This window comes from Rousettus aegyptiacus, unplaced genomic scaffold (genome assembly GCF_014176215.1).
Source record: "Rousettus aegyptiacus isolate mRouAeg1 unplaced genomic scaffold, mRouAeg1.p scaffold_m13_p_15, whole genome shotgun sequence".
In the NCBI taxonomy this organism is placed as follows: domain Eukaryota; kingdom Metazoa; phylum Chordata; class Mammalia; order Chiroptera; family Pteropodidae; genus Rousettus; species Rousettus aegyptiacus.
In genome coordinates, this window is record NW_023416290.1 from 14914879 (window position 1) to 15059057 (window position 144179).

General features: G+C 39.5%; 1 protein-coding gene across 3 annotated transcripts; it reads left to right on the plus strand.

The window, feature by feature from the left end:
• Positions 1–34100: 34100 nt before the first annotated feature.
• On the plus strand, positions 34101–119973 carry CA8 (carbonic anhydrase 8). Of its 3 annotated transcripts, none has more exons than XM_016162556.2 (9): positions 34101–34411; positions 35537–35728; positions 47060–47184; positions 78093–78188; positions 86582–86644; positions 88710–88758; positions 90342–90454; positions 101577–101745; positions 119553–119973. In XM_016162556.2, exons 1-8 carry the CDS (start codon positions 34309–34311, stop codon positions 101709–101711), a joined length of 876 nt encoding a protein of 291 aa, XP_016018042.1. In that variant the 5' UTR covers positions 34101–34308; the 3' UTR covers positions 101712–101745; positions 119553–119973. The 3 variants fall into 3 exon arrangements, with proteins under 3 accessions (XP_016018042.1, XP_016018041.1, XP_016018043.1); XM_016162555.2 differs by lacking the exon at positions 119553–119973 and adding an exon at positions 108079–108592; XM_016162557.2 differs by lacking the exon at positions 119553–119973 and adding an exon at positions 103684–105621.
• Positions 119974–144179: the final 24206 nt, after the last annotated feature.

The window sequence follows — 144179 nt, forward strand, 5'->3', positions numbered from 1 at the left end:
ATCTGACTAAAGTCTTTGTTTTAACTCTGTATAATTATGGGTTTTAAATGATTTCTAGAACTAAAAAAAAATCATCATGCACAAAGGAGCAGCCAATTTAGTTTAAAAGGAAATAGGAAGAACTGTTGAGTCTGAATTTTATTTTATCGTTTGGTGTCCTAAGTCATAGAATTTGATCAACTCTTCATTAAACCTTACACCAAAAAAGAGAGGAAACTCTTTGGGAAGCTCCCCTGCATTATTGCAGAGCTATTTTCTCTCAACATTATAAGCTTCCTTTGAATTCACGTCCAAATTGTTAATTGTTGAAATTCAGGCATTCTGAGGTTGACAACAAAGTCAGCTTCTTCTGATACATGCTTCTCGAATTCAGTCATGTTAATCTTCAAAGAATTGTTTCAAAACCTCATTTGGGATGGAAGCTATAATTTTAAAATAGAAGCTTACGAAGAACATAGCATTTTATATTTTGTCTATCGTTAATAACCACATACAGGGTTTTAAAAATAATACAAACAACTAGGGAGCGTTTGAGAGCTTGCTTCCCAGCATGTTATCAACTTGGCTCAAATAAAATAAAAAAAAACTCTTATAAAAAAACAAAACAATCAAACAAAAATGACAATATCAACTATCAGACCAGCCCATTAGTCCCCCCTGGCTCAGTCACTCTAGATGCAGGTGCGCGCTGCGAAGCGGCGGTTAGTTGGAGGCCTAACGTTTCTGTCTCCTTTTAAGAATGTGTTCACCACTTTAAACTCTGGATTTTAGTTTTAGGAAGCAAACGATGAAATAATACTATGGAGTCTGAGTTTCTTCTTCATCTTTGTAATTCATCTGGTCTCCTGTAGGGCGGTTGACTTTGGTGAACCTCACAGCATGACCCCATCAAGCCCATAGGGCTACTCTGTGTGACCGGGCGTGGAGAAGAGAAATATTGTTCCCTAAATGTTTAATATTTTCCATATACCAAACACTGACTTTGTAATAGAATTATCTTTCCTCTGATTCTTATACTTGTTCTGTCGTTAATTATTTGGAAAACATTATAGCATAGCAGTAACTCAAATATTAGAGTTAGATAATTGTGGATTTGAATTCAGACTCCCACACATAATAGCTCTGTGACCTTGGACAAGTTTATTCAACTTTTATGGAGCCTCTAGAATGGGATATTAATAATTATCTCATAAGGTTGCTGGGAAAATTAAAATTTGTCTATTATCTGACAGGATTTTATATGTGACATTGGAGAAAGTTTTTTTTTTTTCTCTTTGAGTCTCATATTTCTTTTTGAAAACAGTTGAAAATAATTTTGCTAAGTGGTTTTGATTTGTTGGGAAATCTTTGGTTTATTTTCTAGTTTTTCTGTAAATTTTGATTACAATATGAGAAGATTGTATTTATTAATTTAATACAAAGAATATGCTTTGGCTATTGCGATTAGATTAATATTTGTTTATCAGCGATGCATAGATCTGGTTATGTTACTTACTTTTGACTGAAGAAAAGTTACTTAGTCTCTCGGAGTTTCATCTTCAAAATGGAGATAATGGCATCTACTCCACAGGCTGTTATAATGGTAGATGAAATAATATCTGGAAAGTACTTAAGACAGTGTCTGATGTATACCGGTGTCTAATAAATGGTAAAACTATTTTCATTATCACTGAACATAAAAAAATTAAAGAATTCCTGATAAATTATGTAGAGGAAAATAGGTCAGTCTGAAGTATGTAAATGATACAAAGAAGTCATGTGAATGCTATATCTGCAGGTCAGAAGTACTCATTATTTTAAGCAATTTTTGGTGTCTCAAAATGCTAGGCAAACAGAAACTTCAGATAACTCTTTAGGGTTTTTTATAGTATGCTGGGCCTTTATCATCGAAAGAGCAGAAGGCAATTTTTGGTTGTGTGTTTATGCGACAGGTTCTGCTTTCTATAGAGTCATTTGCCAGCTCCGAGCTGAGAGTTTTCTTCTGTGTAACATGTACTCTAAGGAAGGGCCCCCTTCTCTTTATTATTGTCCTTACCCGACTAAAGCACATTTTCTACCCTCCATTTATCTCATCCTCCATTGATTCATCAGCGCAGATTCTACCCACAGCACTGAAATGTCTCTTTGATGTCCCCATCATTTTCTTTTAGTTACTCTCTTCATTAAATCTAATAGAAAAACTGCCCAGTGAACCACAGAACCAATAATAGCCAGGGAACCGCAGATTTTCCCTGGATTATTTGCTGGGTAACTGAAATAAGCAGTATTAATCACTCCTCAAAAGAACGGTAATTTTCTTTTATCTTAAAATTATTATTATTTTTTTACATAAGTAAAACATGCTTCTGAAAAGCTGAGGTTTCCCTGGGTTAATACTAGATGGTATTTGATTAAGGGACACAAATTTCTGCATCTTTTGTTGACTCTGTTACCTCGTTTCCTCCTGAGGTTATTGACAGAGATTTAATCACAGGGGAAAATGGGCATATCCAATTATAAAGAAATACATTCTCTCTAGTTGGGCTTTAGCTCCAACCTGCCTTGCAGAACTTGGGGAGCAGGGTTAGAGCAAGCTTTCCCTCGGGCTAGTTACTATGACTGGCCAGGAGCCAGGGCACACTGTTTGCCCGTTTGATTCACACAATTGTATACATGCAAGTTCGAGAACCTGCTTTTCAAAAGAACAAAAACCCATTGTGCCAGCCAGAGGAAAAAGAGTAGAGAGTAGGTTTTTCTCCTTATGGGCTCATTGAAGTTCCCTTGTCTCCATCTCTCAAATCTGGACCATTTTCCTTCTTGCGATAGACTAATGGGAATGAGACGAGGAGGAAGGACTCATACCGCAGCGTCCTCAACCCAGCCTGGTCATTAGAGACGCTTTAAAATATTGACACCTGGGTCCTACCACAGACTAACCAGAGTTCCTGGGAGTCAGGCCTAGGCATTTAACAAAAAGCTTCCAAGGTGATAATGCAGCCGGGATTGAGAGCCACCATCCTAGAAGCTAACATCATTTGTCGTGAAAAACTACAGCCAGACAAAAACAAACAAACAATGTTCCCACTACCCCCAAATAATGACCATTTCCATTGTGGTCTTATCTATATCTCTATAGCTATATCAAGAGATATTGTAAAATGATGTGAACAGTTAAGTTCTGTAACCTAACAAGTGGTGCATATAAAGTTTCTCTTTGATAATTTGTTCTCTTTCTGAATAGGATTCTTTCCTGAAACCATAGTCAAAAATGGAAAAACATCTCAGTCTACTTGGGTTGCTGTAACAAAATATCACAGACTAGTATATACAACAAACATTTACTTCTCACAGCCCTGGAGGCTTGACGACCGGGTGCCAGCCTGGTTGGGTGAAGGCCTTCTTCCTGGTTCATCGCTGACAACTTCGTGCTGTGTCCCCACAGAGTGAAAGGGACCAGGGAGCTCTCTGGAGCCTCTTTCATAAGAGCACCCATCCTATTTGTGCAGGTTCCATCCTCATGACCCAAGCACCTCCCAAAGGTCTCCCCCTCGCCTCCCACCCCACTAATACCATCATCTTTCAGGGTTAGGATTTCAACATACCCATTTTTTTTTGGGGGGGGGGAGGAGGCGCAAACTTTCAGAACATAGCAACCTCTCGAATATGTTGCTTCTTAAATTCTTCCCATCTTTTCCTTTTTTATAGAATGCGTTGTCCATAAGGCAGCACTTGGAGTTTCAGTTCTTTGATATGCACAGGTCCACAGGGCCTTGAGGCATTTCAGGTCCCCCATTTGTGGCTCTGTAATTGGTTCCCTCAAGGAACAGAGATTATCTTCTTACCATATGGCATGCTTACCCACAAACCCTTTCATCAGAAATCCTGCAGCTTCCTAACTCTGATGTTTGCAGAACCAAACTAGTTTTCTGTTTAATCAAAAATATTAGATGAGGAAGGATATCTCCACCTCATCTGGATAAAAGAAATGCCTTTTAAAAGAGTTGAGGGCCACTGTTCTTCAATGTTTTAATAGAAAGTTAATTGCCTGAAGGAAAAAAAAAAGAGGTTTGAAGTTGATTACTCAAGAAAAGGCCCTCTGTTTTTCCTCCTCATAATACTCTTGGGATATATTTGGTATTTCTTCACCTCGAATTTCATTCCTTTCGAATGTTTCAGTTTCCATTTCCCTCCCATAATGTAGACAAAAATCTCCATTCACCTTGTTGAAGAATCTTGTGCTAAAATACCTATATTACAACAAAGCAAGGTCAGAGCTCACCCAGGGGCCCCAGGATGGAGGCACACTGTGGCAGCCTGAATTAGGAAAGGTGTCAGGGAGGAGGTAGCATTTGAGTTGGGTCTGAAATGAATTTTAGCAGTGTACCCAAGTCAGAGGAAATGAAAATGTAAACAGAGGAAGGTAGCACAGAGGACCAAACTCAGGATTTCTGTATGCAAGGACAGAGAGCCACAAGAGGTTGTATTGGCCTGGCCCAGACTTCATGAAAGTCAACTGTGAGAGGTTTGATTATGAAGGGAGGTTGTGGACAGGCCTCTGAAGAGTCACACTGCCCAGCAAAGGAGAGTAAGTGCTTTATTTCGTGGGCACTGGGGAGCCATCGAAGAATTCTGAGTAGGGGATGTGGTAACAGAAGAGTCCTTCATTAAAAATGAATTTGGTCGCTGTGGGTAGGATAGTTTGGGGGAGGAGATGCTGGAGAGGTAGAGAGGTGAGCCGAAGCTGATGCCTTGGCTCAGGCATTAAGAATTGAGGGAATCGACTAGGAAAAGGGCAATGGGAATGGAGAGATGGGGATGTAAGTGACAAACACTGCACGTTCATCCTATTAGGGTGAAGTAAGTGGATGAGATTGGCACGTGACGACGAAGAGGAAGAAGAAGACAGGTGTAGCCAAGGTTATAAGCAGGACTGGTGGCCCCGTCAGCAGAGATCAGAAGTGCAAGAGGGTTTGGGAGTTAGACAGTTGAGAGAGATGCTATAGATATTATAGACAGAGCTTTCCAAGTATTTCATACAACAATGACAGCAACCACAACAAGTTCTACAAAGTTTTGAACTCTAAACCCTAAAGAGAAGAAGAGGGTTCAAGTGCCATAGAGAGTTGTGAAGAATGAATTAGAAGATAATGCGCACCTTGCCACATTTGGAAGGAAGTTCAGTTTTTAAATCATCTCAATCCATTTGGCTCAGGCAGGTAAACGTCTTCCTAGAAAATCTCTCAGGAAATTGTATTTATAGCTCCTTACATAATCATCAAATATTGACTTCCTGGCAAGGAAATTCCATGCCAAATAAAGAGGACCCCTTGTGTTTCTTATTACAACTAAGTAAAAATAAATGCCAGACCAGGTGGTTCTTAAAGTTAAGAAAATTACACGGAAGCACCCTTTACTGAGCCCTATTAATATTTTATTTATAGCACTATTTACTTTTGGGTAAGGGTTAATTATCTCTGTCAGGGCAGTTTTTATTACAAAACAATTAATTTGCTTCCTCCCTCCCATTTCCATGTCTCCCAGAGGTCTTAGTTATCACCCAACATACCTGCTACGCAAAACGTATAGATCATTTTAAGTGGTTTTATTTATTTTATTTTTTTGAAGTTCATTCGAAAAACAGTCACGGCAAGAAACTGCCAGTTTATCAGGTAGTTTTAACATCAGGTCGTTTTCGTAGTCCTCTTTCTGGAGCATCACCTCCAGTACACAGGAACATATTAAATGCCCGAAAAGGGGCTTCAAATGTCTTGCAAAAGCAGTTATTCACTCGGCACATATTTGGCATGTATGTACCAAATGCTGTGTTCAGTACTTCTTGTGGATTATTTCACTCATCTCTCCAGCAGCATGCTTAAGTAGGGTAGGAGTTATCATTGTTGATCTTCATTATATGGGGCGTCCGTATTTGGGAATTCGCCTACTTGCTGAAATTTATTCGTAACCTGGAAATCCATACTTGGCGGTGATTCCAGGCCTTGCTGGACATGCGCATGCGCACAGCGGCAGAAATGCGAGCTGATTGTCGCATGCATGCCACAGTGAGGGGGGGCGAGGCCGTGCTGCGCGCTCCCGTTTCAGCTCTCATACTGCAAACGAGTGCCGTTTGGGAGATATGTTTACCCCTATGCGTTTCACTTTTTTTGTTGTTTGTTTGTTTCATGTTGGAGAGAATGGCTGTTAGATAAGATTTGCTCAGGCCTGCCTTGTAGTGCCGTTAGTTCGTTGCAAGTTCAATGTTAATGAATCAACAATATATGTTAAATGAGGTGACTTTAAGTAGAAACACACATAAAACAAGGTTATATAATGAGAGGTTGACTAAAATATTGTGGCTAGAGGACTCCGGGAACCTAACCCTGTATTCCTCTTAGAGGTAATGATTTCACTGAAGTAGTCGCTAATTCAGTGTTTGTGGCCACTTGACAGAACGTAACTACAGTGAATCCCAGAATCAATCAGTGTCTCCATTTTGTCGCTGAGAACACAGAGGCTCGCGCCATGGGCCCGAGGGCTTTCTGTGTGTATGTGGCAGAGCTGGATTCACTGGTTCAGTGTAATGAGTTCGGTGCTCTGCCGCCTCCAGAAATCTAGTTTCAAATTGTTCTCTGCTCCTTCCCATGGTCTCTTGTTGTTTCTGTTTTCCACTTCAGCCATTGGCATTTTGCGGAACACGTTTTCCACCTAAAGGCTGAAAAATCTCATTTCACATCGGCACTGGTGCATTGCAATTGGTGCTGGCCTTTCACAACAGATCAGTGCTGGGGACCTGGACTTCCTGGCTGCCACGCCACCCACTCTCCCCAGTCCACAGGGAGCGAGGGCCTACTGGCACCCGAAGTGTGGCAACAGGATCCCGGGACCAGAGGAAAAGTCAGTGCCTGTGGAGACAGGGTCAGAGCTATTGTTAACCTTTGTTTTTATTCTCAGGAATTCTGAGCACAGCACCTGCAGGTCGAAGCCTAGTGTTATTACCTAGAATTTATTCCCGGGCTAACATTTTATACCTTGTCTCTTTGCTGTAGCCCACTGACGACATTAAATACTCATCCAAAACTTCCTTAAAAAATATGTTTCCAACCACTTAAGGGAATGGAAACATAATTTGTTAACAAAAAAGTGTTAGCAATAGCACACATTTCTGTTTAACACAATGTAAGTCAGCACGTGTCTTAATCTGCACGCCATGCTCTCCCAGAGCTCTGGGCGTCCAGTGACTGACGTTTGCACTCCCAATTTACTTTATTATTTTTGAAATTGCTTTTTTTTTCTGAATAAAAAACTAATATTTATTGTAGATTATTCGGAAAATATAGAAAAGCAAAGAGAAGACTATAAAGGTATTGTTATCCCCGTCACTCACTTATAATTCTTATTAGAACCTGGGTGTGTGTTCTTTAGTTTTTTCACCCTTATGCTTTATGAAGTACAAAATGTTGAATTTCAAGCTTTTTCGTTTATGTTGTACAATAAATATTTTTCCATTTGGTTAGATATAGTTATTACTGTTAAATGATAGCAAAGTATTCTAGTGTACAGGTTCTCCACAAATTATTTAAAGATTTTCTATATCTGTATTTTCAGGATTTTTGCTGATTTTTGAATTATAAAACAACTTTACAATAAGAATCCTTGTAGCTAAATCCTTACACAAATCTCTAGTTATTTTCTTTGGAAAAAATGATTGGAAATGAGATTGTTAGATCAACAATATGCACATTTTTGAGGCCTTTGAAAGACTCATACCCAACTGCAGTGTCAATACTGGTTGGCGTCTGAACATCTTTTACCCTTTAACTGAATTTCCTACATGCCAGCAAGCATATTAGTGGTATGGTGGATGGGCAGAGTGAGGCTTAAAGAAATATACTTCAAGGAGAATGTGTTGGAAGAAAAATTACTGCCCTTTAAATCTTCCAAGTATTGATGGCAGAAAGATAAGGGCTAGCTAGAACCAGAATGACTGTGTGTGTGTGTGTGTGTGTGTGTGTGTGTGTGTGTGGTGGGGTTGGGGGGAGCTTTGCTTGTTTAGTAGCTATTATAAGGGCCCCATTTTTCCCCACAACAAGTTCTAGGCAGTCCTGACTTAGAATTGTATACTCGAACTCACTTGGAATAACTGCTGTAATGGCACAGTGACTTTTGAACACCTTGGATTGATTTTCTACTTGGAACCTGCCACCTCTCCCTAAACTGGCCACATTCCCAAACAATACTCATCTGAAATTTAGAACAAAGTAACTTTTGCAGGTGTAGTTGTGGCAGGTTAGAACTCCATTGGTAAGTTCTCCTTAGAGATGAAATAGAATCATTTAGCACAGAAAGTCTGTATTTGCAGCTTCAAGTATCTATTTTCATTTCTTGGAAAGAACTTTGTGTCATCAGTGTACAATACCATTGGCTAACTTGTGACCATAATGCTTCCAGAAAACCACCACCACATCATTCCTTCTGCATAGAGAGTAATTAATGATTAATTGGTAGGAAAGGATCCATGTTGTTTACATCTAGCAATAAAGAAACAGTCCAGCCCTCTACCCTCCCCTTCCCTTGGCATGAGGGCCAATAAAGCATTACACATGGTTTATGTGTCAGATCAGAATTCCTTTTTGGAATCTGAACAAATTGGATGGCAGAGAGCAATAACATTCTTCTTTTTCACCAAGGAAACTTCTGTTGTCCATGGTTTTAGTTTATGCATGCCCAAATTTGTCTTCTGAGTAGCTGGTGGTAGCAACAGAGTGGTGTTTACGCTGGTAACTGTGCTTGCACGAAAACTCATTCATGCATTGGCAAGCAATTCCAATGCTGGTTGTCAGGGTTGGCAAGAGCGTCTTGTAGGTTGTGTTTGAGATTCCTACTTCCATTTCTTACACACGTTCTTCGCTTCCTGTCCTACTCACTTTCTCTTTTGCAACCTGGGTCACAGAGAAGAAGGATCTGATGAATAATTTTTTTCAGTAAGATGACAACGATGTATGTTACTCCTCCCAAGAATATTTTAATTTTAAAGTAGGCCCACAAGAAGGAGGATACCCTTAACAAAAAAATAATTAATTTTCAATGTGTGATTCAATGCCACTGTACTGTGTATGTATTTCAATGTCATTGCAATATATATATATATATATATATATATATATATAATTGCAATATATATATTAGATTATATATAGATTAAATAGACTGTATTAAAATAAACAGGAGCTTTTCTAATGTAATTTTATGATACACATCTTTAAATTATATTATGTACTTTTATTAAGAAGAAAATTTTACTTTACCTTTTTGGTAATAGTCATTATACAATTGAATTTACAGGAAACATTTCATGTGTTTTTGTCTTTAATTTTGTTCAGTAAACTCTCCACAAAATTAATTAAAATAATTTTTATTCTTTCAGACAGTTGCTAGTATGTATCGTACAGAAAAAGCTCCATATATATTTTTATTTTGTTACCCGATTTTTAATGACTTTATTTTATTTCAATGTACTGGCAACTTCTCTTTGAGTGAATCAAGCTATAAAGGTTCTTTATGAATATGAGAAATTAGTTCAGTGCCACAGAGGACAATGTGTCTTGTACTTTTTGTTGAGTTTACCTAGAACAATTCAGTGGCTAAAACACAGGTGAGATAAACAACAACAACAACAAAAAATCACACAACCAGACTAAGATTCTGGTCACAGGTTTTTAGTTTTGTAGGCTGTTTTGAAGAATTCATTTAATTTCTAATGTTGCATCAACTATTATTCTGATCTTTTACTTTTTTGGATTCATTTTCTTCAAATTCCAATAGCATTCACCCTGGGGAGTTCCATTACTATGTTGGCATTCTTCTTTTTAAAAATGGGCCATAGCATTTAGAAAGGCATTAACACTGCCGCCACCACTACCCACAACTCGATTCTGGCTTGGAATGAAGTAAACTCATCTTCGTGGGATTTCACAGAGGAGGTAGTGTGAAGATGCATCTCTCAGTCATGCTGCGGTTTATTAAAGGCATGGATCCACAGAGCACTGAATTTGCAGCACTTTGGAAATGGGTCAGGTCCAGCAAATGAATAATTAATTAACCAAAAGAAGTACGCCATTGAAATAAGTGGGAAACTCATAGGAAATTGTTCTCGTAACTGTCCAGGTTAAAAGCTAGTCTCTGTTTAGAAAAAGACTTTAAGTGCTGATCGAATGTCAGTCCTTGAGGGATTAGGGCCTTACCTTGTACCTCCAGTAAGGGATTAAGAAAGGTATATGATGAAATTTCTGAAGAAAGCACATACTATTCTTTTATCGAGAAAATGAAAGAAATGAATGTTGATATACGAACCTCTTAAAATGTGGAACTCAACCAATTTACAGTTACCACTTTCATGTTTATATCCCCAATGCTTCATGCACTCATCCATCTAAGAAGTGTATGGTGAGTGCTTACCACATGCCTGGCATTAGGATAACCGTTGGAGATAAAAGGTGAATGAAACTCTCCGGGCTGAAGGAGCTTCTAGCCTTGTGGGAAGATAAGACTTCACATAAATAACTATGGAGATTAAAAGAGGCATTAGAATTGCTATATCTCGATGAGCTAACTTTATCATGGACTGACTCCAGCCTGGGGAGAGTTGGGACAAACTTTGCAAAAGAGATGGCTTTTGTTGGAGCTGAGTCTTGAGCAATGAGCAGGACTTGGCCAGGTGGAAAAGACAGGAGGCATCGCAGGTAGAGTGGACAGCATGTTCAAAGGCATAAAGCCTCTTAAAGTCCATCAGGCGCACCTGGTGGTACCTTCTCAATGCAGATTCCAGGGCTCGTGCAGATTTATTTAGATCAGAATTTCTATGGATGGGGCCTGAGAATCTACATTCCAGAAAATGTGCAAATTATTTTTATGCACTTTACATTTTGAGAGCCTTTGTCATGGAGGAAAGACAAGGCTTTCTGGATTTTCCCTGAAAAAAGACAGTCCTACAACGAAATGCAGATTTTCTTCAGGCATTTTGTGGAATATGGTAGACTGAGTGGTTGCTATATTTGTAAAATTTTTAGGGATCCATTTGTCAGGGATGTACTGGGACATCCCCTCCAAAGTGCTGCATTTTGCCTTTTCTGCCACATAGAAGGGGTCACAATGGCCTTTTGGCCTCTTTGGGTTCCAGAAGCAGCATATTCCACAGCTGGGAATCCTGCACCAGCTCCAGTACTGAGCAGGCCAAAGGGCTGCTTACCACTCTCTAGTGTGACCAGAACAGCAAAGGTCTCTGCAGCAGGTAAGTGACATATCTGTCGTGGGAAAAGAGGCTGTGTGAATTTGTGGCAAGTCCCAGTGGGAGAATCACCAGCCAGGCCCCCGGAGTCTTGCAGTAAAGCCATTTCACCAGCAGTATAGCATTATATGCCTTTTGGAAAACACCTGGTATGTTCCTGGGCTCTGGCAGAGACAGAGTGACAGACCATGACATGCCAAGTGACCATTTGGTTGGATCTGCCCATCAAGAGCTGGGAAAATCCATTAGGTCATAGGGTCAGATGGCCCAGCAGCAGTCATCATGAGATGAAATGGAGGCATCCAGGATTGAGCACAGGCTGCACTAGTGGGCACAAGCAAATGACACAAGCAGCTAGTCCAAAGTCCATGGCACCACATAGTTTTATAGTCCTCCCTCAGCTTACCTCCCTATGGCCATATAAGCGAGGAGGAGGAGGAAAAGGCCGAGTTCTCTTTCTAGAGGGTGAACTTAGTATGTGTGGAGGCAAACTGCAAATGGAGGGCAGCCATCTGCGGGCTGGTGAGGATGGTGAGAGAAAATCCTTCCGATGGGCACCTGGTCGCCCACTTTATCATGAAAGAGAAGTGGCCTATGGTTAGAAAATAGCGAGAATCATGGGAAACAGTGAATGGCACCCGGAGGGACACGTGGAGTGGCCCAGGCTGAAGGAAGACCTCTGCGTCACACGCTAACACCCAGCGGAGAGGATCCTCGGAGAGGCACCAAACAACTGGGCAGCAAGAGTGACCCACAGTCGACATCGGCCAGCCTCTCTCATTAGCCACCCTAGTGCTGGCAGAAGCCCGTGAATGCAGTGGTGGCTGTGCATGGATGGGCCCACAGGCCAGGACCATGCTGACCAAGATCCATGCAGCTGTCGCTGCATAGACTGTCTAAACCACCAGCTCAGAGAGTGCTGAGAACTTCCATCTTCCCGCGAGCCTGCCCTGGCGTACTGCCAGTCCCCCCTCTGTGTGGGCCTCAGTCTATACCAAAAGGGTCTCAGGTCCACTCTTAGCACAGCTCCTTGAAAAACCTGAGAGGTCATTCACTTTGGAAGTATTACCACAATACCCAGAAGTCTTAACACTTGTCACTTACCAAGCTGCTAAACTGGATAAATCCAGTTTCAGTCCTAGTAGAAATATGATTTGACTTAAATTCTTTTGGTTGTGTCTAGACAGTCAATAAATTAACATTTATCGAAGATATCAGTTTTAATAGCACTAACACAGCAATCTCTCTAGAGAAGGTGGAGGTCTCATGCCACGTGCTGTGGATAAGCTGATTTTCTTTAAAACTCCACTTCCCCATTTTTTTAATCAAATGTATCTCAATTACTGTAGGAAAACTCAAAAGCATTAATGTTACCTTTAATCAATTTACGGTATCTCATAATGGATGAAGATCTTATAAAATATGCTTTAAAAGACAAATATGTTTAAGAGATTAAAAAAGAAAGATCTTTCACAGAAGCCATTGTTCGTGAAAAAGACCAATCCCATAGCTGGGAAAACATAAGAACAGAGACATTTGTAATGTCTATAACCTGTTGAGATGGCGCATATATAAAGGCCTAGCTTTTGAGAAATCTATTTGTGGCAGCAAAATAATTTCAACTGGGAAAAGTAGACCTTGAACCCGTTAAGGACTTATCTGGAGTTTGGGTGTCCAGACAAAGCCTGCTTATTTGGGATAAACCTGCTTCGGGGTTTCACGGTTTGTAAAACTTTGCCCTGCCTCATATTTTGAACTCTTCTTAAAGTGACCAGTGCCAGAAAAAGTCTCTATAATATTGCCCTAGAGAAACAGCATCTTTTATTAACCTTTTGGGGTGTGGTGTAGCTATGACTGGAGGCAAAATCTCATCCTGTTTTCTATGATAGAATATGATCATCTTGTACTATTGTATGCTAACGGCAGAAGAGGTGTCCACATCGTTTTACCCCAGGCGACTAGAAGAGAAAAACCGAACTCTCTGAATGCCTAATAAATAATCCAATGGCAAATGGAACATTAAAGAGAGCAGAAATTGCCTCAGGCATTTTCCAAATACTAATTGTGCCTTTGGGAAACCTCTGATTGTAGAGATTTCAGAAGCAAAATAATCAATTTTTCTCATATTGAATCAATGGCTTAACACTGAGCTAAGGCATCTTAGGAACTTACATCTTGGCTTTAGGGAAAACTTAGCTTTACATTTCCCGGGGTTCCAAAACCCTTCTGAAAACACTGTACACCTGCCTGCTAGTTCCACATCTCAGCTTGCACTCTGCTCTCTAACTGTGCTTCCTGCTGTGCCCTAATTCTCCCTGTGTCTTATGGCTTCCAGGTCTTTGTTCTGCCAGAAATCCCCCCCCCCCCCATCATCCCTGCCTCCGGCGATCCTACCCGTTCTTTAAGGTCTAATTCAAACATCACTTCCTGGAAGAAAGCTTCGATTCCCGCACTGGGAGGGTCTCTTCTTATAAGATCACTTAGAGCGCACAGAACTCATTGGTAGTGTTAACAAAACCGCTTTAATGTGTGTGCATCTCCTTTTCCACATCATAAGCTGAGGCAGGGACTGCCTGCCCTTCCCTCCCCTTCCCTTCTTTGTCCTGCCCTTCCCTCCCCCTCCCTGCCCTGCTGCTATGCACGCAGCCTGTGCGGGCTGTACTTCTGGATGGTAACACTTAACACAGACCCCCGCCACGGGGGCTTAAGTCTTCTCCCCCATGCCCACTCCTCAGCTAGATTATAAACTCTGGGAGGCGTGGTTGTTCTAGAAGTACCTTGAGAGCCATTGTATCCAGCCTCCAAACCTTTTGGAGAGGGCCGGGGCCACAGAAGGCATTTAACGTGTTTGTTGTTACTTTATCCCTCTGCAGTTTCTTTCATAGTGCACTGAAATTAATAAATATTTTTTCATTTGGGTCAAACTGTATTTATTAATAAACTTTCCCAATCTGTCAAATGCTTTTGGAAATGAAATATTATTGTTTTCAAAGCCCAGCTCAGTTCTCTAAAGCATAGTTCAGGCCCTGTTATTAATGACTTAAGAAATGGTTTGGAAGATTACCAGACTTTACATAGTGAAGACTGAACTTCTGTAGGCGCTTGGCCTCTCTTAAGTCAGCAGAAGCCACAACGTATGATTATAAGGAAGGTACACAAATGAGCACAGGGCACATTTCCAATGTTTTAACTTTTTCTTTAACAAACAGATTATTGGGAAGCAACTTATAATTCAATGTATATTCCTGTAACTTCTCGACATGAAAATAAGGAACCGCAGCAAACTGCAAACTATCATATGCTAAACTAAATATATTAGAAATGTGTGAAATTTATACCTGTGGTTTTCTAATTTTGAAATTCGTAATAAAACTGGCAGTATTTAGTACAAGAGTTGGCCAAATGTTGTAGCGCAAACACCGCAGCATGAACTGAGTAGCTGTTCAGAGGAAAATGGAGCCAGGGGACACGTGAGCCGATGGCCTCGGTGCGGGAAGTGCCACCTTCGCAGCCAGAGTGAGACGCTCTTACCCAAGTTCAGAGACGATTTACATAAAATAACACCAGTTCAGAGACGATTTACATAAAATAACACCAGGTCTCAGAGCTTCTCAGATGTGCGCACCCAAGGTTAAACGACGATGACATAAATAACGCACACTGGGGGGAAAAGGCAGTTACCTCTCTAAAAGAGGCCCTTTCATGGAAATAAAATAGGTGGTTTTTTTTTTTCCGAAGTTAAAATTTGGTTCATTTTAATTTAAGGTTGCTGTTTGTTCCTAATATTTGTTCACCATTTTCCCAGCTATATAACATCTTTGGAACATTCTTAGAAACCAAAAATCCAGACTTCACTCTGGTGAAAGACATACTCAGAGTAGAGGTTTTTTCACACCCAAGTGCATACTTTGAACTCGGGAGGGGAAGCCCTGAGAGCTTGGCCTTTCCAATTCCTTCTTAACTGTGTTTTACATTTTCCGGGGCAGGAACAATGAACTTGGATCACAATGATAGCCAGTCGTGTGAATTTATTTAGCTTTATTTACATTCTCGGAATTAGGACCATTTGGGGAAAGGTATTCACTCTAGACATCCTCTGATGTCGATAAAACAGAGTATTGTGCTTCCTTCTCTCCTCAACCATCGAATCATCCTCTCTGCCTTCACAGTCTTTTCTACTTTCTTTTATCTCTCTCTACGTCTTGGCCCCTTTTTGCAACCCTTTTTTTTTTTCACCTTTGGAGCCATTATAACTCTTCCGTCTTTCAATAATTTTGTGCATATTAGAAATCCTCGAAGACATCATAACTCGGTAAATGTCTTCCTTATATAGTTATAGAAGAGCAGTTACAAGTGTGGGTTCCGGAGGCAGACTGCATAGATTCAGAGCCTGATTCCACTCTTCACTGGCTGTGAGAACTACGGCAAGTTACTTAACCTCTCTCAACTTCTATTGCATCATCTCTAAAATGAAGATAATAATCCATTCCACCTCTTAGGTTTGTTATGAGGATAAAAAAGATAAACGTTTATAAATAGCATGGTGTTTGTCAGGCAGTGCTCAATAAATGTTAGTTTCTCTTTGTATGTGGGTTATCGTTACTGTGCAATCTTCTAATTTTTAGAATTCTATTGGAAATATCATTTTATTTGGCCCTTCATTATAATCATAATTGGGTCATCCTAAGATATCTCTTCCGGAGAGATGCTTCAGGCCTCACCTTACAGAACGCTGATATTAATTCGGTTCTTGTTAATTTGTCAAGGGACTTCCACTAGCTACTAATTTAGCAGAGCCCAGAGTCTCCCTGCATGTCCTTGAGCTGAGAGGGAGGAGATCAAGTGCATAGGAAAAAGCCCCACTAATTGCTTAGCCTTCCAGCTGTTCATTTTCTTATTTTTCGAAATGGCTCTTAGCAGCAAGCAGGAGACAGGAAAAAGGTTGTTCTAAATTGGAACTTGATTTAATGTGTTCTGGATACAAAACTTTCACTTTCAGCTCCCCCGCCCCCAACCCGGTGCCTGTCAAGCCTAAAATACATGAGACACAACCCGTAATGTATTTAGTAAATGGTGAGTGGCCTAAGGTCAAAGGCAATCTGGTACTAGAGGAAATCTGCTCTTGTTCAAAAGTTGCTCTTGAAGGCTAGCTTTAGACTGAATGTGCTCGACTGTCACCTTGGTGCTGGGGAGGCAGGACATGGAGATTAATACTGGCCCTTTTGGAACAAGAAGAGAAAAGTCTTTACTGATTTCTTTCCCTGTATCTTAGAGTGAAGGAGCCAGAGCTGAGGCCACAGCTCCCACTGGGTTCACACAGAAGGGATAACTGCTATGTACCAGTGGAGCTCAGAGGCATTTGTCAGTGCTCAAAGGGTGGGGTGTGGCCGATACCACCGCAAGGTCCAAATTCTGTTTGCTGAGAGTGGGGAGAAAAGGGCTACTTCCGTTTTCTTTGGGGGAAAATTGTTTCTCTGCCTTATTTTTCTGTTTCAACTCATTGACTTTTATTATAGTTAAGACTCATCAAAAGATAAAATCTATAGAATTTTAAAGGATAATTATTACAGAAAATAAGCTAAGGGTAAATTCTCTTTTTCTCCACTCTATCTTTATTCAGAAATAATTACATCCAATTTACTTAAATCGAAACACGTATTTTTACAGCTGAAATTATAATTCTGATACTAAATAGTTGTTTTATTTTGGTACCTTAATATTTCTGGATGTCTGTTTTCTCAAATAGAAAATGAGGGGCTTAGAATAGATGAGCTATAAAGCTCCTGTCAGATTTAAAACTTTATGGTTCTGCTAGGAGCTTAATTTATAAAGAAATATACTGTCTCCCACCCCCACCAGTAAGTTCCAGATAATGTGCTATTTTTCACAAACATCGCTGATAGAGCATCTATTTTCAGTTTCCAATAAAATGGAGAACAATATGACCCATTTAAAAGCTAGCTCATGAGAGAATATTACCCACCTAGTTATCAATCCTTCTATTTAATTTTCTGGATAAGGACCATATGATAGAAACATTTCTTTACTGCGAAACTAATAGCAAGTCTAGACTATATTTGATCATACTGTACATATACTTTGTAATAGCTCTGAAAAATGATTTCATATTCATTGCCAATTCAACTTGGATGTGTTGAGAAAAAAAAAATCACTTTTGTGTTCATCTCTCCTGAACGACTGAACAGTTAAAAAGACATATGGTTTCTCCAGATCTGAAAACTATATCTGTTCATTTCAATGTGGATTGCTCTTGTGTTTATGATCTATTATAATGACTGCTATTAAGATCATGAGAAATTTTTGTTTAGTTTTAAGAAAACATTTTTCTGTTTATATACATGCTTTCTTAGAATGAATTTAAGGATGTTTTCTAAGACAGACAAAAGAATAACTGAATTCATGGGAAAAAGTATTATTTTAATAAATAACTCGGTCTATGGATGCAGTTTCCTAAATTTTATCTATCTAACAAGAATCTGGTTAATGTCTATCTATTGGTGTTAGTAAAGAGACTGCAAAGATTTGTTTCCTTAGAGCAGGACGAGACTTGGACATACGGGGTAAGTGATATCATCTTTATATTCAATTTTAGTAACACAATTCCTACTCCTGGATTAGGGGCAAACACCAGAGTACATATTTTTAGTGATATGTTAACTTCTAAAGGCATAATTTAAAAAATATCACAAGATGATAGTGCATTAGCCAATAGATAATCTTCATACAGAGATACTTAGGAAATGCTTTGTAAAACAAAAATTAACCCATTAATACTGACAGCATCACTCTTAGAAATGTATTTAGTTATGATTAAAGTATCGTCAACATATAATATTAGTTTTAAGTGTACAGTGTTGTCATTCGATACTTACATCCCTTACCACATGCTCGCCACGGTGAGTGTAGTGCCCATCCCGACAGTATCACTCTTGACCCTTTCCAGTTTCTGATCCCCTGGCCAGGGACACTCCACGTACACCCAGACACAGACACGCACCCACTGCATGCACCCACACGACACACACGCGCTCACACACCACCCGTGGGCGCACGCCTCCCACACACACTGCAGACAGACACGCACACACACCCTTCGACTGGCGATGGCGAGAAAGGAAGACACGCCCTGCAGTGGCGGAAGTGTCAGGCAAACACGACGACGACGGAAGGATGAGTGGGGCTTGGAGCCCAGTCGATGCGGGAGCGCCGAGTGCTGCTCCCTCGCCTTCGAAGGCAGCTGTAGAGCGAGGGGCCCAGGAGAGGGGAGAGCAACATGGGGGTACCGACCAGGGGGGCACCGTCAGCAGGCCGCTCCTCAGGAAATCGATTAATATAATGCCTAATATTAATAGAATAAAAGATGAAAACTACACGATAATCTCAGTAGACGCAGAAAAATATTCGACAAAGTCTACCACCCTTTCATGATAAAAAACACTCAACAAACTAGGAACAGAAGGGAAATTCCTCAAACTGATTAAGAGACTGTGCAGAAAAACTGTCAACAGGGATCATGCTAAACGGCGAAAGGCTGAGCTCACTACTGAACCCCCCTCGCCACGGCGAGGACATCATTGTGGAGGTTCCTCCAGGCCGGGGCGACGGGCGTGACTGCTAATGGGCACACTGTCTCTTTTAGAGATGATAAGAATGTTCTCAACCTAGATTATGGTGATGGTTGTACAACCGTAAGTATACTAAAAACCACTGCATTATACACTTTCGACAGGTAAACTTTGTATTATATAAATTATATTTCAAAATAACTATTAAAACATCATTACAATACCAAAAGATAAATGCTATAATAGCAACTAACCCGTTTCTAAGCACTGTGCTGAGCAGTGTGGAAAACCCTTTAAATACGTTATCTGCATAATTGCATATAAGGTAAATGTTGCTATAATATTTTGTAGTGTTTTGCAGATGGAGAAACTGAGGCTTAGGAAGTATAAGTAATCTGCCAAGGTTACACCGCTAGCGAGTGGTAGAGCTGGAGTTTTGTCCTGAATAATACTTGGCTATAAAGGACCTCCCACGTGCTTTTGAACACATGCCCTGATTATTTAATATGTGTGTCATTGTAACTCTGTGGACTTATATAGGCCACTTCCCTTGGTATATAGTGAGGGACTATATCTGGAAGAGGAGCCTCATCTGTCATAAAATGTTCCAGAAATGGGCTGAGCTGAAACACGGATTCAGGCCTGGTGGCTCACACGCCCTCTCATTCACCCTACAGCAGTGATAACAGTGATCACCAGTCCACACATGCACGACAGTAAGACCATTCTCTTCCTTGGACTCCTGAGAAAATAACGCAGAGGTAGATTCGTAGCATCGTATTCTCCCTCTTACAAGGCGGCCTAGCCCATGGGGAGGGAGCACCGTGAAGGAGGGATGGGGCCGCAGCAGGCAGGGATGGACCAGCATGGGTTTTCCCTCGTGTTACTATGCTGTTTATGACCCTTGACTTTATTACTGCCAAGATGGGAGAGCGAGCGCCGAAGGTCACAGTACGTCTGTTCCCTTCTTCCACTGAGGCAAAGGGGACAGACATTCTTTTCCGTCACTGACTCTTCTAGCCTCTCTTTTGTGACCTGTCTTTACTTTCGGGGCCCTCGGACATTTCTTTTAATGTGTTTAAAAATACTGAATTAGAAAGTGAAAATAGGGAGGAGAGGGTGAGAAATCTGAGTTTCCTGGGCTCCCTACTGGCAAGAGTTGCAGGAGAATGTGACCTCCAAGGGCGACAGGGCCTTGCTGCTGGCCCCCCAGGGCCCTAAGTTGATTTCACTTGAAAATTCTATTAGTGTTTTTTCACTACAAAAGTAAGTCATCTTGTTTTTATAAATTCAATCCTCAGTTCCACCTCACTGTTGATTTCACCTCACTGTTTAGGGCAATTGCCTCATGGTTTTACTCTAGAAAAAACCCCAGTAAACTCCAGGCACTTGAAATAGCTATCTGTGAGACACTTACAAGGGAAAACAGAATAAGCTCGGACCGCTTTTTAAATGGTTCTGAGAAACAGGTGCACAGAATCTTGTACCATTGTCCCTCAGTATCCACGGAGGACTGGTTCCAGGACCCCTACAGACAGCAAAATCCAAGGATGCTCAAGTCCCTTGTATCAGATGGTGTAGTGTTTGCATACAACCTACACACATCCTTCCATATGCTTTAAATCATCTCTACATTACTTAAAATACCTAATATAACACAAATACTATGTAAATAGTTACTGTACAGATGCAACTCTCATCAACAGCACCATATTTTTGATCTGCTGTTGGTTGAATCTGTGGATGCAGAACACGCAGATATGGAGAGCCGGCTGTACATATCTTTCCTAAGAGGTAGGGAGTCACAGAAATCAATAACATAAAAATCGTGACCTGTGTATAAAATCAGTACTACCGGGTATGGAGGACTTTCTCTGTGCCTGCAAGGTAGCTGACTTCAGAGAGGGCAGACTTATGGGGAGCCAAAGAAGCGTGGGCTCAGGGTCCCTCACTGTTATGGGGTCCCTTGCAAGGCCCTGAAGGGACTCTAGCAACTTTAAATTCTTAATTTTATAATATTTGGAGGACAGTAATTTGAAGTATAACATTACACAAAGAGAGTGAACAGTTTTGCATCATTCTTCCTGAAGGTGATGCTTCACCCTCAAATTTTATGTTTCAGGCTCCACATGCTTGTATCAGCCTCTGCTTGACCTTGCTTCTAGAGAGAAGTCCCTTGTCTTCGTCCCATCTTCCACCCCAACTGTGGAAGCTACCCTGCTCGCCAAAAGCCCCCCTGAGTACTGAGTGGTTCCGGCATTTGGTTTGCACTTTGATAAAGACCTGACGACATGACAGTGGTTTCCTTAGGCTGAAATAATGTGCTCCAGTTCTCAACGTTACATTTCAAAGGCATAAATATAAGAAAACATCTACCATTTGAATTATAACTCGGGTGCAGTAACATCTGTGAACAAAACAAGTGTTTGGTTTCACCATAAACTCGATATGTCAGTGGTTCTAATGAGGTTATTAGAAAGCTCTAGAGTTATGAGACGTGGAGGAACCAGGCAAGCATAGAGGAGTCCGCTGCGCTCAGACCATGTCTACTGTTTCCTGCTGTGTACTGGCGCTCTTATTTCTAAGGTGTTAAAGCATAATTTTCAAAAAGGTAAAATTGCAAAACCAAAATAAACGTGTCAAGTATTTTAACTCGGTAATTAAAATCCACTTAAATGAGATTTTGACTTACAGAGATTTATATTCTCTGCCAGACAAAATTTGCATTACCATAAACAATAATCATTTGCCTTCCTATGGTTAGTCAACATTTGCATTGTTACCCATTTTCTATAACTTAAACTCTGTCCAAATGGATTTGTGAAATAGCCTAGCCTATTGAAGGCAATCGAAAGCACACCTCTGTAGAATTGGAGACAATCTCAGAAAGTCTAGTCACAGTGCTCTGAACTCTACTGAAGAGACATCAGAAATCTTGTCCATTTCCAATAATTGGATCCTTTTTCCTACATGAGAAATATTACTAAAGAGGAGAACGTTCAGCAGAGAGTAACTATGAAAGCAGAAGCTCTTGAAATCATGCACGATGTGGACAAATGATAGTACCAGAATTATTTTCAGCCTGGCAAAGACAAGACACATTGTCGATAGCAGTTCAAGTTACAAAATACTGAAGAATTGCCACAGAGCAAAGGGTTGTCCTTATTTTGTGTAGTTCTGAAGGTCAGAACCAGGATAAATGAAAAAACGAAAAACAAAAATAAAACAGGAAGTTATAGAAAACAAATCTTAATTCAATATAAGAAAAATCTGAAAGTGCTGATTTATGCATGCCTTACCATTGAAAATAATCAGGCAAAAGTTATGTAATTTCTATAGGAATTTTATGGAGTGAATTTTTATGTATTTCAGAAGTTTGCTCTCAAGAAGTGTTATCTTATAGAAATATAATGCAATTCACATGTAATATAAAATTTTCTTGTAGCAAGATTTTTAAAAAGCCTGGTTAAATTGATTAATTGATTTTAATAATACACTTTGTTTAACCCGATATTTCCAAATTGTTATTATTTCAATGCCTAATCAATATAATCACATTAGTAAAATCTTTATTTTCCCCTACTAAGTTTCTGAAATTCAGTGTGTATTTTTATGGTTCCCAACAGGACTCAGTGTGGACTAGGTACATTTCAAATGCCCAATAGCAACATGTAGCTAGTAATTATCTTAATAGATAGTACAGGTCTAGGCCATTGGCTTCAGACTTCAGCTTGGAGGATCTGTTAAAACATGATTGCTGGGCTCCACCTCCAAACTTTCTTATTCAGTGCATCTGGAGTGAAGCCCAGGAATTTGTGTTTCTAACAATTTCTCAGGTAAAGCTGATACTGCTGTTTTAGGGACCATACTTTAAAAATCACTGGTTTAGACAAATCTAAGGATCTTTTCACATAAGGCGAGAAATGCTTCTCTTGGCAATCTGTTTATGCTCTGTCTGTCACCAGATTGTCCACTATATTTGTGGGTCTGTTTTTGATCAGTTTGTTCTTTTTGTTCCTTAGAGTCCTCATATAAGTATGGTTTCATATGGTATTTATCTTTCTCTGTCTGACTTATTTTGATAAGCATGATAACCACTAGGTCAATCCATGTCATTGCAAATGGTAGGATTTCATTTATTTAATGGCTCAGTAATGTTCCATGTATATATGAACCATAACTTATTTTCTCCAATTGTCTGTTGATGGGCATTTAGGTTGCTTCTGTATCTTGGCTATTGTAAATTGTGCTGCCATGAATATTGGGGTGCATGGATCTTTACAAATTATTGTTTTGGTTTTCTTTGGATAAATACCCAGAAGTGCAATTGCTGGGTCAAAATGCACATCCATTTTTAATTTTTTGAGAAACCTCCATACTGTTTTCCATAGACGCTGTACCAATTTGCAATCCCACGAGCAGTGTATGGGAGTTCCCTTTTCTCTACATCTTCACCAACATTTGTTGTTCTTTGAATTATTGATGATAGACATTCTGACAGGTGTGAGGTGATACCTCATTGTGGTTTTAATTTGCATTTCTCTGATGCTTAGTGACCTGGAGCATCCTTTCATATGTCTATTAGCCATCTGTATTTCCTCTTTGGAGAAATATCTGTTCAGGTCTTCTGTCCATTTTTTAACTGGATTTTTTTTGTTGTTGTTGTTGTTGACTTTTGTGAGCTCCTTATATATTTTTGGATATTTACTTCTTATCAGATGTATCATTAGCGAATATCTTTTCCCTATCAGTCAGTTGTCTTTTTGTTTTATTGATGGTTTCCTTTGCTGCACAAAAACTTTTTAGTTCGATATAGTCCCATTTGTTTATTTTTTCTTTTGTTTCCCTTGCCTGGGGATATCTGAAAAGAAATTACTGTTAGTAATATCAGACCGTTTACTGCCTATATTTTCTTCTAGAAGTTTTATGATTTCAGGTCTTACATTCACGTCTTTAATTCACATTGAGTCTTTTCTGGTATAAGATATAAGAGTGGTCCAGTTTCTCTTTTCTGCATGTATCTGTCTAATTTTTCCTAAAATTACATTTTTTAGTCTCTGAAAGGAGACTTCTTAATTGTATTATTTCAGAATTTGGCAAACACTTCTATGTCTAATTTATTGACATCACATCATTTCCCAACCGGAATGTGTCTAGAATATGTTTGGGAACTTTAGTTAGGGTCTTATCTGTTGGTACTTATCCATTGGTTATATCCATCTGTATCGATAAGGAATTCCCTTTTCAAAATATGCTATCAAAACTCCTGTTCCTTGCACAAGTTTTTTGGTTTGGCCCTTTAAAAATCATCAGCAGTAAAGCAGTTATGAAAAGAGAAAGGAAAAAAGGGAGGAATTGCATTTCAGTGTATTGGAGAAGGAGACAGGCCCGGATATTCTTGGTAGCCAAGAAGACAAAAGTTTCTTCTCATTAGATACAAAGAAATGCAGATCTTTATTTTCACGTCACCAAGAAACAAAAGTTTATTTCCTTCTTAGGAAGTTCCAGTCTACAATTGGAGCCATTTTCTCAGTCATCACAGATGAAGAAGGTTCCCATCAACTCCAGATGTCAATGGGCTTGGATGTGCTTGCTAGTCAGGAACACCAGGTTTCCATCAGGCTTCTTACAGGATTTTAAAAATTATGATTCTTTGCTCTCACTCTCTTCCACAGGTTAGAACCACTGCTGTTAATTCATTTAAAACAATTCTTCTGAAGGTCAAACTGGTTTGGGGTCATTATTTTAGTTTTTCATAAGGACGATGGTCATTGCTCTCAGATATTCTGAACAAGGTCTACAGGGATGTTCTTTGAGAATCTGCAGATGGTGTTGATAACTTAGAATAGCCTTTAAGTTATCATATGACTATTCCTCAATACCATTTGTGTAAGTTCATTTGATTGTGAGAGATTCCTTTTTTGGGTCACAAAATGAGCTAGGATTTTTTTTTTTTCCTGGCAGAAACAATGTACTAACATTCTTTAATTTTGTTCGGTTGGGGTGATTTTAAGAATTAGTCTAGATTAGAAGATTTTTATAGCACGACAAGACTCAGTTCTGTAGATGTTAGTAAAACATGAGGCTGTTAGAAAAACAGATGGTGAAACTACTACAGTCATTGTTGGAAGTGTTTAGATTTTTCTTTGTGTTGTGAATATCCAGGATAACTCCACCATTTATAGGAGAACTCTTATGGAGCCCCTACTAAGAGACTCCAAGAAAGTGTGTTGTCAGAGAGAAAGTTAGAAACCCAGAGAGCATCAATTAGAAGAGAAAGAGGATTTCCGGAGTTCTAGGTTGGAAATTTCCAGCTGAAAGGAAATACTGAAAGACTCTATATATAGAGAAAAGGATGTCAAACATCAAAATAAGTTTTGAAGCTTGTCTCTAATCTTGGCTCTCCATCAGCTAGAGGTATAAACTTGGGGGATCATGTGACTTCTCTGAGCTTTGCCTTCAAAATGAAGGGATTGTCAAGATCCCTTCTGTCAAGAAAGGTCACAAAAGACATTTAAAATGGCCAAAAGAGATTCTTGGTTGTCTTTTCAGTGGAAATCTGGATGTTGTCCAAGGGACCCTCCTAGGATAGTTTGATTCTTTGAGGCTGAATCTTTGATTATCTTTGGCTGATCTATTTTGCAAACCTGTAGAGATAGAAATAGTGCTTTTAAGTCATTAGTTGTAAATTTTACTGAACTTCTACAGCAGGCTGGAAATCTACTAGACCCTAGCAATGCAAAGATAGATGAGATACATTTTCAATCAGTTCCTAGACTAGAAGAAGAGGCACATACACTCATTGATACTGAGTCTTCCTTTACCTGTGCCCCTGTCATCACCCTCATCCTCAAATCCACCCAGAAATAGGGAATGGGTCAAAGTTCTTTTCACAGTAAAGACACACATGGTTGTCCTTTGATTTAGGGTCAGAGCTTCTGTAAATCAGGCTTTACAAGTTGATGACTCTGTGGGGACCCTAAAAGCTCCTCAGCTCTGGGACCTTTTTCAATGGTCATACTATAATTTGTATAGCCTGTTTCTCAGCATCATTACTTGAGGCATTCTGAGTGTGGGTGTACCATCTTCAATGTTATAAGCTCCTCACAGACAAAGACCAGTTCTATTCATCATGGTACCTCGAGACTTCAGGACAGTATCTACCATGGAGTACTTAATGAATAAATGTTGCCTGGATGGATGGATGAGTGAAAGAGCATGTCCAAGTCATCAAAGCTTAGGTCGAACAGTATGGCTGCAGTATTGACAGACTGCCTAAAAGGACCTTAAGACCTTGAAGGTAGCTCACATGTGACTTAGGACTTTTGAAAGAGCATAAGTAGGACAGAAATTGTGGGAAAAGCTCACACCTCAAGTGATTTTCTTGCCTTCTTCCCATGACCTCAGCTCCTTTGATGGACTTGCTAATGATTTACCTCATACCCCAAATGTAAATATGACACCCATCTATGTGATCATTGATTAAAGAGACTCATGGATAACTAGTCCAGAATAAGTGTGGTTGTCCAAAACCAAACTATCCTGAAGTCAAATACCTAGAGTTACTGCTGATAATCATCAGGTCCTATTTCTATCTGTGGTCCCCAATGGGTATGGTCGAGTTACTTAGTCATCCAATATATTTAAAATCCTTAAGTGATGGGCTGTTCCTGTATTGTTTAGTATATTTTGAGCAATCTCACAAATGTGCAAATCATGAAGACATTCCTGAATATGAATACTACTACAACTACTTCTCTGCTGCAACTACTAATGGGGACAGTATTCAAACTGAATGATAATCATCAAATTAACTCAAACTCGAAACGATCTAAGAAAATATGCATGTCATATAGACCCAATGTCAGTTTCTTATTATTACAATAATAATTACATTGAGTGCTTATTACTTGCCACGTATAGTCAATTTTGATGTAATGTGACAAATGTGTTCTTAAAAAATACTCTGCCATGCAAAACTGTCACTAACCACCACAGGGCTTCTGGGGAAATGGGGGTAGGGGCACAGCACTGAAAACTTCATCAGTGACACATGAAAAAAAAAAGGAATGTAATAAAATAAAAGTGTTTTGCACATGCTCAAAGGTTAAGAAGTGTATGAATGCTAAGATAAGACCCAAAGTTTGCTTGTGGAAGTGGGTGTTAGAAAGGTTACATCCCGTGAGTTACTGTGAAGGGGTGGGAGGAGGGTCACCTGAAGTCTGACGGACACTTTAACATCAGATGAGGATGTGGCTCCTCACACAAGTGACTAAGGTAGCCGGAAGACTTTGGAGGTGTTCACATGTGCACGTTTCGTATATTGCGTATATGACTCTTCTTCTGGGTGCATTTTTTTTTTTTTTGGATTCATCTTGTGTTTCTCACAGACAAAGGTGGCATAAGCAAACAGGCAGGTCTTGTGCTCAAATTGGTCCCTAATATATCAATTGCATCAGAACTAATTTCATTTTCGAAACAAGCATTTCATTGGAACTGACTGTTCTAATTTAAATGCCTTATCTATATTAACTTATTTCATCCTCCCAACACCCATCTTGGTTTGATACCACTATTGTCCTCACCTTATTGATGAGGAAATTGAGGCAAAGAGAGGTTAAGTAACTTGATCAAGATAAGAATTCAGTAAGCAATAAAACCACTATATAATATTGCCTTTCGACATATTATATTATGCTAATGGTAATAATATATTTAACAAGATAAATGTTTCCATCAGACCTTTAAAGAAGACTACTTTAAATAATTCTTTTTTTAAGGTTTTTAAATTTTATTAGTTCAAGAACACAGTACTTTGGTTAGACATTTATATAGTTTGTGAAACAACGTCTCTAATTGCCCTTTCTCTCTTCTGGCTTTACACCTAGCTATTACGTTACTATCGACCGCATTTCCTATGCATGCTCCCCATCCCCACAACCATCTATCAACCACTATCTTGAACTTCTTTAACCCTTCACCACTTTCTCCCAGCCCCCCACCCCTCTGGCTGACACCAATTGTCCTTGATATTTGTGAGTCTGTTATCAATTAGTTTGTTCTTTTTATTCCTTAGATTCCTCATATAAGTTGGTTTCATATGGTATTTATCTTTCTCTGTCTGACTTATTTCACTAGCATAATAACCTCTAGGGCCATCTATGTCTTGCAAATGGTAGGATTTCATTTATTTAATGGCTGAGTAATGTTCCATTGTATATATGAATCATAATTTCTTTATCCAATCGTTTGTCGATGGGCATTTAGGTTATTTCCGTATCTTGGCTATTGTAAATAGTGCTGCCATGAACATAGGGGTCCATAGATCTTTGTCAATTATTGTTTTGGTTTTCTTTGGATAAATACCCAGAAGTGCAATTGTTGGGTCAAAAAGTACATCCATTTTTAATTTTTCGAGATTCTCCAGGCTGTTTTCCATAGTGACTACCAATTTGCAATCCCATGAACAGTGTATGAGAGTTCCCTTTTCTCCACATCCTTACCAAAACTCATTGTTCTTTGATTTATTGATGTTAGACATTCTGACAGGTGTGAGGTGATACCTCATTGTGGTTTTAATTTGCATTTCTCTGATGCTTAGTGACCTGGAGCATCCTTTCATATGTCTATTAGCCATCTGTATTTCCTCTTTGGAGAAATAGCTATTAATATATGATCATCATTGTGTTTCACTTGAATCTCACCTGTTGGAGTGTTAGTCTATTTTTCTGTTATCACCTTGGTCAAGGAGGTGGATATCAAGCTATACTGCAGTATGTTACTGCCCCTTAAGTTTTTAAGACCCAGTTGAAACTAGTGCAGTCAGTCTTTAGTGCTTAGGATATACTTAGCACCAAGCCAGACTCCCTTCCATCAGTGATAATTATGCTAAAAGTAATATTCGATGAAGGCTAATCAATGGGGTTCCAGTCATAATGTAAACATGCTGTTCTCCATTACTATAAAAATGTGTATTGCTTTATGTATTTCATTATTGTCCTTGGTTCCTCCTCATTACACAAACTCTTTATGGAATAGAAATGTTTAATATAAAACATCTTGAATGCTTTCTGTTTTTGAGGAGTAGCATTTTAGATTGCTAAGTAGGCACTTAATTCGTATCCCACTGAGAACTAGTTGCAAATGTGCATGGATGAATAACTAAAGACACTTTGAATGGGCTTTATGGTATAAGGGTGGCAAAAACCTGACTCGGAGGTAGGGAAGGGTTATGGAATGAACGTTGGCTGTAGAGCTGCTTAGACCTGATTGTGGTCTTTCTTAACCGTTCCATTTTTAGCTGTGTGATCGTAGGCAAAGCACTTAATCATCTGAATTTCAGTTGCTTTATCTATCAAAATATACCTTTGTGATATTATTATGAATTAATGAGCTAAATCACATTATACACATAATCCTTAATAGGCGATTAGTACATCACCAGCCAATGAGAGAACACTCTGCAGTCCAACAAGAAATCAAACCCTGGTTTGTTTGTCTGAGCAGGGCGAGCCTGAGGTTGGAGATAAGGGACTGGAAGCGGCATGATGCAAGGCCTCAAAGCTAGAGAATGGGTTAAAACAAACAGGGGCCAGAGGGACAGAGGGAGGGGGGCGGAGCTCAGACCTGGATGGAGCCGGCAGAGCTGGACCGAGGCTTGACTGCTGAGTAGGGTTGGCTTAGGAGCCGATCTCGCTAACATAGGATTCCAGCCACTGATTCCCTCTTGTACACCCTAGAGTCTCAAAATTATACATAGAATGTTCAACATACAGAGAGTGAACCCTAATGTAAACCGTGGACTTTATTTACTAATAATGTATCATTATTATTGGCTCATTGATTGCAACAAATGTACCACACCAGTGCAAGATGCTTATCAACAGGGGGAGCTGGGCTGAGCTGAGGGGATATATGCCAACTGTCTGTACTTTCTGCTCAATTTTTCTGCAAACAAAAACTGCTAAAAAAAAAGTCTATTAATTAAGAACGGTTTCAGTTAGTGTATGTCTTTTTTCAACTTAGCTTCCTTTACCCTTCCCTTTTGACCCTTCTGACCCTAGCTACCAAGACTGATCCAGCACATCTCCCAGTTTGCCCAGAGGCAGGACACGGTAGGGCTGGAGTGTGCGTTTAACAGTTCCTAACAGTGTTCCTACAAATGACATTCTTCTGGTGGCGAAGGTGGAGCTGAATTCACCAGCTCTGAAGGCAGAAGGTTTGGAGTTTCATCCAAGTACAGATGCTGAAGAGAGACACATCTCATGTCACTCACCACCTCTGTGGCTGTGGACAAGTAGGACCCTTTGTTTTCTCATCTGAAGATGGGATGATATTATTGAGGCTCTTGTGAGAATTAAAGGAAACAATCTATGGGAAGTGCTTACATAGTATCTGGTACATAGTAAGTGTGTGTTTTAGTTATTTACACTTTGTAATAAACCACTCCAGACTTTAGTGGCTTAAAACAATGATTTATGATTTCTCGTGATTTTGTGGGCTAGGAATTCAGGCAAGACTCAGATGGGCCATTTTTCTGCTCCACGTAACATCAGCTGGGGTCACTCATCTGGCTGCATTTGGCTGGAAATCCCAGAGGGCTTTACGCATACATCTGTGCCTCTGTGCTCCTCTGTGTGTAATCACGTGGCTAGTGTGGGCTTCCTTACAGCATGATGAGCTCAGGATAGTAGGGTTTCTTACATGATGATTGGTTTCTGAGAGCTAAGCCTGAAACTAACACAGGGTCACTGTACCACAGTCTGTTGGACAAAGCAGCTTACAAAACCAGCCCTGATTCAAGGAGAGAGAAAATAGCTTCCCCTCTCTGAGGAAAGAGCAGCAGATGCCTACAGGAGGGCAGGAATTATGGCAGCCGTCTTTGAAGAAAACCACGGTGCTCAAATTATTACTTTCCTATGAATTGGTTTGTGATTTCTGCACAATTGGCATTCCTTCATCTCCTACACCAAACAGTGTGCTGTAGACAGAATAAGGTGTCCCAGTTGCTGTGGGAACTGAAGTAGAGGTGTGGCTAAGGGGCCATTCTAATTTGACCACTGCATCTTCTCTTAATGCCAGACACAAGCCCACTGATGCTCATATTTTTTGAGTAATCTGGATTGGTTTTGGCAGGTCACAGAAGGTATCAATGGATCTACAACGATCACTGGCATTATTCAGCATCATTGCTCATGCCTGGAAAGCTATGCCCTCACTCATTGCCCACCCAAAATTCTAATTTATCTTTATCTTTTTTGGTTTGCCTCAAATGAGATCTTTTCCAAGAAAACTTCCTGTGTCATTTTTTTTTTTATGTGTACAAACTGCTTCTTCCTTAGATGTACTGGTACTTGCGTCCCTATTTAACATATTGCCTTTATTATCATTAATTATTCACTTCCAGAAAACTGTGACTTCCTCGAGGGCAGAAAAAGCGTTTGATTCATTTTGGGGTCTCCCACAGTGCCTAGCGCACAGCAACGTGCATGAAGGAACACAGTTCATTGTTGCTGATGTTCAGAAATTTACAACCTGGTTAAAGTTGCTTGACGTGCGTATGTTAACTCTAACCTTGAGGTGTTCCCAGAGCATAAGGTGCACACAACGAGAAGGTAATAATTGCTTATGACTATTCCAGGGTCATAAGTTGCCTATACATTGAGAAAGCCTGGTAAGATAGGTGAAGTGTGAGAAAAGATCAGGGGGGAGTTATGTAGGTAAGGGGCGGGGAAGCAATCTTATTGTCTCTTCATTCTTTTGACATCTAGATTAATTTGTCCCTTTTAGGTATTTCTATTTATATTCTTTCAGTACCAAATAGTAATTAGTTATATAATTCTTATTTTTAATAAATTGTTCTACTGATGTGGTTTGACCTCGGTTATACAAACACTGAAAGTGAGTAATATACAGTTAATTTAAGGAATCAAATATGATATTAACTTGAAATGCATTAAAATTGTATAGAAGGATATGTTTCAGGGTTCTTATGTTCAAATATAAAGCATGAATATGTTTAGAGTCTCTGATATTAGATTTAGGTGTGCTCGTTCTATTCTGTAAAGCAAAGAATTGGCCGATGTCTTTTATTCGTGTGTTTAGATTTTATGGTGACAGAGACCTTGTAATAACTAGAAATAGAAATTCCATCTTTATAATAATATAGTACAGGGATTCAAGAAGAGAAGGTCTGAAGGTGCTATTAATTAGCAGAAATCTGAAGCACACAGTCTCAAAGCAATTAAAGCTGCTAATTGAATATTTGGATGCATGGTGGAATGGCTCCTATGTTGCTGGACAGGCTATCCTAGACTTAGAGGAGTTACATTATATGCATGATGTTGAAAAACTCACAGAGGACAAATACGATAAACCTGTTTGCTTGGTGGTGAACTGCATTTATGAATGGTGATGCACTATATGCAAAATTAAATATGAATCATTCAATCTTTTAGCCTACCTGCTGTAAATATGGCACACCACTTATTCATTGAAAATGAAGTTTTTGTCATGGTGATTTTGATGTCCTCTCGTTTGGTAAACATCTCTACAATTCATGTGATACTTTAAGTGCAGTTGGTGGTCACAGAATGGCCATGATGTAGCATCTGTGTACATTTGGGGGCAGAGGCAACTGAACATCGCTGATGAGCTAGGGCGGCAGAATAATTTTATTATGGAACTGTCCATGGGGTCCATTAGCTGCAGCATTCGATTAATGTGAACATACTTCTAAAAATAAAGTTTAATAAAAATTTCAAGACTGTGAAAAAGTTTTCGAGAAAGGAGAAAGAAGTGAAATATTCCTTTTGGAAGAATTTCAGTGAAAAAGTTTATATTTGGGGCAGTGTTTATTTATTTATTTTTTTATAGCTGTAGCTTTAGGATAGACTGCTGCTTCTGTGGGGCCTCCGCCCAGGCTCAAGAAGGTGCAGAGGAGAGGGGCTGTTCGCTGAACACCCAGAGGCAGTGAGTGAAGAACGGAACTCGAGTCCCTCAGGGTGTGTCTCAGTCCTCTGAGTGGTGGGCTTTCTGATATCTGTGTTAAGGGGAAAAAGAAATCACTCGAATTACATGGAATCCACAGGTTATCCTAAAAGCTAAAGCTGACCAATAGTTTCCACCTATTTGGCTAAACATTCTAGAAAGTGGCAGATTGATATCCTCTGCTTCCCACCTCACCTTTCGGTCCTAATCTATTTTATGGAGGAATTAAGCATTTATAAAGATGGTATGTTTTAGATACCCACTATTCAAACTAGTAACACATTTTAGTGAGTGCATAGAGCACATTAAAACGAATTTTACTGAAGGTCCAAGTCCGAGCTTATTATGCATATATCTTTTAAAAATGAGCAGGCGTTAACCTGCTCAGCGGTTAGTGGCTAAAGCTTTTCAAAGTCGTTGGAATAGGGGGCTCGAGTCATTAGCACCACATTGGGAAGCACGTTTAAGAGGTAACAATACGCCCTTTTTGGATCAGGAAAGTTCCTGTTTGTTATGCAATGTGTGCATTTCATTATTTACACGATTTCATTAGGCCACTGGGAGCTGTGTACACTGCTAGCTGCGCCCCAAGTCTGAAACTAAAACCAAAACACGCTTTCTTTATTGCCTTTCATGACTCTATTTTTTTCATGGAAAATTTTCCCTAAATTATATTTACTTCGCTAGATTAAAACAAATTTTTTTTTCTTAAATGTTTTTAGGAACTACAAGTTTCTTGGAAATTTTTCCACAATCGTTTCCATTGTGTTCCAAGGGCGAATTCAAAGTGAATACTCCGCAAGGAAGATTCGCAGCTGGGAAACCCCTTCAGTGTGTTACGGGGACTCCCAGCCCTCTCTTTCCCCCTACCCTAGGCAGTCTCTCTCTCTCCTCCCTGACTCCTTTTCTTTCTTTTGCTGTTTCCTGGAGTAAGGATGAACATAGAGTGGAAAGGCCTGCCCGGGCCCTGCACGCCAGAGTCCGGAGGACGGAGCCCGGGTGACGCGCGGGGTCCGGAGCGGCGCGCGCGAGGGTGGGCAGCTGACCCGCCCGAGGGGCCGGGGTGTCCGCTGTTCCCGTTGTTTCCACGCGGTCGTCCGAGGGCTTTTGGCTGGTGTCCTCCCCCCCGTCACCCCCCGGTCCGCGGGCCACCGAACCGAGGGGGCGGATCCTCACGTGCCGGACACGCCCCGGCCGGGTTTATAATACGCCCGCCGTCGCCCCCGGTGCCGCAGCTTCTCCCGCGCTGCGCCGGGACTCGGGACTCGGGACTCGGGACTCGGGACTCGGGGCCGCTCCCCGCGCCGGGCGCCCGAGAGCCCCGCGCCCGCTCGGACTCGCACGCGCGCTCACACTCGTTCACCCGCGCTCCCACTTGCACACACGCTCACTCACTCGCCCGCACTCGCACACGCGCTCGCTCCGGCCCGCTCACCCTGCCCGCGCGCAGGCAGAGAGGACCCCGGCCTTCCCATGGCTGACCTGAGCTTCATCGAAGATTCCGTCGCCTTCCCGGAGAAGGAGGAGGACGAGGAGGAGGAGGAGGAGGAGGGTGTGGAGTGGGGCTACGAGGAAGGTAACGCGCGCGCACGCAGGTGGCCGCGGGCCCGGGGCTCCGCACCTCGCCGCCCTCGCGCCCCGCGTTCCACGTGGGGCTCTGTCGCCTCCCCACTCCCGGGGCAGGTTCGGGACGGCGCGCCGCAGGGAGAGCGGGCGGGACCCGCGTCCGCGTGGGGCCGCCTGGCTGGCCTTCCTGCCGGGCGGCGGTTGGCACCTGCCTCGGCCCGCAGGGCGAGCCGGCGAGCTGTGACATTTCTGTCTTCTCACGAGCTCAGAGGAGCAGCGTTACGTTTCACGCAACGCCTTGAGAATACGGTGTTGGTGAAACTATTAGTTTCTTGATCACTATGAGAACCCCGGTGGGAGAAATCATTTCTGTCTCTACTCTTTTCCTGAAGGAGACTAACAAGGCTCAACTCTTCCCAAACATGTCCTAGATTTCAGCCTGAATCAGTGGGCTTGGTGAGGAGGCGGTTGACTTTTTTAAAAAAAGTTTGGATTCTTCAATTCGTTCCTGAAGATGTAGGTCTCCTAATAGAGCTGACCACTGGTGCTGATGTTGGCTACATCTATGAAAAAAAAATGTAGACTTTATAATTTTAATTATAAAAATATGAAAAGAGTATATATGTATGAATATATATATATACATTTGTATACATGTGCATACTTCAGAAAACTGTACTTGCATTTCTGATAAGTGGTGTTTATTGACTAGCATCAGATTTCTGGTTTCCGGCGCTCACCTAGTATGTTGAGAGTTACAGGTATTTCCTAAGGACTACGGATAATGGAACTCTGATGAGCAGAAGAAATTTTTGTGATATTATTATGTTTTCTAATCGCTTAAAGATGACCTAAATTTTTTAGTCATAAATTATTACATCTATGTGGACAAATACAAACAGAATATTTTGTTAGTCCAGGGTTTTGTTTGTGGTGTTCGGTAATATTAGATCATTCAAAATATGAATGCAAAAATTCACACACATTTACCATGTTTCATCTGTAGAGAGACAGTAGTCATAACCCCCTTAATAAAGTCGAGTCATAAATAGCATATAAACTAGTTTTTACACGTTAAACTTTACCGTACTTTGTTCTTTTAACCTGTTCTAAATTTGCTTCATTTTGTCCTCAGGTGTTGAGTGGGGCTTGGTGTTTCCTGATGCCAATGGGGAGTATCAGTCTCCCATTAACCTGAACTCCAGAGAAGCTAGATATGACCCCTCCCTGCTGGATGTCCGCCTCTCACCAAATTATGTGGTCTGCCGGGACTGTGAAGTCACTAACGACGGACACAGCATTCAGGTTATCCTGAAGTCAAAATCAGGTATTTTAGAAGGTGCTTTGCATGCTCTCATAGGCTAGAAGTCGTCTTGGAGCGATTGAACTCTCATTTGGCTTGTGTGACCTTAAAGGTGGCAATAACATAGCTCCGTTGTCAGGTTACCTTTGTACGTTCTAAAATTCATTCTTAGGAATTATTTTCTGACACATTTTCGAAAGGATAAAAGGATGAAATTATGAAGATGTCAGTTTGGTTCTACATTATGATATTACTGGAACAATCTTAGTTGGTCAACTTATACGTTTTGGAATTTGAGGAAAAGTATACACAGGTGTACCAATCTTCAGTTTTTCTTCAATTGTTGATTAGCTTAAATCATTTAGATAATTATAATTCTGCTTTACTGCATTGTAAAACTGAATATTAGGATTTATTGACATAAGCTAGCAATCAAGATAGACTTTTCAAATTCACTTTCTCTATTAATACAAGAAGAATTTCAACTAATAGCAATCCAAAATGTTTTCTAAACTCAGCAAAAGATTTAAATGATGAGCAAAGCATTTGCATTCATTCATTCATTCATTCAACTCCACTTCTTCCCCTCAAACCTGTTTGAGATAGATCTGAAATGTTTTCTGGAAAAGATATTGGGTAATTAACAAGGAAATTGGTTTTTGGCTTAAAAGTAGGGGAGAGGAAAGCAGAATTTAAAAAATTAGTGCTAATATCATGCTTTGCATAGGGAATAATAACTATATTTCCCTCTTAGAATATAAAATTAAGTATATTGAAATACTAAGGAGTCCTTAATAAACAGAGACCAACTGCTCAAATTATTTGAATCAATAAGTTTGATATTTCAAGCCATGAAATCTTTAGGTTTATTATTAGGCTGAACAGATATTACCAAGTATGGATTTTTGATTCACTGTAAGTGTTCCTGAGCTTTACCTTAGAATCCTTGAGATAGTCATCGGTTCACGTAGTCTTCCGTGCTGGTCTGCATTTAGTCAACCTATGGGCATCACCCAAACAGATTCTTGGGTTTGTATGTGCTTAGAGAGACAGCTTCAGATCTAAGTTTGACCTTACATTAGAATTTTTTTGGGGGGAGTTACCAGTAATGCGACATTATATGTTATTTAAAAAATATATAGCAAAATTATTGGGTGCTAACTTCTGGCATATAAAAAACATTTTAAGGTAATACATGTGTGTTGGTGTGTTGACGTGCTTTTGTACTTCTGGAAAGAAAATATTTGTATATCTATACGACAAAAATGCATTTCACGTCAGGCACCACGGGGAGTCAGTGTTGGTTGTATACAAATAGATAAGAAGGTTCTCGAGGATTCATAGTTTAGCGAAAACACAATCCTTTGAAGTATTACAGTAACTATGATATGGGAACCGTTAGAAAGTTTTATGGGAGAGTAGAGGAATAACTGAGTACAAACACCGTCAATTAAGACAGCATGTGTCCATTCCTGCTCTAAGATCAAATTTACTTGATCAGATTAAAGTTAACATTTTCTTCTGGTACCTTCTCAAACATTCACGATTTTCTCTGGCTTCCTACTTCATCCCCAAAAGAGACCGTCAAGCATTGTCTCGGTTCTCTCACCACAGGTATGTTTCTTCCTCGTGCAGCTTTTTGGGTCCATTGATTCTCCTATGTCCACCACCCCTGATCATGAAGGAAGAGCTGCCTGCCTGCCTGTCTGCCTGTGTCTGTCTGTCTGTCTGTCTGTCTGTCTGATGAGGCCTAATTTAGGTACACAAGCTCCAGACTCCTTATTTTGTCTCCTTGGGGAGAACTTGCCCAATCTCCTTTCTGCCACTATAAATGATTTCTTCTTTATTGTTTCTCCAAACTTAAAAAAAGTAACGAAAAATACCATGCATCAGTTTGTTTATTTTTTCCTAGGATATTTAAACTTCTCGAAGGAATAACTTGCAAGACCCGAACACCCTGTGATTCATTTATTTAATCCAAGTTTTACCTTTATCAAAATAGAATACAAACGCAATTTACATCGTTGACTAGTACTGTATTTTAATTCGCCTTTGGGTTTTACCCCGCCCCTCCCACATAGAACTCTGTGCTCTGGTGACAACCACCTTAACTCTCAGACGTTTCTCCCGCTGTCGCTTCCATGCTTCTTAATATGTTTAGACCATATGATGCTTTGGTATCTAAGAACTCACTGGAAGATGAGGCCAGTTCTCTTATTGCCCTCCCCCATCATGGTTTTGCTCCCCTATTGTCCCTATATACTTAAATTATAATTTTTTTTCTAGGTTTATTTCGTTCTAGGTTTATTCGTCTACCAGTAACTTCCCGAGAAAAAGGGCATGTGAGGGTAAATGTTTGTGTGTCTCCAAGTGTCTTTAATACATCTCACACTTGCCTGGGGTTTGTCTGGGGAGAGCAGTCAGTCTGGAAGTATTCTCCCGCAGATAACTGATGTCATTGCTACATTACCTTCTGGCCCCCGGTGTTGCAGTCGAAAAATCTAGTGCCATCCTGCTTTTCAGCCCTTTTATGTGATCTTTCTCCCTTTCTGGAAGCTTTTATAATTTCCATTTTATTGCTCTTGCTTTGAAATTTTACAACCAGATGCCTTGGAGTGGTTCTTTTTTCACTCTCTGTGCTGGGTACTATGTGATTCTTTCCAACCAGTATATCTCAGAAATTTCTCAGAAATTTTCTTATATTATTTCAATGATAAGTTTTCTGTTTTTGCTTCCTTTTTTCTTTCTGTAACTTTTCTTTTCTTTTTCCTTTACTTTCTGTAGATTTCTTCAACTTATGTCTTTCAGACTTTCTACTGAACTTTTAACTTCTGCTCTTGTATTTTTAATTTCTAAAAAATTGTGTTCTATGAATTTTTTTTTAATTTTTAAAATACAGCATCCATTATTTATTTATGAAAACAGATCTGTCTTTATTCTTTTCTGTACTGCTTTTTTTTTTCTCTCTTTTTCTGCTGCATGTCTCTGTTTACTCTGTGTTCCTTTTGTTTTGGCTTCTCTCTTTTATTATTGGAGATTTTCCTCAAATATCTAGTCATCTTTGGCTCTTTGTATTTTGGAATGGGTCCAAAAGGTAGATTAGAAGTTCTGTGCACATGAGCAGGAACTGTGGTCTGGTTGATGTCACAGTAATATGTGTGGGTAAGAAACCGGCCATGTTGTTTGGGGAGCCTGCAGGTTTTATCAGTTTCTCTGGGGAAGGGTGAACAGTGGCTCACAACTGGCTGTAAGGAGCTGGTTATTGACCACAGGCAAGAGCGTGTTACCAGAGGGGGACACTTGTTATAGTCGATGAACCTGTACTAACACCTCATCTTCAGGTACAGTCCGTAGTTTACCTCAGGGTTCACTCTTGGTATTTGTTGTACGTAATATGGGTTTGGGCATGCATCCATTGTTATCATACAGAGCAGTTTCGCTGCCCTAAAAGTCCTCTGTGCTCTGCCTGTTTGCCTCTCTCTCCCCCCAGCCGCTGGCAATCACTGATCTTTTTATTGTCTCCATAGTTTTACCTTTTCCAGAATGTCATATAGTGGAATCACATATTATGTAGCTTTTTGAAATTGACTTCTTTCACTTAGTAAGATACATTGAAGTTTTCTTGGATGCTGTCTTTTCAATAGAAAAATTCATAGAATAAGCACAATTTTTTTTTTTTTTTAAATGAAATGAAACTCACTTCATGCACACCACTCCACTGAAACACCAGGCCTCATGGAGGCTGTCAGTGGCCTGGGCTAATATGTTTTATTCTTTTTTGTTTTTTTTGTTTTTTTTTGGCTTTGTTTATAGTAAACAATAATAAAGAATTACCAAAAAGAATTATAAAAATTGTAGCATAATTTAAATGCTTATATGTATTAAAGTTTTTAACATAATCCTAATGTTATCATAATAGTTCCTATATATAATCCTAATGTTATCATAACATAATCCTAATGTTATCATAACATAATCCTAATGTTATCATAATAGTTCCTATATATAATCCCATCTGGATAAATTACCTTAATTTAAATTTGAGGCATGTCCTGAGCATGAGCCCTCTACACCTATGCCCCTCCTGGAAATTTCCAAACCAAGGTCATTGACGATCTTCTCATTCCACAATCAAATGGACACTTTAAAATTCTTAAAATATTTAAATGCTACAGTTGCAATGGAAGTTTTGGAAAGTCTCTCCTGTTGGTCTCTGTGACACATGACCTCCTGATGTTCTTAGTTTTGACTCCCTTTTCTTTGTCGGCTCTTCATTCTCCATTATCCTTAAATAGTGAGGTTCTCAAGGTTTCCTTCTCAACCCTATTCTCTTGTACAGCATGCACCCACCCCATAGGCAGTGCACGCAACAGACCGTCTGCTGCTTTGTTCAGTGTTCTGTTTTACGATAAGACAGCAAATGAGTTCAGGAAAGGGGTTGAAATCGTAGATTCTCTGAGTGAATGGGCCCTGGAGGGCAGCCATTCTAGCCTCCCATCTCAGAACTTCCGGCAGGTGGCCTGGCATCCACAGCTTGAACGGCTCAGGAAAAGAAATTCATTCCTCACTGAGGAAATCCATGTCGCTTTTGAGCAATTTCAAAGATGGAAAGGTTTTGTGATCTGCCTCATTGTTTCTATTTTGGGATTCTGGACCTACCAGAACGAACATAATTTGTACTGTCATACGACATCCTTTAAAATATTGACTACCATCATCATATCATGAAATCGTTTTCCCTTTTGGATATATAAGTTCCTTCACCTGTTCCTCATCTAAGAGTCCTTCATTCATTAGTACTTATTTATTGATCGTTAACTACAGGAATTACAAACTCACTTGTCTCTGAGAGCCAGGAAAGTTCTACAAATGAGAACAGCAGGAGAGCAAAACTTGTAAATAGCTATTGACCCCCTGCTCTGTCTGTAGTGTTGGGAGGCAATAGAGACTGATGGGGACCAGGGGAAACCAGCAAACCGCAGGGAGCGAGCCTAGTTTGTCAGATGTTTAGCATGTCAGGAAAAGCTGGAGATGTGGACCTGTGAACCACACACACACACTCCCTGGGTTCCTCTGGTCTACAAGGTGCAGTTGGCAATGTCCGTTTAACCTTCTGCAAGGTATTCCATGCCTTGGATAAGGTAGATATAAGTCACACATGCCTGTCCTCAAGGCGGTTACAGGGGTGGGTTGTGAAAGGCAGGTTTACAGGGGGAGAGTATTTTTGCTTGAAATTATTAAGAAAGGATTTGTGGAGGAAGTAGCATTTACAGTGATCCTTGAAGGGCGAATAGCATTCAGATCCGGGAGATTGGGACGTGTGGGAAGAGAGACGGTATGCAAACAAGACCTGGTTATGGGGAGGCCAGAGAGCGTACAGGGAGGGGACAGCCTAAAGTACATTGGGAAGAAAAGTTTCATTCATGGTAAATGAGGTCGATAGAAAATATAATGGGGAGGGTATGTTGGAGCAAATTCATGAGGGGCCTAGAACTGGGTCTAGAGGATCATCTTTTATTTCTGTAGGATAAAGTCATAATTAGCATGTTACTTTAGGAAAACTAACCTGGCAGCACTGAGTAAGATGAGATCTGGGAGAAATTGGGGTCGGTTTGAAGGTTATTGCGTGAGACTCGATTAACCAAGACCGCAGCTATCGTGTTGGCAGTGCCGATGGAAAGGAAGGGATGGACGCGAGAGAGGTTTCTGAGATGCCACCTACGGAATTTCAGTGATTGGTTACGTGGACCAGAGGAGAGGAGGGATGGGCTGGGGCGGAGCCTCTATGCCTGGACCGCGTGTTGGATCCTGTCACCATTTTTCCCCTCTGCCCTGGACATACTTCAAGGTGGCAGAGTGCCTCCTAACGCAGAGTTGAGCCAGATTCGCATTCTAGGTGTGACCTGACTTGACTGTTGGTCCTGCTGTCTCCTTGAGTATAGAGAGTTTCATTAAGGCTGCCACATACAACATTAATTTCTTCATGGGACAAATGAATCACTGTACCTAAATACTCTTAACAATTTAGTATATACAGACAAATTGAAATGGAACATACTTACAGTGATATAAAAAGTAGCTTAAATGTAAAAATGTAATTATAGATTTCTTGCCTGGGTGGTTTGATACTTCAGTTGGGAAAAAGTGTGTGTGACTGCCCAAGCTTGTGCAATATATTGAACGTCATTCCTTCTGACGACAGGCAGTGTGTCAAGGGTAATGACATTTTTAATGGGCCATCGGTGTGGGAGAAACTGGTAATCAAGACAGGTCATTTGTGCCCTTCGCTGTAACTTATTATAGAAACCTTAATTAGAACATTTTACTTCTGGGTCTTTTATAGTTCTCAATTTTAGACTAGCTTATTATTATTAATCATACGTCAAAGAAATGACATTTTATAGTGCTTCCTAGCAATTTTGCTGATTTAAAGATGAAGCCAAACATATTTTATTTTCACTTAAGAAGAAATTATGCATTGTTTATATAAAATATCAAGGTCAAACTTTTTAATGATTATTTTTAGTGCTAGTTAACTTTGGGGGATTTGAATTATCTGGACAGGTGCATTAATCTGCTTCATTTTGCTTGTGTAGACCCAGCTTAATTGGCCTTCTCTCCGTATTGTTGATGATATTTTTTATTTACTATGAAAGCTGTAGGTTAAAAGCAAAAGGCAATAAAAACATTAATTTTTGCTTTTAAGACTTCAGATATTAAAAAATAACTATTTAATACTATTTTGGAAATGTTTTGTGAATGAATTTGGGATTCCTTAAAAGTTAAACTGAGGATATATTTAAATCTACTGAGAATGAACAGTTTAGGCCTTTGGATCCTTCAGGGGACACACCAGGGACCATCAGCTTTGATCTCCCTTCCTGTTAGAGATGTGGCCCCAGCAGGCTGCCTCATGCCTCACCGTCATTGTCTGGGCTTTGATGGCGGCTTCCTAGCCGGCTTACTTGCCCTTAGCTGGTCCACCGTCCATGCAGACATGTGGGTAATATCTTAAAATGCAAAAATGTAAGTCTCCTGCTTTAAAGCTGTTGATTCCCTCTGCGCTGAACTCCAGCCCCTAAGCATGGGCTGCAGGTCCCCTCCTGATGCTCACATCTTGAGGCCCGCCATTGGCCATTGGTAACCTCCGACCTTATTTTCTTGGAACACGCTCAAGCTGTTTCATATCGCTGCGCCTCACTCAGCCTCTTCTCTCTGCTGGAATGTACTTTCTCACTTCTTGTAGCTTACTCTTCAAGGCTCTGCTTAGCTATGACCTTCTCCGGAAGGTTCCCGGACTTTCCGATGCCCCTTGGTTTGGCTTGACCCTTGCATTCTTCTGGTGCAATTTATTTAAACTATTAAATTCAGTTCTTAAGCCCTGAGAATACCTTGCCAGCAGCGAGTCTATCTCCTTCTTTGTATTAGTCAGTGGTCAGCACAGGGCCGGGCATGGAGTTCACCTTAAAATGTGTGTATTGAACTCAAACCAAATGAAGGGCGATAAGCCTAAGCCTTGATTAACAACAGTCTTCGAACTATCTGGCAAATTTGTTTTTGGCAAAGGATTATAGAAGTTTAGACAGATTTAGGTAAATGTATATATATCATGTCTCTATGGGGTTCTCATATTTTGCAGAAGGGTCTCTTTTTACATCTCATAGGCATAATTGCCATGACTGTTAAAGAGCATTAAAGAAAATGGATCTAGTAGCAGTGACATCAGTTTATTTTATATTCTTTCCACAAGTTTGTTATTCTAAGGAAATGCAGCATGTCATCAATACGACTTTCATTGTCGTTTCATTGTAATTTTATTGAGCTTAATGACATCACAACTAATAAACCTGCCATGTAGCGACAAACTATCACTCAGCAAAATTTGATAATCATAAATGTAGGAAAAGTGTATACATTTTGGTTTCCTTATTTTAAAAACAAGCTATAAAAAGGCAGAATAATACCTTAAGAGGATGTTGTGAAAATGGGTAAAATAGAAGTACTATTTGTTTTTAGTCCATAAACACAATTATTCTTGGGGGATGAACAGGTAATGCTTTTACCTGGCACCTCATAAAATTCTGAATTCAGTATTTTGTCATTTTTTTACGGCTTTGTACAGCCGTGTGATTTTAGTGTGGTTTAACTTTAGATTATTCATCGGCAGCAAAAGAGAAATGTACCCAGTGCCTGATTCCTGGCTAAAAACTGCTTCTTTGTCACATCACCCTGGGACTAGGCTTTGGCAAAATGCTTCCCTTCTTTGTTCATTTTCAACCTAATATAGTGTAAGATCCACAAGACCATGAAATTTTGTCTGTTTTGTCAAAATCAGTATGTCCTAAGCACTTAATACTGTGCCTGGTACAATGTAGATGATCAAAAAATACTTGTTGAAAGGATGGTTAAATGGATCCCTGTGGGCCTTGAACTTCTTTCCATCAAGACATAGATCTGTGGAGTTGGAATTTCTAGGGCATTTGAAATATAAGCTCTATCCTCAAGTTTTAAACTGAAGGCTTCATTACGGTTAAAGAAATATTGGGCATTGAACAGGTGGAGGGTATATTTTTGAAATGTGGATCTACTTTTGGTCCCCTGAAATCACTGTTGTCATCAGTTGTATTATTTATTTTTATAAGAAAGTACCAGTAGACTGCTCTGTAGCAGTTTCAGAAACACTGTGTGTGCGTGTGCGTGTGTGCGTGTGTGTGTGTGTACACGCACGCGCGCGCACGTGCGCTCTCATGCTGGCGTGCATTTGTTCATGTGCTGAGTGTATATGATGAGGAGGTTTCAGGGAAAGGTTTTTTTAATCCTCCCATTTCACATGAACTTCATTTCACAATACTTCTTTTTCTTTTTCCTTAGCAATGTGGGGCTAAGCCACCTTCAAGACAGTTTTTCACCTTCTTGTAAAAGTAGAGGGTTGCAGAACCCCTCCTGAGGTCTCGCATGTCAGGTGTGCTTGCTAGTGCGGGGGAAGAGGGATGTTTCCTAGTTCTGGTGATGAGGCTGGCGGTGCACGAGACTTCCGAGAGGCTTTTCCCTCTTTGGTTTGAGAGGCGGGGGACCCCATAAGTAGACTCCCAGCCTTCTCCCCAGTTTTCCTTAAGACCAAATTTGGACAGCCAAGGAAAAGGGGCACATTTTGAGGGTATTCCAAAACTGTGGCATTCTGGCTGAAGGAACATTTCCTACCTTTTTCCATATGCAGCATGGGTGGTTATTGAAGAAGATATTCCGCGAGCCTGCACTGTAGTTCCGGATTTCTGTAACCCTTTGTGATCCATAGGTTTACATTTTTTTTCCCCTGGGATCCTGGGAAATAAGATGAGGTGTAGGACTCAAAGAAGGGACTGTGGTTTAGAGATTTAAGGCTTAAGGAACTCATTTTTTTTTAAATTATTTTTTAATTAGAGTTGACATTCAATATTTCATATTAGTTTCAAGTGTATAGCATAGTGGTTAGACATTTACGTAATTTACATAGTGATCCCCTGATTAGATTAGTACCCACCTGACACTATACATAGTAATTACAATATTATTGACTGTATCCCCTAAGCTGTACTTCACATCCCCATAACTATTTTGTAACTGCCAATTTGTATGTACTTCTTCATCCCTTCCCCAGCCCGCCTCCCATCTGGCAGTCACCAGTTTGTTGTCTGTATCTGAGAACTCATTTTTTTCAGTTCATACTCACAAACACTGAAATTTGTTTTTCCCCATCCCTGTCTCACGCTGGGGCATGGGTCAGAGTATTGGAATTTCAGGCTCATGGAGCTTGCTAGCTGGGAGACCAGGGCAGGTCACACTCAACCCCTTTCAGCTGTATCTTTGTCCTTGTCAATGGGGATGACAATACTGATCCCTCGGATCCCTCGGAGACTAAATAAGACCAAGTATGAGGAAGGACATTAAAATGGCGAGAGATAGTCTCCTAAAGGCCTGTATCTCACCCCGCTTCCACCCTCAAGATAAAGTTTATGCACTTGAAAAATTAAAATTACTATTTGCTACTGATGCTCTTTTTCATCTTTGAGCTGGTAGAAAGCTTAGAAGCAGATTTGTAGAACCAGGACTTCATGACATTTGTGTGGTAGCCTCATTTCTCCGTCTATTTTCTTCATGTCTTTTTCCCCCCCTTCTCTCTTCTTTCTAATTTATGCTTTTGGCTTTATTATATGGACCTTGATATAAGCAGCCTTAAATTCTTTTTTGGAACAAGTTATTAGATGAAGAACCCACCAAACAAACATTGCCGCACCAAGTTGCCTTCTCCTCCTTTGAGTGTTGGAGTGAGGATGGACATCAATCAGATCTGTTCCTCAGTAGAGCATTGTGGGCACTGTTACTTCTCCGCAACCCAAGTGTGAACGCGCTAATCCGTTTGAGAGAGACTACTCCTGGGAGGATGCGGCGAATTTTGTCAGCTCCTTGACTAAAAATTAACCCATAAATCTTAGCTGATATCATTTAGAATGAACAGTTTTTACAGGGAAAATACAAACAACTTCTATTTGTGTTGATATTGGCCATTTGGAATATAAACTTTATTTCAAGGGTTTCCACGGGATATTAGGGAATGTTTAACTAAAGAAAGTATTTTATTGCTTCAAGACAGGTTCTTGTTCAAATTTAATTTTTGTTTTTCTTTGGAGTGCCTTTGTTTGAAACAAAGTTCTGGGTCATATCCAGAACTGAGGAACAGAAACAGCCTTGTAGGACTGACATTAATATTTTAAGTATGGTTAATATTTTATCACAATTTTATTTTGTTTGCACTGTATGTGACGCTCAGTGGTAAGTTGCTTTTTAAGTGTGATTTTATTGTTGAAAAATCAGATTGGCTTAATAATAATTCTCCATGTATCATTTTGTTAGCCTACCCCTGTTTTCTAAATTGAAAGCCTACTAATGCAAACGGATGATCCGTAAAGAAGGTTTAATTTATTCATAGGTCAATAGCAAATTAGTGGCCAGTCTGAGACTCAAACCATAGTCTTGTTTCCTGATCAGCACTAAGTTTATGTATCAGGGAACATAGCTACTGAGTTTGTTTTCTTCATCTAAAGTTAACAAAGTTAAAGTTAAATGATATACTTATCATTACCAAGTATTTCAGAGTGTTTGAACTTCTATAATAGCCACCGAATAGCCACTGCAAGAATTTCCATCCCACATAATGTGAATTTATCTCACGGCTGATGCATTTCTCATTTTGGCTATATGAATTTAATTAATAGAGCTGAGGAGGGGTGTTTGACAAAACATGTTCCCAGTGTTTATATTGCTGTGCTGATGAGTACATTTGAGATGTAATTAAATAGAGTTTATTTTCTTTTTCAGTTCTGTCGGGCGGTCCGTTGCCTCAAGGGCATGAGTTTGAACTGTATGAAGTTAGATTTCATTGGGGAAGAGAAAACCAGCGTGGCTCTGAGCACACAGTTAATTTCAAAGCTTTTCCCATGGAGGTAAGAGTAATAATCATCTCGTAAAACTCCTACGGTTCGTGTAAAGTATTCAGCAACTTACTGAAAGTGGTTTTGTTTAAAAGTAGATGCATAGCTTTTGAATTTTTATCAATTTACATTAAACAAAAATTGATACTTATGAATGTAAGTTCAGGGCAGCAAATGGAGTATCCCAGGGACTTTAGTGGGCTCTTGGCCATAACGGTAATCTATTAAGTAAAGCTATTAAGTTTCATCCTAGTATTATTGCTGTTGTAAAATTTCTGCTGCCCCTCAAATTCACCAGGTCACTTTTGTAGATGTTCTGAATCAGTGATAAGTTGACAACAAATAACTCCTGAAGAAACCTCAACAATCCAAGCAATTAGAGAGAAGAGATTTTTAGAGTCATTCTTTTGGTCAAAGGTGTCCCTCCCTTATTCTCTTCTTAGTCGACTCCTGCTCTTTTTTCAGTATCTAGTTGTGGTATCATTTCTTCCTTGGGACTGTCTCTGTACTTTTTCCTGAGCGGAATAGATCTCTCCCTCTGCGCTCCCAGTGTACTTGGTAGATTGCTCTTCTCGTGGATTGTATGTAAGCTTCAATGTCTAAAGTGTCTTTCTCACTGACTGTGGGCTTCCATTACTGACTGAATGTTTGTTTCTTCTTCACATCTGTATGTCGAAACTCTACCCTACCCCAGTGTGGTGATGTTAGGAGGTGGGCCTTCGGGCGGTGATCAGGGTTAGATGAGGTTAGGAGGGTGGAGCCTTCATGAATGGAATTAGTGCCCTTATAAGATTCCAGAGGGAGCTTTCTTCCTTGCTCTCCACCATGTGAAGACACAACAAGAAGATAGCCAGCTACAAGCCAGAAAGGGAGCTCTCAGCAGATACCAGATCTGCCGGACTTCCCAGCCTCTAGAGCTGAGAAATAAATGTTTATTGTTTAAGACATCTAGTGTCTGCTAATCTGTTATTCAGTCCCAGCTGACTAAGGCAGCTCCGGAAGAAAATGGCGTCTTCTCCTCCTTTTCACTTGTGCCATTTAGTCCAGCGTCGGGAACATCAGAGACAGTCTGTGCAGGAGAAACTGAGGAGATGTCTGTTGGTCCCGGCCTTGTTTATGTTTCTTTCCATAAGGACCTGCAGTTGTCTCCAGGAAATAGCCGTTCCATGGCAGGTAACAGTGTGTTTTCGGGGATGCTGGATGCCAATCTTCCTTCTCTGTCATTCTCAACTGCGCACGTACTTAAGTCTGGACCTGCTCATGGTCAGATACACGTCCAGTCCCACCTCCGTATCTGGAAATCACTGCTGCATAATTTATATAAATGATATATATACCTCAAAGAATGAAGTTAGAGGAAGTGCTTCTCAACGTGACTTTAATTATAATCTAAAAAAATCCCTTGGGGAGCTCACGATATCCATTTGATTCAAAAAGACAAATCTCGGAAGTGAAATATTAAGTGTTTTGAGGATAGAAGGGAAAAACTATCGCGATATGTTGAAGAGTCTATGAGGTATGTGATATTGAGGACAATAAGAGAAGTTTGCTTTTTGATGGGGAATGTTAGGTCCTCAAATGTTACTTTTTAAGGGGCTTTTTACTCAAAGCCTGCAGACATCCTCTCACTTCTAACTGCCTTAAAAAAATTCCACCCTGTCTCTGTGTCCCCTGTGGTGATTGCCCTATGTGAAGAGGAAAAGGTCACGCCAGAATGCCTCAAAGTGGGGAGTACACAGAACAAGCCAGAGCAATTACATGTACGGGGTGGTGGAGGGTGAGGTGAGGGGCAGGAAACACCCGGCTGTCGGCCTTCGCCCTGCCCTGTGCTTTGAGTTTGAAAGGCCAGTTCATCATTTTCTTTCCACCTGTCCTCAAAGACATCCTCTAATAATAAAAACTTTGGGGGAAATGGGAATAATTGGGTAAGCAACAACTTCTGGATGGGAATTTAGTGGCTTTGCTTGTGACACAGAATTTACAGCCTCAGGAAAGTTTAATTAAGTTAGATGAGTCAGCGGTGTGTGCTCTTTGCTCTGCAGTTGGATAGAATTTCTGGACCACAGATTCAGACTGGCCTGCTCCTTGGTGGCATTATAACTGCACTGGGCCATTAGGCACGGGTAATGGTTAGTTCTGAGTGAAGATTAAATTTACTGATTGGGAGGCTTTGTTTCTGCAAAAGTATTTATATTTAGCATCATGGAATTATTGACTTTAATTTTTCCAAATAGGCGATGAATAATGTTTGTATTCTGTGTTATCTCAGATTATCCCTGATCCAATCGTGGAGAAAATTCTCGTACCAGTCATCCAAGGTTTGTTTAGGGCTATCCCTTATTGAGTGTGTAACTGCTGAGAGTATGTAGAATTAGAGAAAGGTATCTGCAAGCCATGTGTGTGTTTTTTTTTTAAATTAAGTTTATTTGGGTAACATTGGTTAATACAATTATATAATTTTCAGGTATACATCATAATTTAACATCTGTATATTCTATTGTGTGTTTACCACCCAAAGTCTAGTTTCTTTCAGCTACCGTATACTTGATCCCCTTTACCCACTTCACCCTCTTCCAAACCCCCTATATTTGAACACTTTTACCCTATCTACCTCCCTCCTCTTCCCCCGCTCCCTCCCCTCTGGTAACCACTAGTCTATAGTCCATGTCTATGAGTCTCTGTTTGTTTGTCTTGTTCCTTTGTTGCTTTTAGGTTTATATCCCACATATAAGTGATATCATGTGATTTTCAACTTTTTCAGTCTGGTTTATTTTGCTTAGCGTGATTATTGTGAGTTCCATCTATGTTGTCGCAAATGGCAGTATTTCATCTCTTCTTATGGCTGAGTAATATTCCAGTGTACATATGTACCACAACTTCTTTAGCTAATCATCTATCATAGGACACTTCGGTTGCTTCCATGTCCTGGCCACTGTGGATAATGCTGCTATGAACATCGGTGTGCAACTATTTTTATGGATATGATTTTTTAAGTCTTTGGGGTAAATGCCCAGTAGAGGGATTGCTGGATCATATGGTAGATCAATTCTTAGTTTTTTGAGGAAACTCCGTCAGGTTTTTTTTTTTTTTTTTTCTTTTTTGCTGTTGTTTGTTTGTTTCAGTAGAGGCTAGGGTTTAAGGAGGGGAGGGTTCACATGGTGCGCTAAAAGAGACGCAAGAGGAACTCCACACAGAATAGTCTCAGAGGGAATGAGATGGCTAGTAAAGAGACAGGTAAGTAACTTGCCACTGGTGCCCTGGTCCTGAACTGCCATCAAAGGCCACCTACAACACAAGGCCATGGCCAAGAGGATAGCAGAGTGTGAGGGAACCAGGTACCCCTTTGGGTATATGATTTAACAAAATATTTTTAGGACACTTTTCATATTTCCTTTATATTTCAAGGCTAAGTTTAATCTTTAAATCACATATTTATACATACTTCTTTTTGTTAATTTCACTTAAGCTTAAATGGATAATTTATTAAAAAAACACTATAAACAAATAATTACCATGTCTATTACATGTAACACAGGAATGGCTTTTAACAGAAATTCATCAACCTCCCTTCTTGGCTTTTTAAAATGATAAATATAGAATTCTAAATAATTTTTATAAAATTATAGAAACAATCCTGAATGCATTTTCATACTACTAGTATTAAACTAGTAGTATCAAAATTTAAACTCAAGCTCTTTCATTAAGCAAGATAAATGAAACATGCCATTTCTGTTTTCCTTCTTGAGATTTTTAGTTTTAATAAACACACATTTCTAGCCACCCTTTATTCTTGTAAATCTGAGTTCTTATGCTTAAATGACAGTTTCTTATTAAGCAAAATAAATCATGCTACGTTTTTCTTCCCGTTACCTGAAACATAATTTTCCTTGGTGTGGGTATTTTGATATTTAATCAAGACATAAGTAGAAGGTTGTTGAGACAAATTTGAGATCTTATCAAATTAATTTCTGTACGTTTGTCTTCTGATGGCTGTGGAAGCTTCATGTTTTCTCTGGATGTCATTAAATGTCTTAGCACTTGAAGTCAAACTTTCAATGCTATATGAATTTTGCCATTTTGCTAACACTGGTATGCTCTGTGCATTCACCAAACCACTAGAATTATTTATTTCATTCATATTAATTTTTGTTAGAAATCTAACTGATGGAAAGACTTTTAGGTATTTAGATTCACATTCAACTTTCAGGCCATATGTTCAGTCTTCACCTTTTGTTTGTGGTAACTGTCATCTTATTTGCTATTTCAAGGTAGCCTAACTCTGTGGTCTGTATAACTCTTAGAAAATTATGATTAATCTTTATATGTAAATAGCTACTTTTATCCATCTATGGGAGAGTACTTCCCAGGCATTTAGATTTTATGCTGGATCAGTAAAAAAAGAAAAAGAAAAAGAAAAAAAGAAAGAAAGAAAAGGGAGATGGGGAGAACAACAAAATGGCCAAGTTTTTTGTTTTTCATTTTTTTCAAATAAGAACGTTACTAACTCTCTGTTGTCCCCATTGGTCTATAAAGAAAAGATCTTCAAGAGCTGAAGTAGGAAGGATACAGTCTGAGAATAAACTCAGACCTATAAATTGAATAGTTTTAACTTTTAAAAAACTCTACAGTATTTCTGTTTATCTCATTTCACTAAAGGAATGAGAAATGTATCAGGGTGGGCATTGATTCTGCCCACGGACCAGCGGGAGATCATGCGTGGTGGTTCTGACTTTCTTGCCCTTTGGACCTAAATAAAAGTTTATGATTTGAGCGTGAATTACCAAGAAAAAGGCGCAGCATATTGTAGGGCAGACTCTTATCTTTATTTATATTGTATTTAAAGAGCAGCTTTCTCTTTGTGTACCCTGAAAGGGCCCTAAGATAACTGAGTCACAAGCCAGCTGTTGATGAAAAGTTGAGTGCATTAGGAATTAGAAAGAAAAAAGTGAGTTTCATTGTGGAGAGCAGGATTTTTTAGTTGGGAAGAGTCCAGGTTTTGGTTGCAAAATAGGCCGACGAAACATTATGAAGATTATATCTCATAATATAGTGTCAGTCCTGAGTGTTATGTCTGCCCGCCCCAGTATTCCAGGTCTCCAGATAGCCTATATTTCTTCTTTTCTTCTCAGGCAAATAGTAGTGTCTACCATTTAAGTGTTCTTTTAGTAAAAATGACCTGGCCTTTTGGGTTACTGCCTCCCAAATCGTTTGTATATTTGCATTTATTTTACTACTCTGAAGAGATACCATGAAGAGTTTGCTTGGTTAATAGTGAAATGATGATCTTTTCAAGTTATTTTACTTTCATGGACATCTCAAGAAGGGCTTTGTGGTGTGACTCTCGTCCAAAATAGAGACTTCCATTGCTTTTCCAAAGACATGTAGGGGATGCCTTTAGTGAGACAAGACATGACGAGGATTAGACATATATGATACATAATCAAAGAATTTATTTTTAAAAGGGACTTCAGAGATCACTTGGTCCAAACTCCTGTCTAACATTGGAGAAATCTGAGGCTCCAAAAGGTTAAGGGTCACAGGGCAACTTGTGGGAAACCATATCGAATGGCTTGGGTGAAGAAGAGTCTATTTTGGTTACTTAAATATTTCCTTTAAGAAAGAACTATCTTTTATTATTTGCTTTTTCTCTAATGGTTTAGATTAAGAGAGAAAACACAACAGACTTCGAGCTCCCTCCTGCCCCTGTGAGCGGCTTTTGTGGCCGCGCGCATCCGGGTTCGGGGGCCAGTGTGCTTCGGCCTTGCGTAGGATCACAGTGAAGCTGTGGTATTGCGCGCTGGCCTTATGGCTATGAAGACAAAGACCAGGGTGGCTTTGCGAGGGTATAGGAGTGTGATTTTGCGAAGGCGGAACCCTGGCTGCCCCGAGGACTGGGGTGGCTTTAATGGACCATCTGGTCCCACCCACTTTGCCAAGCAAGTACACACCTGAGGTCAGAGAGAAAGGTGACTAGCTCAGGGTCGCACACCTAGGAAATGGCAAGGGCCAGGTGAGACCCGTGAATGGACTTCCGCTCCAGGGACTGCTATTTTTTACCTTCCGGAACCAATTCTTACTAGGAAATTCCACTCTAGTTTGAGATTTTATTTGCAATGGTCGTTAATACTTTGGATTGAAGTGGCTTTATGGGGAAAAAAAGAAAGCTTGCCATGAAGAATTGAGACTGATGCTAAAGGAAACAATTTGAAATTTGGATGTTCAGCTTCTCTGGAAAGTTTTATTATTTGACCAGAAAAAGGAACATCTTGTTTCTGAATATAATGACTATTACGATTATTATTACTTGGTATTCTGGAATCTTCCACAGGGCTAGCAGATCGAGCCTCAATGGATAAACAGATGCAGGAATTAGAACCTTGTGCTGTGGCCTCTTCAGTGGTCATACTTGCGAAACTCCCTCTCACATCTTAGTTAAAATAAAAACAAAAACAAATTTTATGTTTCCTGAAATCTGATGAATACTTGCAGTTTTACTCCATTAAAATCACGATTCCTGCTTTGAATCTGCATGTTAATTTTTTTCATTTATTAAAATATGTTTAGTGCAGAAACCTCACAGTCCACTGAATGGAAAATGAATTATAAAGTTGGGCAAACTGAAATATTCCTTTAGTTGTGCCACATAACACGGCAATCTGCCATTCCCACGTAGAAACAAATGTATAAGGCCAACTCAGCCTTTAAGTGGTCACTTTGAACCTACCTTTGATTTTATATTTGCAAGTATTTCTTTTAGTCGATTGTTCTTTGTCAGTGTTTGAAGATGTATAAAAGGTTTTTTAGCAAGTAAACTCGAAAGAAGCATTTATATTCTAGCTGAGTTTACATTGTAAGCCAAATTTGTAGAAAATGAAAAGTTAGTTCCTATAAATGAATATGACATATAATTAATTTATAGATGATTATAGACTTGCTAAGGTAGAAAATACCTTAAATTGGGTTCTAACAGATCTAAATTTTAAAGTAAAACTATACACTCTTAATATGCCTTTGGATAAAGAATAGACTATGATTTAAATATATAGTCCATAATCAAGTGGCCAACTTTAAAATAACTCATTTCCATTTATTCATTCATTTGTCTGTTTATCCATCCATCCATCCATCTGTCCATCCATCCAATCAACAAGTATTTCTTAGGAACCCGCTCTTCAGGCCCTGAGGTAGGCGATAGGGATACTGCCATGAGTGCAATAGACAACTAACTCATGGAGTGTTTACTACGTTAGGGGAGTCCAAATGCAGTGTATGTGGTTTGGCTCCTCCCCATTTCCTTAACTTAAGTATTTAGAAGATATAATTGTTTCTGTGGCATTTAGAGGGGCTCATGCCCTCTACTCTGTATGCAAATTCCATCCTTTAGAACTTAATTAGAGGAAGATTTTGAAGACACTTAGAAAGCAAATATGTTATTTGAGATGTAAATGATTGTCAACCAAACAAAACATCTAGTATGTGAAAGGCACTGTGCTAGGTGTAACACTGTTGCAGGTAGTCGTAGGCTAGATTATTTACAATAACCTAACAGAATCAGAATCAGTGGGGTCCATGAGACACAGGATGGAAAAGATTTGGTGGTGGAGGACAGTCACGAAGGGTCTAGGTTCTGGAAAACCACAAGAAAACAGGATACCGGTGCTGCTGTCTGGATTAACAGGGAAGCCATGTGGGAGGGAGGCAGAATGGTATAGTTAGTAAGAGTTGAGGCTTGGAAGTCAGGAAAATCAGGGTTGAAATCCAAGCTCTGCAACCTTGGGCAAACTAGTGAACTTCCTTTAGCCCCGATGTTCCCATCAATAAAAAGGGCTCGAAACTAGCTCGGAGGTTGTCAATGATGAAACCCTTCGGTATGTGTTTTGTGTTATTAGGAAGAGATGGAGGGCAGTTGTGGTTGTGATGATAACAATCATGTGAAATATTCTGAGGGGAAAACCGGATGCTTTTTTGTTACTACAAATAAGAAATGCAGAGAATATGAATGGAGAGAAAAGTTTGAAGTCTTTTTTCCTTTAAAACCCCTAGTCACGCCTTTAGTTGAATGTGTTGTCTTCTACAAGTCTAGTCAATATGACATTTCCTCGTCATTTTTCCTAACAGATTTTTAAATAATTATTATACATTCATATGCAGTATAATCTGTATCATCAGATTATTTTGTAGTGAAAATCGAGAAAATCAAGTGACTTTTTTCTGTGTAAGATAGATAGACAACAGTATGATAAAACTTCTAGTTGTATAAAAGGATGTTCAGAGGTTTTTAACTCCATGAGATCTTAACTAGTATAAAAACTATGCACATGTTAATGTTTTTTTTTTTTTTGTATTTATGAATGCCATCTTAGAATGGCACAGTGATGTTTATATTATAACTCATTGTTTAGCTGTAATCGAATACGTTTTTTGTTTGTTTGTCTGTTTAATCTTCTTAGAGCTATATACAACAAAAACTCCCTGTGGAATCCTAGAACAAAATACCATGAATCCAAGAGGAAACTAGACTTTTTGGTGCCATGGTTTCCTAGGAGGCAGCCTGCTCTGGTGATGTAAATTGTCAGTCAGGGAGAGCTGTGCTTCGAGTCCAGTTCACCCCGGCGTTTACTATCAGACTTCTGTGAAGCTGTTTAACCTCAATTCCTTTACTGGTACAGAAGGATACACCATTGTACCTGCCCCTAGGAAACTTAGAAGGAGGATGTAAAATTTAATGGCACAGTATTGGAGGCACATATGCTGAATATCTCTTAGAGTAGTGGAAAATATTGTTAATTAAACACAGTCTGATATTCACTTAAAGTGCTTTCTAAAAGCATTTTAAGGGCATAATTAGCTCTATTGGATGTAAATGCCATAACTTAGGACTATAGCTGTTTTGCTTTTTTTTAAAGAAGTCTCGAAATGAGTAGGAAAAAATAAATACAGATTTAAGCTGCTGAACTATAGAAGAAAGATGTTTTTGCTTGTAAGACCTAGCAAATGAAAGGTGGACCTTTTCTCATCAATTAATGTTTTCACTTGGGGATCTTAAGGCAAGTACATTCTTTAGACCCAGCTTAATGAATCACTTAGAGCTCTGGATGAGAGTTTATGCAGTGGAACCAATTTATTTGGCTTTAGAGTTCATGTATTTCCCAAGAATATTCCTTGGTGAGTTTTATAAATTGGTGAGTTCTTTCAGGAGATCCCATAAAATAGATCCCGTCTGCCCAGCCTGAGTTCTGAACAAATCAGGATGTAAGGCATTATTAGAGTGATCGATGGAGAACAAAACATCACCTCTATTGTGGATAGAACTGTGTTGGAGACACAGCTTCATGTGAAAGAGGGAAGAAAGGGTTGCCCACTAGTTTATAGGCTAGGAAGGATGGTGAGAGAGAGAGAGAGAGAGAGAGAGAGAGAGAGAGAGAGAGAGAGAGAGAGAGAGAGAGTGTGTGTGTGTGTGTGTGTGTGTGTGTGTGTATGGTTCCAGGTAGGGTTTATTAGCCTGCTGTCTAAGAGTAGCTCAGATTTCAAAAGAGGAAAAAAATAGGGAGTGAGTCAAAGGATTGAAGAGGAAGGCCAGCCTCGTTTAGGGAAAATCCCTTTTTATAGGAACCAGGAACAGGGAAGAGGTGTTTCCTGTTAATAAGACCAACTCTTCCAAATTCTCCCACTTTAAAATTCTATGGCACCAGACACTAGCCAGAGACCAGCCACATCTGGGAATCAGTGAAGGAAGTTTCATTTCCTTTTGTTGTAGATTTGTTTGTTTTAACCATCTGGGACCATGTCTCTTTTTGTTTGCTGTTCCATTGTACATAAGATAGTCACAGTTGTCCACATTCTAGGAGTTGTGTGGAGTGAGCGAAAATTTTGAAGCATGCATAGGATTTAATTTATTTTTCTTTCTAATTTGCTTTGGTGGGTTTTTGCCCAATTCACCATCACAGCTTGGGCCAATCATTGTTTAAACCAAAGACATAACTAATTTCATTTTTCAAAAATTGTGAAATGGGTCTGGGTCTTAAATCATTAATCCTATTCTAAATTTGGGTTGTATAGCACTTTGCAATAATTTCTAAAAACCAATGTTACTTATCTACTTTGTTATGGAGGACATGGAACAAATATTATAGATTTTTATCAGCAGGCATTGTTCCTAATTAACTTATCAGCCCTAACATGCTTTGCCAGTTTCTAACTAATCTAGAGTTTAATCAGATGAAGGAGCTTGACTGTGTTTGTCAATGGCTTGGGTCATAGTGGAATAAAGTCTGTCCCATTAGAAATCGGGTTACCTTCTCCTCAGCTGAGCTTCAGAGGACTGCTCCCTGTGTAACTCTTTCTCCTCTAGAGTAGGGGTCCCCAAACCCCGGGCGGCAGACCAGTATCCATCCGTGGCCTGTTAGGAACCAGGTTGCACAGCAGGAGGTGAGCAGCAGGCAGCTTCATCTGTATCTGCAGCCGCTCCCCAGCGCCGGCATCACTGCCTCAGCTCCACCTCAGATCATCAGGCGTTAGATTCTCACAGGAGCGCCGGTCCCTGGTGCCACAGAGGTTGGGGACCGCTGCTCTAGAGGCTGTTTTCCCCACGAGTAAGTGAAAAGAAAGATGTTGCTGAATTTTGAGTCTGTTAGGGAGGCAAGATGGAAAAGTGGTTCAGTTAACAAACGTCAAGTGTTTGTATTTAAAGCCAAACCCTAAGAGAAATATAAAATGTGAAAAAACAGCATTTGTTTTTAATGATTTTTTAGTCTGATTGGAAGAGGTGGAATTAAGGTAGAAACATGTGAAAAGATAGCAATTGAAGGATTAAATGACCACGTGAAACAATTCAAAACACACGTAGGAAGCAATGACTATGTGTTTGCTGCTGTGATTGGAGCTGATGTATGAAAATAAATGAGAAATAATCAAGGTCTAGGAGAAGTTTACATTCCAGCAGGTCGACGGATGAATTGAAAGGCCATTATGATTGAAAACAGCTTTAAGGATGAAATATAAAAGGGGACACATACCATGGGATTTCTGCTGAGAAAACTGTGGAAAGGAATGAATATTGGAGCTGGGCCCTAACGGTTGAATAGGAGTTTGCTGGATAAAAATGACATGGATGGAAAAAGAAGACATGAATGTTAGAGGTACAGTAGAGGGCACATGGCTAGGGCTTGATGTGCTTAGAACCGGCCAATATAATGCCGAGAAGTGGAACCTGAGGAATCGGAAGAATGATGGGACAATTAATAGGAAAAAAGAGAGGCAGAACATGAATGAGGTACCATGCTGGGGAGAAGCCGATGAAGCCGAGTAATACACTACAGTATTTTACCAAATGTCACTTTACCTGTTTACTATCAATATTGCTTTTAATCCCAGAATGCTCTCAAATTAGGTAAAGAACAATAGTGGTTGGTGTCACAGTTCCTTAAAAAGTTGTGAAAATGCCCTTTGCTGTGGGTAGGATGCCGAGATGAAAATGTATGAAGCTATACTAAGCCTTCTGTAATTTGAGTTGTAATTAGACCTAATCTTTCTCCATACGACGGAAGAATGAATTAAACTGAAGGTTACTAGGTTTTAGTTTTTAATTGTTGTTAATTGGAGTTGACTTGTGTTCTTAAAGGGGGAAATTTTTCAGCTTTGGAATTTTCGTCTCCTCTTTTTAGTCTAATGGTCTTAATTTATTGATCTTCTCAGGGTAATGCGGACTTCTGCCCAGGTTCCCCAGGGGACACCCAGTGGCACCGCTCCTTGTCATATTCTTCTAGGGGCTTTTTCCTGATATCTGTGCTCCTGGGAACCGCTAGATCTTTCTGTCGCTAGTTGCAGTTTCGGGACCCTCGCTTCCTCTGATGCTCTTCCTATGGCCTCATGTTACTTTTCAACATAGATATCCACATCCTATCAGAAGTGGCAGAAATTAAAAAGGCCTTACCTGTGAAAACAACAAATGAAGATGCAGCAACTTAGATGAATATTTACATTTATATATATATATATATATATATAAATTTTAATAGAGCTTTATTTTGAATTCGGTGTGAGGATTATATTTGTGTAAATAACAGAATTTTATTTTAGATTACTAGAATTTGCCTGTTGGCATTATTGACCTGTGTAAGCTAAAAGCTTCTAGGGAACTAGACTTTTCGCTTTTTGATTCTAGTAAAATTCGAGCCCTCTTTATGGGAAGAATTATCCTTGGCTGTTAGAGTCAAGTGTCAGAAACATGTACATCACATATCTTATTAAATAAATATTGAATCTTTTAGGGACAGAGATTTGAGATCATGGTAGATGACTTTGCCTTTCTCTCCCCAACACATTTTTTTGGGGGGCGGGGCTTGAAGAAAACACTAGGTATAAAATTAGACTGAGCAACTACTATAATAATTTTTGGAGTAATATCCACTAGGCATGTACATAGTGTTATACTTGTCAGAAAGGAATGAGACTTCGAGGGGGACGCTTGGGAGCACTGCGTATTGTTAAATGGCATGGGGATGCCAGGATGGAGGGGGAATTGTGAGAAAGATGTCAAGGTCAGCTGTAGTTTTGCTGAATCTGAGATTGGTTGACATTTTAATATAATTAAACTGAAAGATGAACTCTAGGAATTTTCACGTTTGGAAGTTTGGTCTAACTTCTAATAGAATTTAAGTTCCTGGCATATGGCGAGCTTCAAATAAATGTAAACAGGTGGCTGCAAGAATAGATGGGAAAGGTCTAGGCACAGTGCTGGATCCGAGAATGTAAATAAGACAGAGAGGTCCTTTTCCCACCTCGAGGACTTTGCCCTGGCTAGCTCCTTTCCTGGCAATATTCTCCTTGCAGATAGCCACATGGCTTGCCCCTGTAGCACCTTGAGATCTTTATTCAAATGTCACATATTCATTGAGGCTAACCTTAACTTTCCTTAACCTGCTTGCAGTCCTCGTCCCCCTTCTCTAATTTGTTTTTTTTCATAGCATTTCATGGTAATTTAATAATATATAAGTATATAGTTATTTATACACATATACTATATATGTGAACATATAAATATGTAGCTCTTTTATAGTAATCTATTCTAGCTGGAATTTAGGTGATCCGGAAATGGTTTGTGTTACGTGCTGTTGAGTTGGCTGTGACTCCTGAGGCCATATGAATGAGTGATGTCCACAACGTCCTGTCCTCAGCAGCTCTGCTCAGCTCCCGTAGACTCATGCCTGTGGCTTCTTTTATGTAGCCAGTCCAGCTCACATTTGCTCTTCCTCTTTTCCTGCTGCCTTTTGTTTTTCCAGTGTTACTGTCTTTTCCAAAGAATTATGCCTCCTCGTGATGTGCCTGAAGTAGGACAGCTTCGGTTTTTACTTTTGCCTCCATGATGTTAAGTAGCTGGAGATAAGCTTAGAATGACAAGTTGGGGACAAAGAGTGGAAGCTCTTGAAGGTCAGGTTTCCATTGAGAAGATCGTCTTTGGTCAGATGTATGATGTATGTGTGGTATTTTACTAAGAACAGTGGGATCACTGTTCTACATTTCACTGTTATGAATTTTTCATGCGCTCACCAGATATTTATTGAGCACCTACTATGTACGTTTAGGTACTGGGGACACACAAATGACAAAATATGCAAAAATTTCTTCCTTTCTAAAACTTCATAGTAAAATGTGATCTATTTCATGGATCAGAAGAGGTGATTCCCTTTAGGAAATCATTTTAGAAACGATACAAGATGGTCAGATCACGTCATCTGGGGTGATGGCATTGACAGGGGCGTTAGAAGCGATGTGGGGAGAGAGCCATCAGAGCTCACCGAGGGCTTTGGCAGTTTGGAGATCAGCGAAAAGAGGAATCTGATTCTCCTAAGATTTGAGCCTTGGCAACGGGAGAATGGTGGATCTCTTAAGGAATGCTAGAAAGGGGGGCTGTTTTGGTGGAAAATTGTGAGGTCTACATTGACGTATTTTTTATTTGATGGTTGCCATTTATCCAAGTGAAATTGTCCAGGCAGAGACTGGATACTCAGATCCGAAACTCAGAAGAGAGGCCCCAGACCAGGATTTATTGCTGATGTTTATTCACATATGCATTTAAATCAGGCCATAGGTAAATGAGTTAATGTAAGAACACACAGTATCTTTTATTACTCCAATGTCATGGGATAACAGTTGCAATTTTAATTAGGTATCCTATCACCACTGCTTATTGGTATCACAGGAATATGTAAGTTCCTGAGTAAGCCTGATCATGCCATACTTTACGAAGGGGAAATTATATTCCTGAGCCTAGGTTTTATGGCCTTAGTTTACACACATGATTGTGTCTCTAATAGTAGCATATGTCGTCCTTATCCACATCAATAATTAATCCACTCTTAAAACTTACTGAACTCCTCACTCAATAATAACCCAGTAAAACAACCTACTGTTTAATATTAAGAAATATTAATGTGAGTATAAGAGATTTAGGATTAAATTTATGCTCCTAAAATTGAGCTAGCCGATGATACATTGATAACTAGTTTATATTCTTCATGTCTTTACTTTTTCGAGTATTATAGAATGATGATATAGTAGATGCTTTATAGACTATTCCTGAGAAAAGCTTTATATCAGAACAAAAAACTCAATCTACTTTTGTCTACTCTTAGCTAGAACTTTATTATCAAGAAATGTTACATTTCATCTACCAGAAGCCAAAATTTAGATTATAATGAAACTTTTCATTATTAAATTATTTATCCCATACATACGTCTAAAAGATTTGTGGTAAGTAACTGATGGACCGCTTTTGCTCAGCATCCCACATCTCTTTTTATAGGAGTGCCTTGGTTCAGGCAAGTAATGGAAGATGCAACCAAGAAATAATAAGAAAGTTTTCCTCCCACATTACAAGAAGCTCCAAAGGGCAGTGCCAGGGCTGGTTAATTCAGCTTCTCAGCCTATTTCCAAAGACCAGTTTCTTTCTGTTTTTCTGCTAAGCCATTTCAGCATTTTGGCTTTTTTTTTTTCATTCAGGGTTACCAGATGATTGTATCACCTCTAAGCATCAGATTCTCAGAAATTAATGGTTAAAGGTTGTAAGAAGAGAAACTTTATTATCTTGCATTAATAATAGCTTTATTGAGATGTAATTTACACACCATAAAATTTACCCATTTAAAGTGTACAAGTCAATGGCTGTAGTATATTTACAGCGTTTTGCAGCCATCACCGTATTCTAATTTTAGAACACTTTTATTACCCCGGAAGGGAAGTCACACTGCTGCCCCATCACCTCAGCCCTAGGCAACCACTAATCTGCCTTCTGTCTCCATAGATTTTCCTCGTCTACACATTTTATATAGATAGAATCATGCAATACGTGGTCTGTTCTGACTGCCTTCTTTCACTTAGCATAAAGTTTTTAAACCTATATCAGTATTTGATTACTTTTTATTGCCGGAGAGTAGTCCCTTGCTTGGATATACTTCAATTTGTTTATCCATTCATCAGTTGGTAGCTATTTGGTTTGTTTTCACTTTTTGGCAGTTAATAACGTGGCTGTGAACATTCGTGTAGTACAAGTTTTGTGTGTACATATGTTTTCATTTCTCTTGGGTATATACCCAGGTGTGGAAATGCTGGGTGGTATGATAACCCTCTGTTTAACATTTTAGGAATTGTTAATTTGTTTTCCTAAGTGGCAGCACTGTTTTCATTTCCACCAGCAGTGTATGAGGGCTCCAATTTTCCCACATTCTGGTCAACACTTATCGTCTGTTTTTTTGATTGTAGCCATTCTAGTGGGTATGAAATGGTATCTCATTGTGATTTTGATTCACATTTCCCTAATGAATAATCATATTGAGCATCTTTTCATGTGCTTGTTGGCCATTCAAATATCTTTTTATTCAAATCTTTTGCACGTTTAAAATATTTGATTATTTGTATTATTATTGAGTCGTATGAGCTCTTTATCTATTCTAGATATTTTATTTCATTCTGTCTTTTCACTTTCTTGATGGTCTTGCTTGATATCCAAAAGTTTTTGATCTGGATGAAGTCTCATTTATAATTTTTTTCTCTTATTGGTTGTGCATTTGGTGCCATCTCTATTTTTCAAAGTAAAATTTTTATAGCTAAATAACATACATGCAGAAAAGTGCCCGAATCATGAGTGTACAATTCGTTGCCTTTTCACAAAGTGAACATACCTATGAAGCAAGCATTCAGCTTAATAAATAGAACACAACCATCCTGGCTCCTCCAAAGTTAACCACGATCTTGACTTCTAACATCATAGGTAAGTTTTGCCTGTTTTGGGATATTACATACATTGAATCATACAATATGTGTTCTTTTGTGTCTAGCTCGTTTTACTCAGCATTATATTTAGAGATTCATCTGTATTGTATTGTGGCGTGTACTTTTCATTTGCTCATTTTCATGTATAGTATTTCATTAAGCAAAGTGTCCATAGTATATATATATTTTTATTGTTGATAGACATTTGCACTGCATTCAGACCAGGTCTGTTAGAACATGGCATCCGTGAATATCATAGCCTTTTGGTGACCATATACTTAGATGTGTAGCCTGGGTTATAGATAGGCATAGTTCAGCTCTAGTGGGTACTGCCAAATAGTTAATCAAAGTTGTTGCACAAATCCATGCTGTTACCAGTTTTCAAGTCTTTTTTTTTTTAAAGAACTAGGAAATGTCTCCCAGAAGTCTTTCTCACTCCTATCTTCCCACAGAATTCCTGTCATATATCATTGGCTAGAATTTCTGTACATGCAGATTATCGAAACAGCCATTTCAAGAGAAATGACAAGGCCATAACTGCCTTATTAGCTTAATCAGGATTCACCCTGTGGGCTGAGGATATCTCTTGCCATCCCATAAGCACTTGGCAGATATATAAATGCAAGTGAGGTTCCATTTGCTTGGAGGAAAGGGGAAGGAAGTGGAAGGTGAGTAGAAGTCAGCTACGTCTACTGAATGAAGGAACATCCAGTTAAACCATTTACAGGCCTATTTGAAAAAATGATAATTATAGATGAAATGACATCTCATCTATAATTATTTTGAAAATTTACCAGGACTTTTAGTTTCAGGGTAGCTAAATATAGTAAGCGCTCAATAAATATTTTCTATAGTGATTGTTTCCTCATTTTAATTTACATTTTGTAACATATTTTCATTAAATCTGCCATTGTAAATTGACGTCCACCTTTGTACAGAGTAGCTAGTCCTTACTTTACCCTTCACAGCGCCTTACTGAAAATGTGCCGTGATGTGCTCACTTATGAAGTGGTTACCATTTTCCCACAAAAATATTTTTATTAAACCTCCATTCCTGTTCAAAGCTTAACAGCAAAGTAATTAAAATATCTACTACAGTGTTATATAAATGCAGAGATGATAACTGTATGCCTCTATAATGATTTTAGGTAGCAAAATTATCTTCTGAGTTGTGTTACTTTAGAGCAAGGATGGCTCTTAGTTTTCTAAGGGGCTCATCTCAGTATACACATAGAAATACAGATTTGTTCATTGATATACTTCATTTGTATAAAAATATGCTATCTATAATAAAAACTTTTAGAAAACAGTAACTTCTATTATTTGAATTCGCATAGGCTTTTGGAGAATGGTTTTGATGACTACAATGGTAAAGGGGTTGAGTAGTGTGCTGTGTGTACTGGTTAGACAGCCGTGCTGTGTGTACTGGTTGGACGCAGGCCAGGGCAAGCAGAGTGTTGCAAAGCAGAGACTAGACAGTCCTGGAAACACAGGCCCAGCGGTCTCAAGATCGGGCACGGGTAAAGTCCTCATTTGCTAATCGGTGTCCTGTGACTGGTGACTGTCCTCTGAGCATTCCAAGCACTTTCATCATGGATGACTACACAGTTGGATTATGTACAAAATGTAATTGTCTCATCTTAGAAATGTTTTCCCCCTGTGTCAGTCTGAGCTGTCCAGAATTGAAGTGCACTGCGATATAAACATAGGTTAGGTTTCCTATCTGAATTGTGCCTTTTCTGGTTCACACCCATGATGCCTTTCCTGTTCTTAGTTGACCTTTTTTTAACTCACACTGTTTTGGTACAAGTTCCACCTCAGTCAACGAAAGTGATACTTCACCTTGTCATGGCATTGAAAAGAAACTCAGACTCAGTGTTCTAGGTTAGTAGTAGGTTACAGTCCGGTTTTCTAGGATATCCTTTAAAATAATGTGATCTGTATTCGGTCCACTGGAGCACTGCTCCTGAGTTAGCAGAGAGCCTCACACACATACCTCGGGGAAGCATGGCCTCCTTCAGCTAGCTCTGGCAGTGATGTGGTTTACGGCGAGTTTGCTAGAGAATGGTTCATCGTGTGAGTCTCTTGAGCAACAAGGAAGTTGGATTAGTTATGATTTTAAAGTAAGTTACAACAATTATATAATAAGGAAGCACTTTGTGGGAAATGCATAGGTGTAGATTTTTACAGGGCTTTCTGTCTGTGAGATGAAGACGGTCCTCCTCTGTAGTCTATCTAGTTGTAATTGGGGGGGGGGAATTTCTCCATTTTATGGGGATGATTCTGGTGAAATTCTGTGACACGCGTCTCTGTGTACATATGTATTTCTTTAGTCTGTCATAGTTCACAATATTTTGAAGAAACAGAGATATAGGATATTGTTGGAAAGTTTTATGTCCCTCACATTATCTCATGGCCATGGAGTTAATGCAAGATTCATTTTACTGCAGTCCTCAGGGAATTGTACGACAGAACTAACACAATGGCTGAGGTGTGGACCAACTACCATTCTCTTCCCTCTACAATATGTGCCTTCTCGTATTTCTAACAAAATGATTCTGATTTTTGCTCTAGATAATTGCAGTTCAAAAAGTGAAAGCCCGTGAGTATGCTGTGCTCGCAGTGAGGATTAAAATGCTTTTTCTTTAACATTTCAGATAAATGCACTTTATTGTAAACTGCAACATTTCGAATATTGTAATCAAATTTAAAAACATATTGTTCCTGAAAATTGGGTTATTAGGCAATGGAGTAGGTATATAAAATTGTAAGTGTGAAAATTGACAGTGGTTTTTCACAGAGAAATGAAATGGTGCTGAATTTTAAATCCAATTAAAATTGCTATATACTCCTAATTATTACTATAAAGAGCTTATTACTATAATTGTTAACACTGACTTACCTGAAACAGTTAATATGTAATAAACCCAAATTGCCACACTTTCAAAGATATAGAAGGACACATTCTTTTAGTGCATTGCATGTTGAGGAGTGGGACTCTACCCTGTGGACCGTCAGAAGCCCTGGATGAACCTTCCAAGGCGGGCGGCAGGATCGGGTTTGCACTGTACAACTGCAGGATGGAGAACGAGTTTGCCAGCCAACTTTGGAGACATGGAGACTAGTTATGAGACCTGGGCTGTAATTCTAGCAATCAATTATGGATGTCTCTAAGGCATCGTTCATGGGAATAAGCCAAGTGGATGGGTTTGGAGGTTTTAAGGAGGTAGAAAAATGGCAGGATGTAGCTCTTGGTTGTTGGTAAGGGCAGAGGACGGCGGGAGAGATTTCTGGCTTGAGTCCAGTAGCAGAGCTAGGAGCACAGAGGGAGACACGGGGCTGCAGGGTGGTGGTGGAGCGACCTAAAGATGAAATGCTAACTCTAAAATATTTCAGGAGGCAGTTCAGGAAACGGATCTCGACTCAGGACAGGGATTTTGGTTAAAGATGTTAATTTTGGAATCATAGGCATCTAGATGACAACTGAAGACATGGGAATGGGAGAAGCGAGAGGATGGAGCCCAGACAGAACCATCATTTGAGGGGAGTCAGGGAAACGAAACGAGTGAAGGAGGTTGAGATGAAATGGCTGCTGAGGAGGGGGAGCCGGGGAAGTGCGCAGCTCCAGAGCAGGCTGGGTCTCAGGTGCTGTGGAGCGGCCCAGAAAGCCAAAGCCGGAAGGCTCCAGGTGAACTTGAGAGCAGTCTCACTAAAGTGGTGACGAAGAACAGATTTCAGTGGGTCGTGGAGGGGAAGGGCAGAGAGGAAGTGGCGGTGAGGAGTGTGCATACGTTTTTGAAAGAGTCTGCTGCCGAGAGAAAGTAGTGTATGAGGTCAAGGAAGTGGTTGTTTTTTTTTTTTAAGGTGAGAAAAATCTGCAGATATAAATGATGATAAGAAGGGGCTAATAGAGAGGAAGACATCAGGTCAAAGGCTCAGTAAAGAACTGATGGACCGGAGACCCTTGAGGGGAAGAACGGAGCAGAGCAGAGGCAGACGTTGAATCCTAGAAGAGGATCAACGACTCAGGCGTCCAGTCGGGAGGACAGGATGCAGGATGGCGGGGCGAGGGCGTCCTGGCAGGAAGGGAGACGGTTCCTTGCTGATGGTTTTATTTTCTCTTCTAGGCAGGAGATCTTGGTGTTAGAATATTAGCAGTGTACATGAGAGGCCGCAAACTGGTGGCCTTTAGGTGGGACTTAGGGTTGGGTCCAGCTGGTACTGCGTTTTTTTAAATTTTGGAGTTTAAACACCTTTGGGCAGGGCGCTGATTTCGGGTTTTCACAGCTCTCCTCCCTGCTTCGTTTCACACTTCCCCTCATTTATGAGCGTAGTTCCTGAAGCATCTGAATTTGTGGCTCTGATGGAAGTGATCTGGCTTTCTACAGTGGAAAGCATTGTTAGTTACCTTTAAACCTTAAGGTATAGGTGAGTTCAGGCAGCGTAATGAGAACGTAACCAACTGAAGGTACATGAGCATTTTATTTTCAAAGACCATGCTCTTTATTTTTATTTCTTTTTCATTTTTTTTTAAAATGGTACTTGAAATACAATATTATATTAGTTTCAGTTGTACAACGTAGTGATTCGACGTTTAATACACCTTATTTAATACACCTTACAAAGTGATCACGATAAGTCTAGTCATCGTACATAGTTATCATGATATTATTGACTGTATTCCCTATGCTATCTATACATTTCATCTCCGTGACTTATTTTACAACTGGAAGTTTGCATTTCTGAATCCCCTCCCCCTTTTTTTGTCCCTATCCTCTCCCTTCTGGCAAATATCAGTTTGTTCTCTGTATCTAGGAGTTTGTTTCTGTTTCATTTTGTTCGTTTGTTTTGTTTTTTATTTTTTGGGATTCCACATATAAGTGAAATCATAGGGGTTTTGCCTTTCTTTGTCTGACTTATTTCACTTAAGACTGTGGTCTTCAAATACAACCCTGCTTAGCTTTCGTCGGCATCTCCTGCTTCTCCCCACTCTGATTGCCTCTGGTCAGCACTTTCTTGATATTTACCAGGAGCTTTCCAGATAATACCTCTTGCCCTTGTCGTGGCCTTACACATTCGGTAGTGCGATCCATCCTTTACAGCTGAGAGTCTGCGAGCTCAGGTAACTTCCGCAGGAGATCGTAGGAGTGTTCATTCACACCAGGTGTGCACCTTGGCATTGCGCGATGTTGGTGTTGTGCACAGCCTGACTGGATTACCAGCCATTTCTTGGGTTTCACACTCTCCATTTCTTTCCCCTGGTTTTCCTGTCTCACAGAGAACGATGCTTGCCATTCCTCCACGCTTTGTGTGAACATTCACACTGAATTCTACCCTGATCAGTCAGTCTTCTATCCTCCCTGTCCTCCCTCTTTGAAGGACAGAGCTGGCGTAGAGGTGGAAGAGTCAGACCGCCTGGTTCCCATGCTGGCTCTGTCACTGTTGGCTGTGCAGCATAGGGCGGTCTACCTCACCTTCGGTGCTTCCATTTTTTTCTTGTTAAGACAGTCTGTTGGTGACAGTCACAGCATCTAGCATTATAAAGATGATAATGAAGACCGAGTGAGGCAGTGTTTGCAAAGAACAGTACCTAGTGGAGAATATAGCATCAAAGCTACGTTTATCTATTCAACAAATAGAAATACCCAGTATACCTGGTATCATTTATATTTCACATTAACCCTTTATCTGCAACTTTTTTTATCTTCTGAACTGTCAGTTTTATATTTTTATTTATCCACACCCTAGATTCTTTTATAAAAAGATTTGAGGTCTTTGTATTTCCAGTGCTGAAAGCAGTGAATACTACAACTCTAGATATTATCAGGGCTCAGTAAATGTTTTGATAGATGCTGACATTATTTCACAACTGTTTTGTCAAAGGTGTTCCTCATTTGGGGGCAGAGTGGGGCAAGAATATAGGCAGTATTCACCGAGCACTGTACAAAGTGAACACATGCAATCTATACCTGACTTAGATTCTCGAACACCAAGACCTTTTGACAATCTCTACCTTCTTTATTTTATAGAATAAAAACTGAAATATAGAGAATTTAAATTATAGCAATGATTAATTGCAGCAATAAGCCACAATTCAGGTTTTTTTTTTATTTTAGAAAATAAGAGAGAGGGTATTTCTTGGAAAACTAAGAATCCGATGCCAGAGAATCAGTTCTAATTGCTTCTGATCTTTCATTAAACGTAAAGTATTTCAAAATGATGCATTTTTTTTTCTTTTATCAACACGATTGCTCCAACAACCCTTTTCCAACCTTTTGTAGTGAATTTCCTTTATAAGGGAAGCTTCACTTTCTGGGAGAAGAGCCCTAAAAGTATTAGTATGCCCATTCCTAAGAGGGCAGCAATGTCAAAGTAAACAGAAGGAAATTAACATTCTGAGAGGAAATCATTCTACTCTGAAAAAAATCCTTTTGTGACTTACATAGAACTAGTGCCTTTTTAATTGAGGACTCTGAACCCTAAGAACGCTATAAATACCTTTTGATACTAATATATTAATGGGTGAGTTGCTCTGAAATGCTCCAACACATCCTCCTATTTCTTTTTTACCTATATAAGAAGATACATAATTAAGTTTAGGCAAACATAACAAGTAGGTGACAGTTAGAGATAGAATTTCAATAATTTATTTTCCATTTCATGCTTTACAGCACTTTGTCACTATTATATCTGTCTACACCTTGAACGTCCTTCTCCCAATAATAGCTGCATAATATATTGACAATGACATCTTAAAGTGCAGCAGCACCTGAAAATAATATACACTAAATCTCAATTTATCTGCAGATGAATGGCTACTGCATACAATTAAGAGTGGGTCTGGAGAGGGCGCTCTCTGCTGTTTTTCAGTTATTTAATGCTCCCTCCCAGTTTGTTACTCAAACATTTCACTTCGTTTTCTATTCTTTTTTTTTTTTAAAAGTTCAATGCTTAATATCATCTTTCAACTCCCAGTATCATGAGTGTATTTGAGACGTTAACATTTTATTCCTTTTTCTAAATTTTTTTTTTTTTTTTTTTTTTTAGTTCTTTCTATGTGCTGTGAGAATGGCTATTTGGGGTCTACTGTAGAAAGGGTAAGGTGAGATACTTGGCTTCTGAAATTCAAAATCTAGCTGGGTTTTTTATAACTCTCTATAGTTGAGTTTCTTTGGGACCAAAGAAAGGAATTGAGCAGGGTCAGTACACAGAAACCAGGATCTGCTCTTGGTGACTTCTTTTCCTCTGTGAATCTGTCCTATATATAGTTGCCTAGCTCAGAGGAAAGTTCTTGATGACTATAGTTTGGCAGAAAAACAGTTTCAGGTTCGGTTACATCTGAGTTCGTAGGTGCATTGAGTACTTCTGACATCAGAATTGATAGCAGCCTGTGATTCAGGTTTTACTTTTTCCCATTAAAGTATTGAAAAATACTAAAAGCAAAAGGTGAATTTTGCTCAAATCAAGCATACTGATTCTTCTTATTAAAAACAAACAAACAAACAAAAAACCAAACCACTTAGCGCTCACTCCAGCTACCCTTTGATACCTGTTTTCTGATTTCACTGCCCACCTTGCCCCACTCGTTCTATTCTAATACCTTTTCGTTCTGCCTCTGTTGCTTCCTTGGATTGCAGCTGCCTTCTCAGTGATCTTAAAAAAAATCCCAAATCTCTTTTTGTCCTCATTTGTTTTTGTTTCTTCGTAGCTATTGTATTGTAGCCTTGACACTGTTGACTGCACTCTCTTTTAGAATCTTCTCTCTTTCATCCTAACAGGACTTGGGGATTTTCTTGGTTTCCTCCTGCAAGTTGGATGTTTCCCTTTTCCTTATGACACCACGTCTCAAAGCCCAGTCCTTGCCCTTCAATTTCTTTTGTGGCTTGGTCCATGGGTGAACTGACTCTATAAGGCTTTCTGCAGATGTTCAGGGATATCCGCAACCTGTACCGTTAGCCCCTTCTTCTTAAGGCAGTACTAGTTCTGCATCTCTTTCTTATGGGAGACCAGTTTGACGGTTGTGATGTAACTTTCAACTAATCTGAAACTCAGCCTATCTTACTTTTGGCAAGTGATTTAGGAGGGAAACCCCAGTTATCCCTTTTTCTTCACTTCTATTGGTTCAAGTTGTATCTCTGTCTCCTCTCCATCATCTCTATTTCCAGTCTCTCTCTCTGTCTGTCAAATGCCCATCACAGCCTGTGAGGATAGGTAGAGCTAGGGTAAGTGGCAGGACAGGGTATGGAATGGCGTTCCATGTGATGACCAGGGGCTGCTGTGCGGGGCACGAGACACGCTAGATTTGAGTATTTTAGGGATAGTTAGGATGGAGTTAGAGACACTTAAGCCTGATATGGGTAGGGAAAAAAATGAAATTAGACATCTTTTTAACAGAAAATGTAGCAAAAGCTGCATTAAAAAGAGATTAGTTGGACTTTGTAATGCAAACAATTGGGGGCCAGGAAAGGCCTTGGTGAGTTGGAGATAAAAGGTAAGTATTCAAGGTCTCAAGCCTGTGAGGTGGGGGACTCCTTCAAGAGACAGTGAGAGGGCGCCTTTTTGTTGTTGTTGTTGTTGTTGTTGTTGTTGTTGTTGTTAAGGAAATTGATATCAGTTCTAGAAATATTTAGCGTAAGGTGATATGAAGCCATTTGAAAGGAAATGTTCATTAAGCACTTGAAAATGGGAAACTTAACAGAACTCATGTGAGTGCACAGAGCTGGGGAAAGAAATTTGTATCATAATTGCCTTTTCAGTTTTTACTGCTTTTTCCATTCCTCATGATTCATTCTTTTGTACTTTAATGCTGTCATGTTATTTATGTTAATAATAAACCTCATTTATCTTGAAGATAGCTTTCTGTTAGGTTGCCATGAAATCTTCAAACTTATTTTTCTTGGTGACAAATAAATGATTATAAGGCTACGGCTTGTCACAGTTTCATAACTTTGGACAAATTTATCTTCGGCCGTGAGGTAAGTACATTAAGATTAACGTTTCGCAGGTGCGGGTGGCCCAGCAGCACACTCGACTGCAGGCAATTTGAATGTGTGAGCCCTGTGGCAAAAGCCCAGTTAAGGCTTTTCTCTAAAACTATAAAAGGATGTTTATAGTTGTAATCCCACGGTCAGATTTTTTGACGGGAAGGAATGATAATCATGATGTTGATATAGTAATAATGTACCTTTGCTTTTTTTATTCTTTTGTAATACGTAAATACACACGGGGCCACATCCATCCACATACATTGAGTTCTCGGTGGTTCCGGAGTGGTGGGGTTTGAGGGGAAGAACAGTAAGAAGTGAGGAAAGACTCAGCTTTAATTGTTACAAAAACCGCTTTCCTCTACTCCGACATACCTAAGTTGGGAGAAAGTCAAAACCTGCCTTTTGCGGGAGAATCAGTGAAGGGAGACTGGAGACGCCCATTGTTTCAGTTGAGGAAGCATCCTCTTCTCGCTTTTTTTCAACTATGGTTGTTGGTGGCCTCGGTAGGAGTTTGGGTTCAAACTGAAAGAGCAGCCCTCTGCCACTTGCTTACAAGGCGAAGAAGGTCTGGGTTCCAGATGGTCTAAAGGAGGCAGAATCCTGCCTGGGGTCATCCCACGGGCCCTGAAAGAGTGAAGAGACAGAGCGGAGAGGGACTGCCTGAGTCTAGGCAGCGGATGTGGTAATAATGCGATCTAACCTTTACAGTCCTTACACGTTTACGTGCATGGCCTTCGCTATAAACTGGTGAGCAGCTGTCCATTCTCAAAATTCATCACTCTGTTTCTGCGCCTTTGTTGGCTACATAAGACTAATGCCAATGACAATGAAATGTGATAATAGTGTAGAAATAAAGAGAGTACAATGAGATGAGAGATGTGAAGAAGCCAAGCTTTTAAGATGTAGCCGTCCTTGATGTTAGAGAGACTGATGCTCAAAGAAGTTAGTGCCTTGTGACGTTCACAGAGCTAAAACAAGAGTCTGAGATTTGTGATGTTTAGCCCAGAGGTCTCCTGTGAGAGCACGTTGCCTCTAAGAATTTATCAATGAGTTGCAAAGGTGTGCCGTGTTCCTGTGGCTCCATTCTGTACTCTGCTGTAGACCAGGCACGCCCCAGAGCCATCTCGTGGTTAGGCTTACAGCTAGTCCCAAGACCCCCTCGACTGATAAGAACTGTCAACTTGGACCTTTTTGAAGCCTCCCTTGGACTCAGTGGGCCACTTCTTCATTTTCTATATTTTTCGTATCACATGCTATTCTTAGTATCATATACCTTTCCATTCAAACCATTTGTTTCTAAAGAAATTTTGGAGCACGTATCTTTAATATATGCATATTTATTAATAAATCACATTCGCCAACTAATATGTATTATTAAATCCATTTGGTGAGACATAGGAAAGTTGAAATAAAAAAGGAATTGGATAAAATACGAGTAGAAGTTCTAATATGTTCTTTCTGATCATCAGTGGATTGTTATGTCTCCATTTCCCTTCTCCAAAGAAACCGTGATTATAGTCTTAGGAGAATAAATTCCAGATATTGTCATTTTAATTGTTAGAGCCCTTTGTCTTTATTCCTATTACTAGTATTCTTGTTCAGATTCTTCATACTTTGTTTTGGTTTGTTTGCACAACCTGTGTTAGTCGGGTTTCTCTAGAGAAACAGGTAACTCTCTATCTATCTATCTATCTATCTATCTATCTATCTATCTATCTATCATCAAGATGAATTAAGGTTTATTTTAAGGAAGTAGCTCATGTGATTGTGGGAACTGACAAGTCCCAAATCTGCAGGGCAGACCAGAGGCTGAAAACACAGGTGGAATTTTTATGTTATAATCTGGAGGTAGAATTGCTGCTTCTCCTTTGGGGGACCTCAGTCTTTATTTGTGAGGCCTTCAACTGATTAGATGAAGCCCATCCATATTATGAAGGCTAATCGGCTTTACTCAGATCTACTGATTTAAATGTTATATCTAAAAAGTACCTTCACAGCAGCATCTAGACTGGTATTTGACCAAACATCTGGGCACCATAGCCATGATGGCATGTAAAATTAACCATCCCACATCCCTATCATAAGTTTTCAGCTGGAACTTATGTGGTAGCCTCCTAACTTATCTTTCAGCCTCCCAGTCCAGTCCATCCTTCCAGTCCATCCTTCCAGTCCATCCTTCAAAGGACTTTTGAAAGCAAGACATTGGTATAGGGGAGTTGGTTTGATTTAAAGATGCATAAGTAATAATATTTGCTGCAATAACCTACTGCCTTAGTATTTCCCAAAAGATAGTTATGGTGAAATTTAAAGCTCTGTACAGGCTGAACCCCTCTAATTTTCCAGCCTCAACTTTCACATGGCTGCCAGAGTCATGTACCCTGTAGCCCCCACAAAGGTACTCGTTGTCCTTCATGTGCGCTGATAGTTTCCCTGTCTCTGTGACTTTGCTTTTGGAACAAACGCTAATATAAGGCAAAATATAAGATGATAGGGATAAAGAAGGGGCTATGGGAGAACAGAAGTTGATATGAGCAATTCAAGCTTTTGAGGTCTCAAAAAACTTCACTTAGGTGGGGAAAGGCGGAGATAAATGGTATTATGGGCTGAATTGTGTCCCCCCACCATTCATATGTTGAAGTCTTAACTCCTAGTACATCAGAATGTGACCATATTTGGGGGCAGGATCTTTACAGAGGTAATTAGGCTGAAATGAGGTCATTAGGGCAGGCCCTCATCAAGTATGACTGGCGTCCTCGTAAGAAGAGGAAATGTGGACACAGACATGCGCAGATGGAAGGTGATGTGAGGGCACAGGGGGAAGGCGGCGATCTACACACTCAGGGGAGAGGCCTCAGAAGGAACCAAACTTGCTGACACCTTGATCTTGGATCCAGCCTCGAACTGTGAGAAACTAAATATCTGTCGTCTACCCAGTCCGCAGTACTTTGTTATGGAAGCGCTAGCGACCTAATGCAGGTGGAGTGAGGAAGGGCCCGGGGAGCACCGGGCAAGCGAAAGCTGAGGGGCAAAATGTAGAGTGTTAGGTTTGTGGATTGTGCATCTAAGTTACTACTCATTCATACTAGGTTACAGCCGATTTCCAGGATGTGTTGGAAATTTGTTTGGTGCTTGAATCAACCATCCTCGAATGGGTTGGAAAGGGGGTCTCCGATGATATTTTGTTTTGTCCTAAAATGAGAGAAAGAGCCTCCAAGAGAAGAGAGTTTCTCCGTCGGCACTGGGGCAGAGCTTTGTTTTCCAAGTGTGGGGTCCTTGTTGACTGTGAGGGGAGACTCTTCTGCTGCTGAACCACCAAGTCTCACGTGACTATTTCTGACCCAGACGGTGGCAGAGGTGCTCGTGCTATGTCCGTTTTGTGTTATTGTGCTGCTCACACGGGGTCATAGCAATCTTCCTTTATCCTTTTTAGCTTGGGTTAGCCGAAGAGCCAGCATTTCCCTTAATTTTTCTTTTTCTTTTTCTTCTGTTTTTTTTTTTTTTTTTAATAGACTGTATTTTTTAGAGCTGTTTTAGATCTACAGGAAAATTGTGGCAATAGTACAGCAAGTTTCTGTATAACCCATCCCCTGTTTCTCCTTTATTAACATCTTACATTAGCATGTTACATTTATTATAAATAGTGGACCAAAATCTCTACATAAGTCCTTATTTTAACCAGTTTTCTTTATTTTAAACTAATGTCCTTTTTCTGTTTCAAGGTCTCCCTGTGATACCATATTACATTTAGTTCTCATGTCTCCCTAGGCTCCTCTTGGCTGTGACATTTTCTCAGGCTTCCTTTGTTTTTGATGACTTTGACGGTTTTGAGGAGTACTGGCCAGGTATTTTGTAGAATGCTCCCCTCCTGAGAGCTGTCTAATGGTTTTCTCGTGATTTGCCTGGGTTACGGGTTGTTGGGAGGAAGACCACAGAGGCCAAGTGTCATTTTCATCACATCGCGTCAAGGGTGCCTGCTGTCAACATGACTGATAACTGTTGGTGCCGACCTTGGTCACCTGCCTCAGATAGTGTTTGTTAGGTTTCTCCACTGTAAAGTTACTTTTCCGTGCTCTACCCTTTGAAATGGAGTCACCGCATGCAGCATCTCTTTACAGAGTGAGTACCCTCAATTTTTTAAACACATAAAAAATGTGAAGCAGCTTTTGAAGAACTGGTGTGAGTGATGATATTGCTGAATTGTGAGGGGCGGAAAAAAATGACCATGCTTTTTGGTTTATTTGCTTCGAATCAGAAAAAATACTCCATAATGTTGCTATGAGAAGTAAAAATGTTGACTTGAACTTTGTAATTTTTCGAATAAAAATAGATTTTAACCTTGAGCCTTTTTTGTTGATTTAATTAAGGCAATCAGTTTTATCTATACCAACTGTATACTTATCTACATGACTGGGACTCCTAGCTATTGTTGAAGCCGGAAACGGAAAGATTAAAATTGGTCTGTCTTTCATTATTAACTGAAAGGTTATAAAACATTGTTTTCTTAAAGGCAGTACCTAGACAGTTATGTTTATTGGCCAGTCTTAGTCCATGTGTGTTTTTCATAGCCTGACAGCCTGGCCCTGGGTATAGTCTTTTCCTGTGTTACCATTTCTACACTGTATGGGCGGAGGACTTCCTTACCTCCCTCTAGTGGTCAGCTTTATAATCTCAAATTCTCAGACAAATTTAGCCTTAGAAAAATCAAATATGCGACTAATCCTCCCGATAATTTTCCATAATATTTTAATATGGATGCTAAAATGACATGGTGATTTAATTTTAGCTATGTCTTTTTGGATTACAGCTGATTTTTAAACGAGGCAGTGTTTTAAGGTGGTAAGTAATTATAACTTGGTTAAAAGCTATAGTGGTGAAGATAATAGTTTAGGCAGAAGGTTTACCTAGCTACTGTTATACTAAGAATCTCAGTGGCCATTTAATTTTGTTTTAACCAGGGGATTGAATTTGGCTTCTTGCAAGTGTTTTATCAGGGCTAAAGGAACAAGTGCGGATTCTAGATAAAGTTGAAAGCTGTAGCTTTATGAGGCCAAGAGGGAGAGAGTCCTCTAAGCATTGTTTGTCATTCCTTCACAGATAAAATTTTATCTCCAGTGCAGGAAATGGTCTTTTTTTTTTTAGGGCTCCATATCAGCATTCGTTATTTTACCATGCCTTTAAAAAGATGCAGCATTTTTTTTTTTTTTTTATGGGATCCTATCTTTGGATATTCTTACAGGGTTGAAATAATTTACCGTAATTCGAGACCACTTTGTCTTATCTTGATGGAAATATTACAGGAGTGAGTTTTAGTGTTTGTGTCCAGACCCAGAATTTTGCTCCATTGAGATCCATGCGGGGTGACATTTAAGGAAAGGCAACTAAATCAACATGAAATCTGCCACTTCCCTGAGATGTGGTCCTGATTGGACTAAAACAGAACTTGACAGGCAGCAATCCACGAAGCATTGCTTCTGGTCAGGAATAAGAAGGAAGAATGCCTACAGAGAACGCATGTTAAAGCAGCAGCCCATTCGTGTCTGTTTGGGATACTCTTGTAGCATATGATACCATATAAATCTGGGTAAGGAAAGTTGATATAGCTCTGTTTTTTTGAATAGAAGTACAATAAGTAAAGAGGCGGCCTGTCTATGTTTGCTCACCCAGCTCCATCTGATCCACTGGAACTCCACCCTGTTTGGAAGCATTGATGAGGCCGTGGGAAAGCCACATGGAATTGCCATCATTGCTTTGTTTGTTCAGGTAAATGGTCTCCTATGATCGCTTATAGTTCAGATGCCTATTTCTAAATCATTCTGCAGAATATATATATTTTTGAAAGCAACATATTTTATTTTTTTATTGAAGTATAGTTGACATACAACATATTAGCTTTACGTGTAAAAACAGTGATTTGTACTTTATATGCTTACAAAATGATCACCATGATAAGTCTAGGAACTATCTGTAACCATACAAAGATTTTACAATATTATTGTCTATATTCCCAATGCTTTACACTGCACCCCTGTGATTTATTTCTCTTATAACTGTACCTCTTAATCCCGTCGCCTATATTACCCATCCCCCTTTGGCAACCATCAATTTATTCTCTGTGAGTCTGTTTGTTGGTTTGTTTGTTGGTTCGTTTTGTTTTTCAGATTTCACGTATAAGTAAAATCATATACTATTTGTCTCTCTCTGTCTTACTTGTTTCACAGCATAATACCCTCTGGGTCTATCCAGGTTGTCACCAATGGTGAGAATTCATTCTTTTTTATGGCTGAGTAATATTCCGTGTGTGTGTGTGTGTGTGTGTGTGTGTGTGTGTGTATCACATCTTTGTTCATTCATCTATCTATAGACACTAACTTTGCTTCCATATCTTGGCTACTGTAAATAATGCTACAAAAAACCATAGGTGTGCACATCTTTTAGAATTAGTGTTTTTACTCTCTTTGGATAAATACCCAGAAGTAGAATTGCTGGATCATATGGTAGTTATATTTTTAATATTCTGAGGAACCTCCATACTGTTTTCCATAGTGGCTACACCAATTTACAGTCCCAACAACAGTGTACGAGGGTTCCCTTTTTTTCATATTCTTATCAACGCTTGTTATTTGTTGTCTTTTTCATGATGGCTATTCAGACAGGTGCGAGGTGATATCTCATTGTGGTTTTGATTTTCATTTGCCTGATGATTAGTGATGTCGAACATCTTTTCATGTGCCTGTTGACCATCTACCTATATGTATTCTTTGGAAAAATGTCTATTTAGATCTTCTGTCCATTTTCTCACAAATTATTTCATGGCTTTTTCACAGGCAGGGCCCTATATTCCTTTTATTTTACAACAGCATTGTACGAATAAAATGGACTCACAAAAAATTTGATAAAAATGTTTTAGATTATACAAATATGTTTTGATAATCTATACTATATTGAAGTAATAACTTTTTAAAGAAATTTTTTGACTTTTCAGTTATAGTTGGCATACAATATTATATTATATTAGTTTTAGGTATACAACATAGGGATTAGACATTTGTATAACTTGTGAAGCGATCACCCCGATAAATCCATTACCCATCTGACACCATACGCAGTTACTGTATTATGGACTATATTCCTTATGCTGTACTTTACATCCCCATGACTATTTTGTAACTATCAATTTGTACTTCTTAATCCCTTCACTTTTTTCAGCCCCCAAACTCCCACCCATCTAGCAACCATCGAAATGTTCTCTGTATCTATGAGTTTATTTCTATTTTGTTTGTTTATTTTGTTCTTCAGATTCAACATGTGAGTGGAATCCTATGACATTTGTCTTTCTCTGACTTACTCCACTCAGCACAATACCTTTTATTTCCCTCCATGTTGTTGCAGGTGGCAAAGTTTCATTCTTTTTTATGGCTAATATTCCATTGTATAGATGTACCACTTCTTCTTTATCCATTTATCCATTGATAGACACCCAGGTTTCCTCTACATTTTGGCTATTATAAATAATGCTGCAACAAATATATAGTTGCAATATCCTTTTGAAGTAGTGTTTTGGATTTCTTTGGATAAACACCCAGAAGTACTATAACTGGGTCCTTCTTTTCTCTTGTTATAACCTTTGTTTCAAGGTCTATTTTGTCTGGTGTAAATATTGCTACCCCAGTTTTTTTATTTGTTTCCATTTTTATGAAATGTCTTTTTCCATCTCTTTACTTTCAGTCTGTGTGTCTTGCGATCTGAAGTGAGTCTCTTGTAGGCAGCACATGAAAAGGTCTTGTTTTCTTATTTATTCGGCCACCCTATCATTTGATTGGAACATTTAATCCATTATATTTAAAGTTATTATTGATAGATCAGTAGTTATTGCCAATTTATTATTCATATTTTTAATATTCCCCCTCCCCCCTCCTTCTTCTTAAAGAAGTCCTTCTGACATTTCTTATAATACTGGGTTGGTGCTGATGATCAACTTTTGCTTTTTCTTGTCTGGGAAGATCTTTATCTGTCCTTCAATTCTGAATGATAGCTTTGCTGGGTGGAGTGATCTTAGCCGTAGATCCTTACGTTTAATCACCTCGAATATTTCATGCTAATCCCTTCTGGCCTACAAAGTTTCTTTGGAGAAGTCAACCAACATTCTTGTGGGAGCTCCTTTGTAGGTAACTAATTGCTTTTCTCTTGCAACATTTAGGATTCTGTTTTTCTTTAACCTTTGGCGTTTTAATAATGATGTGTCTCACTGTGGGCCTCTTTGGGTTCATCTTGTTTGGGACTCTCTGTGCTTCCTGGGCTTGTATGTATATATTTCCTTTACCAGGTTAGGGAAATTTCTTGTCATTCTTCCTTTAAATAGGTTTTCAGTTCCTTGGTCTCTCTCTTTTCCTTCTAGTACCCCTATAATGTGAATGTTGTTATGCTTGAGGAAGTCTCTTAAACTATTCTCATTTTTTTGGTTTTTTTTTTTTTTAGCTGTTCTGATTTGGTGTTTTCTGCTACCTTGTCTTCCAAATTGTTGATCAAGCTTGTGCTTTTTCTAATCTACGGTTGCTTCCTTCTACTGTGTTATTTATTTCAGTTTTTGTTGTCTTCCTTTCTGACTGGCTCTTTCTAATGGTTTCTAATTGTTTTTTATGCTTGCTATCTCGTCGTTGATGTTCTAACTGGGATCATCTATTCTTCCCTTAAGTTTATTGAGCATCCTTGTAACAAGTGTTTTGAACTCTGCATCAGGTAGATTGCTTGTCTCCATTTTGTTTAGCTCTTTTTCTGGAGCTTTGTTCTGTTCTTTCATTTGGGACATGTTTCTTTGCCTCCCCATTTTGGCTACCTCCTTAAATTTGTTTCCATGTATTAGGTAGAACTTCAGTGTCTCCCAGTCTTGGCAAAGTGGCCTTATAGAGATAGTATGTGTCCTGTGGGACCCAGTGGCACAGTCTCCTTGGTCACCTAAGTGGGTGTTACAGGTGTGTCCATTATGTGGGTTGTGTGTGTCCCATTTTGTAGTTGAGCCTTGATTGCTGTTGGTACATCAGTGAGAGGAACTGACTCTCGAGCTTATTGGTTGTGTGGACTGGCGTGACTACAGTGGAGGAGCTGTTATACAAGGGCTGACTCTATGGAGTAGGACTTGCTTTAGCATGGCTCTGGTGCCTGCCTAGTCTGTCCTCTGGGTTTGTCATCCTCAGATGCAGCCCTGGATGATGCTCCCGCTTGGTCCAAAGGCTGTGCCCTTCCTGGGGCTACCTGGCCTGAGCCACCAAGCAGTCACAGATGACCACTACTCTCACTGGGCTTGAAAGTACCTTGAGAGGCCAAGTCATGAACTGAGGCCAGCTGCTGCTAGTGCCAGGCTTGGTGCTGCTCAGCAAGAGGTACGGGGCATGCAGAGGCCGGATGCTGCTTGTTTGGGTTTTGTGAACCTTCGAGAAATTTTAGAAAAGTCTGAAGCATGAGCCAAGACAGGCTGTTTGTATGGAAAAGCTACTGGAAGTGGCTTGGGTGGTCCCGCAAGTTGGGTAGGGTGGGGGGGGGGGTCTCAGAGAATCACCAGGGCAGGGCAACCAGTGTTAGCTAGGTTGATGGAAACTCAAATATGATGGCTGCCTTCGTTTGTACTCTGGGTGAGGGGAGGGTCCAACAAAGGACTAGTGGCCTCTGCCAGTACTTCTGCCTGGAAGAATGCTGCCCCGCCTACCCTTGCACCGAAGCCAGATAATTCAGCTCCTCCCCATTTGTCTTTGGCACCCTTCAAGCTGTTGCCCCAGTTCTGGAGCCCAGAATGACTGAATCTGTCAGTGAGTAAGCCTGTGTGTGGACCCTCCAACAGGAATACCTGGGGCTCCCACAGCTCTCCATCTGAGCCACAGTCTCTGCACATTTTCACAGCCAAAAGTTGTGGGAATCTCTCCCCCCAGCATTGGAACTCTGGGTTGGGGAGTCTGGTGTGGGGCTGAGACCCCTTGCTCCTCATGGGGGACCTCTGCAGCTGAGATATCCCACCCAATTTTCAACTGCCACATGTGGAGTGGGACTAGCTCATTCTGTGTCTCCACACCTCCTGCTAGTCTTGAAATGGTTTCTTCTGCATGTCCTTAGTTGTAGGACTTCTGTTCAGCTATATTTTAGGCAATTTTCAGTGATGGTTGTTCTGTAGTTTAGTTGTAATTTTGATGTGATCATGAGAGGAAACAAGAACAGTGTTTACGTACTTCACCATCTTGACAAGAGATCCAGTAATAACTATTAAAATCCAGTTTTTGTAACCTGAAAAAGTTAATAAAGCATCCACATTTGAGAAATTGAGGCAGCCGAAATAGAAGGCTTTGTCTCAGTATTAAAAAATAAGAATAAGAAAACAAAATGATATAAAAATAGGAATGCAAATAACAAAGTAATCATATATAGAAAAGAAGAGAACACGTTAGTTTCATCTTTGAAGTTGCTACTCAATAAATATTTGTGAATGGAATTAAATGCGATAGCTTAATATTTTCACTCACTGATTCTTTACATGTAAAAGATGACAGGGCCTATGAAAGCACTGGATTTGAAAGCCAAGACTTTGGAACTAGCATCAATCTTTCCAGGAACAAGCTCATTATTGGAGGCAAGGAGAAGCTCGAGAACACTGAGTTAGCACCCTTGTTCTAACTTTCCGTAAGTTTTCTCTGTGTAAAAATTCAGGTTATGTGAAAATGACTTTCAGGAGAGAGTAAAATTATAGAAACTATGAGAACAGAATTTCATAAGGGGAAAGAAGGCCTGATCAGGAGTGCCAGCTGAAGCAGAGAGACAAAGGTCGCTGCCCGCCCAGGGGTCTTACACTTAGGTAAGAAGAGTGGGAAAATGGGAGGGGAGGGAATCAGAGGCAGTGAGTGTAGACTTCCCCTTGAAGAAGCTTGACTCAAGAAAACAAAGGCAAAAGGGGTAATAGCTAGTGGTGATTTACAGTGAAGTCCTGATTGTTTTATTTTGAGATCTGAATTCTGCCTGCATTTTTATTCTGAGCAAGTAGAGCTAGTGCAGACATCGAGTTTAAAAATACCAGCAAGAAAGTGGGGGGAAAGATGTAGAAAAGCCCTGGGGATGGCAGGAGAGCATGGGATTGAGAGCTCATGGAGATGGACTAACCTTGGATCAGAGGAGACTCACCCTTTCTTCAAAACAGAGGTTCAGGAAGAAAGGGTGGGTACAAATGGGATGAATATGTAGGTGAAGAAGGGCAAAAAATTAGGGGAGCTCATGCCCGACGACCTCTATTATTTCTGAGAATACAAAGCAAAGTCATTTATAGAGCAAAGGAAATATGAGTTTGGGATTAGATTTCTCTCCCAGGAGAGAAATGAGGATAGACTTGACAGTCAGTGCGGTAGACCCGCTTGAAGTTGGGCATTCCACATTGTACAGGACAGTGTATTGTGGATTGTTCTCAATTCAGGTAGAGGAGTAGAGAATTCTAGCAAATTTTTGCATTGATCCATTGCATCGCAGATGACGTAGGAGGAAAAAGGGATTAAAGAATCGAGAGTGGTTGAAGAGCTGTCATCCAGTGCAGGCAGGAAGGGAAAGAGACAAATCCAAGAGGCTCCTGAGAGCCTCGGTTCCTTGTCATCCGCCTATGGGAAGAGGGAGAAGAGGAGGAGAGCTGGATGGATGAGAAGTTTTCAGAATGAAAACAAATTCAGGATGTGTTCTTGGGGTTGGTTTGCTGAGGTGGAATGGGGCGATAAGCCATGGACTGAGGGATACAGCGACAGGACAGGGAGAGGATGGGTCATGGATGTCGAAGTCCTCCAGAGTGGTGGCAGGGGTGATGGCTGCGAGGGAGTGATGACTGGGTCAGTAAATGACAAGGAGAACATGATAGTATCAGTGGAGGACCATCTACTTGGAGGGCAGCCTTGTGCTTGCAGGTCAGAGTACCTATCCAAAGGTAACACAGCAGGGCGCTGACTGCAGCTTTTAGTTCTCTGAGAGGGAGACTGCACAGTGTCCACCTGCAAGGCCTGGGAGAGCTATGTCCTTGGGCAGACCTTTGGCGGGGGTTTCACATAGACCAGAAGGCGGTGGGAGAGCTTGTCAAAGATGCAGAGTCATCCTATTCCAGAGGGCATAGTGGAAAATGAGGTTAGAGTGAGGAATGGAAGGATACAGGGCTGAGATTCTAGGAGAGGAAACTGTCCAGAAGGTTTGCACTTTGGATGGTGGTAAAAGATGGCAAAGGTGAGAGGTAAGAAGTTAATTGGTCTAACGGTTCCTGATGGACTCTTGGTACCAGGTTGTGGTGTTACCTGGACTTCTGTAGGATTTTAGGGGCCAGAGTGTGCAGAATATCATCTACATTAGCTTTTGGGTGGTTGTAACCTCTGCAGACAAAAATCTGGCAAAGGAAGAAAGCAAAAGAGATGGAATAATGTCTCAGGTTTGTGGTTAGAAATAAGGCTTTGCTCATAAAGTAGAGAATCTTTATATAGGTAGAAGGAGCCAGCGATAGTTAAGTACTACTTCAGATGAAACACTGTTTTGATGCTGTATGGCATTCTGAGTAAGAAAAATGTGGATGAAACTAATGGAATTAGGATGCGCCATGCCCTTTTCTAAGGTTTTTATTTGATTTCGTCTTATCTTCCACTCTATCACTTTTATTCTCCCCACTGTGTTGATGAGGCATAGAGGTTAAGTAAACTTACTCAAGGATAGAAAGTGAGTCAGAATCAGAACCCAGGCGCCCAGCGCAAATGACCTTGCTATTGAACCGCTGCTTTATGTGTCCTTACAACTCTCAGATGTGGCTTCTTCAAAAAGTTATTAGGTGGATCGTTTTGTAAACTACATAAACGTCTAACCAATGTACTGTATACTTGAAACTAAGAAAATAAAATTAAAAAAATAATACACCTAAAAAATGTTTTAATCTGACAGGAGATGCATGAAATGAAAACCCCCTCACTCTAGGCAGAGGCCTCCAAATGCTACATCAAGGATAAACCATAAAACAAAGAGAGGTCTGTTTCTCCTGGCAAAGAGATCAGGCAAAGCCCTCTGCCTCAAGGTCCAGGCTTTGGCACTCGTGAGGACATTTGCCTTAGTTTTTTTTTTTTTTTAATTCAGGGAATTTATTTTCTGTTTTTAGAGCCTATCTCAGGCATTGCAAACACTTGGAAAATAGTGAAAGTCTTCATTATTTTTGAACCGATGGGCCTATCTTAGCTATGTAAGCTTCTTGTCTGTTTCCTTTCTCTTTCTATGCCCTTTCCCCTAGCGTGTTTCACAACTGGTTCACGTGGAGAGAGACGGAGAATGTGAGCATGTCGACATCTATTCTAGCTCCTTACAGGTCATTTGCTAAAAATTTGTGTAGAAGAGAAAAAGAGAAGAATAACAGTGATTGTTTATCTGAGGTTACAAATTATCTTTGCTATTACCATCCTTCATTATCATGGGTTATTAAAACTTGGTTGAAAAGTGGAAATCAAATTGCACTTATGATTTTTAAAGGTAAAGCCAAGAATACTTAATGTAAGATTTTCTTTTTTAAGTCTCAAATTTTTTTGGAGCATTTTTTACACTAAAAATATGAAATGATACATAATGTTTTAAAATAGAAAGCTGTGTATAGCATATTCTCATAATTTGAGAATAAAAAGGTGATTATAGAATTATGTCCAGTGGTAATCAAGAAATGTCCTTATTTTGTTGAGTTTAACATATGAAATCACACACTCACTTTTCTGAGTTGATAAAAATTTCCAACATTGATAAAATCTTTATAAAAATGATCTAGAAATGCCAGAGGCAAAAACGCAAGCATTTGGGTATGTGATGAGTAACTGTGATTTAGAAATATCCTTGGAGCCGTTTTATTGCAGTATTATATCATCTGATGTGTAGTACAGTGCTGATGCCTTATACGCACATCGATGAATTTAGAATGGATTCTTGGAAACATTCAAGAACATATCCAGTATTTGATGGCGCTGGCTTCTGTTACAACTTTAATTACCTTTGGTAGATATTTACCTGGTTATTAATGAAAGGGCCATTTAATTATTCCCCAAGAAGGCCATTCAGGTGGACTCGAGCCTCACTTCTATGTTATTTTGAGTAAAACCTAAGTATTTAAAATTTTTATGCTTTATATATTTCAGATAGGAAAAGAACATGTAGGCCTGAAGGCTGTGACAGAAATCCTCCAGGATATTCAGTACAAGGTAGGTCATTACTTAAAAGAAATTAAAATCACTGGTTGTGTAAGAGGGTCCCCAGGGCTACCCTCAGGCTCGACGATTTACTAACAGGACTTGCAGAAAAGCTGTTATTCTCATGGCTGTGATTTATTACAGCAGAAACATACACATGAAAAACCAGCACAGTGAAAAGGCCCATGAGGCAAAGTCCTAGAGAAACCAGGCTCAGCTTCCAGGTGTCCTCTTTCAGTGGAGTCACGTGAGGGCGCCCCTAATTCTCTCAGCAATGATGTGTCACAGCACGTGCGAAGTGTTACCAACCAGGAAAGCTGACCTGAGCCTTGGTGTCCAGGAGTTTTGTTAGTTTTATTATTATCAGTCGCGTAAGCACGCAGGGCCTGTGTGACTGACCTCAGCTCCTCTGACTCCAGCCCTCTCACCTCCCCCCGTAGCAAAACCAGCATTCACTGTAAACCACATTCTCAGGATTCACTTACCTGGTCAAACTGGTACGGTGTGGCCCAAGGCCCAGCACGCAAAACACACTATGAGGCAGAATATCCCAAGGGCTCGGAGGTCATCACCCAGGGGCCAGTCAAGGACCAGCCTTGAAGACAGGCCTTTTTTTGAAATGTGAGGATTTAAGCAACCCATACCCGCTGAGTTAACCATTTCCTCCCATTGATAATAGGAAAGTTGTATACATGAAACAAATAAAAATTGTGGCAACCATACTTCAAAGTATTCATGTTAAAAAAAGAGACAGGCACACATAAGCCATTAGATAATCTATCCAGGGAGTGTGATGTAGACTGATTTGCCCCTGTTAGGTGTTCAGCCTGGTGTTGCTGGGAAGGCAAGTTCTGTTATGAACAGTACCTTTCATGCTGACATTGAGTCAATAGGATCTGAGTGGCCTTGGGGAGTGGGAGGAGAGTATGGCCAATGGAGAACCAGCACACAGATCCAAGGATCCAAAGCCACTCCTGAGATCAATTGGGAATGAAGTCTGATTACTCCCACACTAGCACACGCCCAGGGCATCCTGAACCAGGCAAGAACCTCTACCAAAGGCCTCCCGAGCAGGCTCATAGTGAATACAGCTACCGAGGGAAAGCACAGAACTAGTCAAAGAAGAAGTTGGTAAAAAGAGTGTAAGGACACATTTTGACTGACATTTGTCCAATAGCAATGGGCCAAGAAGTCTTCCTTTGTTTCTTCAGCTAAAGTGACATCAGCCATTGTGGAATACAGGAGGATGGTGGGAGGCAAGTCAGCTGGATTCTTTTATGGGTCGGATTGTCTCTAGAAGTAAGGAAGGAAGAGATGTAGAGGTTATGCACTGACTTTCCCGTTGTGTCTGTATTCATAGAGCAATCTTATAAGATATACCCACGTGCTGTGACAGGTCTGTCTGTCTCAAAGGCCTGTGCAGTTTAAATAGCACTATTTAAAACAGTGATCCTAAATATGAATTATTGAATAAGGACACAAATATTTTCCTTGAAAATTAAATCTAGATTTGACAAAAGTTAGTCGAAATGTTTTCACTTGAGTGTCAGATCTCTCTCTCTGGAGGAGGAGAATATCTAGAATAGCTCCTAGAGCTGAGCGACCAAATCCAAAAGGGACCAAATGAGACTTTGGTGGCAGGTTATAATGCCAAGAACGTTCGGAGCTGAGGCCAGAGCACCTGGAGGAAAGTCGCTTCAAAAGAACTTCCTGAGCCAGGGTTCGGGCATTTTCCACCAGGGCCCAAGTCTCTGGTATGGAAGTGCTAGGAGCAGGAAAAGTAGCTGACACGGGACAGACACACTAGGCAGACAGTTGTGTTTCACACAAGGAATTTTAGGGAAAATCGAACTGCGGTAGCAAAGGAAATGGCCGCAGACTCAGAGCAGGAGTATCTCGTTGTGACCAGCCGCTGCTGCTCCAGGGAGCAGACAGAACGGGCACTCACAGATCTGTGGGGCCTGAAGGTGCCATTCAGAAAAAAAACATCAGCTTGGATTTCTGCTGCTAATGAATTTTTATTCTAAAATTAAGAAATTTTATGTTAACATGGGTAATTTTTTTTTTTCTTTTCTAGGGGAAATCCAAAACAATACCCTGCTTTAACCCTAACACTTTGTTACCAGGTAAGTGTGCATCCAGCTACACAAGGTGAATTTTAATTGTGGATATAAGTGCATTGTTTTCCTCAAAATATATAACCGTCTATGATTAGTTAATAAAGTTTCTTTACAGCATATGTTCTCTAGTAGTGATGTCTTTTGTGCTCCAAATGTGGGAGTAAACCTTTTGAAATAATCAACATTTTGCCACTAGTTCCATTAATCCATGAAGCGTTTCCTTTGGATTGTCATTTGTAAAAATTGCTACCTCTGCGTAAGCACCCGCATAATGACATAACCTTGGTATGCTTCTAAAATCAATCAGCGAAGTATTTGTTAATCTCTAGAGTGAAATAAACTTTACATCTAATTCTGTAAGATAACCTCTTTGCAATGATCCTTAGCTATTATTCTAATTATTTAGGTCTGCCCGAACAGGTAAAAATTGTGTATAAAATACTCAAAATATAATGTGCAGTTAAAGGTTGTTTTGTACAAAATTTTGATCCTCACATATCTCTACCTCAATTATGTGAAATTTCTTAATGTTTCAAACGAAACCAAGTAGGTAGATGCTTTATATCTTCTACTTTTGACATTGAGTTGCTCTATAACAAATCAGTTTTTGCCATATGTTGAACTTTTACCCATCATGTTTAATCAGAAGTTCGTCTAAGGCAGAGCTAAGAGATTTCATAAGACTGATTTCTTGTTGGGGGGCTGGGAGAAAAAGGTGAAGGGATGAAGAAGTATAAATTAGTAGTGACAAAATAGTCAGGGAATGCAGAGTCCAGCACAGGGAATGGAGTCAGCAGGATCGTGATGGCTCTGTGTAGAGCCCGATGGGAGATAGAGTAGTTGGGTTCATTTCATAAACTGTATAAATGTCTAACCAATATACTGTGTACTTGAAACTAATAAAAAAAGATTTCTTTTACCCTATCATAATATGCTTTTAATATTTTACTGTCGAAGAAACAATCCAGAGGTAGCTGTAACAGAACGGTTAAAAACATTGACTTTGAAGCCAGACTGCTTTGGTTCGAATCCTTCCCCTGCCAGTTGTTAGGCCAATGACCTTGGGCAAATCATGAACCCTCTGCGCTTCAGTGGCCCTGTCTGAAAAATCGGGCTGATAGTAGGACCGATCTCATCGGTTTGTTGTAATGGTTAAATGAGTTAATGTACAATGCTTAGAATAGCACCTCACCTGTAGTAAGCTTTCAATAAATATTAGGTATACTCAGGCAGGTAAATCTTCCAATAAAATAAAAAAAAAAAATCCATGGACACACTTCCAAAGTGACTAAACTTGATATAGCTCTCTCAAGTTTATATATCTCAGTTTTAAATAGCCATGTTTGGATATGCATTGCAATCTATTGATAGAAATCACTAAAATAATAGAGCATTTATGATATTATCCATTGGATATTTTCTCTATGATGATTAGTTTAAGGATACATATGTGAGGCTCTAGTTTAAAAATGACATCGGTCCGAGAAGTGCTGTTTGGACAGTTTATAATTTTGGAAATTATTGCTGGAGTCTTGATAACTATTATTAACTGACTTGTCTTTTTGTGACGTGTCCACATGGATGCCCAGATCCTCTGCTGCGTGATTATTGGGTATATGAAGGCTCTCTTACTATTCCACCCTGCAGCGAAGGTGTTACCTGGATATTATTCCGATACCCTTTAACTATATCTCAGCTACAGGTGAGTATGGTACTTTAAATATTTTAGAATGAAGTTCTGAGTTAAAAGTTAAAATTTGTTTCTGTAACAGTGAAATGTCTATTTTATGCTTTAGCTCTCTTTAGATCAGTCACATCTTTGCAGATGAAAATTAAATGTCTTGAGCAGGTGAAAACAATTGAAAGGTCAAGCATGAACAAAACCCAGCTACATATTTTAAAAGTCAATTTTTATAGGGTAAATAGCAGTCACTGAAATAGTCAAACTTCCCATTAGTCTAATTATTCCTTCGTGTGATTTTCCCAAGCATGGAGAGGAAAAAGGTCTTGGAAGTAAAGTGAGAATGCCGGTTATTTCTGTAAGTCACACGTGGGCTTTGTAATAGTTCTTCCTTGGCTTGCACAGGAAAGTTCTGTATGAAGAAGAGTGATGGAGTTGGAATACCATGGAAAATTCTAGATTGTTCTGTAGCCCCACTTTTTATCATCTGCCTCCCACCTTGAGCTCTGCGTAGGCGCCGTAAATGCTGCTGCGCAGTGTGTGGGGCACCGAGGTGAATTGTCACAGGGATGTTACCTGGTGGAAAACACGACACGACGTAACTATAATGTATTTAAACAATGATGTTGATATTATTACTTTCCGTGTCTCTTCTCCGTCAGGTATCTCAGGGATGTGTTCTGGCAGGCTTTTATTTTTCTTCATGGTCAACCTCAAAAAGCTTGATTAATACTGTAAATAAACCAAGTTTGCTTTAGTTCTTTTTTACAAACTTTCATTATATCCGCTATCATTTTATAAGAAGTTCAAGTTCACTGCCTACTCAGCAAAGCCTTCTTTTGTTTGTCCTTAAATCTTTAAAATTCTTTTTTCAACCTTAAACAATTTTCTCTAACTTTTCTTTTTCTAAAAATCAATTTAAAAAATCCTCATCCAGATTCTCCATCTTTTCATTATTTTATAAACTTTGATTATAGCATGTCTGGGCCTTTATATTTTTAACAGGACAGGTCCTAATTCCCTTATTTATTTGTTTATCTATTCTTATGAGAAACTATTTCTGAGTGCCAACCAGTCACAGGGGATGCAGAGATTAAAACACAGTCTTCATCCTCCAAAAATTCACCAGAGAGTCGGAGAGGTAGATGGTTATACAGACAATTACAGTATCTATGATAAGTAAGGTGCACTGGAAACATATGGGAAAGAAACCCAGCCCAGATGGGGAGGTCCCGGGAGTCATCCCTGAAAGGTGCTAGCAATCAGTCTAGTGAAGGAGAGGGAGGAAATTAGAAATTTGAGTCTAATGTTTAAAAATAGAGTTTCAGACTAATGATTTAGAGATTTGGGGTTTAACAGCAAAGATGGTAGCTGCTGTCACAGATAAACCTCAAAAGTTTAGTGATTTGTCACAGTAAAAAGTTTTTTCTTACATAACATCCAACAAGTGTGTTTCAGATTCACAATGAAGGCTTTTCTCTGTGCGGTTATTCAGGGGACCATGCTGGAAGTTGCTCTGCTGTCTTTAACGTCTCACTTCCAAGGTGATGCTAGGTGTGGGCGTGTAGCCACCAGGAAGGGGAAGAGCTTTGAGGATCTTAAGGGGAATTGTTTTCAGGGCCAGTCCTAGAAATTGTGAACATCCTTTAGACTTGTTTTCTGTTGGCTAGAACTCAGTCGTGGCCACCCCTGACTGCATGGGAGGCTGCATTCTAGCTTCATGTCCAAGAAGAAATGGATTTGATGATCAGATCAGCTCAAACTGAGGAGGCGATAAGATAGCCCAGCTGAGTGCAAAACCTCAGTGCAGGTAGGGAGGTGGCACCACACAGGGAACTAAGGCATTGCCCAGGGCCTTGAGGACAGCCACGAGGCGTGATGGCCCGGGATCCAGGACTGGAGAGTATTTCCAGATACAGAGGAGGGAGTTTAATAGTAACACGTTCTGCAGAGAATAGAAATAGCATCAGAACCGCTCACCCAAGTGGCACATAACTAAACCTGTAAAAATGTGCCCAGATGCCACTTCTTGGTTTGGACCCTTCACTCTTGTTTTTCTTGGCTGTGTGTGAACACTGCTTGATCCTGGTATCAGCTCTTCTCTGTTGCCGATCTTTGGCTCCCTTTCTCCATCACCATCCCCGCCATCCTTCCCATCCTGCTGCTCCTGGTTGCTCAAGGCAAACTCTATCACCCATCCAACCAGTTTTTCTTGAGACTCTCACCAAGGAGAAAGCCTTCATTTCCTTTCAGAGCTGCCTCATCATTTGCAAGTAAGGTGCATGAGCTAGGACTGCAATTGCCAATTAGGTCATTGTAAGCATAGTAGAAGGAGCCAAAGAATGAGACAGTCAATCTCATGGTGTAGTGACTACTGTTATTCTCAGTTTTGAGATGAGGAGACCAAGGCTTACAAAGATTAAGAAACGTTTGCCTGGGTCACACAGGTAGAGAGGGTAGATTTTAGGATCTAGCTCTGTTCTGTGTGCTGTTAATGCTGGGTGTGTAACAGTTGTCCCCTTTCAATTTTTGCCCTTTTTAACATCTACAATTCTTTTGCGACCCTCTTTCTGTAAGAGACTTTGTCAGGAAAATCTCATTAGTATTAGAGAAAATTTCTACCTTGTGATCCATATGATTTGTGTCCCCAGTTGGAGGAGTTTGGTTTCTTTCAGTTAGTTAGTTAGAAACACAAAACAAGACATTTAGAGGCTGAGGCCCAATGTACAGGTTTATGAATCATCGGCATAAAAGAAGGTGCTGAACGACACAAACAAAGGAGATGCCCAAGAAAAGAGCAAAGAGGAGCAGAGCAGAAAAAAGGGGAAGACGCTCTCCTGCGACATTGCCCTGAGAGTAACCTTTCTCCTAAGATGGTAGGGCCCCAGGGGACTTAGTACTCTCCATTTGCCATCTAGTTGTTCCAGGTCACTTCTCTCGCTGGTGTCATATTTCCAAAGCAGGAAAGAAGTTCTGGGATTAACAGGTGTGCATGTGAAGGCTTTGCTTGCTCATGGCTGCCCCGTCCGGGTCAGGCGGTGAGAGATTGCAACCTGAGCTGTCAGAGCAGGGGCAGTGCGGTGGCTGCTGTTCTGTGGATGACCTCTGTAAAAGGCCAAACCTCCCTCTGCATTGACTTTTCCTATAATTTGATTCTAGGACAATAATAGACATTTCCTTATTGCCGCTTCAGGTCACACAACATCTTAACATGGGTAAATTTCAAAGCACTAAGGCTTATTACACACTATGTTTTGTGACACTGAGATGCACTCACCGGCCTTTACATGTCATTGGCCCTATTAATACAAGCAATTTATTGATGTAATAGGGTAATGTATGTCATAGTTCTATCTTCCTTTTCTTTATCCTTGTCACAGTCTGATGTTAGCTAATGAAATTGCTCTTTTGAAACTGATATTGATAATTTATTCATTAATTCATGCACCGATTCATTTGGTAATTGAAATTTAATATATGCCGGGTACCACAGTAGGCACTGAAAGTGGAAGACCCATAAAACATGGCCTTGTCCTCTAGGAATTCATCGTCGAGGGGAAAGACAAATACATTCTCACTTTAAAAACAATAGTTTCGTGTACTGTACACAGTGCCATGGGACGGCATGAGCATAGCCTTCTGTTGTCATACAGGAAAGACACTTGATGAGATGTAGCCATCTGGTAGACCTTTCTCAAACCAGGCGAAGCGGTGTGTGGCGGGGGGGTTAGCAGGCATTGCCAGTAGGCGGAGAAGTGTCTGCAGGGCCACAGAGACAAGAGAAAGTGCGCCGTAGTGGAAAGGGCCAGTGGCGTGAGCCGAGGTTGAAGGAAAGAGCATGGGTCCACCCTTCAGGAAAAGGCCTCCGTCTGTGCAGGGAGGGTGGACTTTCATCCAAAGGAAGCGAGAAATCACTGGAGTGTTGTGAGAAAGAGGCATGACAGAAACAGCGTGCAGGTGTGCATCTGAGGTAAGACTGTGGGAGGAGGACGAAAGGCAAGGAATGACTTAGAAGAAACAGTAAAGAAGTAGCATCAGTAGAACTGGGTGACTGATGGCAAAGGAGGAATTTCAGGGAGGAAGGACCCACGTATTTAGTCCCTGGATCTCGGCTTGGGTGACTGGTGAGTTTGAGACGTTGCCGTGCATCATGATAGGGAATAAAAAAGGAAGAGCACGTTTATGGAGAATGTGATGAGTTTATGGTTGTGGGTATTGAGAGTTTGAGATACCTTCGAGACACCCAAGAAGGGGGTATAATATACAGGTGGTGGTTGAAGCCGTGAGTGTGGAAGAGGAGAGAAAAGGGGTGATGGAGAGTGGTAGCTGATAAAGGGTTTGCCTTGGAAGAGTTGCCCCCCGGGGAATGGTTTGAGAATTGGGAAAAGTCAGGAAGTTGATATGATGTCTGGAAGTCAGGGAAGGCGAGGTGTGAACTTCAAAAAGTGGGGAGTAGAGAGTTGGAGAATATCAAATTCTGAACACACATTAAGTTAAAAACTGAAAGTTTTTTTAAACAACTTTATTGAAATACAATAGACGATTAGCTGCTCATATTTATGTTGTACAATTCAATGAGTTTTTTCAATCATAATTGGCATATAGTAATATATTACTTTCAGTTGATAGCATAGTGATTAGAAATCTATGTAATTCACAAAGTGATCACTCCACTAAATCTAGTACCTCTCCTCCCCATTACAGATTTATTACAACATTGTTGGTTGTTTTCCTTATGCTACACTTTGTATCTCCATGTCTATTTTGTAATTATCCATTTGTACTTAATTTCTTTGCTCTTTTTCACTGTCTGCCCCCCCAAACAGCCTCCCATCTAGTAGCCCTCAGAATATTCTCTGTGTCTACGAGTTCGTTTCCATTTTTGTTGTTGTTGTTTATTTTGTTCTTTAGATTCCACATATGTGTGTAATCGATTGGTGCTTGTCTTTCTCTGACTTACTTCATTCAGCGGAATCCCCTCTAGGTCCATCAAGGCAATATCTTTTTCCATCCCCTTCCTTTTAGTCTGTGTGTGTCTTTTAATCTGACATGAGTCTCTTGAAGGCAGCGTATATAGGGTCTTGTTTTCTTACCCATTCAGCCACTCTGTATTTTGGTTGGAGCACTTAATTCTTTTCCATTTGAAGTACTTGTTGATAGGAATGTAGTTATTACCATTCTTTATTCATGTTTTTGATACATATTTTTTCTTCTTAAAGAAGTCCCTTCAACATTTCCTGTAATACCAAAGCAGAAGAAACTCAGGCTCCACAGTCTCATTTGTTTAGCATCATGTACTTTGTTTAGGGGTAATTTTATTAAAAATGGTCAAACCTTTTAGTGAAAAATAAATTTTTTCTCTAAAACCACAATAAATTTCTAGTTTTTGAAACTCAGGATTAACTTTGTGAGCCACAAAAAAGAAAATTCTCAATTTCACTTAGAATTCCATTAGACATTCCCTTGTTGGCATGGTACTGGGTATTCTAAAATTGAGCTTATTGGGATTATTACCTGCTGTTCTATAAATGTGAAATATAATGTTTTACTACCATGTTGACCAGTATGTTCTGCTAAAATCCAAAGACAAATAATCATGCCTTTCAGTCTCGCTGGCTTCAGAAAAACCTTGCTTTGTACTGTCCAAGTAAGGCCAGTGGCAAAGACTAATTCACTAAGTCATGCCCCTTGATAATTGGCCATATCTTCCTAAAGGGGAGCCAAAGCCAAAGGAGTGTGTATTGGAAGGAATAATCTCAGCTGCTTTGGAGAAGAGATGACTTTCCAATTAGCTGCAGCTTTTCACACACACAAAAAAGATTTAGGTGCCATTAGCACAAAGCTCTATTATGACATCTGTTCAGAGGGTAGCAATGCCAAAATGCACGTGTTCATACACACACACACACACTCAGACACATGCAAGTATATTAAAATGTAATTAGGAGTGATGTAGGAAAAATTATAATCTTAAGACACTATCAATCAGTCTGTCCTTGACTTGAATGTTTCACTGTTGCTGCTTAGGTAATTTTAAAGAAAGCAGAACGAAATAGAAAAGGTCCAGAGAAGGCATTAAAATTAGAGGAACCAAAGGGACAGGACGTGATTCTACCATCTAAACCAAGAACAATTGTGAAATCGCATTTTATTTCCCTTAAAGAGGAGCAGAGAAACATAGAGATAGAGAATGAGAATTGATACATAAAATAAGAGGGGTAGCGAATGGCAGGCGGATCTCGGTGCAGCTGATTATATTGAGAAATACAAGACTTTGTGCTGAAGAAAAATGTCCCCTCATATCATAGGGTAACATACGTGATTCAGCTGCTAGATATTAGTATGGAAACAACTGGTATCTTTAATACATCACCTTCCACAGGATAATAATGTGTCCGCACTGGGAGCATTAAAGCAAAAGCTTCAAGTCACAATATTTTCCTAGGATCTGCACAGCAGCTTGATTCAAGGAGGGGTAGTTTTCTGCTGAAGTGTAGAGTTGACCATTAAGCCTATCATGGAGCATTTACATCTTCCTGAGTACTATGGATTCTAGAATATGGAACTGGAAGCCTTGACTTTTTTTATATTAGTCTTGGTGGGCATGCTATATGCTGGGGAAAGCACGCACACAATTGGATGGATTCGAATGAGTGTAATTTTCTTCTTTTTATGGTCAATAACCATTAAATTACTTTAAGATAAACAGTAGTCTAAACATTAGGAAGCTGAAGTAAAAAATGTTTTTTTTCAGCTGAATTGTTATATTTGGAAATGAGATTCCAAGAACATAATAATTTGATCAAATCTGACAGTAGAAACTATAAGACACTTTCTGACTTCACAGAGACATTAAAATGTAGACAATGCTCATAATTGATAACATGTGGTATTTTGATAGAATGACATATGTACAAATATGTGTGCACATGTACACACCTGCAGAGAAATGGATCGATCATTATGTTTTGCTCTCCTTTTTCTGCTTTTTTTCTCCCTCTTTTTCTGCATTTTCCTCTTCCTAATTTATTTCTATTTCTTAACTTACTTTCTCAAATTAGATGTTTCTGTCTTTGTGATTTCCTTTCTCTTTCAACATTAGGTAACAGTAAGAGAAACAAAAGAATATGGAATATGTTAACTGTTTTTCACTGTGTGGATATGAGACTGTGAGAACTGGGAAAATCATTTCCGATTTTGTTTCTTCCCAGCCTTGCCTCCTCTTCCTCCTTCCCCATTCCATGTTCCCTATGGACTGAAAGGAGGGACTCAAAGCTCCCGACAGCCCGAGTCAAGGCGTGGTGTGGGCTTGGCCTGTGGGGTCTGGGAGCACATCTGGCCCTGGGCGGCCGAGGCGGTCTGACTGTGTCCAGGCCTTTCTCATCTTTGGTGTTCCGTATGGGATTCGAGGGGCTGTTAACCTGAAAACCACACTGTTGCAGGGCCACAGCATGGTCCTGTCTGAAAACAGTTTCAAGTGATTTGGAACGTTTGTTGTTAATTTAATTCTGTACCCATGATTCTCACACAGTCCCCTGGAAGGCTTGTTAAAACACAGCTTGCTGGTCCCCTGCCTCTCACCCCAGAGCGGCTGATCCAGTAGGTCTGGCGCAGGGATTTATTCCAGGAAGTGTGCTTTGAGAACCACTGTTTTGTACCCACCAACATTTTTCTCCATGTGTAATTTAGTTCAGCATTCCGACGCCAGAATGCTGAGTTTCTGCAGGGTGGCCCCAGACCAGTCCTGTCCAATGGAAACATGATCTGAACCCAATATGTAAGATTAAGATTTCTAGTAGCCACAGTAAAAAAAAAAAAAAAAAAAAAAAAGTCAAAGTCAAAGGTGAAATTCATTCAAGTAGTATGTTTTAACACAGTATCCAAAATACCATTTTAACATGTAACCAATATAAAAATGACTGATGAGATCTTTGACATTCTCTTCTTCACACTAAGGCTCGCCTTCCGTGTGTGTTTTGCATGTGCAGTGCAGCTCAGCGTGAACTCGCCACACTTCAGATGCTCAGTGGCCACACGGGGCCGGTGGCTGCGGTGTCGGACAGTGCGGTTCTAGGATTCTCTCTCCTCGGAGACGGCCTGTTTCCTTTATTAAAATGTGTTATTTTTCGGCGCTTGTGGGGAATTTTGTATGTGTTTCCTCAGTGTCTTCGGTGGCAGGGAGCACCTCCAGTGTGTTCATATACTCTGTAATCTGTCATTCTTGAGTTTGTTTCGATACGTGTGGCTCATCAGAAACTACCCTGAAGTGATGAGGGGAGAGCAGTGGCAGAGATCAGGGCCGGGGTTGGAATAAGAGGAAAGCTTGCGTCCGTATTACTGGGAAAGGATGTTCTCTTCTCTAAGCTCTTCCTAAAAAAAAAAAAAAAAAAATTGAGCAGATTAGGGTGTGTGTGGTAGGATGAGGGTTGGTTTGAGGAAGAGCTATTTTAGAAAGAGTTAGACAGATGAGGTAGAAGAAAATGAAGCAAGCAAAAAGAACAGGCTGCAGCACTTGAAAGGTAGATATACACATATAAAATCTCGCGATACATGCATATATGTGGACTGGACTGTTGAAGCATAGTTTGCTACCATGACAAATCATATTACTCCAATTCCTGTATTGCCACTGCCTGGTGATGAAAGAAAATAAGATGAGGACACCAGTTTCCACGTGTTATTTTTCTCTTTGAACATAATGGCACATGAGATGTAAGGCAAAGTAAGTCAGTTAGAGGATGTGCGTAGAAAGTTGGGAACTCCTAAAAATAACTAGTGCCAAACCTCAAACGCTGCATGTTAACCCTTTAGATGCACTCATAAAGAAAGCAATTTTAAAACTGAATTTTGAGTGAATAATCTGGTTCAGGAGCCAGTGAAAGTGGAGTAAATGCCTTTTTTAGACTAATTGGGGTGCAACCCAGGTCCAGAGAACAGTGGCTGTTCAACTGTGGTAACTTTGGAAGATGAGGATTTGTCTCTGAATCTATTGCTTTTAAATTGGTTAAAAACGAATACCATGTTTAAGTAGAGCGGCATTGAAAACCAACATCACACCTGTTGATTTTGATATACATAATAATGATAGTCTCTGTATTGCCCCGGCATTTGAGTTTTGGTGGTGACTTTTATCCCGAGGTATTGTTCTATTCCCTCCTCGCTCGCTCTCGTTTCAGTGTGCGATAATGCAGTGTGCACGTGACATCAGTGAAGTAACTAAAGGGTTTGGGCGGGGTGGGGGGGGTTACTTCAGAAAAATTGGCATTTCAGAAAGATGTGTTTTTCCCTTGATCTCTGTTGGTGTTTAAAGTCTTAAAAGTGTTGCTGTGATCAGAGAAAAAACATTTCTTCTGAAATAATGCTCTCCAAGAACAAAGCGATTTGAGACTGGCTCGCTGTGGGTTCAGATCATCTCTTCTAGAAGCTGTTTTCACAGAACGTGCTTTAGGCTGAGGCCTGGAGCCCGAACGATTTATCTTCAGTTCAGAATATGTAAATAAAAAATTAACCTAGCTTTCAAACAGTTTCAAAGTAAAAAAAAAACAGAGTATTTTAAAAATAGGTCATGGTCTAGTCCACATTGGTGACCCTGTCCGAGGTTCATAGACCCTGGTTGCAGCTGTTACATGTAATCACATGTGAAGTGAATGCAGAGAGACATGACTTTCTATTTTCCAATCAATTGGTTTATTATTTCCTGTCTACTTTTTGCATATAAAATTGGAGTTAAATATTAAGTCAAAATGCTAAAGGTTTAGCTTCAAAAGAAGTTGTGCTAGTATCTTATTAGATACTTCCTATGTGCTTAGAACTATGTCGAATGATTTTCATGAATTACCTTATTTACTTCTAACTTCTTCTTTGCAAATACTATTATTTCATCTTTGTTGTATACATGTGGAACCTGAGGCTTAAAGAGGTGAAGTAATTTGGTCGTTTGGGTTGTAGGTGGCGGAGCCAGGATGAGAACTGGTTTTTTTGATATAGAACTCACTGCCATCATCTTCATATCCTTCTTGGGAAAAAGCATAGGATCCTCTGATTGGGTTCCTTTCCACTCTGTACTTAAGTAAAAATACATTCCACAAATAATTACAGGGGATTCTCATGCAGCCTTGGCTCTGGGAACTTTCCAGATGCGGCAAGCTGTATGTGCTACCTGTGTTCCCACTCTAAGACCCTAATGAAGTCTAGTGCAAAACCATATGTAGGTTAAATAGCTAATTGCTTATCTGCTTGGCACTTCTGTATAAACACAGCATGTAGGAATTACTTAAAAAAACAGGACACTTTTAGTTGGATCAAACTTTGTCTTTGTCATGTGACTATGTGGCATTTAAGTGAAATAACAAACAAGCCCTATAGGTAAATCAGCTACTAATGGGGAGGAGCCTGGAAAATCGTCCTCCATGTTTGCTGTTTTGCTTAAATACTTCTCAGAGGATGGTGTCTGGCAGGCTACAGGTTCTTAGGAAGTGCAGACCTAGCCAGTGGCAGAAACTGCAGTGCAGCTGATGGCAAAGGTCCCTGGGGACTGTGGGAACCTGTTCACAGGTAACGGGAAACCACGGGACCTGGAGAGGCCACCTGAGAAAGAGAGATGAACTTGAAAATCGATATCGCTAAGGGAGGGAGCTGGGCTTCGACTTTTGGAAAATTCGAGGTATTCTTTGGACCTGTGTTCTCCACAGGTCTGGAAGAACAGCAGAGTCTTTTGACAAAGGAAACCTCCATCTAATCTAACATCTACTCCATGTTCACGAACGGCAACAACGGAACTCAAAGATACACCTGGAAAGCCTATAGGGACACGCATTCGTTCACTCTTACTATCCTACAGGCTGGCTGAAAAGATTTTTGAGAAAAGCCCAGCTCATTCTTGCATTAATAAGCCCAGCAGGTGTCTGTGGCTGTTGAGTTGACCTTGATACCTCTACTTCCGCTGTCTTCATTTCTCTTGCAAGGGTCGTGTCTAATGCCTTAGGTCTGGAAGAATTAAGCCCGTTTTCCTCTTTTCAAAGTTTAGTTTTTTCTTTTTTTCAATTGTGGTAATGTATACATATTTTAAGTTATTTATGAAACTCCAATCTTTGTTAATGTCTGGTAAATGATGAATCTTTTTTTTCCCTGCTTTTATTTCCAGATCGAAGAATTTCGAAGGCTGAGGACACATGTTAAGGGGGCAGAACTTGTGGAAGGCTGCGATGGGATTTTAGGAGACAATTTTAGACCTACTCAACCACTTAGTGACAGAGTCATCAGAGCTGCATTTCAGTAGTCAGAGAGACCAGGACAAGAACGCCTTCATTTGGGTACGTGCAGATTAAGTAAGAAAATGGGCACACAGTTAGGTAAACCTGTCATATCAGAGTTATTCTCATGATGATGCCGATGATTTAGCAATGAGCATACTTTATTTTGAAAGTTAAGATTATGACGTATTCTCAAGCCCCATTCGTTACAGGTCAGGTGGTTTCCTAAAATTTCATGCAATGTTGAAAAAAAATCTGCAATCCCATTTTCTCATGAGAGCGGCCTTTCATTCCAAGGTTCGCTTTAATATTGGCTTTCGTAAGGAAGGGGGCACCGAGACGGAGAAGCAGTGAGGTGCACGCACCCCTGTAGTACTTTCCTGTGCTGCACGCTCGAAACTGTAGCAGTCACCTCCTGATGACTGAAGAACATAAAGGAAGGGACTCGGGGGTCTGTGAGCCTCAAAGCTGACCCTCACTGTCTAATGCAGACTTGATCGCCTTGTTTATTATGATAGGTGAAGGCAGATCTGGCACGAATAAAAATACTTGTCCTATGGAAGTGCTTTTATCTGATAGATCGAGAAGCACTTATTGATAATCTGAAAATAATATATCTCTTTATGGATTGAAACATAATCTCTACATTTTAATATATCGAATTTATTCAATGTATGTATTCCTTGCTCTTAAGGAGCTAACAAAATACAACATTGCAAACATGGAAAAGATAAAATATACGTAAATGACTATACACTCACTGGATCATTTCTTTACCTTGCAAATCACTTGAGGGTACATACATAGGCCAGTGTGCATGGCATGTCCACTGCTTCCGTAAGAGAGAAGTATCTGTTGGAATAAGTTTTTAGGTAAGCAGGACAGAGCTTTGACTGTTTAATGGCCCGTTGGGAGCATATGCTCAGATACTAGGTGAGTCATACAATAGCCTGGGGAGTCACAGATGAAAAGCGGACCTTGGCCTCAGGGAACTTACTCTCTCGCGAGCTAGGCAGTGGACAGAGGAATTTTAAAAGGTGATCATTTTGTCCATGTGTTTCCCAATCCGTTTTCTTGTCTCCCTGTTATTACTATACGTCGTGTACCCAGAATTCCAGCCAGAGTTTTTCTCCGTGATTGTGCTTTACTCACACAGTTCCCCTGCCCTACATTTGCCTGTTGAAATCCTAGCTGCTCTACAGCCCCAACTCAAAAATACTGCTTTCAGCATGAATTTTCCTTTAAATCATACCTCTTATTTCACATTCTTTCTTACATTTAGCGATTTGTGTATTATTTTTTTTCTGTTAGATTTCAGGCTTCATAAGGGTCGAAACATGTTTATTTTACTTTGAATCCATCATGACATGTCACAGTTTGTATCTTAAATGTGTTTAGGTGAATTAGAAGTTCCTTAGAACAGGGGTCCCCAAACCCCAGGCCACAGACCAGTACTGGTCTATGGTCTGTTAGCAGCTGAGCTGCACAGCAGGAGGCGAGGGGCAGGCGAGCCAGTGAGGCTTCCTCTGTATCTGCAGCCGCTCCCCTGCGCCAGCATCACCGCCTCAGCTCCACCGCAGACCATCAGGCATTAGATTCTCATAGGAGCACCGGTCCCTGGTGCCAGAAAGGTTGGGGACTGCCGCCTTAGAACTAATTATACATGTCCTGTATCGGCCAGCCAGTTTCATTCATTCATTCATTCATTCATTCATTCATTCTCAGTTTCCACATTAGCCAGTTTGGTTCATTTCTTCCTTCTAATTTTGGAGATGATGAGGGCCAGGCATAGTTGCCTTTGATTGGGATGAAAAGAAAATTTCATTAATTTTTATATGGTAACAATGAAGAAAAGCCAAGCGTGCTTTAAGCTAAGACTTATATTAGGTGAGCCAAAATAAGTCATAATCAAAAATCATTATTGAGCACCTACTATGCGATCAGTTCTGGGTATCCAGAGGTGAGAAGACCAGATGTGTTTCTGCCCTCATGAAACAGAGTCTGAGGTGAGGAGCATGACAGTGGACAAATCAAGACTTCAACAACATGCAGTGACAAATCCTAATAAACACCATGAATGAGAAGAACGAAGAAGTATAGCGAAGATTTCCAGGAGAGGGAATGTCTTTACAAGGGTCCCGAGAGGCCTCTCCCTGGGGAGGAGGTAGGAATTTGATGCGTTGAGGTACCAGAAAGACGATCCTGTGAGTCCAGGGATAGAAATCAAAGGGGAGAGTCAGGCAAGGCCCTTGCCAGCCGTGTTAAGGCATCTCTGTTTTGTCGCCAGTGCACTGAGAGCTTAGAAAGACTTTCGGGGGAGTGGCCTGATCGCACGTACGTTTTCGACAGATCACAGGGCTGGAGGATGAAAACCTTAGATTATTGTGGGCCAGGGCAGGAGTCAGGGGCTATCTTAGGGGTCTGCTGCATAGCCGAGGTGAAAGGCGGGGTGGCTCTGGCCCTGGAATTGCAACAGTGGAGATGGGGAGGTGGAGTTCATGTGTGGGAGACACCTCGAAAGTGACAGCTAGTGATAAACTGGATACGGGCGGAAGGAGATGGAAACCTCAGAGATCAGTCCTGGGGCTTGGGACTGGGGAAACTGCGTGGATAGAGTGCCATTGAGTGGCAGTAGGAAAGCTGGAGGAGGAGTGGGAAGCTGTTTGGGATGGAAAGATAAAAGAGCTGAGTTGGAGCGCGCTGAATGAGAGACGCCCGTCAGTCACAAACTGCACCCATCATGAAGGTAGCTGGACTTTTGGGGTGGAAATCGCTGGACGTGGGAGTTGTTGGCATAGAGGTTTTCTATAGATCTATCCATATAAAATGCTCTGATGCTATGTAGGCATTACCTCATTAAGGGTTCATAAAGTCTTATGTGAGTCTTTACAGGTGCGTTAACCAGAGTGCAGAGAAATTAGGTCACTTGCCCAAAGTCTTATAGTCACTGTGCAGCAGACCTGGAAGGTGGACCCAGGCAGCCTGACTGGCAGAGCCTTTTTTTTCTTAAAAACTACATGACAGAGGTCAGAGAGTGTCTCCACACTGGTGGTCAGGGTGGCACGACAACGGAGGATGCACGTTGCTGCTGGACGAAGTTGACTGTGAAAGGAGGAGTCGAGATGCCATGTGCTGGCAGCTCTTGATTTACTGGGTTGAGAGGGGAGGGGAGGGGATGAGAGAGAAGGAGACCTTTTAAAAAAATTACATATACTTGACATTTAGCATTGTGTTCATTTAAGGTGAATAAAGGTGTCCGTTTGATACATTTATATACTGCAATATGATTACCACTGTAGCATTAGCTAACACTTCTGTCAGGTCACAGATATATCATTTCTTTTTTGTTGTGAGAATGAGACTTTAATTAAAAAAAAAACCAACTAGATCTTTTCTGTATTCTTGTGGGAATGAGCCAGTAGATGGGAGGGGCCAAAGATGCTGTTTCTCAGAGGAGCGAGTCCTACCATAAAGCCTCTAAAAAGTTGAAAGGGGATGAAATCCTCAGCAGGTTCAGAGACTGACTTATGCTAAGAGAATGGACCCTTTATGTGTTGTAGTTGGAGAGGAGAAGAAATGTTGATTTATAGACTTTGTGATCCCATGACCTGCTTTTATTATTTAAGGAAGAATGGGATAGTGGCTGTGGGTGGGGAATTGGAGCGGAGTGAAGGGTAGAAAGGTGGGCTGACAGGAGCAACCCAGTAAGAGGGGCAGGCGGTGAGGTGCGATGAGGTTTGGTGAACATGAATTTACGAATTCCTCCAGTCTAGGTGTTGTGTACTCTCTATAGTCCTATGAGTATCAGTAGCTATAAGGGACTGATGAAATGAGATTATTACCTTGAACTTTTAATCCATATTTGGTCCTCTCTAAATATCTAAATAACTATCGCTATTTTTCTCTCTTACACACACACACACACACACACACATCTGAAGCAGAGAGTTTAATGTTAATGAGAAAATTATGTATATTTTGGATACTTTATGTTCATTAAATTGTAGAAAGATAATTTGTAATTTTTGGTTTTAAATCAGTTACAATTTAGGTATTTTAAAAAGGAGGATAGATTTGTGTCCTTATCTTGAAGTCTGAGATTACTTAAAGGGGGCCATTTTCCCAAAAATTCCTAAGAATGGAACAGGAATTCTTTCAAAGGCAACTTGAATTCTGACTTCATCCTTTTATGAATACATTTTTGATCCTTTTATCTTGAAATATGTTATACAAATCTAGTTATAGTTCTACATAAAAATTATATTGGGAAATCAGACTTATGGATGTGTGCTTTTTATTTGATATTTAATAATGCCCTAAGGCAGGTAATTCAAATTTTTATTAAAGTGAAATGATTTGACAGTCAGACTTTGAATTTAATGCATGAATGTTTCATTTAAGCTCTTGGAACTGAAAAGAAAAAAAACCTTTTTTTCCTGGTAGTTCTCTAAAAAAATGTTTAAAATAATTTAGATTTATTTTAGCTATGTTTTACTAAAATAACTTTACTTTTCGGACTTAAAATGACATTTTTTTGCATGACATCTCTAGACATCTGGAAGGCTTTGATAACCAAGACTTATTATTCCCATGAATAATCTGCGACTTTTTATATTACTATTTAAGAAGTATGAACTCTGATTTTGCACTTGTATAGAGAATTAGCATATAACTCACCCAGGTGCCGTGTTCATATTTCTGTGAGCCAATTGATCTTAAATGATCCTTTACCCACTGAATTTTCTGCATGACGTGGAGAACCAAAATCTTAATAACAACAAACAAACAATAAGACAAAACATTAGGTCCAGTTTACTTGTTGCTTTTGGTATCATTATATCGGTGCTACTTTATCAATAAAATGATTATTTACCTTTTTGTTTCATTAAGTGCTAGCCCATTTTTAAAAGGTTATTCCGACAGTTCAAAGGCCTGCCTGCCCATTTCCTCCATGACTCGAGTATTGTTAAACTGCACACTTTTACTGTACTGTAATTAAGTATAATTATTTACTTTCTGTAAAAAGCAATGCCACAAAGTTCTTTAAATAGTTTTCATCCTTTCCCCTTAAAATGGGAAAATATAAGTATGCCTCAAATAGATTAGAATACCGCCCCCCAACCCCATGAAAAAACAGAAGAAAGAAGAGGGCTCGTTAAGCAAGCATCTCTGAATGATTCCTTTGCAAAACTTGCTCTCATTTTTCTTCTGGGTTTTTGAGATCAACCTTGACTGTGTTTAACTCTTCCCACGTATACTATTTCAATTAATGTTGTCTTCTTAGCTTTAATGAAGGTACAGCTAGCATCAATACCATATCCATTTTCTGTTACAACCTAAGAGAGTTATCAGGTAGAAAAGGATGAGGCATTACAGGGCAGTAGGGGCTATGTGGGGAAAGGGAGAAAGTCCACCTGGAATGACCAAGTAGGTAACAGCTCAGCGCCATATTTTCAGTCTACAGGACCTGAACTCTCCTCACGCTAATAACTTAACATGATGCACAGCGTCAGGGTGAGAAATGAAAGCTCGACGGGTATGACCGTTTTCTATTTACCGTATCATAGATAATTTCTTGAAAATGAAATGAATTTCCTAAAGAATTTCAAAATGATTTCAGGAAGAGGCCACAATACCAAGAGGACTATCCTATCTATAATGTTTTGATTATGTGATATAAAAGTTGTTATTAACCCAAGAATGAAAAGTACTAAAGCTGTAAGATTACTAAACAAGGAGAGTAATCCCTGCTTCCATATTTGTCCTTTTCCCCTCTTTTTATGTTTTAGAAATGGTAATTATTTATTGTAGATAAAAATTCCTAAATGATTTAGTTTTATTTCTCTCCTAAGAATTCAAACCAAATTGTGTTTGGGCAGATGCAAAGAGAACGTTTTGCAGTCATGGGCCAACATGTATGTTGAACATTAATTTATTCTGATACCTTAAATACAGTCGATTTCATGATTTTAAGCCTAAAGGATATATTTTCCATAAGAAAGTCGCTGAGACCAGGTTATTTCTTCTAAACATGCTCCATTATGCCTTTCACCTCACGGATGATCATTTTGGGTAATTTCCTCAAATGAACTTTTTAGCTTTTTTCCCCCCACTTTAAGTCTTATTAAGATAACCTTGTAAGTTATGCATATATGTTGGGGTCCTCGCGGCTCAGCCTTTGGGGCCGACTCTCTGGGGTGGTGACTCATGTGCCCCCGCACCGTCTGTTACCACTAAGCGCACAGGACTCACTCGGTTATATTCCTAGGCCAGCTCTCCATATTAAGTTCTAGAACGGAATGCCCGGTTGTCTTGATGATTTTTCTTTTGGATGTGTCAAAGGCATGTCAAACTCATTATGTACAAGACTGTATTTTTGATCTTCCTTCACAGACCTGGATCTCTTCCAGTTTTCTTAGTAACCCAAGTCAGACTCGACACCTCTCTTCCTCACCTCCGCTCACGTTTCGTTTATCATCCAGTTCTTCAGATTTGCCTTCTGGTGGCTCCTAAATCCATCTATGTGTCTCCATCTCCATCATCACAACCCATAAATTTAGCATCGTCTGTCACCTAGATTGTTGCAAGAACATCCTCACTGCCAATGAAAGATTTATTAAAAAAAAAAAAAAAAAGACATGGATGACGGAGAGCCCTCAGATGTGTGCGTCAGCTCTGAGAGATTGGTGCGAGAGTGTCAAGGATTCCGAATCCACATCTGGGCACAGCACGGAAGAACGACATAACTCATTGGTACCATCTGCCGTGGGGACTGGCGGTGGTATCATAGTTTGTCATTGCCATCCATATAGATAGTAGTATTGGCATCTGATTTATTTTTATTTTATTTCTTTTATTATTAAATTTATTGGAGTGACACTGGGCAATAAAATTATATAGGTTTCAAGTGTACAATTCAACATCTGTATATTGCATTGTGTGTTCACCACCCGGAGTCAGATCTCCTTCTGTCACCATGTATTTGACCCCTTTGCCCTTCTCTATGTCCCCCCTCCTCCCCTCTGTAACCACTAAACTGTTGTCTGTGTCTATGGGTTGTCTTGCTTGTTTGCTGCTTTTAGTTTTATACCCCACATATGAGTGAAATTATATGGTTCTCAATTTTTTCTATCAGATTTATTTCACTTAGCATGATAATCTCAAGGTCCCTCCATGTTATCACAAATGGCAGTATCTTTTCTGATGGCTGAGTAATATTCCCTTGTATATATGCTCCACATCTTCTTTGTCCAGTCATCTCTCAAGGGACATTTGGGCTGCTTCCATGTCTCGGCATCTGATTTACATATCTCGGCTTTTTAATAGTTATGGTCCTAATGATTAAACATAACAAATTGCGTACAGATAGCAAAACCTAGGAAATCTGAAATCTCAGCATGGAAACGAAGTGGCATGAGGGTGTGATGGTATGCAGGAACTCACCCAGAGCTCTTTATTAGGGGTGGAAGCCATCTCTTGAAGAAGGAAAGGGGAAGTTAGAGAAGAAACCATGGAAGAGCAAAAGTAGATCCTGACATGACCCTCACAAGCATGAGAAACAGTGTATTTTAAACTATTTTAAATAAAAATATGCCGTACAAAATTTATGCTTATTTAACTGTATAGGTCTTGGATATGCTTCTATGTTAGTACAAATAGGTTTGCCTTATTTTTTTGACTACCTCCGTTTTAATTAAATAAAATGAATTAAAACTGGTTTTGTTGACATACAAAGCTACAATAATCTAGACAGTGCCCAATATTTTGGACAAAATCTGAAATGTTTGTTAGATAAAATGGAGGTTCCCCTAATCAAGAAATTTGCCACTAGGTAACAGAGTCTCTAAAAATGAGTGAATTGTTAAAAAAAATAAAACCACATTGCTTTTGGATGGGTCTGTTTTCCATTAAAGTGCTTCTTTAAACCTCTTCAAAATTTCTGAATCCTTATTGTACTTTTAGTGGTTAGAAACTCATAAAAGCCTTTAGGCCTTGTCTGCAGAAAATATTTTCAGGGACAGCTTAGAATCATGGAATTCAATTGGATCTCAGAAAATTATTTAATCTAGTCTTCTGCTTGAAGAGGTCTTCAACTAAATTAGCCCAGATGGTCACTCCTCAGAACTAGAAGCAAACAAGCAAACAAATCCTTGTTGTCTGAGAATGTCTATTTCAGAGTTCTTTTTTTTTTTTTACTTTTGTCTAATGCAAAAAGGAAAAAAAAAACCTGATGAAATACTGTCTATAAAGTGTTATCTAAATTGGAATTCCATTTGGATAGTAATATTTTTATGGTTTGCTGTAAATAAATATTTTTGATTAATGTAACTGGTTATATTGCAAGTATTCCAAGATTTATGTTTTTATTCTTATGTTTTTGCAGCCTGTGAGAAGTTCTATAACCTTTATGCTGCAGAGAAAACTGTAATTTTTCGCAGAGATGAATGTTCATTCTGATCTTAGTATGGAGACAACCAATGGTTCTCTAATATCTTTTCCTCAAAGAATGATTATATGTAGTGGGTCCTAGCAATAAAATCACTATAATGAGGAATAAAAGATTGTAAGTAAGAATAACAATGTTGTTAATCATACAAGTTAGCCATTTATGGCACATTCCTATACCTGAAATATTTCCATAGGAAATAATGCTAAAGTCCACATTTACTTATAATTAGACATAATACAAACCTTCTCTCATTATAGTAGTTGCCCAAATCCCAATACAACTTAATTTCATTGACTTTGATTTTCTGGACTAAAAGCATTAAACTTGAGCTAGTGAAAAATGTATAATATGTGCATTCAATTAAGAAGTAATTAGATACTCAATCACCCTTACAACACACCAGGGATTAGGAAAGAAGGAAGAAAAATGTGGCTCACCGTAGTGTATAAAACAGTTTTGTTAATTAGCTTAGCGCTAAATGAGATTGAGAAAGTGTCAAAGTATCATAACATAGGTTTACTGCTGAATAACTTTAAAAGCTAAGTTTAATGTTTTGTGATACTTTGATGCAGAATAGTGTAAAAATGTCCAAGCTATATGACTTATCCTAGAGTTTTGATTAAAGTTTATGCGTTCATTCTGAGTTATATGTATTAGTGAATGATGGGAAGTAAAAAGCAAATGCTTTTTTTTTGCATTTCAGACATTCTGCTGAATTTTATGTAATTTAATCCTCACGACAATTCTGTGAGGCATGTATTTTTATTTTCATTTTACAGATAAAAAAACTGAGGCTAAGAGAGGTTGAGTAACTTGCTCAAGGTCATGGCCAATAAAGTGCAAAGCAAGGATTCAGACCTGGGGAGGTTTAATGGCAAACCCTGAGCTCTTTTTCACTATGCCACATTTCAAATGACAAAGGGCAGAAAATTTTGAAGTCCTCGTATACTTTGCCTCCTTATCTCTTTTAGGTAAATTACTGGGAATGAGATTTCTGGGGGAAAGAACATGCATGTTATCTTTTTTTTGGTAACATATTGCTAAAATACCCTCTATAAAGGGTTATGCTAATTTACACTCACACCATTAATTAAATATTTTATAGAAGGCATTTTTGCCATTTTTAAATCAATTACTCTGTACGCTTTTCATCACTCTCTCTCCTTTTGACTCCTCACTTTCTTGAAATGTGTTTAATCTCCGTTTACCTGTTGACATTGCCATGGCAAGAATCACCTTTGATTTCTTTCTCTTCTTCTCTTTGTTCCCATGTCTCCAAATATGATACATGTTCTTGGCAGAAAATTCAAACAATACAGAACAAAAGGAAGAGAAAGCAAACGTCTCTCCAACCCTCCTCTCGGTGACAGCCGTCACCAGCACTGGGGTGTTCTGGCGAACGTGGATGCCCTGTGGCACAGTGGGGGATGGCCAGGGTTGCATTCTGACTCCGCCGCTAATTAGTAGTGTGACCTTGAAAAAGTTACCGATCTCTCTAGCTCTTAATAACTAACAAGAAGGCCATAATAGTGTCTGCCTTGTAGGGTGGTTATGAAGCCATGATGAGACAATGTAATCAAAGTGTTTAACATGTTTTTGGTCCACAGCATAAGTATTCAATAAATGTAACCTTTAATATTATTTTGTCATTTCGATCTCTCTTTATGCATATATCTCATATGGATAAGTAGACATGTAATATTTTTTATGGGACTATATTATTCAGGCTATTTTTCTATCTGCTTGATAATATATCTTTTCATGTCATTGCATATATGGCATACTTTTAAATGATTGTATGTAAGTTGCTTTTAAGTATGTACCAAAATTTATTGAGCTATTCCTTTATCATTGTACATTTAGGTCATTTCCAATATTTTGCTATAATCAACACTACAGTGGTTAACTTAATGCATTTATTTCAATGTAAATTGCTCTCTCCAAGAGTTAAGTCAATTTATGCTTCCACTAACAATATACCCAACCGCACATTTATTTCTATTTACCTTTACCAACATTAAGTATTTTCAGTTTTTTATCCTTTGCAGTCTGATTAAACATGACTCTGTTCCGTTATATTAAGTGCTCCCCATGAATACACGGTTTTATTCCTGAATTCCCTCTTCTCTTTCATTGATCTGTCTGTTCATCAGCATCGATCACACTGTTGGTGTCAAGAGTGTATCTTTCCGTATTTGGTAGGACAAGATCTCTTACTAATCTCTGGCAGAATTTTCCTGGCTATTTTCGTATGTTTAATTCTCCAAGATAAACTTTGGGATCATTTTATCAGAAAGATTGAAGCAAAGAATAAAAGAAAGAGATGAGAAAAAGAGAGTGAGGGGGAAAGAAAAAGAAAGGAAAAGTAATCTTGCTAGAATTTTTCATTTGGATTGCATTGAATATATCAAGTAATTTGAGGAGAATTGATATCTTTACAATATAGAACCTTTCTGTCAAGGAACAATGCTTGTTAAAATATATCTATATATATCTATATATATAGATATATAGATATATATAGATATATTTTATGTTCTTTCTATGTTGTATAGTTCTCTCTTCTTATTAAATTTACTCCAGGTTGTGTGTTTGTGCCCTGGAGTTGGTCTGGGGTGTGGCTCGATGGGGCACATGGCACTTCCACTTACTGCTGCACAACTTGGGCAAATTATTGATATTCTTTCAGCCTCAGTTTCCTCCTGTGTGAAATGGAGATACTAAGAGTCAGACCCCTCAGAGATGTCGGGAGGAGTAAACGGGACATTGTAAAATGCACAGTGCGGTACTTGGCAGAGGGCTAGCACTCAATAAATGTGAGCGATTGCTGATATTGTTATTTATTGAATTTGATTGTTCTTTTCCATTATGTATTTATATCGATTAATATTATTTCATTGGAAAAAGAGTTCTATAAGTTTGTCCTGGCTTTCTTACTAATTTTTCGTATGGTTTCCAGTAATGTTTTAGCCGATTGTTTTGAGTTTTCTAAATAGATCATGATCACATGTGTAAATAATGATAATTTTATCTCCTCTTTTCTAATTTTAATATTAGTTTATCATACCATCTAGTACTTTCAGAATAATGTTAAATAATTAACAGTGATGCCTGGTTCCCCTTTCTTATTTCTGATATGCTTGGATTTTTACTTCTCAATCCAGTGACATTTCCCCACTCTCTTTCCTTTGAATCTTCAAGAGCATTCGACACTCTTGACTTCTTTCTTTCTGTCTTGATTTTCTTCCTTCATGACCTCATACTGTTTCCAGTGGGTATGTTGAAAATGAAGGTAGTTATATGCCCTTGCTTGTTATGGAGGGACATTTATTTTTAACCTTCTGTTTTGTGTATGTCAGTGTTCAAGGGGCTGTGTGAAAATGTAAACATAGTCGGACAGAGACTCGCCCCTGAAGGAGCTCACGGCCTAGCGCATGCAGCTAACTAACTCCCAGCCAAAGCAGCACGTGGCAGCCTCCCTGACAGGGGGCTCTGCCTGCGTGCCGGAGAAAGAGACCGTTCTGAGAGCGAGAGCCCTCATGTCGAGCACACTGCTATTTCTTAAAAGATTCTTACTTTGGAGATTTTACATTGAATTATTGTGCTTAATGAGGGATGCCTTAGTAGGTCATCAATGAGCTAAGCCCGACTTGCTGGAACTTAGGTCGGCCCTGTGACCTGCAGCAGCCTCTGAGACTTAGGACGTGTGCACACATGTGCTTTTTAAATTTTTGATAGCTTTTCAGGAAATTCTCCAATAGTGATTTGATTTGCACTCATTCCCTAGGGTCTCTTCATAGAAGATAATTTAAGGTTCAGAAATAGTCATATGAAAGACCGCATCTGTTATAATTATATTGAAATAGCTGATAATTTAAAAGACTTCTTAGGATTTGGCCATACTTCAAGGTCTCATTACAAACAATGATCATTGTATGATAGAACATTTCCTTTTATAGTTAAGCTTTCTTATTATTTATGTGTAGATACATGATTATATGAAGGAAATCTCAAAGGGGAGAAACTCAGTCTGATTACCTTTGTATATTCAAAGTGTCATTTCTTTCAACTCTTTTACCAAAATATTTACATTCCGATTACTAAGTAATAGTGTGGAAACTGTAAAAAATACACAAATATGTAAAAAGGAACTTTTTAAAATCAAATAATGATAATTTGTTAAACATAGGCAATCAATTTTGTTTCCACCACAAATTGCAGTAAAATAACAGGAAAGAGATTTTTTTTTTTTAAGTACGCAAACCAACAAGGATAGAGAAAACAAAAGAGGAGACAACAGCAACCGTATTTTGGAAGCTGGAAGCAGCTGGTTGTGTGGTAATGGATTTCGCAGATGTGAACAACGAGCCTGTTTACGTGACAGAATCAAAGTCCCGGGAATTGGTGGCAACAGATATCTCTAGAAGTTAGAGTGAAAGGAGGCTAAATCATCTGTTTTGGTTAAAAGCTGTTTTAGAAGCAGTTACATCCCCCAAATCCTTTCCCAATCTTTTGTGGAGGGCTGGAGATACCCTTCAGAGATGATAAAGAGAGTCTTTCTGTTAGGGACACAGGTACAACTGAGGATCAGGATACGTCACTGAAAAGAGGGTGATTAAATAATATCTTTATGCTTTGTGTTCCTCTCCTCTCTACTTGGCTTCCGATATATTGACAGAAAGGCCCCTACTTAGACTGGAGGCTGGAAGGATCTTTCTGGAGAATTTGACACCTAGTGACTTCTCTACTGAAATATCCCAGCTGACTCCTACTGTGGTGAGGGTACAACAGATAAACACCCCTTGTGTGCGTGGGACTTTCACTCCAGTTTTCTTGTAGTAGTTGTTCCCTTTCTCAGGTTTGAGCTATTAGGGATATTTGAAGAAAATCTTTTAACATGTGAGAGTCCAAAACAAACAGAAGAATGCAAAGTATAAGAAAGAAGTACTTAGGAAGGGAAACACTTCAAAAAAGTAATCATTCACATCTTCAGAGCGGTTAGGAAAGAAATTGCACCCATGACATAGGACGCTAGTAAGAAAAGGAATAATAATAATAAAAAAGAGCTTTTGGAAATTGAAACCGTGAAAGCAGAAATGAAGAATTTTATAGCAGAATCAGAAGTCAGAGTTGAAGAAATTTATCAGAAAGTAGAGCAAAACCAAGAGAGAATGAAATAAGAAAATTAGAGGACCCGTTTAGGAGCTTCATTATCCAAATAAAAAAGAAAAGTAGAGAGAACGGAGGACATGGAGGAGAGGAACCAGCAACAAAATCATTCAAAACATTTTCTCAGAACTCATGGACATAATTTATAAATTGTAAGGATTCACTAAATTTCCAGCAAGGTAAATCAAAATACACCTACAATAAGACACTATCATTGTGAAATTTCTTAACACTGAGGGAAAATTACGGGGACAATAAAACAAATAGTTTTGGATTTGAGTATGAGACTTCTCAACAGCAACACTGGAAGCTAAAAGTCTCTGAAGCATGACCTTCAGAATTCTGAGGGAAAATTACAAGCCACCCATAATTCCTTACCTAGTCGAACTTTGAGTAATTTGAAATGACTTTGTAAAGTCATTTTCAGACATCAAAGTCATTGGAAATTTACTTCCCAGGAAACTGCTGGAAGATATGCTTCACCAAAATGGAGTAAGCCAAGAAAACAGATGTGGGATTCAGGAAACAGGAGATCTAACAAAGGACAAAGGCAGAGAAGATCGCCAGAATGATGGTAAAGTAAGAGTGTAGCACACGGGGTGTCAGTCCAGATGTGAGCAGAAGAGAAGGCTCTAGAAGAGTTTTGTTTAGGAAGGTGAAATTATAGATTGCACGATATGTCTTAAATTCTTGAGAGGAAAGTCAGGCAATTGGTAGTTTTGACTTGAGCACATAGAAAGCTAAGGTGGAAAAAACCCAAGGTAATTAACTCCAGAGAAAACAAAAAGACGTTTGTCAAATTGCAGTATTAATGCATGTAGTTCAGCTCTGAACAATATTTACATCCTCACAGTAATTGAAGCTGAGTATTAATCCAGCCAAAATTACTGTGTAGCCATTTTGGGAAAATGGGGTGAAGGGAAGGCTCTGTGTGTGTGTGTGTGTGTGTGTGTGTGTGTGTGTGTGTGTGTGTGTAGGGGCTGACAAGAGGAAGGAGGGTCACATCTTCATCCCCTATAGGAAAAGTGACAGTACTAAAACAGAAAATTGAAAAGGAGCAAAACAATCACACTACTTAGCTGTATGATGTTAATACAATAATCAGTTGAAAGAGTAGAAGAGGAGGAAATCGGTGTCATATGGGACAGTGGACTGATAGTTTTTGCAACTAATTTTTTAGAATATTTAACCCTTTGAAGTATGTGCATATCTAATTTTGACGCAAATAAAAAGTCTGCAAATAGGAGCAACTGCTACTGTCGTTTTGTTACACTTTTTAATGTATGTGTACACACACACACACACACACACGCACACACACACTTTCTTGGAGTGTTTGCTTTGGGCCAGATATTGTGCCGAACCTGGGAAACACAGTGCAGATGAGATCGAGTGTGATTCCATCCCATGAAAGCTTTCTCCGAAATGCCGAAAGGTCCATTTCAGACATTTGCTATGGAAAATGTTAGGTCATACAGTACTGTAGGTCCATTTTCAGCAGTGAGATGTCTGTAAAATCAAGTAAAATTGTCACTTAGCAGTTCAATTATATGCCTGGGAAGCACTGTTGTCATATCTGTTGTCATGGTGCATTCTCACACAAAACCTCTGAAATGGGTACTGTTTAGCCCTCTGAGGCTGAGAAGGGACATGGAGATTGCCTAAATTCTCACAGCAAGTTGATGACAGAGCTGGGATGTGAACTTGGGTCTCCCTGATTCTGAATTTGTCCCCAGATTGGGATCAATGGAAACATTTCCCAGGTAATCTGGTATGTGCCGTGAACAAGATCAAGTGTTCATCTTTTGAGGGATCTAAAATAAAGATCATCCTTGGGGTGCGTTGGCATCGGGAGGTGATATTTTCTTTGAAAAAAAAATTGAGGTAAAGCTCAATAAGCATAAAATATTTTTAGTTTCTTCTGCGAGAGATTTTAGCAGAGTGAGTACCTAAATATACCAGCAGAGTCTACATTAAGGTAAATTAGAATTCATTTGGCATTTATTGAAAAACCGTTAAGTCGGAACCTCAGAACTTTAAAAATGAAAGCGAGAGCAATGAGCACATGCCTCTGTTGCCATGTGGATATGTATTCATTGTTGAAATCCTTTGGATTAAGATTTGACCTTGTGTGATTATAGCGATCGTGTATTATCTTACCTATATTTTGTTTAATTGATGTTTTGGGCCATGGTAGCTTAAGTTTTAGCATAATTGGATATATTCTTAAATTTTATTACTTTCATAAACTTGGAATATCTATCTGCCTCTAGGCTAGATTTTCCTGAATGTGTTTCTTCTGCAGAGCTCTGGGCCATCGAGGTGTTTGTTAAGTCAAGAGGTGACTATCCACATAAATTTGGAGGATCTTGGATATAATAGTCTTGTTTTGGAGATTTACAATGCTTATTAGCATATTAGAGACTCTGAGGTGGTTTCGTATGAAAGAACATATTTTATGATATTTAACCAGAGTTGTCACAGATTTTTTGAATATGGATTTATTTTTCTAATTGACTTCTAGAGTTATGTGGAACACATTTTAGGAAACAGAGGACTCTAGGTTATATTTCTTTTGCAGAAAATTCATACTTCGTGAGCTTTAGGCTCCTTTGAGCTCTGAAATGCAGTGGCTTTACAATTTTGATCATCAGTCAGTTTCACGTCAGTCACTTTGATTTAAAATTTCTTGGGTTGTGTTTAGGTAAAAATATGCAGAATGACCTCCTGAATGAGAAGGCACAGGCCACCCACACAGGGTCAACGGGTCCTGCCCTTGGCATCTGAGCTCCCACCTTGGGGACGTGAAGGCGCAGTTCCAGTACCTTCACACAGAGCAAACACAGTGTCCTGTGGGCTATTGCTTACTGATCCCAGGATGGGGGCGCAGTCAGCCTTGGGAAAGGCAGTTTTCCATCTCAGGTCCTGGGTGAGCGGGAGTACAGAGCAGGGTAGTAAGCACCTAATACTTAAAAGGTCGCTGGGGCAGTGGTCCCTAATTTTTCACAGGCTCAACTCTGAGCAGTCATTTTAAAAGGTGCCCTGGGAAAGCAAGGCCAAAACCGGTGGTGGGAATCCTCAGCTTGTGTCTTTACCTAAATGTATCTCCTCCCATGAAAGGAGGGTTTTCATACTGCAAAAGTCCTAGGCAGCAACTCAGAATGGCCACATTCCATCACATGGATTAAAATTGTCAAATATATACATTAAAAATATTCTATTTTACCTTTGAAATTATAGCTTTGAGGCATAATCTAAAGGATTTGGTCATGACTCACTACCTTGTGTGAAATGTAGTTTGGAAATATATATCCCAGCATAATAAATATTTTCTAATAAATTGTTTCAGAGCTTATATATATTTATATGAACATATGCATACATGTGCAGACATGTTTATGTATATATGCACAGGCACATCCACACATATAACATATATGGACAATTTAAAAGTGTTCTCCATTGTATCATGATTTATTAAGGAAGGAAGTCATTTGGTTTGTTTCCAGTTTTTGTTTCCAGTGAATATCCTTACACATGAAATCCTCGTCTGGTTGGTTGTTTACATCACTATGATAAGCTCCTGGCAGTATAATTCCAGGTCCAAAAGTAAATGCATTCTAAATTTTAATGGATGTTTATTGTCCAAAAGGATGGACTAGTTTACATTTAGCAACTATATGTGTCAGAGTCACCACGCCCACCTCGTGACAGAAGTGGACTGTTATTAAACCAAAAGCTGATGTCATTTTCCTAAGTGGAAAATTCATGATCTCAAAAAGTACTATTGTTTCATGCCTTATCCTCTATTTGTTATTTATTCACTTATTTAATAGAATTCTAAAGTTATTTGAGGACTGAGAAGTGATCTTTGTGCTCAAGCAGTTACCGCTTGAGATTATTACACATGAAATTAATGACAATAACTGAAAGCTTAATTTTATCATTAAACACGATATGTAAATTTTTGTTTAGAAACAGTTCAAACATGAATGTATTTATTTGGTTGAAAATATTTGTTTCTATGCAATTTTGCATTAATCGATATTGCCATAGCCATAAAATTATGGCAGACTTTGTGGAAAATTTGCAGAGATGACAAACTTGAGCATGGAGATATTTTTGAAATTTCCACATTTTCTTATGCAGTTTTTAGTTTTCACTGTTGTTTGTTCGACTGTAAAAAGACTTTTCAGTCTGCTGTGGAGGAATGTCAGTAATATAATGGACTCATTCTTTTTGCCTCAAGGAGGAAGACAGTGGTCCTATAGAGCCCTTGGATGAGAATCGGAAACTTTTGAACTGCGGCTTCAGTTTATGCTCAAAGCCTGCATTGTTTGTCTTCATCTAATCCAGTTTTGATGGACATCTGTGGCAGTTCCCTGTACACATGCTCGAATGAAATATTAGAAATGGCTGTACGTTCAAAAGAAACCCCATATTATATAGCCACATCACTGCTGCTGGTATTCAGATTTTTGCACATACTGTTTATTGTTTATGTGTAGAAGAAATGAAACTAGTTTCAGAGTTAATATTAATATCGTGTATTAATATTGAGGCAGAAAAATGCATTAGCAGTTCTTCATTTCCTGTCTCCCAAAGAAAATTCGCTCCTTCGGAGAATAATGTAAGTCTTGATAATAAAATAAGAGTTTTGATCAAGAACAACATACGGCTTCAAAGTGGAACCTCAAGGATTAGTAAAAATCCTATCTCATGTTATTTTTCAGCCCTCATACCACGGTTGATGTCAGGTTGGTTTGTTATTATGGAAAATAATTTGGAAGTTAATGCAAGAACCTAATACTCCCTTTATATATTGCTTTCTTAGGAAAAGGATTTATTTGAATATATGAATCTAATTATATTTATTTGCTGTATTGGAAGCTGTGGTTTTTAGGAATTTGAGAAACATATAGGAAATAAATAGGACAAAAAGAAAGTGGGTACCTCGAATAGCATTTTTTTTCCATGGTAGAAACATGAATTTAATAGTATCCTATAATAATTTAGTGTTGTACATTTTTTAAGACTTCAGAATATTTTATTCTATGGATTTCACATCTTCAATATATTGAGCTGTTTCTTTCAAAGATGCCCAACAGTATCTTTAATTATTTTTAAGTGCTAGTGACAAAGCATATGCTTAGATACAGTTAGATGTGACACAATGAGATAAGTTATGTAAAACAGTACAGTGTCTGGCACAGAGCAAGTACTTAATAAATGTTTGTCGTTATAATTATTCTTGTCAAACTAATAACTTCAATAACATAGTCCCATTTGGGAGGGATTCTGTGATGCAAAATATCTAAGTTAGAAATAGAAATAACACGTGTGGAATAAACACATGATAAGAGACTTTAAGTGTGTTGAGTAGAGGTTGTAATAAGGGCATTAAATTCAAATAAAAATCACACCAAGTATCTGAAAATGGAAGTGTGCAAGGTTCATGGTGGAACTTTGGGCCAAGAGAGAGAAGGCTAGAGCTGCAGCGGAGTGAGGAGAAGCAGAGGCTCGGGAAAGGTCAGGGTCTGTGGTAGCCATGGACCACCTTAGGGCTGCGTCAGGCGGAGCCTCTGAATCCAGGCCAATCCAGCCTGGATTCTTCCTTTTTGTGGTTTCTCATACATATACAGAAATGAAGAAATGGCAAAGCACGGTTACAAAAACTGTGACATATTTAAACATTTATATCTTACTGACTAAAGCTGATGCCACATGCTTGCCAAACATTGGCTGCAGATGTAGCCTTGTACTTAACATCAAAAGGCAAACCCTGAAGCTTTTCGGGAATGACAGGCTGAATGGCACTGCTGGACTCTTTTGGTTGACCCTATATTCAGGTCCTGGAACAAAATGGTACACAGACACCCAGCCTCTCTGATGCATTTGGAACAGAACAGCCGGGGGCTTTTCTTGGACCTGACTTCTGATGCCTCTTGTAGTCTCCACTCATCCATCCCTTAAACTTCCAAAATAAATGTAACAACGAAAATGAATTCAAATGATTTTCAAGGTGGTACCCAGTTTCCCATATTTCCCTTGCCAACATATATTTTAATTGAAGCAGTCAAGTTTATTTGCTATATATTTTCTGAGTCAAAAAACAAATGAACTACTTGGTTCGGTGTGTGGTGTTAGTTGTGAGCTTGTGTGGAAGCTTAATATCCTTTAGTAAGGAAAATCCCTTCATTTAACAATTAGGTACCTCAGAGTCAGACTGTGAATGCCGCTCATATGATGCTTTTGCAGGAATGAATTTGAAAGGATAATTTGTCAACAAAAATACAAAGAACTAATCTCAAATCTATTTTGTCTTGATGGCATGGGAAAAGAAAGTAAAAGTCACATAGTGGACCCTGAAATGGGGGTGGAGCCCCAAAACAGAAGTGTGTGTGTGGCAGGGGAGTTAACTAGGGATAAACGACAAATTTCAAAGATCTTGAAATTTAATTTAGCGTGGATTTTGTTTACCTAACAAAGGGGGAAAAAAGCGTCTAAAAGCATCTCTGATTCATGGTAATTAATGTACTGATCCTGTGTAAAGTAATATTGTTCTCAGAAGGTTGTCTGTTAAGATAATTTGAGTTCTCTTTTTTTATTGGTCAGTCTAGCTAAAGGCCAGCCAATACTGTTGCTCCTTTCAGAGAACCAACATTTCATTTCTCTACTGTGTTTCTATTCTCTATTTTATTATGTTCTGTTCTGATCTTTATTATTTCCTTCCTTCTTCTTGCTTTGGGTTTAGTGTGTCCAGTATCTTAAGGTGAAAGTTTAGGGTGTTGATTTGAGATCTTTTTTAGTAAAGGCATTTATAGTTATACAATTTCCTCTAAGCATTGCTTTAGCTGCATTCTGTAAATTTATGTTTTTATTCATCTCAGAGTATTTTCTAACTTGCCTTGCAACTCCTTTACCTCATGGTTATTTAGGTATGTGTTGCTTAATTTCTACATATTCATGAATTCCCAAATTTCTGTGATTGACTTATACATTCCCTTCATTGTGGTCAGAGAACATTGCATGATTCAAAATCCTTTTAAATCTATAGAGGCTTATTTTATGGCCTAAGACATGGTTTATCCTGGAGAATGCTCCGTGTGCACTTAGTAGAATCTCTGCTCTGTGAGTAGAGGTTGAGGGGAAGTGACCCACGAACTCGGTTATAGTCCCTAAGGATTTAGCCTCTGCTGCCTTTTCAGTATCCATCGATGGGGAGCTGAGGGAAGAGGGTGCCCCATCTTGACCATCCCCACCTAGAGTGGAGATTTCGCCATGCCAAGCTGAGGAAGGGGAAGGGAAAGGCTGGGTTTGTGGCTCGAATTCCATATACTCTCATTGTTCTTACTGAGATTTAGGAGATTTTCTTGAATAAACGCTTTTGCATTTGCTATATGTCTTGAGAATTTCCAGACACTTTAAATTGCCTTTTTATTTTTATTTTTCAATTCCATCAGTTATGGCTCCTCATGTTGCCATTCTGGATACAATTCCCTGTCATTTAAGGTAGCACATTACTCAAAACATTAGGTTGTTAGTTCTCTTTTGAAATTTTCACTTGAGTAGGCACATTTTTCAGAATTTTGTGTCAAATATAGTTGTGATTAAGGGTCGACTCATGCTTTTTAGTAACTGAGTTTCTTAAAATGAAGTTGACATATCAGTCATTAACTCATTGAGTTAATTACTTGGCAGTTTCGTTTCACCAATTTATTTCTCGATATAACTAATTAAAAGCGATTAGTATGTGCTGGTTAATGCTTTTTATGTCTTAACTCTACAGATTTAACCCCAAGATGGAATGTACACACATAGACATCTGGAAAAGCTCATTTTTAAATAATCTGTTCAGTTCTATTGTAAAATATTGATGCAGCAAATATTGACATGATTAAAAAAGCAAGCTGTATTAATTTAATGCAGAATATTATCTTGGGTCATAGTATAGAGTATAATCAAAAAGGTGAGGCGTTACACCAATGGCATAATGCAGCCCCCGAGGTCACGCACATAGAGCCATTCTTTCCTTTTTATCTGTGTTCCTTTCCTTAGCTTAGAGTTGTTTCCTGTGCTGCTTGTGTATGGAACTCTTAACTGGCACTCACGAGGTAACGAGGTTGTGAGACGGACATGATCCTCCAGATGGTTTCGACAAAGAGAGACAACACAGAAGAAAACATTTTAAATTGGAAATTTTGTATCGTATCGTTTTAATAAAACGCCCTAGATGTTTCATGCTTCAGGTTGTACAGGAATACCCATTTAGAATTGATGCTGTTGAGTTTTGAGGGGCTTTTCAACATCTGAAACTTAAGTGAACCTGCCTTGTAGCGTTTTTCCTCCCCGACTGGGACACTGTGGTTCTAGTGAGTCAACAGAACGTAGAAATTTCTTAGAGCTGCTCCAAAGACCAGAATATGCTCTTTGGGCCTGATTCATTTCCAGAATAACTCTACTGAACTATTCCTTTGTTAAACTTTAATTGCTTTCAAATTATATTGGAATTCAGTCATCCTCAATAGGAGTTTTTTTCCATGAAATTGTATTAGAATCTGGCCCAAGTTATTTATTTATTATTTTTTTAAAAATGCAGATCAAAGTCTATACATTGCATGAAAAACAGTTTGTCTTTTATAACATAAAGATGCTTACTTATGGAATAAAGGTAGTCTACAGTATTATTATATTATTCATCCCAAGACTAGTATGAAAACTGACCCCTTGCAATTTGTCACATTAAATAAATTTCCTTGCAAATACTTTTTTTTGAACAGATCTCATTTGAATGAAAAAATCTTAATACGAAAAACTCTGTAATATACGATTTCTCTTTTTTCTACTTACATTTAGAAATTATATGAAATAGTTCCAAATATTCAATAAATATATTTGGAGCCCTGTTGAAAAATTCGCATGCAAGTCTGGGGAAGTCTGTTACTATGATTTCGCAGAAAGGGCCTTGCCTCTGCTCTTGGCCTCAGCTGTTTTGGTGGACAAGGCCCACGTCATGATGGCTAAGCCCAACCTTCACACATAACCGGGAGTGTGAAGCAGTTTGGGTAAAACAGGTACCAGGTGAGAAAAGCCTATAAGTTCACACATTTTCATTTTCTAAGTCTACAGAAGGGAAATGTGAATACAGTTCTTCTTGTGAGTAAATCAACCTTCCCAGGAAGAGGAAGTAATGCTTCTAAAGCATCAAGGGTGCGCTTTTCTCATTTACATGTGAGAAAATGTCCTAAGTGAAACTCCGTCCTGAGAGACAAGTAGCGAGCGAGCAGTCGGCTCAAGGAACAGCCCTCTCATGTAGGTTAGGACCATTATTACTGTTACCTTTGCACAAAGTACGTATTTGAAAACATTTTATGGACACTGATCATGCCTATTATTTCTCGACGCAGTTCCAACGCTCGGGCTGCGGCCTTGCGTCCTGTCCTCAGGGCCTCCCTGAGAAGATCGTGGGACCTACTGTTGCTAACTTGTCCGTCCTTGGCAAGAGTGCACATGTTTTCAGTATTATTCCTGGGGGCTTTTCTTACCTTTGGATTACTGTCAGTTGTCCTATTTTTTAACATTTCATGCATTTATATTAAATATATTTTAATCATCACAGTCATTCTGTTATGGAAATTAGCTAAAATGTTTCAGATGGAAGAAATTTTTTTCTTTTTTTTCTAAATCACCTTTTAAAAATGGGCCAGATAGGATGACAAAATTGATTTATGGGATTTTTTTTTTTTTTTTTAAATTCTGTCCTCTGATTTAGACAAAGGAAAGCCTTCCTTTTTTTGATCAGAAAGAAAAACGTGTCAACTATGTGTGTGATCAGACCTATACATCTGATGAAGAATTATTTTTATCTTGAATTCCTTTAGAGTATTTCTAATACCCTAAAGTTTCCAGAACAACCAGCAGAATTAGTTCCTACTATTACCTTGTGAGGCAAGACAATAAATAGTAGGAAGATAGGCATATCTCCTCTGGCTGAAGTTGGAAAGAGAGTCACAATACACCGAGCGGAGGACAAACAGGGGATGTCCCTGTAGGTGCAGAAATGAAAGAAGCCCTGAAGACTTCACAAAAGGAGGAGGGAATTTCGATGAAGCCAGATCCCCAGTGGAGCAGACTGTAGTAGATACAGGCCAGTACCTTAGATGATGCAAAGTGGTATTCATAATACCATTCTCTGGGCAAAGTTTTGTGACTAGTTCTAGGTAATATGTTCTTGTGCTCACATCATGTCATGTGGCCAGATGGCAGGAATTATAGAGGTTCGAGGCATAGATGGAAGCCAGGCTCTTTGATTTGAATCCTGGATTTGCGTTCTGCCAGCAGTGCGTGACCCTGGCCATTGTACTTAATCTCATTGGGTCACAGTTTCTTCATTTTTAATATATCAATACTTAAATATTAAGATGTTTGTTTTTATTATATTAGCATCCATGAGGATGCTTGAATAAGTGCTATTATTATTTTATCACTTCTAGGAATGTCTAAAACATTAGAGAAACCCTTTGCCATATACCCGTATTTTAATAGTTTATAAAAGAGTTCATTCACTCATTCGGCAATGGTTTATTGAGCACCTTTAAAAGTTCTAGGCACTGTACTGGGTGACAGTGATATAGCGAAGAAGGGGCAGGAGCAATCCCTGCCCTTGTGGAGTTGATGGGTGTTAAGTGGGTAGGCTGCCTGCCAACTTCAGCTTGCTAATTCTTTCTCTACTCTTCCCAGAGACTTTGCAAAGGACATGCTTCTGTGCTCAGCCTCTCGACATCCCAGGGCTACACCGATCTACCCAGATCTCATCTCAGGATAATTGATAGTGGTGGTATACAGTTACAGCTTTTCATTTCCAAGTCAGAATCATGAGGTGGATTTTATCAAGCCTTTAATAGCAATATGACAAAATAGCAGACACGAGAAACTCCTATAACATTGAGTAAGATATAAAGATTGAAGAACTAGAACTGCCTTGTACTTTCAGTGCCTTACCTTGTTATGACACGTATTAGCTCTGTCGTCATGAGAATGGAATGGACCATCCTTGTGGTTCTGAGCTCCCAGAGTGATGGTTGGCAGGTCCATGTGCTGATGGGTGAAGGAGGTGTTTCACATCACCAGTGGCCAAGAGCTCTGGACCGTTGGAGCAAGACTGCCCAACACAGACACCTGCTTCTCTTCTTTCTCACTCAACTTTTTTTTTTTCAAGGACAGTCATCCCCGTGCCTATTGGTTGCACCAAGGGCCCTCTGCACAGTGATGGACCTCTGTGCAGCATATGTCTGTGTTAGTATGTCCTCAAATACTGAGAGGACTGTCACTCCCTAGGACAGAATCTCCACAGGTGCTTCTCATCCTTTTTCTCTTCTTCCCACATACTACGCACTAAAAGCAGCTATATTTCTAGGAAGGATCAACCTCAAGTAGGTGACTGAATATCAAAATACTTGAAAAAAGATGATGAAGTAATTTGTGAAAGATCAGTGAAGTCAGACTCTGAGACAAGGGGTGGCCACGTGTAATTTTGTATACTGTTCTCGGTCGATGCAGACAAATAATTTAAAAAGTTAACTACACCTGCCTGTTCTATACTTAGAGTAAGTTTCCCTGTGTTTCGGAGTCCCTGAGAGAACCCTCTTAGAGAGGTAGGCAACTAGGCACTCATTGCTTGGAGGAAGAGCACAGAGGGAAGTTTCGACTTTGACAAAGAAGATCTCTCTTGGGTAAGGAAAGCTCGGGGCTGGAATTGAAGCTATTTCTGTTAGGAGCTTCGGTCCTACTGGGAGTGAGGGAGCCAAGCATCTTTAGTGGTTTTAGAGTTTGAGAAGCCTGTGAGGGTTCAGTGCTTGGGAAGGGCACCCCAAGGCACCACATGTGGGGGGACAGGCCGATCCAGTGACACCCAATGAATGCTGAAGCCTAAAGGTTATGGACCGGGATGGTTTCCAGTATTTTGGGGGCTGAGGCTGGATCTCGTCAGGATCCCTCTGCCCATTTTTGATGCCCAAGCTGGTAGAGGGAGTCATACCCATTATTTACATACAACAAACTATAAAGAAGAGAAAGTGGGTTCAGACACAAATCTCCAGTTACTCCTCACTAAGGAAGTGTTTCTAATCCTCAAACAATGTGGCTAAGGGGACAGATGTGATTCTCTCTGGATCCTTCCCTCGTGTCTCAGGTTGCTATCCAAGCCAACTGCTTTCTTCCTCAGCACTGAGAATTCTTAGTTTTTTGCTTATGTACTTGCTCTAAGTGCAGTCTTGGAGGTCCCGATTCGTTCTCAGAGGATTCCTTGAGAAGCCTCTCTTTTTTCAGTAATGTTCTGTGAGGTGACGGCTGCCACAGGGACTCGTGGAAGACAATGGCCACATGAGGCCACAGCCCTCCACCTTCCTCTGTGCTGTAAGCAGCCTCGGTGTCCTCTACAGCTGCTTGTTTCTCTCTAGTGACACCAGTGTTCTCAATAATGTAATGATAGCTGTCACACTTATCACCTTTCTGGCTGGAAAAAGTCACTTTCTGCTTGGAAAATGACTGGAAGGAACTCCCGCATTCACTCACAACACGCCAGGCTTTCTATGCTATGGAGTGACGTGAGATCTGGGTAATACGAGGCATCATTTTTTAAGTTAATTCATCCCCAGTGTTGTGTGTGCATGATGATGACTAGGTTAAGAATTCCTACCTTTTCTTATCTCAAATGGAAAGTGAAAGAATATTTAGTTTCCAAGAGCCACTTAGCTAAGAAAGAGTTGAAAGCACTGTGAAGGTAAATGGAATTGTTGCCATCTGGAGGACTTCTTATGTCCTAAATATCAACACTCATGGCTTTTGCTTGCAGTGGAGAGTCAGCATTTGGACCTCATCTGTGACTATTCATTGCCCACTACTGAGGCACGTCTTAGGTCCAGATTGGTCAATGAAAGTAAGCTCCTCAATTGCCCGTCAGCATTGGTGATCAGACTGTTTCATAATGATAGAGCAGCAGAAGCAGATGAATGCAACGTATGGACGATTTGCTTTATCTTGGTGTGCACGCAGAGGAAGATTTTGATTTGCCCTTCAGCTGCCAAGCAAATATACAACACGAACAGACTTTCCAAAGTTTCTGCCTGTAAACACTCTAGCAAGAGAATCTGAAGATAACAAAGACGGTTATTTGATTTATGAATCCTAAGCTGCTGAATTTAATCTAGTTCTATACAATTTTAATAGTTTTGTTTTAACTGGATTTTAGACAACTTTCTAAAAAGTCAGTTACTGGATTATTGAATTGCATAGTTAGGAAATGGCAGGGCTCTGCAGTAGCACACTGAGTGCAGCTTTAAGGGACAAGGAGGACTGAGAGTCACTCTGGGACTAAGACTCCCATTTTCTTATTCAATGGGCAAGTCCCCTCTTGGACAGGATGTTGGTTTGTGGGAGGTGATTCGGGGTATAAGTGTGAGTCAAAAGCAGCACCTGTAATTCCATCCCTACCTCCCCGCACTCCTAATTCTACCTTATTGAACACCTACTTTATTTTTTTCTTTTATAAATTTATATTACAAAACCCCAATTTATTGTATCAGTATTGATAAGTTTCTTCAATATGCACATTCCATTTATTTACATGCACAATATCTAGTCAGGACCAGTGAAATTTATGTAGCAAGGTATTTGATATGCCTTTCAATTTCCATCCATCAGAAATATTTAACAAATGCCCCTGTATATTATTATGAAACTATTCCTGAAGCAAAATATTTTCATGAATGTGGGTAGCTGATGCACTGTCTACTTTTAGAGATGTAGAGAATTCTATAGAGCAATCCAACTGATGGTTTTCTAGTGGTGGGGGTAAGAGATACTGCTCCTTGAGATGTCCCCTGGAATGACAGCCAGGCTCACTCTGAAGCAGAAAATAAAATATTACATGTTACTGGAGTCAGAAAAGCCCATTATGATGATTTTATACTTGTCCTATAGTCATAGCTGTCTTTTATATAATGCATGCCTTGATGCAGATTTTGCATTTTGATGAGCAGGCATCTGAATCCACAAGAGCAGGGCCTGTCGGACAGCAGGAGGGATGTGTGGAAGATGGCCGGAGATGGCATGGGAAAGGTGGGCAAAGCCAAGTGCAGTAATTAAGCTCCTCCCTCTGACTTGCTTCTCTTCTTCCTCCTCTATTGCTGTTAATTAAACATGATTGCTAACATCTGACATTTCTCCCTTGGCAGTGAGGTGGAAAAGGTGCACGTTTGTCATTTATTTATTCAACAAATATTATTGAATTCTTACTGTGTGTCAATTAGTTTGCTGGTAGTAGGGAAAACTCAAGCCTTGGCCAAAACACACCTAATTATATTTGAGAGCATCTTCTAAAATCCACGTGGATGGCACAAATTATTTGTTCCAAAAAGAAAAAAAATCGTCTTGAAGTGAACAGGGAATGTTTTATGGAGAAGGTGGACGTAAGACTTGAAAGTTGGAGAAGAAGGTTGGAGGGGCAGGGAAGGAGAAGGGATCCTCCAGGGATGTAGACCAATAGGAGAAAGCATCCGAGGAGGGTGAGACAGGTGGTCTGATACAGAGTTGGTGAACGGACCATTTTAGCTGAATCTAAATATACACAAGAAAGTGGAGAAGTGTTACGATCAAAGGCAGGGTGAAGGAATCAGACAGAATATTTTGAGAGTTAGAACATGAAATTTGACCTTTATTTACAAGAAAGGACAGAGCCATTATGCAAGTTAATTATTGAGCACTTAAGTAGCAGGCACTGGAATAGACACGGGAATATCGAGGGATAAAGAACACACGGACACTTTCCTTTCAGGAAGTCACCAGAGTGGGGGGAACACTGTTCATTAGCTTAATGCAGATTCAGATCTGGTGCCTGTGCCAGACCTGGGGCTGCTCAGCAAGAGGCACAGGACCCCCGAGGCCAGCCTCCACCTCCACGGGGCCTATGAACTTTTGAGAGTTTTTAAGAAAGACTGCAACAGAGTGCAGGCCTAGGCCAGCTGCCTGCTGTTGAAAGAGCCTCCAGAGATGTACACGTTGGGTGAGGCGGGGTCTTAAGGACCCATCAAGGTGGGGTGAGTGGTGTTCTCCAGGCTAATGTACATTCAGATTTGGCTGTGTGGGGGGAGGGATCGGCTCAGGCAAGATGGCGCCCATCTGCTATCTGTGTGGCAGAAGGGCTCAACACAGCATGATGGCGGCTGTCCCTCCAGCCCTTGCCTTGAAGCCACACAATTCAGTTGCTCCCCATGGGCAGATGGAAAGAAATCAGGGCCAAGAAGCAAAATGGAGAAGCAGACGAGGTAGGACAGGTGCTTGCTCTACCTCCTGGCTTGAGAGCCAGTGTCTGAGGCTGCCTCCTTTCTCTTCCTGAGTCATTCAGCTAACAGGCAGATGAGTTCAGACATAAGTTGCAACCCTTAAGTTTATTTTGGTGGGGAGTCATTTGCAATTTTTTAACATTACTCCTCAGGCTTTAAGAAGCATAAGATAATGATCTCTCTCTCTCTCTCTCTCTCTCTCTTTCTCTCTCTCTCTCTCTCTCTCTCTCTCTCTCTCTCTCTCTCTCTCTCTCTCTCTCTCTCAATATAGTGCATATAAATTCTCCGCCCCCCCTTTAAATGTATTGTATATAAGTTGTCTGTAAAAAATTTTATTATGCTCATGGCTGATACTCCCAGATAGCCTATAAGCACCTCAGAGGTTAAGGACTATGTTTTCAATCTCTGATAGATCTCCACAGCTCAGTGTTCTCTCATATACCTTTGATGCCTGACAGATTTCTCAATTAGATAAAAGATTCTGAACTTATTAGCAGACACAAATAAACATCAGTGTCAACTAAATACAAATTTATTATCTTTTTGGAATTGTAAAATATAACCTGTATGTGTGTGTGTTTACCCTCATCTTTTCTCAGCAATTAGTATTGAATTCATGGTAAAAATATTTGCAATCTGGAAAGCACCCAGCAGCTTTTTAGCCTTTAATATTATCCTAAAGCCACATCGCCCATTTCCTTTTCAACTTGCAGACAACACAGTTGTTCAGGGTCACACACTCAGGATGGGTGTGTCTTCTTGATGAAAACTAATGAACATGTGGTTGTCTTGTTAGCTTCTAATCTTGTTTTTATTCCCTTAAAGTCTTTTTTAAGAGGATGCCTGGGTCAACCGCGACACACCCAGTGCCCGCAGCTATTTCTCACTATCCTGTGACCTTGTAGGTCTCCATTTTCTCCAGGCTACTGGAGTACAGGACTTTGGAGGTGTACATCTATAAGACAAAGCTGAAAAAGTGGGTGCTGGGTATTCCTCTGCCCGCCCATGGAGAGTTGTGGGTAACGGCGGGTTCAATAGGGAGGTCTATGGGCTGACAGGTGTTTAATCTCATGAGACTCAAAGCAAGCTTGGGAGAGCTGGCAACCCCAGCCAGGTGGCTTGGCGGGGCCCATCCCTTACCTTGCTATTGTCCAGTCTTCTAATGCTTTTGTTTGTTTGTTTTTAAACAGCACTCCATTGAATATTTGTATTCCTTTAAAAGATTGATTTATTCTATCCCCTTTATGACACGTGAGTGATTTTTTATTTAATGTAAGCTAGTGCACTATTTCTCATTTTGTTGGGGATTTGTCTTCAGAATTAATTTCAGTCATTTCTTCTTCTCTTCATATCTTTAGCAACTCACAAACATTACTTGGAAAGACTCGTTTTTGTGATTTATTGGATCTTTAAAAAACCATTAATATCTCTTCCTATTACATAATTATTTTACTGAAAAGGTTATTAAGTTATATATTTCTTATTTAGAAGTGAACATAAAAAAAACTGTGTCACTTTGTTTATGTAGTAAATACAGGATGAAAAAATAACAGGATTAGTTTGTTGTGTCCATATGTTTTGGTGGGTTTTCTTCAGCCTGTGCAAATACAGGAGCAATAGTGTTATTTTTCTTTTCCTTAAAACCTACCAGAGAAAATATAGACTCCCAAGCAGTTTTTCAATTAGTTTAGTCTTTCTTTTTACAATGATCTAACGAGAGTGTTTCTGGGAAGCCTTCTCTCTTAATGTCGGAGTGATGAGCCATGCCTGGCACACTGCATTGCTTCACCATGATGTCTTTTTCTGTATAAGCATTCTGAAATGACTGGATGGATGAACCGTCTTAAAAGGACAGCCCACTGTGATTCGTAGTCCTAGCACTGCAACAGTGGGCATAAGACAAAAAGCCTTCTTCTAGCTCATGTGAATCATCACTCAAGCATTTTAAAACATGGAGTCTGTTCTTTCAGTGCAAAGCACTCCCATTAATGTTAATAAAAGTCACACATTTACCTCAAAGCCAGATATGATGCCTCAGTCTTTCCCCAGGAGTCCTAGATGATAAAGAAAGAGTATCTGTCCATCTTTTTCCTTTTGTAGTGGAGCAGAATGGAATAATGAAGCATAGGCAAAATCTGGCAACTTTTAAAATAAAGCTTTCCATTTGTTGACACTAGAAAAATACTAGTGCGGAAGCATAAATGTAAATGTCTTCATTTGTGCTTGATACTTTTCAGATGTGTCTCTCTTTTACACTTTAAAGAGAAAATAAAACTCATTTTGATTTCTAGAAGATAAAAAAGCTTTTTAAAACATTTTACAGGCACTAGCCACTCATTTTCTCACTAATTCAAATCAAGCGTTCTTATTGATAGACTCTGAGAAAAAGAAAGGCGATGAAATACAATAGATGAAAGATGGCTAGAAACAGGAGCAGCATGAGGGTCCTGTTCCTCATCTCCTAAGGGAGCATATCCTGTCATTCTGATTGAGCTAAACTACCTCTGATGTTGGTAGGCTGACTGTACTGAAAATGCTTCATTCGCCATTTGTTTAGCAAGACCAATTAGCAAATCCTTACATCCAAAAGTAATAGCATTTGATGATAAGGAAGTATCATGTACCACTGTTCATCTAAAAATTACCATTTTATGTTTCAATGTTCTATGTCAGTCCACATGGTGAACCCTGCTCACTTTGAGCATATTGCGATAATTCAGTATTTTGCTCAAAAAGTAGGAGGCTGCACGTGTAGTGGAAAGAAAATGGGTTTGAACACAGGCTCAAGTTTATTTACTTGGTAAATACCTATGTGCTATGCACTCAAGTGCTCAGCCTCTTAGTGGCTATGGTATTTTGGGTATGTAATTGAATTTTTTTGAAGATCTGTCACATTTAGTCTGCTCAGCAGTTTCTTTGTAGGAATTATCTTGCTCCTACCTAACAAGGTTGCCAATTTCCTACGTACTCTCCAATATGGCACAGGCTGGGCAATCTACATATTCACCCCTAATGACCACAGTGATTATTATGGGAGGGACACATGGACAAAACCGGCCAGACTGGAAATTTTGCTGGAGCTTCCTGAAAAGAGGAGTAATAGAGCTATTCTCCAAGATCGCAAGCTATAAGGACTTAGTTTCCAGGTATGAGCTTGCTTGGGAATAAATTTCATCCCATGGAGAAGGAAGCCTGCAGATCTTGAAAGAGTCCACACAGGAGAGCTCTGATAATATGTTTTGAGTCTCTGCATCTAAACTTACCTGGGTCCACTTCTGGACATTTCGACGATATGAAATCAAACTTTTTTATTTTACCTTTTTTTGTTGTTTCATTTTGTTTAGACTAATTTGAGTCTTGACAAGACCATTGATTCTTCATTGGCAAAATTGGAATAATAATGCTGTTTACCTTAAAGATTTGGTGTGGTGAGTGAGATAATCTAAGTGAAAGTGAAATAGACATAGTACCTACAGCATGCATTATCTATAGCACACATCAGTGACCACAGATAAAAGACTTGGAATAGCTTAGAACTTGAGGTGAGGAAGGTAAGAGTGAGCACTGTGCTTAAGCTCTCATGTGCTCTAGGAAGGTATCAATTCTTAAGATGAATCTTCATTTTCTGCTCAAAAGTATCATTATTCCAAGCGAATTATGTTTATAATTTATACTAACAGGAAAGGGATAAAATCCTCTCAGCTTCTAGTATCTATTATCAACAAATATTTACGAGTGCCTCTACTTGCCAGGAACTGTCCTGGGTGCTGGGGATATAGTGGCGTGGACATGGGGAATCAGCTTCTGCTTCTACGGGGCTTATGGTTTAATATAGATACAGGACTGTGCACAGGAACACACTCCGAATAAAATTTGAGTCAGCATTTGGGTCACAGAAATGTGAATAAGAAATTAGGTCTCGTTGCGTCATGAGGAATACCAGAAGGTTAAGCACCAGCTTATTGGATTGCTTTCTTCGGTCACCTATTTGTACATTTGATCCAGTTCTGTGCTCCTTGTCTTTTCCAATTTTAAGATTGGCAGAATGGGAAGGTAGATTTACAGGTGGTCTCAGGACCCATGAATGAGGCACCCTCTGACACAGAGGCAGTGAGACAGCTGTAAGCACCGCCTGGTCAGTAGGGGCCCCCGCATACCGTCAGGCTGCCACATTCGACGTACCAGGTTTATTTGCTCCCCCTCGCACTACCTGGATCTTACCCGGAATAAAGAAAAATAGCCCGGTATAATATGTAACTGGTTTATCTCGTTTAATTAATCATTTTAGGGCTTGTGTTGCATTTGGCCTTAGCTGTTTTACTCATTCTAGCACTGTGTACAAAATGCAGTGTTCAAAAAGCGATATGCTGTGATCAGTGGGAGGAGGGCAAGCTTTAAGACTAAACAGATGAAGTTGAGTCCTTGCCCTGCCACTTAGCATGAGGCAGGTAGGCTGTCTTAATCCATTTCTAAGTCCACAGAAGACTTGGCCGAACTCATGCTACAAATTCCTGCGGAGTTATTGTTTTTTCCATTCATTCTGACCGTCTTCAGTCCAAAGCCAAAAGTTCTTTCTAGATTTCTGTTGCCACAGCTGGATGGAAAGGGGTGGGGCCTATACAATGATTATCGGGGATCTGCAGAATCAGAGCTACTTCGCGTATTGCCTGTAAAGCAAATAAATAATGCTGTTTATCTATCTACTCTCTTGTACGCCATTATTTTGAAGTATGTAAAGATAATCTTGAATTAGTTACTAAATAAACCTTCTTTAGAAATACTACCTAATTCAAGATAGCTTTTTGCAATTATTAATTTTTTCAATCAGTGGATGATAACTACATAAATAATATCATGTGACTTACCGGATATTTTAAACTTAAAAAGGTTGTTAAAAAGTTATAAATATTTTAAAAAGATTTCCCCCCTATTTATTTCGTTCTGATTGTTTTGTGCCACTTCCAGTTTCACACTTCCTCCTCCCGCCTTTTTTCCCTCCAACTAAGTTTCACCAGTTTATGTGTCCACGACCACCACTGGTTAACACTATAAAAATAGCCTGAAAATAAAAGTTGGCCATTGCTCCATCTCTTGGCCTTTCTTTCAAAGAGCCCTGCCGAAGTATATAAATCATACAAGTACTTCCATCCCATGCTACTGGGTTTTTTTTTTAATGGCTTTTGTCCCCTCAGCCAGGGTCCTCCTTAGAGGTTCAAAGGGTACATATCAGTACGCCGGTTTTGTGTTATCTATCTCTATCTCTATCTCTATCTCTATCTCTATCTCTATCTCTATCTCTATCTCTATCTCTATCTAATCTATCTATATCTATATCTATATCTATATCTATATCTATATCTATATCTATATCTATATCTATATCTATATATCTATATCTATATCTATCTACATCTACATCTACATCTACATCTATATCTACATCTATATCTATATCTATATCTATATCTATCATCATCTATCTATCTATATCTATATCTGTATGACAGCTTCACCTCCACAGATTTCAGGGTACTCAACACACTGAAATTTCTCTTGCCATTTTTTCAGCGTGAATTCACTCATGATCCCAATCTCCGTCATCACTCCAAGCTACTGACAATAGTTGCTAAATTCTCAGACTTGGAGTATCTTTTTACTGTACTTTTATTTTGAATGATAACTTTGTAAATTTTAATTTACAGATCGTCAACATAATAACAAAATCAAGAATATCTATTTTTCCCCACTACCAAGAGTTAACTATTAAAAAAAACTTGTCATATTTGCTTATCTTTTTTAAAGATGCAAAACATGACATTAAGCAAAAGTCCCCTTTAACCACCATTACCAGTCCCACTTTCAACTCATTTTTCAGAGACAATCACTGTAATTAGAGTGCAGCTTTTTAGTTTGTCTAAATGCATATATATGTGACTACATAATACTGCTTCTGCATATTTTATTTATTTATTTATTTATTTATTATTATATTAGTATTCTTTCATCTTGCTTTTTCACCCAACATTATGTTTTTGCTGTCTCTCCATGTCGTAGAGTATTTTTTAAAGGCTGTATTTGTTTATTTGTTCCCAACTTGGTGGTCCTTTAGATTACTTCCATTCAAGGTGTCATAAATACGCATCTTTGTATGTTCATGAGTACTTTGCAAACATACAGCACTTATATATTTTGTAATATAGGAAAGGTTATGATACAATGTTAAAATCTCAAGTTTCTTCATGTGGTGGAGTTACATGGATGTTAAAATTTTCTTCACTTTTTCAGCATTGATGGCAATGTTTTGCTTTACCAGATTTTCAAAAATTTACCTTCCTCTCGATTACCTAAATCTTTCCACATGCCCCTCCCCATTCTCATAGATACCAATATCTCATTCTATTAATTCTTTGCCCGGTGTGCTTACTCAGAGGAAGCACATACATACTGCTTTCCTGTGACACATTTCTCAGCAATAGCAAAAATAAATGTGATGGGAAAAATCACAGAGAAAGATCTATTCTTTAAAATGCCAGCTATCAGGCTGATATGAATGACTTAGATTCAGGAAGTGACAAGTAATGTATTGTCATTTTTGAAGCAGAAGTTGCTAATCTTTAACTCTTGACCATCCTGATCATCCCAGATAAGATTTCCTTGTTACTCCCTAAATCAGAGCAGTAGGCAGCTCAATCAATACAATGCATTTCCATTTCCCCACATGCCAGACCCCATCATTGAATATTTTATAGTGATAGCCAGGAGATTAAACAAATATTTGAAGGAGCAAAAGGGAATAACAGTCAAGTGACAGGGTAAGGAGGAGGAAGAAAACATGGGATACTAACAGTTTTTGTCCCAGAATTTGATTGGATTAAAAACTCTCAGGCGCAAATCGACAAAGTATTGTATTTTGCCATGTGAAAAACTTTTATATTTCACTATCCTGTTTATATGTGGTTGGCGAAGAAACGAAGACCTGAATGCATATGAGCTGTGCCAAGTTCGGTGCTCTGTCCACTGTATGACCCCGAGAGTCATAGCTCAGTCAGTGACATAGGTGTGTCAGAAAATAAATACTTCACTTTTCTACTCATGTTGTAAGTGATAAATATCATTGTGATGAACAAGGGCACTCAGTGTAGACAAGTAATGGCTTGGAAGGAGTTTGAACTTGCAGTCAGAATGGCAGTGGCCTCTCATTAGCTGTGTGACCTTTGGCAAGTGGCCCTCTAGCCTGTCGGTAAAGTGAGCTGTTATTATGCATATGTGAAATCCTCAGATTTCACCGCTGTCAAGTATCAGTTTCATTTCTTCTAGCTTCTTTTCTTTCAAAACTGCAACAAGTAGCAAATATACTCATTGAAGTTTCAGGTATAAAATTAGTGCTATTTAGAAAAGCTGTGGTTGGGTGAGTGAATGAAAAGCCATTTATAGGACAGTTCAAAAGAAATTCATAAGTATTCATCGCAAAGAATATATTTACATAAATAGAATACTGCTAATATCTCTTTTAAAGATGCTTTGCTAGATGGAAAAAAATAATTTGTGATTATTGTTGTAATTCTGGAAATAAATACCTGTTGGTGTATGCTACTTAAATAGCTTTAAATCTAGATGACGTTTGTACTATTAATGACTAAGAAAACATAAAATAATAGCTATTGCAAGGCCTCTACTTCCGCCCATGAAGAATTAAATGCTTCGGAAATTGCTCTTCCTCCATACAACCTAAAAAACTGACTGCAGCCCCGAGAAAAGGAAAACAATGAAACAAGCCCTACAATTACCCCAGTGTCCAGGCTGTGGCACGGGGTGGGAGAACACACATGTAACCTGTCGTTTGCTGACTTGAGGGGACAGAGACTGTCATTTGGGGAGGCCGAAGCCGTCACCATTTTCGGATAGGAAAGAGGGGAGGAGGCCACACAGACAGGGAGCTCTGGAGATCCGCAGAGGCTTCTCTTTGAATCTTCAGCTGCGTACCAATCTGCACAGGCTGAGAGTGAACCTTCATAAGCCAGGGAAAAAAGGCACCAGAAAACAAGGAGCCAGACAATTTCCAGAGCTCGGCAGCCGGAGTGAGGACGTCTGGTACAGCATGGGGGATCGCAGGGAATTCTCAGGGGGCCACCTGTCATCTCGGAGCTTCACTGGCTGTAGGGCAGTCTGCTCTGGGCCCACCCAGGGGCAGCTTGACAGGGAGCCACGAGAGGGGCAGAATGGCGTGCAAGTCAAAGTGCCACGAGACAGCCAAACACTGATTAAAGGAAAACACCACAGGTCAATGACATAAAATTCACAATGGCCAGTAAATGATTTTTAAAAATTACTCTGCTTACGAATAAGTAGGGAAATATTCCCAGTGTCCAGGAGAAAGATCGATCAGTATAAAAGAACCATAAATGAGGGATAAAGGAATTAGGAGTCAAGGATCTTAAGGCAACATTTTAAGTTTTAAATGTGCTCAAGGATGTAAGAGAAAAATGAAAAAGGTGACAAGAGTAATGGTAGACATGATAAAGAACCACACGAAACTTTGAGAGAGAAAGACTACAATATCCATAAAAAAATAGATTGAGATTAACATCAGATTATACACTGCAGAACGTCAATGAATTTAAAGACGAAGCAATAGAAATCATTCAAAATGAAGTGTGAGAAAGGCTGTAAACAATGGACAAAATCTCTGTGACTTACGATACGATACCAAGCAGTCTAACGTATGTTTAATTAGAGTCCCAGAATAAGAGGAGAAAGAGCGGGTGGTCTAGAAAAGTATTTTAGGATCAAGAAAATCAACAAATCTCAGCAACAATAAAAATAAAGAAGATTACAGTGCGTCAGTGTCCAAGTAGAAGAGAGAAACCACGCATTAATTCGAAAGGAAAAGGAATTTAAAGGGAAAGTTTAATATAAAGAATTATTAACTGTAATGGGGGGTTGGTGTAGTGGGAGGTTGATTAGTAGGAAGTAACGAGAACTCTAAGGAATGTAGGAGTAGCGGCTCTAAGGCACACTCACTTCCCCTAGGGCCGAGATGGAGAACTCGAAGAAGCCACCCTCCCGGGGCTGAGATCCAAATTTCATCCGGTCATAGCCGTGGCTCATGGATAGCAGAGAAGTCACTGTGGTGTCATGCGGTGGAACTTGCTGAAATTTCATACCCAATGGTGCTAAGAAAAGCTGTTGATGGGGAGGCGTTTCACTGAAGGCACCCCACTACAACACCACCCGAGGGAGAACCAGGGGGAGCTGCTGGGCACGGAGTGCTGCTGGCCACATGCTGCGGGCTTGTACCGCGACCTGAATGGAAAGCACTTTCCTTCTGTAGTATCTCTCCAGTGATCTTTACTTTCCAAAGTTACAGCCACCTAGCAAGGGAAAAGTAGTTACAGTGTTCATATCAGTATTGGCAGGGCAGACAGTAACGTTTGAATCTGGAGCTAAGAGACAATAAATTGGTAACTGGCAGTCTTCCTATTGACTACTCAGCTCTTCCACACACCTCTGAGCTTCTGTACATCAACAAAACAACCCTATATCTGCATCTAACAAGATACACCCAACCAACAAGTCAAACTTCTCATCCTTTCCCCAAAAAGAAAAAAATAAACATAGTTCTAGTCATCATAGTATTTGTTGCTGACTATATTAATTCCTCCTCAAATTTAGCCATGGACCTATTGGATATTCTGTTACTTAAAAACTGCAATTTAAACCAAATTTCTAATAAGTTATATACTAAATAAAAATGTGAAGAAAGAAGTGTCTAGGGTATACACACAGAATATGCAAATAACAAGGAGAAAATATACAAAGCTTCTACAGTCTCCATTTTCGTAATCGGTGACAAGATTGTAGTTGTTTTCTGTGTTCCTTCTTCACCTGCCTATCTTACATCTCCCTTGCTCTCAGTCAGGATCTCAGCTACTCAAGGTGCTTTACCTGGTGGAGTGACCCAAACATGCTTTCCTGAATGGTATAAGTCCTCAAATATTCTGTTTTGGTTCTTAAATAACTTTAATTTGGGGCATGAAGTACCAAGAGGCACTCCTGAGGGTCTCCTGGGCTTTCTGGATGGACTCGCTCACCCTCATGGGGCAGCAGTGAGTCAGTTTCCCTTGGTTGTTGGGGACAATCACCCCAGTCAGGGCACTACATTTTTGTCTTACCTACTGGTTCAGTGGTGTAAGGAGCCCCAAATGGCCAGGTGTAAGTTTTAGTGATGCCATTGTTGTGTCCCCGATAGAATCTTTTTCCCCTTTAAGACCATTGCCAAAATTCTATATCCAGCAACATAGTTTCCAAAAATAAAATTGAAATAAAGACTTCTTCAGATCAGCGGAAGCTGACGGTCATTCTTATATTTGTCTCTCTCTGTGTGTAATTTACATAAACCTATCCTTTATTCATTACTTTCTTTTAAAGTTGTATATTCGTTTTTGATTTTTTGCAGTTTTATTATAAGTACACATGTATTTCTTTTAGACTTTCCTGCTTGGTATTCATTAGGTTTCACAAATACGTGGATTGAGATCCTTCATTTCTGGAAAATGTTTAGCTATTATTTCTTCAGAGGTTGCTTCTGTTCTATTCTTTCTTCAAATAATGCTTCTGCTCCATTTTTTCTGTTCTTTTCTTTTGCGCCTTCAATTAGACATACGATAGACCTTCTTCTTACGATATATGCTATGTCTCCTACACTTTCATTTAGACATTTTCTTCTATATTTTTGTTTTTCCATTTTTCATTCACCTAATTTCTTCCGATCTATTTTTGTTTCATTCATACCCTCTTTGGCTGGGTGTGATCTGATAACCCATCCCATCGAGTTTTTCATTTAGTTATGGTATTTTTCAATTTTATATTTTCTACTTTGCCCTTCTCCAAATAATCTACATCACTGGTTAATAGTTACCATTTTGCTGCTTACAATTTTAAGCTTGGCTTATAATAACAATAGGTGTCATCTAGTCTGTTGTCAGATGTGAATCTCAGGCCTGGCTGGTCCCAGGTCTGGCTGTGATCCAGGCTCGTGGCTAGGAATAGGACCCCAGATTCGGAATGTTACATTAGTGTAGTAGGGTGCCTGTTCCTAAAACATGTGAACGTAAGTCAGCTTATTGTATCACACATGTGTGGCTGAATGCCACTACTGTGTCTGTTATATGTGGAGCCATATGGTCCCCTGGGGAGGAGGAGGGGAGCACAAGAAGAGGAGCAGAAGCAGAAGCAGAAGTGCGCTCCCCTCAATAGAACTGCCCTCCCCGCAGAAGAAGAGCACTCTCCACAATAAAGCTGGCGCCTCCGTTTCATTCTCACGTCAGCCTCTCGTGCATTCTTCCAACTGGGTGTCTCACCATGAAAACCTTCCCTTCTCGATCATCTTGGCACTGACATCTGATAATTCCACTACTTAGAGTTCCTGTGGGTCAGTTTTTCTGTTATTTCTGCTGCTTTTTGGTCATAGGATCTTATTTTTTGGATGCTTGGCTATCTCTGACCTTGTTGGACACTGAAATTATAGAAATAATTTAAAGTCCCAGATAATATAATCTTCTTTTGAATATCTTTAGAGTCTCCATATATTATAAAATTCTGTGTTATCTATCCGAGTTAATTAGTGAGCTAGAAATTAATGAGATTCCATTATATTATGGATAAGTATATGTATATCTTCCTCAATTCATCTATTCATATCATTAAATGCTTTATTTTGGAAGCTAACTTGATCTCAGCTAACTTTGGACAAATTACTTATATTCCCTCTTTTTTTTTTGCAAATTTGATTAAAACTGATTATATTACTATTCTAGTTTCTCATCTAAGCTCCTTGTTGTATACTACAAACATTTAAAAAATTATTCTAGATTTAATATTCTGAGTCCCATGACTTTTACAATTTTAACTGATTAATAAATGTATTTATATTGCCTGAGTCAAAAAGCCATGTTTTCTTTAAAAGTAAATTTCTACACATGATCTATTTTTTGTTCATACTACTTTAGAAGATGGGCATGCAACCAATAGAAGAGTAACAACACTTTTGCACAAGAAAAGTCATTCGGAATTACATTGTAATTTATCCTGATTGTATTGATGGCACCTAACAGAATCTCAGAGATTTCGATCACCGCGATATGATCGCCTGGAGACGCTATTCAAGAGCTACCTGCTGATGTTATAAAATGCTGTAGATAAAAGAAACAAGTTTTAAAAGTTACTTTGAAAAAATTTAAGTTTATTAATGATTAAGCTAGAAACTCACTCTTTTTTCGTAAGAGCTGCTGGTAATTGTGCCTCCTTGAATTCAATATTCATTCCAACAAAAAGATTAAGCCAAATTGTAGCAAGTCATAAGAATTTCTCTTCCCTTTCCACTCTCATTTCTTGCTAGACTATCATTATATTCTACTTTAACTCTTTCTTCAACATTATTACATCTAACCATAAGTGTCTTAGAGTTATCCCTCTGATTGGAACATTGTTTCTTAGGGGAAAATAAAGCTTTGAATTCGACTATTTCTCCAAATGCTTCTAGGATTAGAAATACGATATTATTCAACTAAGTAGTGTACACACACACACACACACACACACATATGTGTATCAGTTTACTTAAAACATTTTATTTGAAACACAAAAATAAATATTTGTCAATTTATAACTGGATCACAAGATCTATTTCTCTTTTCCACTGGCAACAAAATTATTTCTAGGCTTGAGATATAAGAATATGTATACATGAGGGAATTAAATTATTTTGAATCTATTATCTTTCTTTCTACTCCATATCTCTTTACTTCATTGTATTACCCTCTCCTCATAGAGATTCTGTATTGAAACAAAACGACACAAAAAGGAGATAATAGATGCAGAAATGGATTTTTCCTTCTTTCACATACAAGAAACCCCTGCATTTGGTGTAGTTTGGTGTAGTTTGGGAGAAAGCAATTTAGCTTTTCTTTGATTTGTATTTTCTGATATGTAGAATAGAACGGTAATTTCTCACTTCAGTGTTTTTTTTTTTAATCTCCTTTTTAGGGAAGCAAAGATAATCATAATTTTTTCAAAAATTTAAGAACTTTTTCATCTTCTATGAAGTTTCCTCATAAGATTAGTTTAATACTTTCCCCCCCCCAAAACAAGGAAAGTTCAGAGGAGTACAAAAAGGAGGGAGGAATAAAGGACAAGGTAGCTACCTAACTATCTTAGACTAAGCTTATATTTCATTAGTTCTCTTAGTTTCTTTTACTACATAAAGTTCACTGAACATTCGAGAAGGAGCCAGACATGCAGCCTTGGGTCAAGAGACCAGATGCCGCATCAGACACCTGAGTCTCAACGCCATGCAGGACCCAGCTCCTGTGTTCTGGTCTGATCCTTACCATGGATCTAACAACTAACGAACTTGAACCCATTTGAATACTTTACCCAAACTACTGTAGCACTAAATTAGATCCAAAGGCCTGGATTATATTATGGTGTCTGTATTAATTAGCTGAACATGTAAAACAGTATCTTTAAAGAACCAA

Coding starts and splice junctions, on each gene's coding strand:
- CA8 (XM_016162556.2), top strand. CDS start 34,309: ATGGCTGACCTGAGCTTCATCGAAGATTCCGTCGCCTTCCCGGAGAAG. Junction 35,729..47,059: donor TATCCTGAAGTCAAAATCAG/GTATTTTAGAAG, acceptor TTTCTTTTTCAG/TTCTGTCGGGCGGTCCGTTG. Junction 47,185..78,092: donor TCAAAGCTTTTCCCATGGAG/GTAAGAGTAATA, acceptor TTGCTCACCCAG/CTCCATCTGATCCACTGGAA.